The following is a 143,835-nucleotide window of genomic DNA, read 5'->3' on the forward strand; positions in this document are numbered from 1 at the left end:
AGACGTGAAAAAAGCTTGTGCTTGTTTGAATTCCTCAATCAAATGAACATCAGAACAAGAATGATGCAGATTAAAGGATAATTCAATTGAATTACTGGATCTTTTAGTTTTTTGTTAATCATTCCTGTTGGTAATATACATGTCGTTTTCAACAAATCAAGTGTGGCAATGTGAAGATAACAACTTAGATAGAGAAACGTTCATAGTTTAAACAAATCTCCATGTCAGCCAAAATAATGGAAAAATTGTATATTGATTAAATTAACCATAAAAGTTCAAAGCTGCTGTTATATATTATAATATCAATGGAGCAATTTAGCTTGCTTATTGTTTTGGTTGTTTGGCCACAGCTTAATTATTTTTAGTTTACTCTCACCGCTCTCATTAAACCCATTGCTGCCTTCAGTAAACAGGTCTGATAAAAACTTGAGCACCAAATGACAGAAAGAAAAGTTAGCAACAAGATGGAGAACTTATAGCTGCTTGAAGGCCAGATATTCTTCCCCAAAAATCGGAGGAGACCAAAACAGAGCTGAAAGGACAGTGAATATTAATATATACAAACTGGAAGCAAAACCTCAAACCGATCCACAAGGGGAAACATAGAAATATCTTGAGAAATGTGTTTTTCTTTCATCACGCTAAGATTCAGATACTCTTTGTCGGTGTTTGCAAATCTTAGCATTTACTTTTGATAAGTGCAATGTTATCATAACGTTGTTGTAAAAAAAACACCTATTTCGAGAGAAGTTTAGTCAAAATCGAAGTCAACTTTAACCATGAAGAAAATTCATACTTCATTTGGGATTGATACATATTCAGGATTGTTACACTTTCAGATCTGTTTCATGACACAACAGTAGACCCTCTTGTGTGAATTCTAGCACTGTTGAGCTCAGCGTTCTCCCCAACCCACCGTAATGAATTCATTAGAGCGCAACTAAAATGAGATCTTGATTAAAAACAATTAAGGTGCTTACTTATTTATTAAGTCTGTGGCCAAGTGGTGTTTACCATCTCCTGTGGGCCACTCAGTGAAGTAATGGCCGTCACATGACTCAGTATACTGAATGAATAATACACAGAAATACAAAGGCACACACATAATCACATAACACTTGCAAGTGTATGTTGCACACATCTCCTTTCTTTACCCAGGCCAGCTGGCACCTCATCATAACAAACAGATTATTACTGCCTTCCTCTCGGCCTGAAGTGATGACTCTGTCGTATGTCACTGTCTCGCAGCATCACCCTGATTGATTGCCAGTCCTGACACCCACCTGCTTGTTCCACTAACCCACCCAAATGCTCGGAAATGAAATGCTTCGCCGGGGTTATAAAGAGGGTAAACCCTTGTTGCGTTCTCTGCTGACGACCGGGGTGTTGTGGCGGCAGGTGTTACCATATTAAGCCCCGGGGCAGACGGGATCACAGCCCAGCACTCCCTCATTACACCTCATCTAGTGGGGATTTACAGCTTTTCAAAAAACAGCTTGTCTACAGGTGTAGTGTTAGTCCTCGCTGTGTGTTGGCCTAGTGCCGGGAAGCACAAACAATCAAGATTTAAGGAAATAGTTTCATGCATTTTATTGTAAATTGTAGCATGTGTTAGCTTCATCTGTGAGTGAATTCTGTCCATATTGTATGAAGACCAATTCAAATCAGCTGCTACATCATTAAAACTCACCTGAATTAGTATATGATGTTTTCAATTATTCTTGTACAGGATTTTTTGCCATAAGAACTAAATTACAGATCATAAATGTACATATACACATTATTTGTTCCTAGTTTCCGAGTAGCAATATAAGATGTATAACAGTCATCACCTCTGTCTGTTCAGTATTAGCTAGTAAGGCAGTACAACATGAACAGCTCGTACGTTCGCTGCAACAAACATGTTGGAACCGATCATTTTTAAAGGACTCTCCCTCCTGATAACAGCTGCCGAGGAGCAAATTAATAATGAAGCAGAAAATGAGATTATTCTGAGTCATTAAGTTTATAGTCTCTATAGGAGTAGATAATGGTTCTGTTAGTGATCATAACTGTTGGCACAAAAGTCACCAGAATGCTTGATTATAGTCCTTGAAATCTTCCTCCACTTTTTTTGTATTAGTTTATGACTTATCAACAGCATCTTAAAAAGGGAGAGTAGTAAACAAAGTAAAACAAAAATAAAAAAAGTAAGAACCCAGTTACCTTCACTTTCAGGTCTCGTACATGTGCACCCAACATCTACTCTACAAAATGCATTTTAATCTCACTGAGTCAAAGACTGTAACAGTCTCCTGCTAGGCATCTCCCCCATGTGTGCACACAGGTATGTAGAAGAGCAGAATTGGCACTTGTTACACAAACCGCTGCATTAATGTCACTAAAAACACTTAGTACACAGCCTCGGCCAGATCCTCTGCAGGCTGTTGGTTTATCTATTTGCATTTTACACATCGTTCTCTACCTACAGTCGATCAAACTGGCCGTTTTCACAGTGAAGTCATCTATTGACACAGCAGGGGACACATGCTTGTAATTATCATCAATCTATATTTTATACAAATTAACCTACCTCAGAACATTTAAATTCAGTGTAGGTCGTAACTGTTTTGGGAATGCACGTTATGTAACTGTGCTCTACTGCATACCATTTTTACACACATTTACAGTGAAATATTAGGCAACGGCACTCAAAACATTGAAACAGTTTGAAACACCCATCTGCAACATTCAGATAATTGCATTGGCAACAAACTGGTGCGCTGATCTTTCAATTCAACGGCAACACATCTTTGCTGCAGTAACCAAACTGATGTGTGTCTAAACTTGAATGATTTGAAACAAATGGTCATTGTACTACTTACATTTACATTAAGAAAAAAGATATTTGGAGAAAGTTATATCTTTTTTTTAGGGCTGTCAGTCGATTAAAATATTTAATCGCGATTAATCGCATGATTGTCCATAGTTAATCGCGATTAATCGCAAATTAATCGCACATTTTTTATCTGTTCTAAATGTACCTTAGAGGGATATTTTTCAAGTTTTTAATACTCTTATCAACATATGAGTAGACAAATATGCTCTATATGTTTGTTTATTATCATTTGAACAATGACAAATATTCTCATGAATATTAAACACAACAACCTCTGAACATTACAAATATACGATTCAACCTGGAACCTCTCTCATACAATAATACTGTGTGTGTGTGTGTGTGTGTGTGTGTGTGTGTGTGTGTGTGTGTGTGTGTGTGTGTGTGTGTGTGTGTGTGTGTGTGTGTGTGTGTGTGTGTGTGTGTGTGTGTGTGTGTGTGTGTGTGTGTGTGTTGAGAATGTGGAGAGCTGCCTGGACTGCAATCATGTTGCGCGCACTATCCGTGCTGAGTGTGCTGACTTTTCGTACAATGTCCCACTGTCTGGCTACCTGCATAAAGTCAAGTGCTCGGCGCAGTTGTCGGCGAAATGTCATTGAAACAGCTCCTTATATCCGTTAGCGCAGCTAGCTAGCACCAGATGCTAACAACAACAACACGTAAGGTGTGCCTCGCTCGCGCGAGTCGCGCCACACATACACACATACACACATACACACATACACACATATACACACCCTCCCGGTCCTCCCGATGGCCAGTCCGGGCCTGCCAGTGAGCGTGGAAGTGTGGTCTGCCACAAGCGGGCGGCAGGAGCGGGGCTGTAAGCATCAGCTTGTAGATGGTATTTTAAACTCGATGCGCTCTGAAACTACGGGGCGGCCGAGGACAAAAAATACACATGCGTTAATCGCGTTAAAATAATTAGTGGCGTTAATTTATTTTTGCGTTAACGCGTTATTAACGCGTTAACTTGACAGCCCTACTTTTTTTATTTGTTCACTTTCATTTTCTCTGCTCACTATATGGCAGCAGATATTGTTCTTTCCCTCCATTGTTTTTATTTGATATCTTAAGAGTATTGCCACACCTTGGTACTTTACTTAAAGGTCTCCTATTATATTTTTCATCAATATATTATAGGTCTCAGATATATACAAAACATGTCTCTGAAGTGTTTGGCTCCAAACACCAAACAGATCATTGCAGCATCCCATAATCCCCTCTGTTTCAGCCCTGTTTCAAAAGTGCTGATTCTCTGTCTTTTACTTTAGATGAAAATAAGGAGCCCCTCCCCATGCCCCTCTGAGAGATATTTGGTTACAAAGAACACAATGGTGCTCTAGGAGGAGCTTCAGGTGATAATGTGGGGGGGGGGGGGTGGGGGTTACCTTGGTTGGTGATTGGCTAATGGTGACACAAGCCAAAACATCGTTATGACATCATAAAGTGGCCAAAATCTGATCAGCTCATTTTCAGACAGGTTTTTATATAAATGGATCAGGACAAAAAGAGAGAGAATCAATTTTCCTGAAACTTTCAGAGTCTCTTTACACAGAGGGGACGCATGTTTATGTATAAAGACATCAAAAAGTGCATTTTGCACAATAGGTGACCGTTAAATAAAAGGACAGAGTATTTCCAATGCATTTCTGACAATCTTTGCCTCAGATTTCTTCATCACACACAGCCAAATATCTGTAAAGTGTTCAATCACAGTTGTCAAGAAGAGGATTTACATGTAGCATGTGTGGTGTTGACGGAGGATTAATACAAATCCATCACAGCTGAGCTGTCCTCTCTCTGCGAATAAACACAAACCATTCTCCACTTTATAATGTTCAGGGAACACAATCCAACTCACTGGAATCCTAAGACTTAAAAATAAACCTTTTTTTTGTACACTTGTAAATGTGGTCACACACATAGCAGTTGCCTATCTTGTGTATTATCTTCACCATCATTTGCTGCCTTGACTACAGGAGAAGAACACGTAATACATGCATTCATATGAATGTTGAAAATCAAATAAGAGCAGGTCTTCCAGTGCTATATTTTTCACAATATATAATGCAATGTATACCTGTGAGTGCAGGCCCTCGCTGAAAAATGAGGACCCGTAAGCTACTGTTTGATAAGAGCCATACATTTGTCTTGCTTATATTCTTCCCATGGTGATACAGAGGGTGACAAATACCAGCATGTGTTAAAGGAAAAACGATAAAAACATAAACGGGAAAAACGGAAAAGATCATTGTTTATTGTGGTTTAGGAATTTTCATTTTGCCTGAAACCAGTAACACAAGCAGAGATATCCCTTGAGATTTCCAGGGTAGTTTATATATGAAACGTATGTAATGTTCTCCCCAATGAAAGGAGAGTCCTGCATGTGGGTTTAGCCTTGGGTGGTTTCTGTACAAGATAGGCTTTGTCTCCAGATCCAACGCCCACAGGCATACTACAGCGTTACTCTAACCTCACAAAGAAGCAGAGCCTTCTTGTATTATTTCCTTAGTATGTTAAAAAAGGTGAGAGAAAGAAACTGTAGCAATTAAAAGAAGAAAAGAGCAGCAAAAGAGGAAGTTGCTAATGGGGGTAGATCATAAATCAAACCAATGTATTTTTTTAAAAGGTGGGAAGGGAAGGTGGTATTAGAAGGGGAGGGGGACCATCTGTGTCTGTGCAGAAGTGGTACTGAACACTCACATTTAAGCACAAGCTCGAGTGATCACACACACTGTATATTAGATTACTAAGTGTATGTACTGAGGCTAGTGGTGCACAGGAAGAGGTGTTAGGATTTACACCCTGTGCCGCTCCTCTCTGCAGCGTAATGCACAATCAGTAAGATGTCAAACACAGTGCATTGTTATAATTCACTCAAATCCTCACACTGAATCTGATTAGGCAGAAATTAGCATAAACATTGTTGTAAATCACATGTCATTTGAATCTACCCAATATTATCTGATAAGAATGGCTCAATCTGTAATCGCTGAATGTAGATATGATATTAAGTTGATCAGACATAAAGATAAAAATGATATTTTCATGATTATTTACCTCATCATTTCTGTTAGTTTGCTAGTTAGAAAAAAAAGTAAATTATCCCTTTTGCTTTTGGCCATGGTAGCAGCATGCCAACACACTAAACATTATATATTGTTAGCATATTAGCATGTCGATGTTAGCATTTAGCTCAAAGCAATGATATGCCTATAATGTCTCATTTCCACTGCATGGTACGGTAAGATACAACAGTGTGTGGCACGTAGGTCGAGGTTCCAAGCTAGCTGGGCCAATAATAGAAGGTGGAATAAGAACACTATAGATTGGTTACAGAAAATGATTACTTTCAATACCTCCCCTTAGTATTCATACCCTGAAGCAAATACAAATAAAAAAGTAAACTATGCTGCACAACGGATGAAGTGCAGACGTTTGTCTGTTGGGTTGCAAGAAAAAAGGATTCTGTAAGTGTTGCGTTGATGATGATGTCACCGAGTGATAAACTGAGAGGGGTAATATCTGCAGTGGAAAATGAAATGGAGAAAAGGACCTGGTACCAAAAGTGAGTCGAGTCAAGCCAAACCGTGCAGAGTAAAGGCAGCCTAACAGAGCTGGTATCAGGACTGTAGTTTAATTACAATTCCTAATGCTCTGACTTCTTCCCAATTAACATAATTTAAAGCATTATTCTCTACACATTTTCCATATCAAGCAGTACAACAACTGATATCATCCCATGTGGTTTTTGTCATCACAACGAGAACCCCTCGGGACAGTTCAGTCTGAAATACAACCTGTCAGTTTGTATAGGCCAGTTACAGAGATGGATGTTAAAAATATCTTGGCATATCTCTCACGTGTAAAAGTTGTGATTCTAGCTAATTACATTTGCTGACAAAGTGTGAACTAAATGTTGGCATGATGCATTGTAGCCTGCCAAATCCCCCCACCACCAGCCCCATGCATCACAATGATTGAATAGCTTTTGTGATATCAACAACATTCACCAATCGCTTGTCTGCCAGACGTGAAAGTCAACGACATTATGTCTATTTATGTGTTTTGATTAATTGTTAGGAATTGCCTTTTCAGTGCGCTGCTCCCTGGCGCTTCGAGGAGTAGCTGTTGGCAGTCATTACCATAATCATGTTAGTGTTTGGCTTTGCCCTTGTAGTGGCTCTGGCCCATTATCATTCTACACAGTAATGGATGCACATCGGAGATGAGATTGTGACAGCCTTGTCCTCTGCAGGTTAGGACACTGGTCACGGCTGAATAAGTGTACTCAGATTCCGTCAAATGTGATACTTTAAACATGCATCTTACTGATGACATTATCTGTTTACCTCTTTAGCCTTTAGTTGCTGTAGCGTATAGCATTTAAGTGCAAATGTTTCTGTCTTATAATTTTCGTTGTGCTCCGCTGACAGTCCCCACAGGAAGCTCAGAGGCTCTGCTGTTATCTATCTGACTGAGACATCTCCTTTTAGATCTCAGCATCCACCATAAGCTTAATTTCCCTTCATGTCGTGGCCGCTCCGCTCTCAATGTCTGCAGCAAGGACGCATGGTTTGATAACCGCCACTCTGCCACATATTACATCTCATTTCACTGACACTAGTTGTGATACCTACGCTGTACGACCCGAGCTAACCTCACCCCTTGACCTCACCTTATGAGAGTAATGAAAAGTGCAGCTCCCTGTGCTCACACACACACATTCACACCTCCCCAAAGGCAGGGGGAATGAAAACGCTGAAAGGTGTTGTTGCTAAGAGAGCAGGGGTTTGTTTAGCACAATAAGCATGTGTCCATCCTGAGGAGAACAGCAATCCAATAGTCGGGTTTGCCCCAAGGATGATAACCCTGGTTTTATGGCCTGTTTATGTCTGTGTTAGCACAAACTCTGTAATGGAGCTCGTAAAATGTGCATACTGCTTGAAAGTACAGCTTTTCTCACAGTGGGGACTTTTGCTTCTACAATGGAAAGAGCACTGATGCTTGGTACTTTCTGAATGTTATTTTGTATCTCCTTCACATTCATGTATTCTGTAACACAATAGGCAAACATATTTGAGAGTGAGGCATTTATAGCTACATCTTCAAGTGATTCATAAACCATTTTAAAACATGGCTTGCAACATTGTCATTTCATAAAACTTGTGCCATGGTTAAATCAGTTTAATATGATACACAGAGCTGGAGAGACTATAATAATGTCAGTTTTGTTTCATTACAGTCTGCTGGCTAACTCACTTCATTGACAGCAATGCCATTAAAATACATTCAGCTAATCTAATCAGCCACATTTCATTAGCTTAGTCTGAAGTGTTGCTTCTATTGCAACATGTATTTCTCAATAAAAGTCAGGTATGTTTGTGTACTTTTGGCTGATTCTGGCTTCACTGCAGGGAAACCAAACTCAATTGAATAAAACATGACAAGAATGAATGCTCCAAATTATCTTGTCTGGCTATGACCTCAGCTGTGCTTCACCTCCAGGTGCCGCATAATCTTATTATTGGGAAAATAAGAAAAGCAGAAAATACATATTTGAAACACACGTAATATAATCGAACATTTCAACCTTTAAAAAGACACTTTCTCTACAGCAATTCATCTTTATAACCTACTTACACTTTAAGTGGCTCCATCACCTGACATTTAAATCTCGGTTATGGCACTGGCGCCGCGGTGATGAATTCATAAACCAATATAACACAGCAGAGCCAAGACCCCTCTCAAGAAAACAAGCCCGGGCTTTACAGACAATGGCCACTGGGTCAATGAGGGGTGAGGAGAGAGAGAGGGTCCCAGGAGACGGAGCCGGGGGGGATTTTCCCTTCACCAAATAATGACAACTCAGGCAATATCGCCCTGCCAATGTGTTGCCACGACAGTAACGATCGATTGGAGGTTCATTGTATCAAAGCTGACCCTTTTGACCTCCAGGTTGCCATGGAAACACATGGTTTCAATAGGGGTGAAACATTGTTGAGAATGACACCCATCACTTGGGGCAGATATTACAAATAGATAGTTAGAAGCTTCCTCTCCATTTTCTGTTTCCCACTAAAAGACAGATGAGTGCTGATGCTAAAGGTCTCCACAGGTCAATGTGTTTTTCATTATCACCAGTTTAACCACACCACCTGACCCGTGGGCAATGTTGTGACCTGTGCATTGTTGTCATGATAAATCGCATCATCAAATATACACGATAAAGCATATTCCACACTTTGGTGGTTTTGCGGCTTCCATAAATGAAAATTGACCGTGCTGTTTGTGCTGATGTTGGGAGAAAACACACCAGTTCTGTACATGAAGCATCATCCCTCCCCCCGCCACACCCTTCATCCCCCGAGGCTCACCGTGCATGAGAATACACAAGAGCCCGGCTGAAACCACCTCAGCAAAATATCTGACCAAAGACAAGACAGCTGCACCGCTCATGTCCCTTGAGTGTGATTCACTGCTTGTGTGTGAGGAACATAAAAAGAAATTAAAGAAAGGAAAAGAAGAAAGAATGAGGACGGAGAGAAAAATAGGGAATTGGGGGAAAAGTAGATTGAAGCTTCAATATACTGCTAAAGCACATTGGGTCACCTTGTCATCAATGTCCGGGGGAATACTGTCAAGGCAGGCAAATTCACAATGACCTTAAGTGAAGCAATTCACATGCTAAACATTCAGAAAGGACACAAGAAGCCACATAATGGATATAGGGAACAAAGTGAGTTCCCTGGAGTCAAGGTAAAGATGAAATAAGATAGTTTCCTTTGGTGTCAACAAATCCTGCGAAACCAACAATAAACTGATCCTATTAACGAGTGTCTGTGTTTACACAGCTTATTCCATTGTGCCATAGAGCTCCGTTGTTTAGAAACACATCAGCGAGCCACATTGTTGCAATGAGTGACTCGTTCCTTCGTTATTATAAAATACCACTGTAGTTTATGTTGACTCAATCCCACAAAACACTGTCCTTATGCTGAAAATACTATTTAGAAAATCAAACGTGTGTACATTATAGATATATAATGGTTAGTATCTTCTCATGGCATTTGGTAATTATAACAAACATAATAATGCCAATATTTTATCCTTAGAGATTGGAGAGCACATGGTGATGGATTACAATCACTTCACTTAAGGTCATTGTGAATGTGGAGCATACAAATTGTAAAACATACAGCGAAAATAATCAACATCATTTGAATATATTGAAGTATAAAAAAGCACAGACAAAGCACAATCTGTTACAAATGAACAACAAACAGTGGTACGTCACCATTGTATAAAAGTATCAATTTTCACTTGCAGATTTGCAGTCATTTGTTACCATGACGTAAACCAGAATGAAAAATGACATTGACTTCAGATTATAAATGTATAATCTGACTGACCCATGTGTTGCCTGACATTAACAGAGAGTCTCATCTGAGTGCAAATTACACATGATCAGTAAATTAGGGATCATACACTGTTACAAAGTCTACCAAAAGCCTCATCTAATTTGAATGCAGATCTCTAATTTCCTGTCTGTCATGGACCCGTCTTGATTAGAAAGGACTTAATCATTCAAAAACAAAAGCCTGGTGGAGACATAAAAAGGGAGGCTGTGGTGCTGCCTGTTGATATTGTTCTATCGGAGATCTCGAAGAGAGGAAGTCCTCTGTCTGAGCTGCCAGGCCTGGCTGTTTTTTGGGCGGGGGGGTCCTGGGGATAAGAGACCGCCCTGTTATCTTTGTGTAAAAGGTCACACAGGTCTGGCGGAAGAAGCAAAAGCAACAACCATCTGTGTTTTCCACACACTCTGGTGCGGCTATCTCGGCCGAGGACAGCAGGGCACACACACACACACACACACATGCACATGCACACACACGCACGCACGCACGCACGCACACACACACACACACACACACACACACACACACACACACACACACACACACACACACACACACACATACACACATCCCATCGCTCACTCATATCTGAGCACTCGGGCCGTATAATGAAAGATGCATTGTCAGAAGAAGTTGGAAAGCCCCCAGATATGTTTTTTCCGTCTTGTGATGTGTGCGTAGGAGTATCATTGTTTTTGTAACACACATAATTTATACACATGCTATTGCTCAGAATAAATTGTTCTGATTTATCAGAGGACTTATGGTTTTGTGCGGATATTGCGCAGAAGTGTTTTTTTTATTCATCTGACGCCTTCAAGGACTATATTTTATTTTGTCACCCATATCACAAATAAATAAATGGTTTCTTCTACAGTGAATGCACGCTAGCTCGACTACGGACACAGTATAAGCCTCTTATACTGTACTTCGTTGCCAATCTTTTTTAATGGTGGAGCACATTCGAAAATATGCTAGGGTTGGACCCCTAAAAAACTCAAATGTTCTGCCTTTCTACACCACCTAATTTATAATTCAGCCATCATACTAGTCTAGATTGAGTAAAATTGAGGATGCTATAAACCAATAATCCTGCTTTAATGTGGAGCAAGGTGGGGAGCAGGGTCAAATATTAGTATGAGATTTTACCAATAAGAACAAAATCACCTGAGAGGATGTTTTGATAAAAATAAAAATGTTAATGTTAAATGATGATGGTAAATAGTGGAACCTTCAAATGTTAGTAAAGTGGGTAATGCTCTCAAAAAGAGTGCAGTGCTCTTTAATGCAGCTCAAGGCCTGACTCCTCCCCCAACCACTCCCCTCATTAGGGCTGGTATAAAACACACCTAGGGTGTTTCTCAATGTCGAGGAAGGATGCTCCAGAGCCACTATTTCAAGGTTACTACGTCATCGAGTCCCGCCGAAGGACTGTTCCAATGTCCAGGATACTTGGAATTCTACCGAGGCCGGCGTACTTCGTTGCGGGAAATTTTGAGGCTGTACATGTGTAGACTACGCGGTCTTAAAATCCCCACAATGCTTTGCGCACGGACCAATTTCCAAATCTTTGGCGGAAATCGCACTCCATTTAAGGCGGGGCCTCGCATATGACGCACATCTGCACACCTGTTAGCCTGTTCCACCATTCTTCGTTTTCCGAGGCTAGGAAGGATTCTTGCCTCGCTTCTGAAGCAACTGACTCTGAGGTACATGTGCTACCAAGCAAGCCTCCTCAACACCCCTGTTGTCCTCTGTTCGTGCTTTGGCTCTGTCTGTCATGGTCGGTGGTACAGTTAGGGTAGGCTGTCCATTGTTAATATATGGATACATTGGTCTCCTCAGTTTCTGCTATGTTACACTCTTTTGCTGCCTCCTTCCTACATTTGAAGTTTCTGTTTTAGGTTCCCCTGCTGCTGTTTTGTGTATACTTGTTTTGCATTTAGTTGTATTTGCCTTTAGCAATTAGCTTTTAGTAGTTTAGCTTTTGTCTTGCTTTGTATTTTGCCCCTGTTAACATAGTAAGAAATCAGCTAGCAACCTTAGCTGCTGGCTGGCTAAGTTAGCGTTAGCTTATGTTGATTCACAAATCGGTTCGGGACAATCCTACTTTAAGTTAATGTTGAGCATGGCCAAAGTAAATGGGCAAAGCAGCTTCATTCAACATACACCAACCTACCTTTTCCTATATTCTATTTTTAGGCAATGATCACTGGTAAACTAAAAGCATGTTTTCATTTGTAGAGAGCATGTCGAGAATGACAGCCAAAGCATGCGGGATCGATCGGAAAAAAAGTGATATAATAAATTATATTGGCTGCTTGAATATGAACACCTGATTGCAGGGACTGTGTGAGTCTTATTTTGAAAAAGACAAAAAGGAGAAGACAATTGAATACTTTGCTGAATGAATAATGAAAATGCATTTGCTTCACTACCTCCATTGCTCATGCACCTATGCTTGTGTATATGGTTTAAATCACACAGTTGCATGTTGTTACATAAGACATACCTACAGTTAAACTTGCGTGAGGCGATATAAAATGCTGAACCAAAGACATTTGTTTCACTAGCAGGAGTATATAGCCTATTGTCTCTTTTGACTGAGAAATGTGAAAACACTTTAAGAGTCAATTCTGTTTCAGGGCTTTTTTTCATGAGCCTATTTTCTTGGTTCCGACAATCAGAACAATGGATTACACACAAAAACACTTGCTGTATGCATACTGTACAGCACACACCTTCATCAACACACACATGCTCAGAACATATTCCATGTGGGAAATTCATGGTATATATTGTCATATGGGACCTATGTGTTCAAGGCCATTAAAATGGTAAACACAAACCCACTGCAGAGATTGAGGGAACACATAATGCAGTAATATAATAAGGCAAAACCCCACAGAGACACAGAGCACATGAACTCAACACTTCCCCACAATGAAAGGCCTCGACAGTGGTCGTTAATCTGTGACGCCAGAGGCCTGCATATTAGTGTTTTGACTGTGCTATTGTGCTTTATATGGAGGGGACATAAATGCTTCTTTTTTTATAGGGTTCCTTGAGAATTTTATTTTGGACCAGTAAATCATTGTTTTTTCAGTGCAGCTCGGGGGATTGTCTCTGAGGCAATAGAGAAAAAGAATAACAAAATCTATCCGTTATCAGAGTCTGACCTACTCTCTTGGCTTCAGGCAAATTAACGGCAAAGTGACAGCTATTGTGCCGTAGCTGTGGCCTTTTACCGGCAAGCGATAATACATTGTTTTGTGAAAATAGAGCAGTGCTGCTACCTTATCCTGTAAGGTTAAGATGCTAGAATTAACGTAAAGTTGATATGAACCAAATAAGCCACTAAGACACCACTCTTTTTCAGTCTTTATCTGAATAGTGGCATTTCTTAAAAGTGCTTACACATTGGGAAAAGCCTCAATATGATGACAACAGCACACCAACAATAACATACCCTGGACATTTTTTTAATGCAATTTAATGTGTGTTTGTTATTTAAATGACAACAATGATACAGGCCAGCTCCACTGATTGAGTAGTTCTCGAGGCCCTGTGGGGAATTAAAGCTGTTTTTGCTGCTTTTTGATGAAGTGCAGACTTCCAGGGTCCACCTGTTTACTGCAGCACTCTGCTGTGTGTATGTGTATGTGTATGTGTATGTGTATGTGTATGTGTACAGTATGTGTACAGTATGTGTATGTGTATGTGTATGTGTGTGTGTGTGTGTGTGTGTGTGTGTGTGTGTGTGTGTGTGTGTGTGTGTGTGTGTGTGTGTGTGTGTGTGTGTGTGTGTGCGTGTGTGTGCGTGTGTGTGTGTGTGTGTGTGTATGTATGTGTATGTGTATGTGTATGTGTATGTGTGTGCATGCAAAAGCAGTCATTGGGGGTGGGTAGGAGGCGTCCCTGGCTTTATATTGTTTGGAGTATGCATTGCTGACAAGAGGGTTTTTTCTTTTTTTTTAAAAGACGTTTTTTGCAGCAGTGGTTGATGTTTAAATGATGTATTATGTATTGTGTAACTGTTCTTTTTTCTAAAAACCGCCAAACTCCATTAATCCTAAACAAATTCTGCATTATTCTCTGAAATGTCCATGAAGACTGTTGTCCTCTTATATACATATTCTTTGCTTCGAAGCCTCTTAATCACTAATCTAAATCCTTAAGGGCAAATACAGAAGTCTCAGAAGAGTGCTGCTGGTTGTGCACAGCTAGAAATCAATAAGAAATGTCAATAATGATTCGATCCATTACAGCAGTCAAACGCTTTGCCATCCAATTACAAAGGTGTTTGGGTCACATTAAAGAGCGGAGCCATGATTGTAGTTGAGTATCACATAAATCAATACCTGAACTTAATACAGTACAGCTAGTTTGCATAACGGCATGATTAAGTGCCTCATATCTTAGAATTTCATTATCTTGCCAAGCTTGCCACTGACATACATTAAAGAACATCCTGTGCCATAATGAGGCAAAACATGCGCTTTCCAGTAATCTGCTACATTTAAGTGTGATGTCACATAGCGGTAGTCTCACAGGGGAATAAAAACACTCAGCACATCCATAGAGTCCAGTGTCCAGGCGCTGGCAAAGCAGGTGTTATGGATTGTCTGAGCTCTGGGAACAAGTTGCTGACCCCTTTCCCTGATCCCTTTCCTGTTTGGCATTGTGTGTGCAGCCGAGTCCAGGGGAGATAGAGTCGCTTGGTTCCAGCTACTATGGCATGTTTTTCTCTAATATCTCCATTCCCCTTTTTCTGTTCCAGTCAAGTCATGTTCCAGGTGGGGTGACAGAGCACAGCGCGCAACTACAGGCGGTCCAGGAAATTTGTGTCCTCTGTCCAAAAAACATGTTTTGACCGTCTGTGCCACATCTGGAGGGATATTTACTCCTAAAGCCATTCTTTCCTGCAGCCGCATGACACAATACGCTTGACAGGTTCTATTTGCACACCCTGCAATAGCAAAACATATTTTGCACAAATGAAACCCTAAAAAAAAAGGCAATTGTGAGTAGTATACTCTTGAGAGGGGCAATTTGGCACTGGTAAAAGAGCAGAGTGGAGCTATATTTAGTCATCGAAAAAACAAAAGGTTACTTTACAGCAGCTATGAATGTGCTACTACTGACACTTTAAAAAATGGTCTTGGCTTCAACACTCCATAATAGTTATGACAGTATCTCATTGTAACGAGGGGAAACAAAACAACTGAGTCACATTGATTTAATTGTTTTGGTGGAGTTATAGGATATTGCATGCATTACTCAGCATCCTATTTAAACAAATAAGCGTCTTAATTACTGCAGCAAACATAATGGGTGCTTCCACAGAAATGATTACATTTTAATACTCCATTTAGTGACATATTTAATAATTTAGGAACTATATCATCACATAAAGGAGATGACCCTCATGCAAGTGCAAACATAACATGAGGTGATTATGACATGAGCGCTCTCTAACAACCTCTTGGAGTGTACACCTGCAGCAGAGCCTAATCCTTCCTGCACCATACCATCTGGAATGGGATTTTGCTGTGTGTGTAACGTATGGGTCTGTGTGCCGCTGCAGCAGTCAGGACCGGAGCCCCGCGGTGATACAGCACAGCTGATCCTATTGTGGTGCTTCTCCAATCTATCACTATCCATTACAACTCTGCTGCAAAATTCCCAGAAGTCTGCACCACATTGTCTGACCTTCAATGTGTGGGTGAGCTGAAAAATCAAAGACCCCAAGTGGGCGTACTCCCAGCCTCCCCCCGAGTTGCTCAAGGTGCCTCCATCCTTGAAAGCAACACAACGAGACTAAAGCTTGTCAAAGTTTGTCTGTTCCTCGAACCATCAGGCTGTGCACAGCACCAGTCAATCAGCTCCGTTAGAGGCTACCTAAGGGGTTAACGTCGGCAACCTTTCCCATCTGTTGCTAAGGAAGTGTTGCCTGTTGTGCAGGAAACAGGGAGAGCGGCTTCCTGTTATGAAGAGAGGTTTTTTAAAGGCTTGCATTCATTCAATCGAGCAACAGATGCAGGGCCAGGAAGCCTGCCCAATAGCAAAAAGCTTTGGTGTCCTGCACAAACTGTATTTGGAAACTGCTTTTAGGAACCTTTCTATGCACTGTACTGCTTCAGGAAATAATACACGGGCAAAACATGCTGGACAAAACACAGAAAGGAATCTATGGTTGTTTTTATATAACGTGTAATCCTCCCTATACATGTTCCAGTCATTCAAAGCATTAAAAGTGTGTCATGACACAGCGTGATTGCATGCATCACTTACAGACGAGTCACCATGCTGTTTCAAGTCATTGTGTTTGATTTTTTTTCTCAGTAGTGTGAACAGTAGAGCCTTTATCTGCTTTGGCTGTGTCCGCAGAGCCAATGCTGTCGCCATTATTCTCTAATTTATCTCCCTCTTTTTCATTTTCCTCCTCAATTTTACCTCATTTTACTTCCTAAAGTTGTCATTGTTGTCAATAACCTTATCCTCACAGTTCACCAGCTCACAATAAAGGTGTGGATTATAACTTTCCAACTGCTGTCAGAAGCTACCATGAACCAAACCATGTGCAGACGTTATAAAAACAAAGATATTTGTGCAAAATAGTTATCTGCAGATTTAAAGCTTCTCATCACCACCATGAAACAATGGCTTAAAGTCCAAATCTCTTTTACTGAGTGGATTTGGTCTCACTCTAGTCCACCGTGCTGCTTCTGCAAAACTGCACATTTACCAACCTCTGTGGAGCAGTATGTTGATACAACTAAAATACCTCATGTAAATCAAAACAGCGCAAATGTAGTGCTCTCTGTATGTTAGAGAGTGGGTTTAGTTGCAGGGCTGTAGGCTGGTCCTGCCTCAGGAAGCGCCAAGAAGCACCTCCCGTTTCCACACAAGAGCGCACCAGTTTACTGTAGCATCAGCACTGGAGATGCACGCCGTCTGGAAGCTCAAGCTGCCCCCCTGCGAACACAAGTAGGAAAAACTGGAGAAAACCGAGACAGCGATGTTCCGCAACTCTTCTTCTACATCTTGATTTTCCCGCAATGTGTTTGTATTTGGATTAAGTTTCCACGTCATTTCGAGGGACGCGCTGGCTGTGGGGAAACATGAGGATAACTGTCGGTTCCCGTGGATGATGATGCCCCACGATGAACGCAGGTTGGTTGTTAATCTTTTTATGATCATGTCACGAAAACAAACTTTAAAGGTTTTTACAGCAAATAAACTGAGACAGTGTGTATGTGTGCTGACGTGCCTGTTTTTGTTGTTCTTTAATGTAATTGGATGATTCTAACTGATAACATATTTCATCTGTTTATTATCCATTCATTTTACCTACAAATTGAATTGCAATGCAACTTGATGCAACCTTTTGTTGCGCTTTAAAGAGTTATTCTATTGGTAGCCTACAATACATATATAACCTGAGATATTGATTAATCATACTTCTGCTGGATTTTCTTATTGAAATGAAGCTTGCAGTTTTCCCATTACAATGCCAGAAAACAAACTTTAAAGGTTTTTACAGCAAATAAACAGTGAGAGTCAGTGTGGATGTGTGCTATTTATGTTAGTATACTGTAATTGGATGATTCTAACTGATAACATATTCCATCTGTGGAATTTCCACTCATTTTACATACAAATTGATATGCAATGCAACTTGATGCAGCCTTTTGTGGCGCTTTAAATAGTTATTCTATAGGTACAATTAAATATAACCTGAGATATTGATTTATCATATATCTGCTGGAATTCCTTATTGAAATGATGCTTCCAGTTTTCCCATTACAATGCAAGGATGAATTTTATTTGGAGTTTAAATCCATAAGCTGTGGATAAAGTTGCTTTCATTCAGTTCACTGTCCTGTGAATTCATTGAATCAAGGAAGCTGAAAATAGTATAAATTGAATGTGATTTGTGTCAAATTAATTCTGCTTTTTGAAAATTATATTCCATTTAGTTCTTCAGCCATGTCTCTTCAGGTTTTAGGTTGTTCAGGCTTAATGGGTGACATGTCATGCTGAGGACAGTCTCAAATCACATCCTGTGAGTTTGGTACAAAAAAATTCCCAGTTGTCTATCTCTTCCTTTGTTTTTCAAACATTTGTTTTAATTGAATTCTTGCTGCATAATTCATATCCTGTTGTTTGCAGTTGGGTGCTTTGTCAGACTGCGACCTCTGTTTTCTCTACCAGACTTTTATTGTTCTTTGACGCACTCAAAGGACCTTTTCTGCTAAAAAAAAATGTGTGTGTGTGTGTGTGTGTATGAGTGTGTATGTGTGTGTGTGTGTGTGTGTGTGTGTGTGTGTGTGTGTGTGTGTGTGTGTGTGTGTGTGTGTGTGTGTGTGTGTGTGTGTGTGTGTGTGTGTGTGTGTGTGTGTGTGCGAGCGGGTTTCATGAGAATCGAGGGAAGAATGACGAGAAGGAAGTCCATTTGTGTTGTGAAAATCTGTACTCCTAGAGAGGTTCATGGAGGAGTGATGGGGGGCCATGGTGTTCATGACGTCCTGTGTGTAGTCTGAGGAGCGGCTTGATGAACCTGCAAATCTTAAAAGAAACAGTGTAGGGACATTTATAGATAAACTAATATAAGGGCAGAAAGCAATACAGGGCAATGAGGGGTTTCTGGAGAAATTAATATGATACTGTAAGAGTAAGAGAAACACTGACAGAGAAAACACACAGAGATAGCCAGAGTGCACACAGGGTTTAATAGGATGTGCGTCAGGGCAGGTACAAAATAACAGGAAGAGACTAGGGGTGTACACACTTTGTTAAGTACGGGTGTGCTTTATTACAAATCAGAATTTCGTAACCAGTGCTAGTTTATGACAGTTTTGAACACACTAAAAGTCTAAACTCAAAAGCAAGACAGATATAAAATAAAAAACGCTCTGATTACAGATCTGCGTTCCAAAATTATATTTTTCGATACAGTTTAGACATTTTTAGAGCAAAGACAAAATCACCTTTATAGTTTTTGACGACTATTAGCCAACAAATTGGAATCTGCTACAAGCGTCCAACCTGCATGTGTCATTTCCCAGACAGGGACATGTTATTGTTCCTTCTCTAAGTACCCTGTGGCTCTGTTGTTTTTCCTGCTGATAATGTCCCCTGCAGCATTCTGCTTGTCACTGTGAACAGGACTTGACTTCCTTTTAGCCTTCTATGCCAAAAACAGGACCCACATATTTATCCTTGTGTGAGCTTAGATATTAGGGAGAAGAGACGAAAGTATTATTAATTGGCTTTTTTTACTGACTCCTACTCTCTTTCCACAGATTTTCAAAATCCACTGCAAGTCCCTCGACCAAAGGTTCGCAGTCATTTGACCATCAAAGTGAAGTCCAAACTGATGTCCAAACCGTGTCCCCCTGTCCGTGGTCCAAAACCTCCTGTCGCCCCCAAACCCTCCCCCCCACAGAGGCTGAGTAACGGAGACCTGGATCATTCCGATGGGGAGACCGAACAGCTCCAGGAAATGGCTGGGGAGAATCAGGACAAAGAGGAGGAAAGTGATGCAGAGGATGGGGTTCATGACAATGGAAGCAATGATATAGAGGAAGTAGCAGGAGGAGAAATTGAGGAGAAAAAGGAAAAAGAAGTAGACATATTAGATAATGATTGTGACAGCGTTGGCTCTGAAGACACGGTAAAAGCAGATGATGGTTCTACTGTTGAAACTACTGAGGAGGAAAACACTGACAATGACTTGAACCAGCTTGAAGGTGTCAATCGCACTGATGAGAATACATCAACGCCTTCTCCTCCTCTTGCTGAAACCAAGGATGAAACAGGAGAGGAAGCAGAAGAGGAGGAGAAGAGAAGTTTTAGGGGAAATAGTGAAATAGTTAATGGCTCCTCAGGGCACTCAAACAAACATGTGGAAGAAAACAATTTGGGTGATAAGGACAATGATACAGGACTTAACGAAGCAGATGAGCAAAGTAACGATTGTTTGAACTGTGATTTACACACAGAAGACACTGAGCTGGAAGATGGAGGATTTGCATTTGGATTCAGTGTGCTTCCCACTGTAACTGAAGAGTATCCCTACGATGTGATTGGCCCCACTGATGATGCTAGTGACACATGTGAGTCATGTGACACGGTTGAAACAGGGGAAATAGGGGTATGGCAACCGGAAAGGGCCACCAAGGACCTCTCTGGCTGTTTTCGATTCACATCCAGCACAGAGGATGTGTTTGGGCCTTATTCGGTCATTGGATCTCTTTCCCCTGATGTGACCGACACTGCTGACCCAGAGTGGAGTCAGGATGACGCTGATGACAAACCTTCGATTGAACTGCAAACGGAAGCTGCTACTAACCAGGAACCTTACTATGTGTCATCAGATGACGTGGACAAGCTGGATGATAAGCAAGCGCTCTCAGAACTGGGAGATATCGAGGAGGGCACCGAGCAGTCTGATCAGCAAAAAGACAAAGAAAAAGCCAGCGAGTCAGCAGATGAGTATGCCGACATTGACGATTCACTCTGCCTTCAAGCTGAGCAAGAGCAGCAGGAGTGTGTCTCATCGGAGGATTACGTCGAGATAGGTGATGATGACGAAGAGGAGGAATTGGAAAAGAAACCTATCAAAGGAAAAAGTGCAAAAGAGAGATCAGCTAAACGAGACCAGACTTTCCTCAGCAATCGAACAAGCTGCCAGCCTCGCCTCAGGCTGTGCAACATCACAGTGCCATCAGAAGTAGGCCGCACCCCGGAGCTCACCAACAGGATGGTGTTCGCCCACACCACCGAGGCTTTTGAAGAAGACATTGAGGAACTGGACTGCCATATTGTGCCTTTCTATGAGGACACAGACTCGGACAGCGAGGAGCATATATACGAAGAGGCGGGGTTTGACTCTGAAGGGGAGAACTTTGTGACTTTTGATCGAAAGACTATAGTCACACGATCACGCTCTTATTCTGGGAAAATTACAGGTTACGTTCCAGAAACTGTACCAGAGGAGACAGGGACGGAGTATCAGACTCATGACTACTGCACTGTGGCCTTAGATAAGAACAATGAACCACTTAGCCATTCACAGCAGCCTGGGGTCAACAGTTTGATCCCGTCTACGAAATCTCGCCGCTTCTTGTTTTATTCCCGGTCTGCAGAGGGTCCAGAGTTGACCTTGACCTCCCCAACAGAGATCAACAACTCTCTAAAGAATGACATCAGGATGAAGAGGAAAGACGATACCCTCTCACTCCCATGTGTCATAACTTCTTCTGGGAGCTTCTCCCAGCGTAGCCATCAATCATCCAGTGGAGTTTCCACACCAACCTCTCTGGTGGACATCCCGCCCCCCTTTGAGCTGGCATACATCGCTAAAAGACCAGTCACCAAGAGTTCTCCATCCCTACTGATCCAGCATGAACCCAGTGACATACCCCAGAAGAAGAAGTCCTCCTTCAAGCGCTTCCTGGCACTCAAGTTCAAGAGGAAGTCAGATTCGAAGGGTTTCAATGATGGAAGTGTTCGCTCTTCACGCTCTTCCTCCGAGTCCAGCCACCACGGCCCAGTAAGAGTCATAGAGCTCGATCGTAGAAGCACCGGCAGCTCTCCTTCGCTTCAGAACCACATTGTGAACCGCCCAAACCCCAACCTGCCATCATCCTTATTCCTCTACAAAGACCCCCAGAGGAGGAAAGGTGACCCCAAAACGTTTGGCAGAGGCATCTCCAGAGTGGAGTCCTTCGAGGAACGTTCTCGGCGCTCCGCCATGCCGCTGCCTTTAACCAAACCACGCTCCATCTCCTTCCCCAGTGCTGACACCTCGGACTATGAGAACATCCCGGCCTTGAGCTCAGACTATGAAAACATCCAGATCCCCAACAGACCCACCAGATCCCACACTGTGACTGAGTTCTTTGAAGACCCAAATCGTGCTACAGTTGCCTGCAACGAGAATGATGGATATGTGGATATGAACAGTTTTGGGATTGACATTACCCAGATATCGAAAGAAGACCCTGAAAGGTAAGGTTAAAAAAAGTTGAAAAAATGCATTTGTATAATCTCAAGCAAACCTGAAATAGTTGATTAACAAAACATACGTTACCTTTATTTGCATCCTTTACCTTCCCTATAGTGATATCTCGATACTATTTTTTTTATTTGATCAAGTTTTGAAAATACATTCTCTGAAATGTCTACTGCCATGTCACCCAGAGACCCAAATAACATTCACAATGAAAGATGCAGAACTTTTGAAATGTCATTGTCTCAATCCATTTCACATTAAATGCCATGCATGTAAATTGTCTCTGGGATGAGCACAGATTTCAGACGCAGATATTTAAATATATTCCAAATCTGGGTAAATAAAACCATTATTGACTGCATTATATATTACGTATTAATAATCACCGTCTATCACTACAATTAGAGCTTACACATTTAGTCCCCGACTTTTCTTTGTCTGTTGTCTTTGTCTTGAAGACATCAGATTTGACTTTGATGGTAAATTGAACATATTTGAGTTTTCAGAAATGTAAGAAAAAAGGTATTTGAAGACATCAGATTTGACTTTGTGAAACTGGACCTTTTAAATAATGAATCAATTATTTGGTATAAAAATCAATCGTGAAAACATTACTCAGCCTTCGACTAGATGTCTGTAACATGATTAGACCTAAATGTGTTCTATATATGATTTTAAAAGGTGTCGCACACAATCTTCTTAACATGCCAATAATACATTGTAGAAAACAAGTGTTTCCTGCATGTCTACCGAACAGGCAAAGGTGTTTATCTCTGGAACCACTCTTAAAGTAATCAGCCTAGTTGTTGGTCCTGGACCTGGCTGCTCGGAGGGGCAATCTTGACCCCTGAACAGCTGATGGATATTCTTACACTGTATCTCAAATGAGCGGAGTGCACCTGGCTGAGTAGAATCGGATCTTCCTCCTGTAGGAAAGTGTTCAGTGAGAGATGAGCAGCCTGCTGTGTCAGGCTTCGTTGGCTTTGGGAAGATGGACAATGCTTGTGGGAGTGCTTACTCCTGTTTTTCATTTGGTAGATTTAGAAGACACATCTGGTGCTGCTGCTTCCTTTATGCAAGTCTGTGGTGGAAGACCAGGTAATAGCAACCGTGCAGATTACTGAGCGGAGTTTAGTCATATTAGAAGCAGTCATTATACGCTGCAATTAAAAGTGAGAAACGTGGGGGAGTTTCTTTCACACGAGGAAGTGTAGCAGGGTGAGGAAAAATGTGAGAGAGCAAAGGGAGGGGAAGTGTTGATAGGAGGTGCAGAAGAGTAAGAACACAAAGCGTAAAAAAAGCGATAAAGCCATATCGAGGAGGGGGAGGTGGAAATAAGAACAGGAGAAAAGAGAGTAAGAGAAGCTCTGGTGTAATTGCTCTCCTGTACCTGACACTTATTGTTAAGTTTAGGAGGGCTTTTATTAAAGTAGCTCTCTCCAGAGTGCCTCTCTTTCATTGGACCCTGAAGGGGCCCAAGGATTTACTGCAGTGTGTGATAGAGTGGGGAATCACCGCGGTAAGACTGTACCAAATTACCCCGTGCCACAGCTTTAGCCACTACGGGCTACAGACTTTCCCCAGTCTTAATAAAATAGTTGTGTTTGATGACCTGAGTGCAGTCTAAGAGACAGGCCATTACAAAGAGCTTCTTAAAGGCTTAAGGTAATCTCGGGGCGAAATGCTTCTGCATTTGTTTTTATTTTTAGAAGAACCTTTTGTTTATATTTAATGCTGTTTATTTTTGGAGAAACTGACTGTCATAACTATTCTGCCTCGGGTTCAGCTTGCATTTCAAACCATTTATACACTTTTTACACACTTAGACTTGTCTCCTCCAGACACAAGCTATACCGTCAATTCCCCTCAGTTTATTTACAGTGTACTTTAAACTGTGTCCATATAGTACCATAGACTGTATATATAAAGTATAGTACCATTTAAAACCCTTCTATTTCCAAGCCAATGCTCTCTCAGTGAGAGCTCTTTTTCCCTTAGTGACTTTATCGATGTGGCTCATTTTGTTTTGGAGGTCTCCACTCTCAATGATGCAAAGAAACTATCTGTCCCGTCGCCTCGCCTGGGCCGCTCTTTGGTGTGTCTATATGGGGCTTTTTTATGTTTATTTGAATGTGAGTGTATACATGTGTGTTTGTGTGTGCACAACACAGGGTCTTGTGTAGTCAGTAGGTGTTTGTCCCTTCCTTTATGTGTACATTTTACCCTAAACTCTGTTCAAAGCTTGACATTGCCGCTGTCCCAGGATGCCTAGCCGATGATGGCAGTGATTTATTGAGTACACATTCAACAGTCAATGTGGTTTAAAACCAACAGAGGAAGAAGTGGATTTTTGTGGTGAGGAAAATGACCAAATGGCCCCAGAGCGCTGCACACCAAAGGACCGGGCCTACAGTAGCAGACACTCATTTTAAGAAAACTCACAAAGCTGCGGTTCCATAGGCTTGGCTTGTTTCCACTCGTGTGATTAATGTGTAGCACCATTCAGACGCTAGCTCAGCACAAGCAGTCAGGGTAAGCAAAGAGACATGTTCATTAGTAGGCTAACACAGTGCACAAAAAGAACAGACACACTAATGATTCACTCCAATCCTAACCAAGGCATTTGTTTATGTGTGTTTTCATTCTGTGCATGCAGTTACTACTTAGTGCTGCTTTATCAAAGATAGGGCTCCTGCTAAAAATGCAGTGTCGGCGGAATTGTAGACTTGTAGCAACAAATGTGTTTTAAAAAACCTATTTACCTAAGAAAGCCCAGGATTTGTGATTGTGCCCAACTAAGAGCTCATTAAGTGTTATATATGTAAACTCTAAAAGAATAGTTTGGATGTTCTGAAGTAGGTTGTATGGTACTATCTATTTTGAGTGCACCTGTATTGGCACCCAGTTTGGAGAAGCATACAGGAAGCTAAGCAATGTAATGGATGAGGACGTTAGCAAACATGTATTATAGCCACCTAAAACAAAGGCCCACCTAAAAAAAGTCTCAGCTAAATTTAAGATTTTGTTTACCATATTTTGATCGCTTTACCTTGTCATCTGACAGTATTTTACCCGCATGAAGCCGTTATCTCTCCCTCTTATCTACTCTTGCCTTAGCCATCAGACTTCATTAAAAAAAACTAGTTGCTAATATAGCCATTCCCCTTTTCTGTGAAGTGACATCTCTTGGGGGTTTTCAAGTGAGTCTGGTTAATTTGGCTAGAGAATAGGCGGATGTACTGCCTTCAGTTCCTCATTGTAATTGGCTGTCTCTTGGTAAGGTTAAGCAACCAGTAACTTTTTTGTAAATAAAGAGACTTAAACTTATATTGATTCTCTTTTATTAAGTTTTTCTTTCAGGTGGCTCTAATATTTTTTGCTGACGTCCCAGTTAATAGTAGTACATTTTGTACTGCTGTGCTGGTACTGTGAACACCATAAACAGAGCTATGGTCTGTTCAGGAAAGTACTGTTAATGTGTGCTAAAATGTACCAAATCTCACCCTTTGGTGTGGTTTTCACTTCACACAGTTCAACATGAACCGCTCAAATGTGATGACAAAGCCTCGCCATGGCCTCTCAAACAGCTGCTCCACCCACTGTTATGTTAGTGTTAGTAGTGATGAGGGAGCCATCTTAAGTGCATTGTTGTACTGGGTGGTGGCTGAGTGCTGTGTGGCGAGGTGGTGGGCGGGGCGTGTCGTTGGCTCGCCAGGCCTGGTGCCATGCGCTCTGAGGTCATTGCCAGGTCATCCCCGGGGAGGAAGCGTCCAGCCTAGGAGCTTCCCACCAGCCTGTTTACAGGAAATGCAGGAGGAGGGCGGGGCTCTGGCGGGAGGCTGGGAGGTGGAGACGGGAGAGAACAGATAGGATGGAGGGAGGAGAAAGGGGTCACCAGACTCCCTTCCCTGACTCTCCCTTGAACAACAAGGTGAGGTGTGGTACCGTCAGGAATGCCAGGTCTGCTGTTATTGTTGCTCAAAGTTTGTCTGGAATTTCTCCAGCCTTCCACTTCATACAGCGCCTAAAATACTCTTTGTTCAGTGGCATAAAGTGTTAATCAACTGAAAATAAGTGAGCAACACTGCTGCACATGTGGTCCTCTAATCCAGCCTGGCACATGATGCAGGGTGAGGATCTGCCAGTGTCTTCACACATCACTTCATCACACACTGTCACAACAGCAGCGGCACAACAGCCACAGGCTACATGCAATCATCAACACTAAAAGCAGCAAACGATTGAAAACTGCTCCAAATCTCTTGATCGCCCAATCATCTTCAGCAGTCTAATGAACCTATTCAGCTGCTGCTATTCCCTATAATGGTGCCATTACAAGTTGAAAAAGGCCTGTCTGATTGCACTTCATATATATTTCAATACTGGAGGTTTAGCCCAATTGAATTACATATTACAGGCATCATCGAATTCGCAGGTGGAATAAAGGTCTTTTTCACAGAGAGTCATTGTGTCCTCCTCTTAATCTGACACAGTAGATTTAACTTTGCCATTTTATTAAAAGCATTGCACTCTGTTAGAATAATAGCATTACTTTAATGGTCTTGTCATAGGGCTTCATGTATTACATTAGAATATCACATATTAGCAAGTTCAAATATGGAAACGAAGTATGAAGCTGACTGAAACAAAAGCTATTTTTAGGATGTTATGCTGATGAATGGACCATGTTGTTAAAGAATGATTTATTATATTCCCATTGACACCAGGACAGCAATAATTCTACATATCTCTGTCGCAATTGAAAACCCATCTGTTTAGCCCATTTGAAACTAATGCACCAGCACTTCACTGGTTAGGCCTTTTTGATAGGATATCTTAAAGGGGACCTATCATGCAAAATGCACTTTTGTACGTCTTTTATACATGAATATGTGTCCCCAGTGTTCCAGGGAACTCACCAAGTGTCAGAAAACACAACCCTCTCTATTTTCCTCCATACCCAAATCTCTAAAAAAAAGGGGCTGCAACGGATCTGATAAAAACTGATCCAGATTTGAACACTGTCCTGACGTCAGGACAGTGGCGCTACGGCTATTGGGCCAACTCCACCAATCAGGAGGAGACAACCACGGCCATTGCCGTTCGAAAGCGCTGGAGACGTTGTGGTACATATGCCAGGCCTCTAGATGGTGCTGTTCTCACAGAATCAGCCCTTGCTAAAGCAGATCTAAAAAATGTCAAATTGAGCAAAATGAGGCATGACTAAAATGCATGATCTGTTTGGTATTTTGAAAAAAAAAAAGTATAAATATGCCTTATATAGGTATGGTCCTACACTATATTATTCAAATATAGCATGATAGGTCCACTTTAAGATACATTACACGGCACGACATGACATGATATGATAATACTTTATTGTCAGATCAAGTCTGAAATGTACAAGACAAGATACAAGGAAACAGACATTTAACATAACATAACAATCACTGAGGAGAAACATGCTCAAGACCCTCTGACGTACATTTGACCTGGGATTTAACCATGTATTTAATTTGAGGATTGACTGGTGCACAAAAGGGAGCTTCACTCTAACCCTATTGAATAGCGGGATCTCTGATTTGTTGACAACATTTATATGAAAACAACAATTCATAATCGCTGTTCAGGACATGGTTGGGGTCAGAGACAATGTTGTTGGCAAGCTTCAACATTATCTTACGTTGATTCATAGAGTTTCTCATAAGATTGACCAGAATAATACGAATAAATATGATTACGCTATAGAAGATACAGATGTTCAGACTTGGAGTAACGTTTTTTACTTTTCTGTTGGTCTTTTCTGGAAGACATGTTGATAGTCAGGGGTGAAAAAGTGAAGGTTATAACCTGCGGTGCATTTCTCTTGAGCCTATAAAGTGATTCCCCGTAGAATAAATCAGAGCTTAAGAAGTAGTTCAAAGAAGTCCTCTTTCCCCTCAAACATCTCCCAGGAGCCAACAGCAGGTTCATCTGTCCACTCTGAGGTCAACCATGAGTAATGGTCTGTAGGTGCTCTCCTCAGCCCACCCAATAGGACCAATGGGGGGGTGTGTGTGTGTGTGTGTGTGTGTGTGTGTGTGTGTGTGTATGTGTGTGTGTGTGTGTGTGTGTGTGTGTGTGTGTGTGTGTGTGTGTGTGTGTGTGTGTGTGTGTGTGTGTGTGTGTGTGTGTGTGTGTGTGTGTGTGTGTGTGTGTGCCTTTTAATAGCCATCTATTCTCAGCACACACACTCAGCGGCTGTTTAAGACATCAGGACAAACTTCCATCATTACCTGTACAAGTCAGAATAAAAGGGGAAATCACAATTTCCCAAGGTAATGTCTTCAAATTGTTGGTTTTGTCACGGAACAAGCCAAATCCCAATCATGGTGATTTTAACTTCACATATTTTGCGAATTCTCCCAAATTGGGGTCTTAAGCATTATTTGCTTAAAACGTATGAAAACATTGAATCAGTAACCATTTTCGATTATTTTTCTGTTGATCGGCTTATTGATGAATGGACTAATCGCTGCAGCTCTAGATAGGAATATAAGCTTTTCTGGAAAATATATAGGAAATGATTTATAAAACACAATCCTATTTCTGATGCAGGCTGTTTTACCCGTATGCCTTTAAGTAAGCAGTCAAAACCCAAGGAGATAGCACAACTTTTCTCAATTGAACTTTAAAATCTCTTTTTTTTTATCAAATGCATCAATCAGTCCCACAAAGTCTTTTAATTAGATGTTGCACAGCGGAGGTAAAAGGTGGATACATTGCATACTATACAACTGAAGTTTGGAAAAGTTGTTATCCAGTTATCATCGCGGCAAAATATGCATTCGATCAAACACACTGAATCGATTTGACTGTGCCTAAGGATATTAATAATTACCACGGATAGCATTTAAAGGGATTACATGTGAAGTGACCTACAGCGTGGCCCCCTCAGGTAGAGTAGCACACAAAAGGATTACCGGTGTACGAACACACTGTGCCATCTGTGAGAGAGAACTAATGATGAAAGAGATTACAGTGTGCCACTGGAGGGCTCTACGGGAGGATTGGAAATGCTCAGAGGCACACACAGGAAAAGGGAAAAACATATATTTATAGCAGACTTAAAGCTCAGTGGTTTGAGAATAGGCTGCTGCAAAGATTTAATGCAAAGGTACTTTTGGGAATGTGTCATTAATGCCTTAATGTATTGCCAATTAAAAATACTTAGTGTCTTTCTCTCTCGTAAAAGCAATGCTATTGAAGATGTGCTTTAATGTAGAAGCTGTAACTATTAAGTATTCATATTTCAAGCTGCTTTGCTGTATTCATTCCTCTCTTCCCTTGGCAGTGCCTACACGGAGCCTTTCCCGATGAACGCCGTCTCTGCTGGGCTGTCAGCGGACGAGGACCACGGGCGCACTTCAGAGGAGGAAGAGGGGGCGGCTGAGCAGAGTTATGACCGGCAGGTGAGATATGGGATACAGAGACAGATGAAAGCAGGGTAGAAGATGTTTAATTATGTTCTCTGAGCTACCGACTGGCATTATATTAATAGACCCTGTGGAACTCATATTTAAAATATTCTACACATGGCGATGTCAGATTTGAATGAAGATGACAATATAATATATATTTACGAGAGTAGGACTGAACAACAGAATCTAATGTAAATTATTGTGTGTATCTTTTCTACAGGAAGATACATCATAAACGATGCAAGTTTTTGTTCCATTGTCTCCAAGTCAATTCGTTTTTTTAAATGTGTTTTGGGTTAAATGCCTGTAACAAGGTCTGTGGTTAACACAAACAATTTAATTATAATTTTCTATGATCTTCTGTGCAACCGCAGGAGTCCAGAACATTTTTTCCTTACGAGGACAATAAAGCATTTAGTTTAGTATCATAAAACTTTTTGTTCTGGGACATAAAATCTGGCAGTAATTACCTCTATTGTGAATTGCAAAGCTACTACGTGTCTTACAATATGCAGTTGCTAACATGTGGCTAAATGAGAATACAGTAGTTGGTGACATACAGTCATGCGCCCATAAGGTTTTTGGGATTGCTTTCATGCTTTCATGCTTAATAAACCAAAATGTGGTAAAGGTTATATAGCTAAAGAAAATATGTAGGCTAAGTAATATAAACCTATGTTTGCCACACACACAGCTTATTTTCTGCAATTATCCAAAATCCAATAAAAAAGCTGTCTTGCTTTTTCTGAGGGAAACACAATGCTAACTTCCCTGTTGGCCTACAAAAATACTTTATCCATGCAGCACTCTATTCACCAGCCTATATTGCTTTAGGCCTCAAACTCCCCGTACAGTAAAAGGCATCCATTTTACAGTAGCTCAGAGAAGGACCCCACCCGTCCTGCTCCCATAATAATATCAGGCCACAGCTCACATCACGTGACACGCATTTCCTTGTTTTCTCCTTCTTCAAAGCAAAAAAACAATAAATTGAGGAAAAAACAGAGAGGAAGAGGACCAGAGAGACTTGAGTTGGCTGCAGGAACAGTTTATTTTAATGGAACTGTGTTTTGGTTTTACTTCGAGGAAATGAGGATCAGCGTGCCTTAATGCATTATTTGTGAAATGCCCCATAAAGGAAGAAACAAAATAACACTGACAAAGCACCGGAGCCTTGCCGGTAAACCCCTAAATGGCTTCAATGTTATGTTTCGGCTCGGATGTTTTGAGACCCTGTGATTAGCCTTTAAATCAATGGGCAGCAGTGTTGTCGCAACAGCCTCTCATACATAATGTATCTGAATTTAAATGTTCCGTATTTGAGCAACCCTTTGTGTCTCTGCTGTTACTGTAATGAAATAATCAGTCTTATTTCGACAGCAGAAAACTGACACAAAAAAAAGAGAATTTGCTTTATTGTCAGCCTCCTTGGCTGCTGTGAAGCTGTTCCTATTAATGTTTGAGAGGAATAAGTGCCCTCAGAGAGCCTTTAAACATTAGCTGTGTTCATTCATCTCACACTGTTCTCCCTCGCTGTCACGCAGATTGATGGCCGATCCCGAGCGTTCTACGTCGCCAAAGAGCTGGTCGACTCAGAGAGACTGTGAGTATCTGCGCTGGATTTCCCCGTTTGCACACAGACGCATCCAAATCTGATGTTTTTGTGGCCTTGTCTGTACTCTCCTTTTCCTCTGACTGTATCTCTGCTGCTCCTGAGCTAATTTATCCTGAATGCGGACTATCTGACAGCCAATTACACAAGTGTCTTACGTAACTTATTAAACACACCAGGCTTTCCCTTGCCCTGCTACACACTTAACCATTCTTCTGATGTACTTTTCCCATCATGCATAATTTAAATAATTTAATGAGTCTTGTAGAAAAGATTAACATAGTTGTGTAGAAGGTTGTAAATTCTTTTCACAGTTTAATTAAATCTTGTGTTTCTCTCTTCTTCTTTTCCAGACACGTCAGCGCCCTCAAGTACCTTCAAGAGGTAAGAAAAGCTTCGCTGCCACGCCATAAGCGTGTCACATTGGCTTTGAATGTAACCTCCTTTAAAGCCTATTAAACTTTCTTAATGATAACATCACTTCCTGTTTGTCTGCTCCCCATTCTCTGTCACGTCTCCTGTCGTAAGGCTCTGCTCAGGTTTATCAATGTTGTTGCAGCGAGATCTACTTCCTGGTCTTGACAGAGTTGATGTGTTGCACACTGGAGTGGTCAGTTGTAAGATGACGCAGCGTGCGTACTGCGGGCGTTTTGCTGATGCTGTCCCTGTATCCTTACTCAACTACAGTGGCGAGCCGTCAGGGCCCTCTAGGCCCTCTGTGAGGGCCTAAGATATTCCAAAAAATAATATTTAAAAACATTTTAAAAATATATATATTTTTTAAATATATATTTTTTTAATATTATTTTTGTTATATTTTTCATTAGTTTTACCGAAAAAAAACTTGATTTAATTGTATTTAAAATAACATTTCCAAAGAAATAAATCCTTCGAATCTGCCTGTTCAGTCTCTGTTGAATGTGAAGGGTTACATGAAAGAAGCTCGTCTGGCCCTCTCTGCGATTCACAGAGGGCCCGCTATAGTAACTGAACGAGAGAGTAATGTCAAATGACAGTACAATTGACCAATCATATCTTCCCTCTAAATGGGTGGGTTTTATTATCGCGGACTAGATGACAAGTTCCGCCCGCTGTGAAACTTTTCTTGTTTCCATAGCAACAACAACTTCCTGTCAACAGCGTGAACACGCCTTCAAAATAAAAGCATGCCAAATTACACTTAAGACATACAACTGCAACGAAAGTAACAAACACAATGCAATATCATTTTCAATGTCAAAGAACACAAATTGTGTTCACAGGTGTTGTTTTGTGTGGTAGAGGGTCGCTGTCATTGATGCGTTTTGCACCCTGGGCCGTTGTTTTGATATTCCGCTGAAGTATACGCTGTGACGTAATAACTATTTTTTTTCTTTTTTTCGAGGGAATTGGTGGGGGTCAGAGGGCCTAGGTATAAAGCTCACGGCTCGGCACTGGTCAACTAATACAATGATACATACATACAATGATTCATAACAACTCAGCTGGCAATCTGCCACCTACAGGTCACAAAAAGTCGGCTGGGCCCTTTAGTTGTTGTGGTTTATGCACAGTATGAACTTCATATGGCCTTAAAATGGAGAATATCCCCTTTAGAGGTGAAATGACTTCTGTTAATGCGGGAGAGAGGATTTAGGGTTGAGCTGGGGTAAGCTTCATATGGTCGGCCATGCATCACCATCAACTGTTTTCATCTACTTCCATCAATTCTCACTTACTGCCTGTCAAAACAAGACCAAATCACTGGAGGGAAGGGATTTACCAAACGCACCACATAAACGACGGTGAAACAGTTAAAAACTAGAAGGGTGTGTTCATGAGCTTAAGTTAAGTGTTTTATTTCATTGCTCCAAAGCTTTTAATCAACATGTCGACATCTGTTTCCGAGTTGCCGTTCCGACTTAAGGGAGGGTTAACGTAAATGTTCGCTTTCGGAAACTACATTTTTGGATTATTTTGACACAACATGAATGCAGCAGCAATGCTCTCTCTTGCAATGTTAATGAAAGTGAAACATAATCCGTGAACCCCCCTCCTGATCCAATCCTCTCCAAAATGTAATGGGTTTTTCCTTGGCTCATGCTACACCCTTTCACCAAGTTTCATGAAAATCTTTTAGCATTGTTCTGCTGAGAAACAAACAGACAAACATAACCTCCTTGGCTGAGGTGAGCATTATTTAATTTTAATGAAAAGGGAAAGTCCCGCTGGAGACGTCAGATAGGCAACACCTTTGGAAGAACGGTGAGGAAGAGTTGCCATTAAGGTAATGGTTGCCAGTACAAATCTGACAGCTAGAGTCATTGAACCAGGAGAAGCCCATCAGTCAGCCTGTACCTTATAACCTTGAATGAGGTCATAACCTGCATTTCTTACATGTGCCCACCCACCATGATTTATGAAAGCCTGCTGTGGGCACACTAGCAGCTGCTTTGTGTAATGTCTAATTTGACGCCATTAAAACAGCAAGTAATGCAAATATTATACAATGGACGCCTCTAATATTCATAAATCTGCAATCTCATCATTATGCTCAATTATACTAATTAGCTGCTGCATGCCAAAGCACTGACAGACACAAATTATGTAAGTCAATGTGGGCTTTAAAGTGACAATTTGACAGTGTCTTGAATCGTTCAGTTCAAGTTATTTTTTCGATACTAACCTTGGTTTGAGCGCCTCTTGTGTAACCACAGGACCTAATTGAATCTTCTTGCCACCTTTCTAAGGTGACATTGAGGGCTTTTTTTGTATCATGCTGCTGCATAATGCATAGCTGCTGTGTTCGGGTGTTATTATTCTTCAAACTTCAAACAGTGATGTGTTGAGATATTAGTTACTGAGCAATACAGCTGGGAAACACTCCAGCCGTACAAACACACAGTTTGGGGTGTGAGGGGGGCCGTTAAGTGAGAGGCACACATGAGCTATTGTTCCATTGTTTGATAAAAAATAACAAGAATACAAAGAATTTCCAAAGCCTGTCTGCACATAGGAAGGGAGGCCGTGCTCCTCTTCTAAAGGCCTTTCCCTGCAGCAGCTTCAACACATAGGGCTTATTATTCTTGTTTGTAGCCTGTGACCTCGAACAGATTCTCTTTGCTGAGCTATGACCGAGCATGACTGGCTGCTCAACCGACTGCTTAACGTTGCTTTTGACCTGTCTGATGTGAGGGAATAAGGTTGGGAGTGGACCGGGGAAATCTGGAGAGTCCTCTCATTCATGGATCGGAGTATTTGTGTGTAACCCGGGAGACAACCAGAGCTGTTCTTCTCCCCGGCAGATGTGATGAATGTTAACTCATACGCGATCGATTGTGCATGATGAACGGCGTGTTCTGAAGCACCCGGTGTCACCGCAACTTTATTTGTTTTATGTCTGTGCTTTACTCAGAACTGGAATAGATGGACTCCAGACATGTATCCCTCACACACACACACACACACACACACACACACACACACACACACACACACACACACACACACACACACACACACACACACACACACACACACACACACACAGAGATTTATTTATACCTTCATCTATGTTTTGTGTGGATGAATAACATATCTTTTGGTTTTTTAGTCCCGTGTGACATAACTCTTCATATTGGCCCTCTTAGTGTCTGGCACTGCAGCTATTAATGCCTGTTGCTTATGTTTTATGTGCGCTGAATAGACTTCAGTGAACCTGAATTCATTGTATATCAGTGAATTTTTTGTTTCTTGTCTAAGGAGACATGAAAAGTGGGGATTTTGTACGAACCAGCATTGTGTCATTGAGCACCAAGGTCTTTATGCAACAACACCTGGTGTGATACTCTTGTACAAGCAATGCCGCCTTTCCTGAATGCCTGGACAGAGCCCAAAGTGGTGGGGAGGCTCTGAGGTGATTTGAAGGGAGGGTGGCAGGAAGGATGTTTAGGAGTATCTGACCTTCCTTCCATTTCTCTCCCCTTTTTCATTCCTCGTTGCCTTTAATTTCTCCTGCTCACTTCCTTCTTTTACCTTGCCCTTTCCTCCATTCCCCTCTCGTTCTACCCCATATGTCTGTTGTTTTAAATATCCCTCTTTCTCACAAATCCCTTTTCCCTCTCCTGTGCAGGACTTTAGGTCTGCAGTGATGGAGGCGCTAGGGGAGGAAGAGGAGCCTGTGCTGGAGGAGCAGAGGTTAGGAGAGATATTGGGCATGCTCCCCCAGGTCTACACCCTCCACAGCAGCATCCTTACTGAGCTGGAGGAACGCATTACTCAGTGGTAAGAAACACCAGGGACATTACTGTTAGTTGTCCTGTTGCCTGTGTTGTACACTGCAGATGACGCAGTTCCTAATCGTGGTGTATTTAGTATGTAGCCACAATACAGTTGAAACTGAGACAGGCTAACGCAGCATGGATGTCAAGTATAAAAAACGCCATCCTCCATTCTACACTGAGGTCACACAATAATTACTCTACAACCTATAACCCTGCTTTAAAATGCGTAGCAGGATAAAATAACACTTTGTGAGGTAATTCTTTAACCAGAAAGACGTGTAAAGGAGCAGATCCAAAGGTTATTTAGAGACTAGCAGACACAATGACAATATTTACTGGCTGAAATTCAAAAAGACAGGCTGATTACAGAATAACAAAACTCCATGCAACAACAACAACATACAGACAACGCTAAATAAAACTGGAAACACAGAACATGAAGGAATTACATTAAATACATTAAACATAAGGGCAGGGCAGATTATGACAATATGAGACAAGGGATATTCCCATCTTTATTTTTGTTAAGAAGCAAATTTCCTGAAATGTCCAACTTTTCATTTAATTTAAAATATCAATTAAAACCCTCTCACAATGACATCTTTCTAGACATTTTCAGATGTTCCATAATCTTACGAGTGATGGATTATATTCCTAAAATAGTGAAGTCACAATGAATGTAGTTTACTGTAAAGAAAATTGAAAGCAAAATGTTAACCTCTGTTTGTTTAAGGTTGTCGACATCATTATGGGAAATGTATGAAAACTAGGGGAGAAGTAAAGGAAAGTGGTTAGAGCCAAAAACAAGTCATGGATTCCTTGAATGACAATTCTAGAATGTTGAATACAAATTCTAGAATGTTGAATACAAATTCTAGAATGTTGAATGACAATTCTAGAATGTTGAATACAAATTCTAGAATGTTGAATGACAATTCTAGAATGTTGAATACAAATTCTAGAATGTTGAATGACAATTCTAGAATGTTGAATGACAATTCTAGAATATAAAATGTTTCATGGTAGACTATCGATCTTTGCATTGATATAAATAACAAACATTCACTGTGCATGAAATTACTTGAGAAAATGTACTTAATCTTAAAATGTTCTATCTGTGCAGGGAGGAGAGCCAAAGGGTGGTCGATGTGATCCTGTCGCGTCGCGAGGACTTTGGGGTGTTTGACACCTTTATCTCAGAGTATGATCGCAGCATGTTCTTACTGGAGGAAAGCTGCAAAGACAACCAGGCCTTCACCAACATCGTTAGGAAATTTGAGGTAAAACGCAGAGCAGTGAAACTAGATCCTGAGCAGACAAAGGGAGCTTTTAATTGTGTCTCCTGCCAACAGTTAGTCTTTGTGTCTATTCCCATTTTTTCCTTTGTGTTTATTATTTTACTGAGCGTACTGCAATAGATCCCCTCTTCAAAGGGGAGCTCGTAGAATTATTTTGACAGTCACATGCTGACAGTTTGACAGCTTAATCCTCTGGTTCAGTTTCTCTGTTTATGCAGGGAAGTTAAAGGGGACCTATCATGCAAAATGCACTTTGTGATGTCTTTTATACATACATATGTGTCCCCGGTGCGTCGGGGAACTCACGCAGCGTCAGAAAATAAAACCCTCTCTCTTTTCCTCCGTACCCAAATCTTTTAAAAACGGGTGTACAACGAGCGGATACAGATTCCATCCGAACTGACGTCAAATCGGCAGCGGACCCACAGAAAGTTGCTATCAAAAACAATGCCTGACGTGTTTTGGACGTAATCTAGTCTTTGTTTACATTAGCAAGCCTCGCTAACACTCAGAGCTAACCTGTACTGTAGAGCAAATGTGTTTAAAAAGCAGGAAATAAAAAAAGAACTCACCTTGTGATAAACCTGCAAGAGAAAAAGCATTTGAGCTCCATACTGTTTCAGAAATAATCCTTGACGTGGTTTAAACAGGATTGCGTTTTATCACAGCAGAATTTAACTTTATCTCCGGTAGAATTCTGATCAGGCATTAGCTCCGCCTCTTCTTTTCTTTTTTTCAAGCTAAGGACCCAAGATCCGTGTTTCTCTAACAGGGCTTCAAAAGAGGGGTTTCAGCAGTATGAGGGATGGTTACAATGGGTGAACTGTTTGGTATTTTGAAAAACAAACTTCACAGACATGTTTTGTATAGGTATGGCCCTACAATATATGTTTCAAATATAGCATGATAGGTCCACTTTAAGCCTTGTATGTGTTTCCAGGTAGTAAATATGGTACCTGTTTCCCCAGCGCCTTCAGCGGCTCTCAACTTAGATTTTGTTACCCAGCTCCACATGGAGATAATGGCCTTTTCTAAACCCCATCTATCCCTCTCCTCTCCATGGAGCTGACCTTTCCGATGTCATGCACGCATATTTTATACCCACTCAACACCAAATACTCATTCTTTGTCCAGCATGGATCCCTTCATCCTTTTCGCTCCCTGGAGAGCAGGAAAGTGGGATTTTGGTGTCAAGATCAAAATTCATAGCAAAGCTCATTCTAAACCCATCGCAATCGTCCACAGATTGTGTGCCTGGTCTACTTTAAGCAACACTTTTGATATATTGGAGGAATGGGTATAGTTCAAACTGGTGACAATGTAATTGGCCATTTGTAACTAAAAGACAGGATATTAAGAGAGCCTAAAGATAAGACCAAAGAGATTCACGGATAGATTTCTCATTTTCATGCAGCTGTGTCCTGGTCTATAGAATTGATTCACAATTTGCCGCTGTGTGGCAGCACACAGGTCACCCTGAATAATAAAATATCCCAATTGAAAGCCTATCCTGGGTTTCTGTTTATGTTAAACATTGAATTTCACAAAGCTTCCTACTCAACTAAGCGTCTTTCCCCCCAAAATTGTACGCATTACCAGTCCCATGCTGTATTTGGATACACTTTGAGTGGCTGACACAATGCTTCCAGGCTCATCGAGGTTGATAAGAAAGAAACGGACAAGGCACCAACTGTCTCCGCTCATGAATATTCAGAAGCAGCTGCCCCTTCCAAAGAAAATGTTGGCTCTGCCAGACTTTAGCGAAGCTTGTGTAAATAGAAGAGAGTGGAGGTGAGAGATGAAGACCCTTAACCATCACAATTATCTTTAGTATCTTACAAAGTGTCTTCGATAACCTTGATCGAATTTGTGCCACTTTATTTTAGCCTCATGAAGTTGATAATAGTCCCTTTTCTCACATCATAAACCACTAATTGCCACCTGGAGTAGCAATAAATGGATTGATTTGCAAAGAAGGATACACGCATTAAAGGACATGATCATATCTAAGGACAGAAGTATATTGTATGTTCTGCAGAAAGGTTTGTCTCATCTCATCTTGCACCTCTAAATTAACACCCAGAGGCATAATCAATAACCTATTCTCAGTCCACCGGCAGATTCACCACACCTGCCACTGCATATACACACAGAACATTGTGTTAACATTTCCCATACTGCATATAAGACTATAATCTGAGGTCTGTCCTCCCCAACCTCCCCACACCAGGGCATTGTTTTTGTGTGATGGATGCTGTGTTGAATCAAAGCACTGCCTTGGGATTTGCAAGGTGTGTGTGACCCCACTGTAATGAGGGAGAAGGAGGGCTCAGGGAGAGCAAGGAGGATCGTACGGGTCATAGGACAGGACACTATATGTACTACTGAGAGGGGTCGATAATCTTTTATCTGTCGGCCGTGTGACGCCTCATTATACTTAGTAGTGGAAACACTGATTTTTTTTGTATTAATTGACTGCAGATATTTTTGTGAATTGAAAAAAATGTTATAGGGCGTTTAGTAGAGTTTATTTGCCCGTCTGTATTTCTACGACGGTACGCTCAATGACCTCTCATGGTTGCGATGATACACAATATTAGAACTATTTTATACCTTTGATGAAAGCTGGCTCCTTATTCTTGTTAACCAGCCGATAAATGCTTCTGTAACAAAAGCTTTTTCTTTTTTTTTTAAACACCCTTACCTTGACTTAGGCAGGCCACATGTTGGCCTTTGCCATCACTCAAAAACTGACTTCAATAGAACAGTTTGGTCTCTCTTAGAACCGAAGCATCTGCAGATGAAATCCACACCCAATGTGTTATGATTCACTAAAGTTAGATATGAGAGATCCTTTTAATTGTAAGGGTAGGGGAGAGGGAGAAACCCCTGGTAGAGATCTGCACTCTACTGCGTGACCTTTACAAGTTTTTCATCAATTCATCTCTTTCTTTGTTTCAAGACTGAACCCATTACCTCCCTCAACACGTCTTCTTCTTCTCAACCTTCCCGCTTTATTTTGCTCCAAGCCAAAGCCCAGCAGTCTAAGTGGTAGTAATATCATTGTAGATGTGGTGATGACAGTGATGAAGTAGCCACAGACTCTGATCAGATCAGAGCTAGACCTTTACACGATTAAAGCCTCCTCTCCACAGCCAGTCCCCCTGTTTGCCACACCATCTATAAACATTGGGTAACACAGTGTGGTGTTTGTACATATGTGTTTGTGTGTGTGTGTGTGTGTGTGTGTGTGTGTGTGTGTGTGTGTGTGTGTGTGTGTGTGTGTGTGTGTGTGTGTGTGTGTGTGTGTCTGTGTGTGTGTACCTTTGTTTGTGAGTGTTTGCACCTTGTTGTGCTGGTGTCTGATTGTTTCGCAGGGACATGTCCATACACAAATTGTGAAACTAGTTTATGAAATCCCCTTTCCAAAGCACATCCACTTAGATTTATATTCATGCCATGGCTTGTGTCGGTGTGAAGCCTGTGTGTGTTTTCTCTTGTGCAAGAAGCCCAAAGGAGAGGAGGAGGCTGTGCAGCAGGTGGACATAGAGCGATAGGGGGAGAGAGAGATGGAGTGAAATCCTTGTAAAGGCAGCTGGGCAATGAGGCAGACAGAAGCTAATTAGAGAAGCAGTCTCCTTTACAACTCCCCAATTAGATCAGTGTGTGCATTTTGTGTGTGTGTGAATGTGTGTGTGTGTGCATTCAGCAAATTAGCTGGCCGTGAAAGAGTCTGAAAAGTGTTGGTGTATGTGTGTGTGCATGTGTTTGTCTCCCAGCACGAGGCATCACCCACTCCCTCTTCTCTCCTCCCCCATTTGGCTCGCTCGCCCAAACAAACCACACGCTAATTACCATCTCTGGAAAGCCACTTCCTCTGAACAAGTGTCAATTGGATGACAATTTACAAGCGACACTTGAGTAGAGCGGATGTTCTGAAACCCAAGCTGGTCTAATAATGGAGAGCTGGTTATTATAGTACTCGATGCATCATGTAGTGATAGGAGAGAAGAGGAAAGAGAGCAGAAAAGAGAGATGAATTAAAACAGAGGTTGTTGCTGAGGGCCGAAGTTAAGGAGAGAAGGATGCGACAGAGAATAGGAACAAAAAGATAGTTTTTGTAAAGGCCTGCTCATTAAAAGAGGCATCAGCTCTTTGTTTTACTTTTGACTCCTGCACTCCAGATTGCGATAATGAAGACAAAGAGTGGTGTGTTTTCCTCACATCCCACCCCTACCCTTTACAGGCCAAATCAGTGTTATCTCATCCCCAGCCCAAGGTCTGTGTGTGTGTTTATCCCTGCTTGTGTGTGGAGGGGCGCATCAATAATATATTGTTTGTGAATGTGTCCGAGACGAGTTCATTGTGTGTCTGTGTGGGTTCTTGTCTGTGTGCAGTGTGTGTGCAGTGTGTGTGCAGTGTGTGTGCAGTGTGTGTGCAGTGTAAATAAGATGAAGATGATGTTTCCCGCAGGGCGCTATCTGTGCCTCTCTAATGAAAGATAGGACTTCATTGGATTAGAAAATGCTCTGTGTATGTGTGTGTGTGTGTGTGTGTGTGTGTGTGTGTGTGTGTGTGTGTGTGTGTGTGTGTGTTGTGTGTGTGTGTGTGTGTGTGTGTGTGTGTGTGTGTGTGGTGTGTGTGTGTGTGTGTGTGTGTGTGTGTGTGTGTGCGGTCGGTCTGTCCCCATTGCTCTTCTACCGCTCAGGGCATGAATACCTGTCAGAGGCAATTAGATCCTGATAGATTTTCTAAAGCTCTCTTTGATTGGACCAATTTCTGCCCCCTTTCACCTGCAAATGACTAATGTCAGGAGAACAATGGGAGTTGTTCAGGGGTTTTCTTTGCTGAGAAGATGCGTCAAGGTCAGCCAGTCCGATAGTGTCCCCGTGGTCACTAGTGACCTTGACTCGCAGCATCGCAGCATTATAGAGGTTACCTTCAAAGAGATGTGGTTTTCTGGGTGCATTTCAGGAATGCCTTTTGACGATCAAGCTATATATTTGTTTTAATGGTTTGATCTCAGTGGTAGTCAAACAATTCAGTAGCCCACACTGAAAACAACTTCATATAGGATATCCTACAAGATGTCAAATTCAAGCTTTGACTATGAGTCAACGTAGCAATTTAAAACCCATGTAAAGTTGTGAAATCTGTATATTTACTTCTTTTCTTTTTTGACCTCTGTGTGTGAACAGACAAGAAGCCCAGAAGAAGCTGAAATCCCACTGAAACACCAGCTGCTGCAGGTCATAGTGAGAGTGCTTCAATATCGAATGCTACTCACAGGTAACAGACAAATACGCACATACGCAAGGCTATTCAATACATTTTAAAACAAGCTCATGTAATTTTCCCTAACAAGGGCTATTGAAGCTCTTCATAACAACTATGGGATAACATTAGCCGCTAAAACCAACACAGTCTCACGGCATTTCGTGTTATAGTCACGAAATGAATCTATTGATTCGTGTTCACCAACACGATTTCGCCATTTTTTTCGTGTCACACAGAACGATTTTAAAAGCAATGTAAATAATAACAAATTAGAAGGAAAAAGACATTTAAAAAAATACAGATTTAAGTATTCTGACACAGAACGATTTTAGAAGCAATGTATTTATATTGGTAGTATGTTTCGTGCCTGCACCAAATAATAACAAATTAGAAGGAAAAAAAGATGACATAAAATACAGATTTCAGTATTCTGAGGCTCTGAGCCCCATTTCTTTTCCTCACTGACCAAAAAAACTCAGACATTATACAATTTAAAATAAAAGGGATAGGGTTAGGCTTAGGGTAAGATATTGAGTAAGAACATGTTTTTATGAACCACACAGCTTCTGGTCTTCCAAGACCCGACCGGACAAAAAGACGTGTTGCAGGCACGAAACATACTACCAATAGAAATACATTGCATTTAAAATCGTTCTGTGTGACACGAAAAAAATGTGAAAATCGTGTTGGTGAACACGAATCAATAGATTAAATTACACGAAATGCCGTGAGACTGGGTTGGCTAAAACGTACTGTAACAGTAGCAAATAAGTTAAGCACTGCTAATGTTAGCTAACTGTAAGTGAGCCACGGTTAGCTAGGCTACTGTGTACCTAACCAAGTATCTTCTAAGTGAGTTGGGTTTGTTATTTTGCTCATGAATTCAAGTTTTTCAAGAAGAATTAGCATTTTTTTTCTTTTAAAACATACTCCTGCTTTTCAAATGTACCAGAGAAGACAGGTTGTTAGCATAACGTTGTGTATTAGCCTAGTTCTAACCATGTTGTACTATACTTTACAGTTTATAAAATCTAATTTGTTTTTTAAACCTTATTTTCATGCCTTGACCTATCTCTGTCTTCTCCAGATTACCTGAACAACCTCTCTCCTGATTCTAAAGAATATGAGGACACGCAAGGTAAACCTGAATGCCATTAAAGTCATGTTTTATCACTAGTAAAAGACATACTGATACATGCATACAGACTGCAGCTGCTAAACATGTATCAGGCCCTATTTGTCCTCTCACAGTCACTGAGTGTGTCTTTATTGAATTGGGTTGCGCATAAATCTCTCTCTCTTTCTATCTCTGTTTATGTTGCAGCTGCCTTGGTGATCGTGTCCGAGGTGGCAGACCAGGCCAATGACAACCTGAAACAGGGGGTGAGTTAACTCTAAAAAGACTCTGGGTGTTTCTCAATCGCGAGTAAAGCTGCTCCAGAGCCACTATTTCAAGCATACTACGTCATCGAGTGCCGCCGAAGTACTATTCCAATGTCCAGCATACTTGGAATTCTACCGAGCTCGGCGTACTTCGTTTGGAGAAATTTCTAGGCTGCACATGAGTAGACTCCGCGGTCTTAAAATCCCCACAATGCTTTGCGCACGGACCAATTTCCCCAAATCTGTGGCGGAAAATGTAAGGCGGGGCCTCTCATATGACGCACACCTGCACACTTGCTAGCGTGTTCCACTCTTTGTTTTCCGAATGCCAGGAAGTATTCTTGCCTCGCTTCTGAAGCAAGATGCTCGGCAGACATGTGCTACCAAGCAAGCGTACTCGCGATTGAGAAACACCCTCTGTGTGCTTATATCATTGACACTGTTAAGCTCCTGTTGAGTTTGATATAGTCCCAGCCCAGCGTGCTGTTACTGAGACACGTCATTATATTCCGCTTGGCAATGAAAAGCAATTCTAGGATGGAGATGGAGCGTAAAGAAGTTAGACAGCTGAGGTTTTCCTGTGTATCAATCCTTCTTCTAAATGACACGCAACAGTGAAGGAGAGGTCTATCCCTCTTTGGGGAGGCCGACCTCTGTCGCCCGTTGAAAAACGCAAGGGGCAAAGAAAGATGATGTCATCAGAAAGTCCCAGGTGTATCATTACAAAGGGAGCTGTGTAAGGGTGGACATGGCTTGTGCTCCTCCTCAAACATGGAGATCATTTACAAACCCTCTCGCCTCTCACTGTCAAGATCCCCTGTGCGTCCCTTTGGCTTGCCTCCTCTGTTTATCACACTTGCTTTTATTTCCTCTTCTGTGCACATGCCGGGACACACATGCACAGAATGACAGATAGTGGAAACACAGGGTCCCTCTATCTCTTTCCACCCCTCTATTCAGTTTTCAGTATCACATCCCTTTCCGCCTCCCTCCCTTTCATTCAGGAACAAACAGGGACAGTTTCATTCTTTGTCTCCTGCTCCGTCCATCACTGGATAATCTCTCTCTATCTCTTTGCTCCCTCAGGAGAACTTGCTGCGTCTGGTCCACATCGAATACAGCGTGAAGGGCAAGAGGGACCTCCTGAAGCCCGGAAGGGTGAGCATCAAGTGGCCAGTGTTACTGTCTCACTGTCAAAACACAGCGACACATTGTTTTGTCGTGACGTCTGACAAACAATATTTGAAGGCCTTGACAGGGTCTTCAAATATTGAAGACCCTGTCTTAAAACAAAGTTGACGTAGGCAGCCATTTGAAATCTTAACATGTTATTATTATATTTCTTATGTGTGTTGTTTCTTCTTCAGATGTTTGTCAAAGAGGGCACTCTGATGAAGGTCTCGAGGAAAAGCAGGCAGCCTCGACACCTGTTTCTGGTAACATATCATGCACTCTTTATGACACATGTTTAGACTGCAATAGCTGTCATGTAGGCCTTTGACATACTGTTTTCCCTTTTGTTTGACATTTTGTGAAATACTCTTATTAGTTCAACTGCTAAGAGTTGGATGTGAAAGTCCATAACACTTCAACTATCATTAATTAACACCTAATATGTTATATCTTCAAGTTGTGATTTACCGGGAGGTTCCTTGCTGGGTGTAAGACAGATCAATTTAACAAGATAAAACGTGTTAATTAGTCAGCTTCAGAGGTGTTGGTAGGTGTATTTTTAACTTTGGGAAAGGAAGGACAGGCTTTCCCTGTTTATATTCTCTAAATTAAGCTAACCACCTCCTGGCGATCGCTTCAACTTAAACAGACAGCTACTGTATGAGTGTAATATCAATTTCCTATCTAATAATGCAAATAAGCATGGTTTTCAAAATGTCCAACTATTTCCTGTAGGATGTTCAAATCCTTCTGCACCATATAAAAGTATCGTTTGTATTAGTTTGTCTGAGCTTTTCATTGAAGATATACCACATGTGATATTTGACATATTCAAAGAAAAATGTTGGTTTTCTTTTGGAACTTAACGCTCTCCATTAGGGGTTCAAATAAAGTCTTTGGGTTTGAACAATATTTCGATGCACACTTTGAGTTTGTAATGTCCAAGGGATTGATTTGTTTGTACAAAACATAAAAACAAAGCTAGCGGGGTCTGCGAGAATATGGTGGAATGTTGGGTGGAGATCGATTTGCGAGGTAGGGGAGGTTGGGAGGGAGGGCACGAGGCCAAGGCTGTAAGACCTCCACTTGGCACCACACCCATCCAGAGAGGGCCTCCCTCTTCGCTCCTCTCCGCCCCTCTCCTCTCAGGACTTGTTTTCGAGGGCCCCACTTCCTTACAGGATGTTTGGTGTGGGTCACTGGATGCTGGCTTCCTGTGTATTGGGAGGGGACTGACAGCAAAGTGAAGGCCAGACACCCTGTAGAATGCGGGGAGGAGGCGTTGGCGGAGGGGGGGGGTGGTGCTACACAAACACATAACGTGATACAGAGAAGCCCACTCTATTGTTCCATGTGCAATCAGTGCTGTCTCATGTTATGAATTATGCTTGAGCTACATATCCGTAGGAGCAGTATTTAGGATTTTTGGCTTGTCCTTGTTGATCCAACTTCAATACAAATTGATTTATGTATCTCTTATTTTTATCTTCAGTTTGCCCTTATTCTCCTTCAGTCCTTCTAAACAGGATTGCAGTCGAGGAATGACTGAAAAGGGCTGGTGGTTGACGCTTGTAGGCTATTAGGGTTATATAGCCATTCCCTCTCTTGAGGTTGACGGCTTCAGTGGGTCAGGTGTTATTTATGGGCTTTTAAGGAAAGAGAATCCGAACAATAGTGAAGATGAAAGCCATCACTCACCTCAGCGATGGAGAGAAGCTGCAGCCATGTCACAAGCCTGGGCTCAACGAAGAGGGTCGGATGAGTGAGGGAAGGGATTACAAAGAGGATGGAGATGGAGAAAGCTGCCAGAGGGAAGACAGTTTAAATGAAAGAAGAAGCTGAATCAGAGCTTTGATTCTCTGCCCTCACTTGAGTGGGCCTGTCTTTACCCTCTGGGTTGCGGCTGTAATTGTGCTGTAATTTCTTAAATTCCCTAGGGCTGGAAAGGGGTCGAGTTTGAGCCAATTTCCCCACATTTTATTTGTATTATTGCATTTTTTTCTCCACACTTTTGTTTATCGATAATGTTCAGGCATACAAGGAGCAGCAGTGGTTTTTTAAATATATATTTTTATTATTATTTATCACAATAGATAACAAAATAATTTGCCGTAAAAAATGTATATACAACAACATAAGTAGTACTTACACATAATGGAAAAAATAAGAAGTCAAAGAAAAGAAGGAAAGACAAAGCTGAATGAGACAAGAAGAGGAAATAAGAAAGAATATTGTACTTTGTATATTACTTTTGAGTTGTTCTCTTGGTGTAAAGAGATAATTACCTGTGGATGTACTACAGTCAATGCAGACCCTATATTATGTGATAAAAGACAGTTGTGGGTCTGTGCTGAGCATTTATTAGAAGGCGCATTTGAGATTGTGTCACAACTGTCTGTTTCTGCACTAAAGACTTAAGCTTTTAAATCAAATAAAAAAATATATTTCCTTTTTTTTGCAGTGTAAATGTAAGTATTGCATTCAGGCTAAGGCTCAAAACTCGTGCAGGGATCATGAAGAGTCAGGTCTAATCTTTGTGGGCCTAATCATACCTCCAAGGGGAATAAAATGAAGGTTTAGTGAGTTCTTTTGAAAAACTAAACGTCTTAAGTGCCGACAGGTCAAGTGGGTACATGTTGCGTCTCGTCTGGGAAAGTCGTTTGAGTCATCTGTAACTTGGCACTTGGCTGGTTTTCTGTGGAAGGAATCCTGGAGTAAATGAGCGGCGCAGGGTGGAGCAGACGAGCTGCGGTGGCTGCAGCCCAGAGGTCAGGGGCAGGACTCGGGCTTGGCCATCGCGCTGTGTTTTGTCTCCAGCCAGTAGAGTCCAGTGAACCCATTACTGCTGCGTGTGTTGGTGTGTTGTTGTTGTTGTGGTGAAGGTGGCCGGTTCCACCCAGTCCTGGTTCTCAGTGTAGCCTGGGAAGGTTGGGAGGGGAGGCCTGGAGCCCGGAGCAGGGTGGAGAATTCCTGGATGCTGCCTTTACGGCCCCAGCGGATGTTTAGAGCACACATTAGGTGTGACCCATGATATCATCCCTTTTGTCTGGGAAGGAATGAAATGCCTCTCGTAACACAATGGACTTCTCAGTGTGTTCAGGAGATCACAATACTTCTGGTCTGACAAGCAAATAAACAGTTTTAATACCTCATTTTGTTGTGTGCATACATGGGAATGTTGTGCACCAACATGTGTGAACACTGTGAAAGGAAACATGATCAAAGTAGTTAAGCACAGAAAGTTGCTCTCATGAAAGAAAGAATAAAGAGAGGTGTGTGCTGCAACTGTAGACATTATTCTCAAGGTAACACCACCACCTTGTGGCAATATGGGGTTTTGCATCCTTGAATAGATGGGAATTTAACACATGTTTGTAGTTAGTCAACTAAGACATTACATTATCTGCTATGTTATTCGTATAATCAAATAGGAGACCCCTAACATAATTTGCATTTTTCCTCATTCTATGTGTTTTTATCAGATGAACGATATAATGCTGTACACCTACCCGCAGCAGGATGGAAAATACAGGCTTAAGAACACGCTGTCTTTGTCCGGGATGAAGGTAGATTCACTTCTCCCTTTCATGACAATCTCAGTTAATCTCCAACTTTCTATATGTTTTGGTTTAACTGTGATGTGCATTTGCCCCCCTCACACACAGGTGAGTAAACCCCTCCTCGACGACGTGCTGAACTGTCTTAGGATCGAGGTGTCTGACATCACCATAACACTGTCAGCCAGGTGAGCATCTGACCAAACCTTAAAAATAATGTTTTTGAAATTGTTTCGAAAGACTTTTCTCTGATGATGGATGAATCAGTCTTGATGATCCATCTAAAGCCTTTCAGAAGTATGAGGTATGATTGTTTCTGTCTCCTCAGTTCAGTGGGAGAGCGTGAGGACTGGTTCCACACTCTGAGTCGCGCTGTAGCCGACCACGCTGCAGGACTCTGTACGTTTGGTGGACCCTGCAGTGAGGTAAGAAAGTAAAGAGAGGCTGTTTTTTATTCTGGGTTCATAATATATAATGTAATAATGAAATGTTTACATAAAAAATCTGCAATAATAAGGTGTGTTTCACATACAGTAACATTTGCTTAGATAGATGTAATTAGGATTTTAATTTACACTATGTTTTATCCAACAAAATAATCTGCTTAAATCCCTATTATATTGCGTTTAGACTTCCAAAAACGTTTTCACTGCAGTCAATAAACTCTGCCGATAATATTTCTATAACCACACCTGGTCCTTGCCTCCAACAGGCCCGTGAGAAGCTGTGGATGGCACTGGGTGAAGCTGCTCCTTCGCTGGTGCCTGTTTCTCATGTGATGATGTGCATGAACTGCACCTCTGACTTCAGCCTCACACTGAGACGACACCACTGCAACGCCTGTGGCAAGGTCAGATACACACAACTTTGTTTTTACAGTTTCTGAACCGGACCTGATATTAATAGTAATATAATATAATTAATTTCTAGGTTTCCAATAAAACCATTGTGCTAGGTTCTTCATTTAAGGGCCACTTTTGATCATTTGTTTGGTTCCAAGTTGTCATTTTATCATATGGATCAAATATCAAGTGTCACAAGGTCAAATAGCCTTTCTATGTATATGTGGTGTGTATATTGTGATATCTAAATGTGTGTATTGTGTCTCTGAGCAGGTGGTGTGCAGGTCTTGTTCCAGGAATAGATACCCTCTGAAGTACCTCAAAGACAGGGTGGCTAAAGTCTGTGATCACTGCTATACTGAGCTCAGGAAAAGAGGTGAATGTCAGCTTTTCTGCATGTACTTGTGATGGGGAACATCAGAAAGAAAAAAGTATTGTGTGCGTCTTCCTCTTGATATGGCATTAACTGTGCATGTGTTTGTCTGCAGGTGGCAGCTTGTCGGGGGCGTGCGGGAACTCCAGCCCTCGGACTCACCGGGCCAGCCGTCCGCTCTCTGCTGTCTTCCAGAGCCTGCAGCCCCCGAGCCTGTGGAAGAGCCGGAAGACCATCTCCCCTCTCAACCAGGTCTGTTTTCATAACAAATACAAATTAAGCTTGACGGGCCAAATTCCTGATCACTATGCATCTCAACCCCTCAACCCCTCAACCCCTCAACTCCAAATCCACTTCTCATTGTACATATGGTCATGATAGATGTTTAAGTGAGGCTGGTGACTGAGCACTTTGATGGAATGAAATCAAATCCTCAGTTTCAACACACATTTCTTTATAGTTCTATATGTTTTTATGTTTTTAATCGAACCCATAGTATCCAGTAAATAAAGTGAGTTCCCTGACCGGGAATCGAACCCGGGCCGCGGCGGTGAGAGCGCCGAATCCTAACCACTAGACCACCAGGGACCTGTGTCTGTAGTGTAAAGCTTGTGAATTGGAATGTTAGGCATGTATGACAACTGACAGCTGAAGAGTAGTGTTGAACAGCTGCCAGCGGGGTCACTATATGACTCTGTCCCCTTAATTCTCATCTTCAGAGGTTAGACAAAAAAACAGGAATGTAATGAAATCCTTCCCCTGCAATAGAAATCAGATTTGTTTTTGTTATTTGTTGAAATAATAGTTGAAACTGTCAGATAAAATGGAGATTGTGATTTTATAGTTTGTTGCTTTGGTGTATTACATTGAATCTTATTTTGGCATTTATTTCATCAGGTGTCGCTTACAGTGGAGGGCTCCACCATGAGCGGCAGCCTGCAGCGGAGAAAGAAGAGCAAGAGGAAGTGGAAGCGGCTCTGGTTCCTCCTCAAAGACAAGGTGCTCTACACCTTCACAGCCCCGGAGGTGAGGGGGCACAGAGTCTCCCACACCAGCCCCAAAACACTCAATTATATCTCAGTCATTTCCTCGCAACCTTCGTCTGTCCTTTTCTTATTCTCATCTGGCCAATGCACTAATTAACACTCACATTTCCACTGTTCAACCCTCCTCCACATGACCTATCAAGGGATTCTCTGTGCTCTCTTTCTTTGACATGTGTGCATTGCTTTGTTCTTATTAAGACATTCCTGTTATTTGCATATTTCTGTCATCTCATTCATGTGCTTATCTTGTATCTGTGAGTTTAATGTCTTTACCTCTGGTTCCTCCAGGATAAAGTGGCTTCAGAGAGTCTACCACTGCAAGCCTTCACGGTCAAGCTGACGGAGAGGCCGGAGGGAGAAGAGAGCAGCAACGTCTTCCACCTGTATCACAAGAAAACCCTGTACTACACCTTCAGGGCGGATAATCCTAACACTGCACGAAGGTAAACACCAACGGCGCTGATATCAACTTTAGATTTTTCTTTATGGAGGGTCAGAGTTTGGGAAAACAGTGTTCCCTGACCGGGAATCGAACCCGGGCCGCGGCGGTGAGAGCGCCGAATCCTAACCACTAGACCACCAGGGACCTCACAGGAGACATTATGACTAACTTTTTGGAACATTTGACATGCACCAAATTGGGTGGAGTCCCCCTTTAAGATTTGGTGTCATAAGATGTTTCTCTTGTGTTTCAGGTGGGTCAATGCCATGGAGGAGGCTACTGTTTTATAGCACCCGCTCAGTAAAATGAACGCGCCCTGCTGTGTGACTGCTAGGACTCTGTGGAGCACAACATGGCTACCTGCTGCTTCTGAACTCAGACCTGCTGTGGAATATTATTTGTGAAACGAATCACCAGGAGGGGATCTTAGACAAGGCTGCCACCCAATGGTAGGAAGTGGAGGATGGAAACGGCTCTGACTTAGATAACGGATCCATCCTAGTTCAAGGAAGACTTTATATTTCAGGAGCAGCTTGGATACATCAAACGCTTCATCCAAAATAACTGTTTCACCATTTTTCACAAAAGGTCCCACTGGATTATTAAACTGAACATCCTTCATTTTTACTCAGTTCCTGCTTGTGTTCTGTGATGAGTATAACTTAACAAACACACTTTGCTCCATAGTAATATTTGCAGCTAGAAAAAAAGGGAAAATATTGGTCGCTGTTTTAGAACAATATTTGGTATTCTGAATATACATTGTGAAATATACACTTGCAGATATTGGAGTGAATTATAGGATTTGTTTGTATAGAAAATGCTGATGTTTTGAGGTCATCACCACAGTGTGTGTACATTATATTTCTTGTGGAGTTTTACACAGTGTTACTATTATATTGAATTTACAAAGCTACTGAATGGCCCTCAGCATGACATCCACTCAGCAGTATTTCTAAAGATGAAACCTTTGAAAGACTCTTTGTATTTGAATATGTATGTTTTGAGAAGAAAAAGTCAAACCGTTTTAAAGTGCCGATTGATTTCCTCCAGTTGAATGCAGTGCAATTTGCAATTGATGATGAATGTGCCTGAAATTAAATTGTACTCTTTGTTCGTTATATTATCAAAGTACTGTACTACTGTCATGTCTTCACAAAAGACCTTGATAACATTAGCTTTTTATCTACTCTTATATACTTTACAGACAAGTAACATAAGAATATACTATTGTGCCATTTTTTATTAATGCCTTTCTCATGCTGTATATATATATATGGATATGTATACACTGCTGGATAAAATCACACTTACTTAAAGGTCCCATGTCATGCTTTTCCGGTTATTACCCGTCCCCTTGTGTGTTATGAAGGTTTGTATGCATGTAAACGGTCTGCAGAGTCAAAACCCTCAAAGTACACCCTGTAGCGAGTAAAACTCTAACACAGAAAAGACCTGTCTATGCTGCCCCAGAACGCCTCGTTGGAGATTTCTCTTTTTCCATTTGTTTCTTCCGGGAACCAAAATGGACCAATCCGCGGAGCTCCTCACCCACCAGGATTCCTTGGATACCTATCAAACGCAGTGGGGGGACCTTTAGCGTAAATGTTCAACTAACAGGGAGTCCCATTGACTTGCATAGAGCTCCCTGAACGCTGGTAATAGACGAGTTGGGATGGCGGAGAAATGCTCTCCGCAGACCCATTCTCACAGCGTTTATAAACCTTTTTCTTACTCAATATCAAGCCACACTTATTGTTTTTACTTCGGCTGTGAGTGTTTGTGTGTGCTCAGGATGAGTTTCGCGCTGTCTCGCTGTATCGCCGACCTGGAAACCACACCAGTAAGCCAGCTCACTGAGCAGCGAGCCTCGCAACGTCCCGACCAATCAGAGCACACTGGGCTCACAGGGAGGGGAGGGGGGGGGGGGCAGGAGCTCCAACAAGCCGTTTAGGACAGAGAGTGAATACACATACTATACAGAGATGCTGTATGAGAAACCAATGTGAGTTTGGAAAATTGCACAGTATAAATCTATTCTAGTATACCTCAACAATGGAATTATGATCAGTAGAAATGGCCATGACATGGGACCTTTAATAAAACAACTAGAGAATAAAGAAAAGTCACTGTTATACTACCTAGAATCTGCCAGTGTTAAGAGTCTTCTGAGCCCATAATGTCTGCAGAGTTTCACTGCTGTTTTCACATCATGCAACATCCACACTTTTTATCATGAATATCACCTGAAGGCATTGTGCTGCTCCATTCAGAATGCAGCTGTACCACATGCGATCTTTCACCCGTCAAACCGCATTATTTCTAAAGCACACATTTGTTCACCAAGCCCTGTTCAGCTTTTCTACCTGTTTCTTATGTGCCATACCTATAGTGTTTATGGATTGTACCTCTTGCATATAGTGCATTGTAAATGTTAATGTATATAGATACATATAAGAATAAACTCCTTTAAAAAGTTTACTTAATGTGCTTTATCACATGAAGCTGTTTCTTTATTCTAAGCATTGATGGATTTCTGTACAAGCCCACTGACCACATGCCCAGGGGCCACAAGTATCACGGGCCCCCCTGGCCTTCACCTACAAAATGTCGTACAAAATGTCCCACAAAGAAACATGCATCAACAAGAAAAAGACTCAAAATTACATCAAAAGATGCAAGTTAACAAAAAGAGAAAACAACTACTGGGATGAAGAATTCACACATAGACACAAATATAACCATAGACAGACTCAACACAACCACAAAAAGACACAAAACAACCAAGAAGACACACAATAAGAACACAAACAGACACAAGAACAACCCAAAAGACACACAAACGGCTAAGAACAGACACAAAACAACCATACAGAAACATGAAAGGACTACAAACGGCCACAGAACAACCACAATGACACACCAGAAGACCACAAACAGACACAATGACACACCAGAAGACCACAAACAGACACAATGACACACCAGAAGACCACCAGAAGACCACAAACAGACACAAAGACACACCAGAAGACCACGAGAAGACCACAAACAGACACAATGACACACCAGAAGACCACAAACAGACACAATGACACACCAGAAGACCACCAGAAGACCACAAACAGACACAATGACACACCAGAAGACCACCAGAAGACCACAAACAGACACAAAGACAGAGACACACCAGAAGAACACAAACAGACATAAAACAACCCAAAAAAAACAGTAAAACACCACACAACTACCACAATTGCAACACAATATGTGCTATGTCATGACTACAAAGACACACCTGACAACAACAGGTAATGATGCAAACAAATTACAAGGTCTGCGCCTTTGTAAGAGAGGTGGTGCAGCCTATTGCATATCCGTGCCAAGGGCCCATTATGCAATCCGCCCATGATTATAAGTTACAAAAAAGCAAGAGAGGAAACAATACAAATACATTAACACCTGTGTGATGATCGCCATGCCAATACAAATTAATCACTACCTTTATGAAGAGCTTTTTGATCAGCAAAGATCACTACGTACAGTACATTTCTGACTGTGTTTTGTTTATACACGATTGCATTTACTCATAAATTGCTCATATTATTCGGCATTTAAACCCCAATATAGGCTACAAGTACAAAAACGATGCACACTCAAAATCGCGATAAACAGCAGTAAGTCAACAGCCTGACACAATCTCTGCAGCTATAATTATGAGCCTCACAAAAGAATAACTTAATCTAGGGTTTAAGCTGCGCTGTACTCAACTGAACAGACATTACGTTTATCACCTGTAAGTGATGCTTGGATGACGCTGATATGAGTACAAACTGTACTAACGTGTGTCCATTGTTTGTGGCTTTTGCAAAAAGTAGTTTTTTTTAAATGCATCCTTTAACCAGCAGAAGGCAGCAGATCATCATCAGAACTGTGTGTGATCCTGATGACTGAACACTGGAGAGTTCCTCCTGCATATTTCCCATTGTACACCAGTATTAGTGTTGGGGGGTGTTTGGGTTTACAAAGAAGATGTATAAGATGCAATCACAAAATAGTCAGTTGTAGAGCAAATGTATTATTTCATGTAATGAGATATGCATTAGCTTAGACAGAAAATAAAAAGGAAAGCACAGAGAAGGAAAGTGTACAATGAATGATCTGTATCACATACCATGAAGTATGGGAAGTAACTAAGTACATTTACTCAAGTAATGTACTTACGTACAATTTTGAGATACTTGTACTTTATTTGAGTATTTCCATTTTATGTTACTTTGTACTTCTACTCCACTACAATTCAGAGGTCAATCATGTACTTTTACTCCACTAAATGTATACCCTTTGTTACTTTGGAGATTTTGATTAATGATGTGAAATATAATCAACACTTCAATTTAGACTTTAGTTACACCTGGAGTAAAATTCACAAGCTACCCTGCAGTATACAAAGTCATGCACCTTTACCAGCTGTGATAAACAAATAATGCATCAATAATTATAATCAAAACATATGATATATATTATTCTGAAATGGGCCAATCTGCATAATGAGTACTTTTACTTTTGGTACTTTATTTACTTGAGTAACATTTTGAATGCAGGACACATATTTATTGTACCCAGACTTTTACTTTTGCTTGCAATAACTTTATTGTGAGTGTGAGGATGTTGTTTGAAATAGCAACCACTTCAAATTCACACACTTTAAATCAACATCTTTTGACTTGTGTATTTATTTGCGGTAAATGTTTGGAATTACATTTTGGAAGATATGAATATGAAGATTTAGGATAATCTTTTTTTTACTGTGATGTTCTTCGGTTCTACTGTTCTTCTCAGCACCTAAGGGTAAAGGGGTAATGTTAAAGGTCTGTGAAGCCCCCACTAAAAACAATGAATCCTACATGCCATGAGACTGGGTTGGAATTTATCAACACTGCATTTCATTAATTTCCACTACACTGATTGACCCGAGGCACTCTCATTTTAGGTCAAATTAAGATGACATATTTATATTACTCAGAGGGATTACACATCATTTATGCTGACTTGTTGCTGAAGTAATTTGGCCAAATGAGAAACACACATTCCCACCCACTGCCGTTGGAGACCCTTAATGAGCCCTTCTTTTGTAAAAGGCTTTTCACTTCCCAGCCTCGGGTAATAAGAGCCATCTCAGATAAGTTAATTAGTTATACCAAAGAGTTCCACTAAGCCAAACAACCAAGTTAGACAGTGATGTAAAGCGACCAAGAAAGCATTGCTAGCATTAATATTTAAACACAAAGTAACAGCACAAAACATTTCGGCCTATTTATTTTTCAGCTTTTTATCTGCAATATTAATGACTGTGAGTAAACCAGAGCAGGCCCGGTGTGAGCGCTTACAAAAGTACATAAAAGTGGCTATAATTTATCGGCCAGTTTAGGTCCTTTGGTAATTTAATATGTATTTTATTTGCACATTAAAAACTTTATAAGGTAGTTAGGAACTAAGGGAACACAGGGTTTGCTGAGGACACCGTTACAGAGATCTGGCAAAAATATAATTTCCACTTTAATGAGTAAAGATGATGTGATGTCAGTCAGAAAGTAGGCAGAACAAAAAAAAGGAAAATTGGGGTTGATCTAAATACGTGATCCCAGGAGCGTCAGTGACCCAATATTTAGTTGAAGTCCCAAAAGAGAGAGAGAGAGAGAGAGAAGTGAGAAAGGCTGTGTGAGCAGGGGAAGTTTGCTCATTTCCTTCAAGCACCTGAAAGTTGAAGACACCTTGTTCCTCTTCTCGTCTGGAGCATGAACTCAGTCACGTGGTGTCTCACGCATGCAGAAACACATTCACAAAAAACGTTGCCTGAGTAGCTGGGGGGGAACCAGAGATGCAGAGAGAGATTAGGTAGCTTACATTTCTATAGTCGAGGCAAATTGGAAGAAAATGTCCTCCTAAAATAGTAAAAGGACAGCTTCTCCTTGTACACACTCACACAGAGTTTCTAATCCGCATTCAGGAAGCTAATATGAGAGTCAATAAAGAGTGCCTGTGTTTCATTTCCCAAACATCTCAGACTATGCAGGCTAAAAGGTTCACAAAAAAATCACAATTTAAGACAAAAACCTAAATGTTTTGATAATGAATTCCAGATCGGATAATAATACTTACTGTTTGCTAGGTTTTAAAGGGGCATATCTTCCAAGGAAGCGTAAGCCATTTTAATCTCTTACACAATTCCAATGTAATACTGCAGACACACCTGATCAAACTTTGAGGTAAGGTTTTTTTTTTAGAGGGGAAGTTCTCCGTCTTTCCATTTCTTTGTTCTTGTCTCCTCCTATTTACGAGAATGTATGAAGAATATGTGACAAAAGAGGATAAGTATGAATGACAGCATGTAATAAGCAGCTAAATTCACTGATGGACATGATAAGAAGTATACACAAAAACCCCGCTGATATTCCAGATCAGTGGGTATAGTCTGTCACTGTCACAAAATGACACTACTTTTAAAGATAACCCACCATTGCTAAATGTTTAACCAACATTATGCTGTCATGTAAGAGCTAAGCCAATATATTGCTGTTTTAATGCTTGCCTGGTTTGCCTCAAGGCCTTTTGAGTGAGGAGCCTGTTGAACTTGTCTTTGGCTACAAACATATCAGCCTTGAAACATGAGAAAGTGAGAGAAGGAGAGAAGACGTAAATGAGGACAGATAGCAGATGTAGTCATGTCTCTTGATGAAAGGGCTATTTCTCTCCTTGTTTCTAAAGATTGCTTTTTCCTCCCCCCTCCCATAGTCTGTTCCCCTTACTACTCACTCTGATGTTTGCCCTGGCACTGGGTTCTTTCCCCCTACAAGTCTAATTCACACAGAAAATATGAAGCCATAGTTTAAAACAGTATATGCTGTATCTTGTTATTATGATACAAGAGTTTTTAAAGTGAAAAAATATAACCCTCTGAGACTTAACAAGTGAACTAACTCATGCTGTAATTCTTGTAGCAGATAACAGTCTTTAAATCATTTCACTTGTTAATCTTTATGATACCAACTTGGTACTGCATGGTTCCTTGTGACTAAGGTGGACTTAAAGGGATCCTATCATGCTTTTTGGGGATTTCCCTTTGCTGTAGTGTGTCATATAGGTGTGTGTGCATGTTAATTATCTGCAGAGGCTAAAATCCCAAAGTTCCCTACAGAGGGAGTTCAGAGCCGGCCTGCTGACCAATCAGAGCAGATGGGCTCTGGTTTCAGACAGAGGGTGAAAAGAGGTGCTGCAGCACAGGCAGCATGAAGTAAATAAAGCACAATAGGGCCCCTTTAATTTAAACTTCAAGCTTTAAGCGTTAGCTTTGATGCTCTGTAACCCCAGGTGTTAGTGAGATATTAACTTTATTACAGACATCCGAAAACTATACACCCCTATGTCCTTTATTTCTTCTTGTAGGGGGTGTTCATGGTGACAAAATCTGAAGAAAATCCTGCTTCCCCAATTTGAGGTACTTCCTGTTTAAGCTAAATGCAGGCCGTGACAAAACACAGGGCGGGATCACTCAAAATCACACTGGATATAATCTGGGAAAGCCTGAGGCAGGTTTATTTGATGGGTGTGGCAGGCAGGGGTCACTGATACAAAGTCTGTGATAGTTTTATTGGACGGAATATTTATTTACAACTATTGGTGCAGAATGAGGTCATTGGTGAAGATAGACAGTTTTCCAGGAAGTAGAAGTAAAGATTAAAGTAACGTTTTCCATGATGGGTCTTTATGGTTGTGTGTGTTAAGTTAAAGCTTGCTTTCATGGTACATTTTCTAAATTAGTGTGGGTGTTTCTCAAAGAAACACATTATAGCTCTGAGTGATCTTGAAATAACTACATTCAAATTCATGCTTGACTTCAAATGTGTGTGTATTTTCTTGGTGAGTGGTGGTAGATGTTTTTTTGTTAAATCCATTGTCCTTTAGTTGAATGGTTGCCTATGCTCCAAATGTTTGATGTGATGAGTAACTCCATAGCATTCATCCCAGGTCACCAATTCTCTATGTCATTGTTCTACCCTTTTTAAAACTATAAATAGCTCTTTACGGGTTGAGACAAGCTGTCTAAATGTACTGCTCCATCCTCTCTTATAGTCATACAGTTTTGGTGGGTGGGGAGCCGGCTGATGACTCAGCACCACGTGGATCTCCGTGCTTGTTTTGTGTGGAGGTGATGTGGGCAGGGCTAGAGTGGAAGTGTTTGGTAAACTGCATTTTCTCTCAAACCTGTGTGTGTTTAACAGTCAGGGACTGATGAATAGACAGACAGACCAGCGGTTTGCTGGTTATTCTGCAATATATTAACTTTTTTACTGCAAGGCAAAATCGTTTGGGGACATTTACTCACAGTGTGGAACTGTAGAAAATCACATATAAGATTCCAAATCAGATAAGGAATTTCACCATTTTTTTCATTCTCTCAATGCATTTAATAATCAATAAAAAGCACAAGGCAACAACAAAAATGTAAATACAATACAATGTCTATCAAGGGCTCTGCCAATTGTGAACTATAAAACTATTGCAAAGAATAAACACATTATTTCCTAACTTCATTGGTTTGCATTGTAAAGTGATATGTTGCTGGTTCAGGCCAAGGTTACAGGACACACTGAATTCCGATGGCTAAAGGAGGCCAAAATGATATATGTGGAATATCCATTTTAAAATCACGTCTGATAGTGCCCTGAATTGTAAATAATAGGTAAATATAGACTTATCCCTAGTTTAATCACTTTATGAATTGTACCGCCTCTACTGCACACACTGCAAAACCATTAGTGTGTGTGTGTGTGTGTGTGTGTGTGTGTGTGTGTGTGTGTGTGTGTGTGTGTGTGTGTGTGTGTGTGTGTGTGTGTGTGTGTGTGTGTGTGTGTGTGTGTGTGTGTTCGGTCTTTGGGAATTCACCTGTGTGACGTCACGCCTCAGTGCTCTGCAGCGCGCTGCCACAGAGCCGCAGCAGTACAGAGTCGGGCTCGGAGACAGAGGGAGCTGAGTGAACCGCAGCCGCCTTCAACACTTCCTTAAACTCCATTGAAGTTTTTCAAAGTCGAACCTCCTGGGAAAACCGTGCTGCTTCAAAAACTAAAACCGGGGTTACAAACTCGCGACGAACAAGACACTTTCCAAGACAGCGGAAGAGGTAAGTCGCTGTTTTTTGAGAAACTTGGGGTTACACTTGGTGTTGTTTGACACTTGGGACACTTGCTTTCTTGCAGGGAACTAGGTGTCAGGAGTCGCCTTTCTTTACTAGACCCGGCTTTGGCTCTTTGTTTTGTCATAGAGGAACAAACCTCTGTTCACATCAGTAGTATTTGTAATAATAATAGGATCGTGTGGCGGTTGGGAACGAGAGGAGGAGTTGCTGTCGCGGAATGTCTCGTTCTCTCGCCGTGGGAGTTACGCAACGTTAAGCAATGTTTCAGTGCTGCAGGTCGGTGTTGACTGTGCTCGCCTCTGTTAGGCGGGAAACAATAATCAACACCGGGAAGAACGTATGCTTGCTTCATAAAGTCCTCTAGCGAAGTGTTGTATGCTATGGCAACAGGGGACACTTGGGAAACTAAAAATGGAGGTACACGGACGGAGGCGTTTGTCAGTATGCTAAAGAACCACAATGAGCACAAACGAGAGAAAGTAGATTATATTTAACCCATTTAAAGATGAGTTCCTTGTTTTCAGTTTTTCCTTTGAAACCCATTAATTCCATGCCTTAACTATCCCTAACTATGGTGGTTTAAATTAGTTGGTCAAACCCCTTAAAAAATAAAGGCTACACTATGTACCATTTGAGAAACCAACCAGAATAAGCTTGACTTGTTGCCAACACTTGTTAAGTGAAAGTAGCTCCTAAAAAGCTACAAAAGTCGAAAAATCTGGCCAGAAAGTCTGCAAATTGGCAGAAAATCTGACAGCTTGTTCCTTTTGGCCTCCCTTTTGAGTCATGCAATTATCAACATGAAGGTAAACATGTAATTATGGCTTTAATATGAGCAGTCCAAAGTTACAATTCCAGGTTATAGACCTGTCATACAACTGACAGAAAGGCAGCACTGACAATAATAAGGTCCATATAAACTCGCTGTTGAGTCCCAGGTCTGTATACTGTAGCAACTCTTCTACTCTACAGATAACATCTAGTTTTTATCTTTATAACTCACTGTTAAATTGACAAAATGTGAATACAACCTTAATTTCTTGAAGTTCAAAATGAAATGAAGATACCTTGATTTGGAGCCGACTTTTCTGTCTTTCATGGAGTCCCATCGTTATTTTGGTTTCTGCCGTGATTTGACAGAAAGCAGCCAGTGTTATTACAAAGACAAAACACATGATTACCGAAAACACCTAACGCTCATTGTGGTGTGACTTGAGGTGGAGCCGGTTTGAGTAGTTCAGCTGAGTTTTGTCCACGAGCCTGAAAAGTCAAAGGTTCACTGCAGTCAGGTGTCACAAAACTTATCTTATTCCACAGTTTTCTGGGTGTGTAGATATTGATTGAGAAAACATAATGTAAACCACAATGAGAATTATGTTTTTATGGCGACAAAAATAAGTGTGATGTGTCAGAAGGATGACTAAATAAGTGTCTCTGTAAAGACTGCCCTTAATTTCTGTGGCTGTAACAACCTTTTAAAACCACACTGCAACTGATATGACTTGTAATTTCCCACACACTTGATCCTATTTTGAAATAACCCGTCAATCTTTTGCGAAAGTCTTGTGTCACACACTACAACACAGTCTGCCTTTGTGGCAAGACTCTATCCTGTTGTTATCTTCTGGAGGCGATGCAGCTCTGCAGGTAACACTATCTGCCTGCATCTGCCTGCAGTTAGAGGTGTGTCAATATTGGCTTGTGGCTCCATGAGCTGCACGGAGGACACTGTTGGGACATCTGCTCAGTGAGGAGTTGCCCATGCAGCACTGATCCCCAGATAGTGCAAACACGCATATATAAAAACATCCCAGACTAATTAGACACTCTTTTGACTGATATAGGGCTATGTTTATTGTGTGTATACAAGCTAGTATGCTTTAATAGGTAGGGCAAATGAAAACTCAAAAACCCATCAACTAAGCTGTAAAGTTGTACATGTTGACGTCATTGAAGATATTTACAGATTTAAATGAAAGATTAGATTTAATTGTAGCTGTTAGTCAGATAAGTTAAAGTGGACCTATCATGCTTTTGTTAGGCAATAGCATAGGTCTCAGATATATAAAAATATATAAAAAACATTTCTATGAAGTGTTTTGCTCAAAATACCAAACAGATCACCCATTCTAGCCATGCCTCATATCCCTCTATTTCACTTCCTGTTTCAAAAGTGCTGATTTTGGGTATAAAGCTTTAAAAATAAAAATAATTGATAAAAAAGGAGGGGGCTGAGCTCATGCGGGAGATTCTACCGGCAGATTCTGCGGTGATGAAACGCCATATCATGGATTATCAAGGATTATTTCTGAAACAGTATGGAGCTCAAAGGCTTTCTCTCTTGTTGGTTATACCACAAGGTGAGTTCCTTTTTATTTCCTGCTTCTTCACACACATGCTCTCCAGTACAGGTTAGCTCTGAGTGTTAGCGATGCTAATGTAAACATGCACCGACCATATTACGTCCAAAACAGTCGGGCATTGTTTCTGATAGCAACGTTTCTGATAGGGCCGTGGGTGTAAAGCCAGTCTACATTTCCGATATTACGTCATATCGGACGCAAATCTGGATCAGCTCCGTTTTACCCCCGTTTTTAGAGATTTGGGTACGGAGGAAAAGAGAGAGGGTTATATTTTCTGACGCTGCGTGAGTTCCCCGACACACCGGGGACACCAAAGACATCAAAAAGTGCATTTTGCATGATATGTCCCCTTTAACATGCAGAATCAAATCAAAATCAGAAAACTGTATTTATTCCAAGGGAATTTTCGGGACAGTTGCTCCATTTTAGAATGAAACTAAATTTAAAGAGAAAGAAAAAGAGAAAACAAATATTTCCATAATCGTTAAGAAGTTAAAGCAAGTATTTAAAATACATAATAAAACACATATATAATGTTATATACATATTTCTTTAACAACAATATCAAAGAAAAAAGGCACAAAAGAAATGTGCACATTGTATACTGTATATCACAATACAACGGTTTATTGAACACTAGTAAAGTCTAACAATTGTATTTTTTTGAAATACTGAAAATAGTTTTGTAGATGTAGTTTTTACTAGAAAAAGTAATGCATTGTAGTCATTTAATGTTGGCATATACTGTAAATGAAACACAGGTATACTATTGAGAACAGTAAATGTAGCCCCACTTTCATTAAAGGTCCCATGTCATGCTTTTCCGGTTATTACCCGTCCCCTTGTGTGTTATGAAGGTTTTTATGCATGTAAACGGTCTGCAGAGTCACAAACCCTCAAAGTACACCCTGTAGGGAGTAAAACTCTAACACAGAAAAGACCTCCCCAAAACGCCTCGTTGGAGATTTCTCATGTTCTTCCTGGGCATCGTGACGTCTGGATACCCAGTAGCCACGCCCAGAGCTATGGCGCGATACGGTCATGCGGTACCCGGAACCAAATGGACCAATCCGTGGAGCCGTTACGTTACGTCCGTGGAGCCGTTAAGTTAAGCCCCTGCTGATTGGTCCAAATTGACCAATCCACGGACTTCCTCACACACACATCTGTGTGCAGGGAGCAGGCAGCTCTGCTGATTTCTCCTCCCTGGCTGCAGGCTGATAACAGACAGTTGGGATCGCGGCAAAATTCTCTCTGCAGACCCATTCTCACAGCGTTTATCAACCTTTTTCTTACTCAATATCAAGCCACACTTATTGTTTTTACTTCGGCTGTGACTTTGTGTGTGCTCAGGATGAGTTTGGCTGTGTTTGGCTGTGTATCGCTAACAAGGAAACAACACCTCCACGGAGCTCAGCGCGATTCACAACGTCCCGACCAATCAGAGCACACTGTGCTCACAGGGAGGGTGGGGGCTGGAGCTTTGGAGCTACAACGAGCCGTTAAAGGCAGAGTGAAATTCAGTGAATACACGTAGTTTACAGAGATGCTGTATGAGAAACCAATGTGAGTTTGGAAAATTGCACAGTATAAATCTATTTTAGTAGACCTCAACAATGGAATTATGATCAGTAGAAATGGCCATGAATATGTGACCTTTAAAACTATTTTTTTTGTATTCACTATGAAAAGTGCAATATCTGAGTCTTCTTATGAGGACCTGCTGTTATGCATAAGCATTCGCACGCAGACACTCACTCACAAAAACACAGGCATTTGTCAAGAATTTGCCGAGTCAGCAGTGGCTGATGATAGTTTAGCTCACTACTTGCTCTTGGCCTCTTGTCTCTCTCTCTATCTCTATCTCTCGCTCTCTCTCTCTCTCTCTCTCTCTCTCTCTCTCTCTCTCTCTCTCTCTCTCTCTCTCTCTCTCTCTCTCTCTCTCTCTCTCTCTCTCTCTCTCTCCGTCTTTCTCTCTCGCGACACACACACTCCACATCATGCTCTCCTGCTTGGCTCTCCATGCTCAGATGCTATTTTGTCTGTCTTAACCGAGGCTTTGTGAACTGTGAGCGAGGCAGAAATGGACACCACTCTTAATGCATGTGGGGAGAAGACACACACACACACACACACACACACACACACACACACACACACACACAGGCAGGATTCATTCCATGCTGGTATAGCAGGTTTGATATGGTGCCAAAGAGCTCAGGAGGAAGGGAGAGGAAATCAGAAAGCCATAGTTGCTCTGAAGTTTGTGTTCCATCAGTCCGATCATCACGTTGGCTGTTTTTGACAGCTTGTATTGATTTAGTCTAAGGTTTACTCAAGTTATAAAAGTATCACTGTGGTAAGTGTATCACATCTGACTCTGACCTTGAACCAGCAACCTGTATGTTTGAGAGATGGAGCATCACATAATATTGTAAAATGCACATTTTCATGTTTTTTTTCGGCCTGTAGGTGTTGGTAGACAACATCTGTAACACGTCTGTTGACATGACCTCTGTCAGTGTGTGCAGTAGAGGGGCGGGGGTGTGTGTGTGTGTTAGACATTAACCTAAAGGAAATAAAGGAAGGCTTTGATTCTTTCCAGCCAGTCTCCACTGAAATTCATTAAAGGCTGCTTTGTTCAAGGTTATTACTGTGTGTGTGCGCGCAGGCACACTTGGGTGCCCTCGGGGCGGTGTTAATGCGTTAATAATACACACCATGCTTTGGTGGAAGGATTGTGGATTAAGGCAAGTTTTGTGGGATTTAGGTTGCTTTGTTTGCTGAAATAGTCCAAATTGGGGATAGAAAAATGAAATCAATGAATTGATTGGGCTCAAAGTAACCCTTTACATGTGATATTGTATCGTTGATGCTTTTGGTAGTACTGTGTGTTGCTGACTCACTTCAGATTTGTACGACTCCCTTTACCCCCATCATAGTTTTTTATTTTAAACATTTTGCAAAACACTTTTTATTCACACCTACCTACATTTGTTTGATCTCAAATAATGCCTTTCAATTGCTTTTGTATGTACCATTTAACATAAATTGCCATCATTCTGTATTCAACTCTTGCAAAGGTAATGGCTGGAGCAACATCTGTGCTTGAAATTGTGAACAAATCAACTGTAGAGCCCTGATAATATCAATAAAGATATTCAATAATGTTCATTGGGTTAAGGTAGCCTACTCGTCGGGGATTTTCCGTCCCTATTTGGTTGTAGATGAAGAAGAAAATGGTAAATGAAAAAGATTATGCATCCTTCACACAGGTACACTTTGTCCTTTTGAGTTTATGTACAATGTGTGATTCTAGTAAGAAAATGATCCAGTACAATCAACATCGCTATCACAATAGGAACAAACATTTTCCATGAACGCTGTTTAATTTCCAATGTGAAGGGATCGTTTTACTTTGAGCTATAAAGAGCAGTTTTATGATCAGAGAGATGTTTATTCCCACAGCTGCACACCAGGTTATTAGGCCCGGCTCACTCTGACCTTGCTTGTTCAGGTACATTATAATTGTGTGGGGCGTGTTTGTTCAGCTTTAATTTGCTAAGCTACTGCTCCATCCAGTCGGGCTGTTGTGGGTCTGTTATGAACCTTTGTGTCTCTCACTCAGCCCGGCACGCCTCCTTCATTCCCCTGTCACTCTCTGCTGACAGCAGGACAGGGTTTGTAAAGTGTTTTGATCACAGTGTGACTCTCCTCCCTTATCAAAAATGCTTTAGTATTTCCTGTAATTTATCACCAAATATAATACCGCATGTGTCAAATACTTCCTGGTAGGGCTGTGCGATTATGGCAAAAATCATAATCACGATTATTTGGGTCAATAATTGATATCACGATTATTAAATACGATTATTCATTGACTTTGAAAAAATCCATTTATTGAACTTTAAAACAAATACAAATAATAATTTGAACAGTATCTTTTTAACTGTTGATTACCCTGAACGTATAATTCAACTGAAAAACCAATACAAAAATAAATGATACATTTAAATAAATAATATCAGAATAATAAATACCAATAAACAAGATCAACAAATATTTTGGAGCACACTTCCACAAGCTACTAAACATATATAAATATGATAAATACAAATAAATGAGACCAAAATATGTTGCAGTGCAGTCACAACCTAGCAAAGCAAAATAATTGTTTTTTCCGATTATGTTGTTTTCGTAATTGTGGCAGGCCAAAATCGTAATTGCGATTAAAATACGATTAATTGCACAGCCCTACTTCCTGGTTCTGTAACCGCAAGGCAGCGCCAAGTGAGCCCGACACCGCCAAATGTGGCAGACTCGAAGTGATTGCTCTGACATCTGTTACCTGTGTCTTACCTTTCATCTTCTAGCATTTTTTAACATCCGGTCGGGCCAGTTTTTTGTTCAGTCAGAGTGGCAGACTTTGTTTTCAGCTTTCTCCATGCTCTCTTGCAGCCCCCCCCTCTCCCTTTCTGAGTAGACAACCACCAGCTTATGCACATGTTGGAGACATATATTAAGATTTAGGGTCAGTAAGGTCAAAGTGTCTCGTGTGCTGCTGATCCTGACGACTTGTCTCAGCATTTCTCATTCAAGTGAGTTACATCTGTTATTCTACAGTATTTGACAGAAGGCCTTTTAGCTTGGCATAGAAGGATAAGCACAGGTGTTGGTAATAACATTAACAATGTATCCTCTATTTATGGTTCTAAGTGAGCCATGAGAGCATGACTGAAATGCTAGCATGCGCAAGGCCAGGACTGAAGCAGGCAAATTAAATCAAGCCTTTGTTTTTTAAATGTATATTTACACCTGTGCTTTTCCATGTTTGAATATCTTTTATGGACTGCATTCCATTCAGGTGAGACGGTGTCAGGGCCCGGGCTCATTCGAATACCTTACTGTAAGATTTAATGACACTTACTGTAACTGAGCCATTGTTTTTGCTATGTGTCACACTTGTCACCTGTCAAGAAAAGGCAGGTAGCTCATGGGAATGTTTAAGTGCTCTTAGTCTGAATGTCTTCTATAAATGAAAAACAAATCATCACTTATCTTTGACTTTGTGCTTAGACACGCAGTGTGGTGTTCTGTCATACATGATGTTTCATATTTGATTCCTTGCTATTAGGGATGGGTATCGTTTGAAATGTATCGATTCCGATTCCGGTTCTGCTTATCGATTCCAGTTCTTATCGATTCCCCGTTTTGATTCCAAAATTGTAAAAGAAAGAGGTCAAACGTTTAGATAACAAAAATATCTTTATTCTTTTAAGCTTTAACTGACATTTTTACAAATAAAAGATATACATGCAATACAAATGTATTGCACAATAGCTGTGCTTTATTTTAAGGCAAGCTATTAACAGGCATTACACTGTGCCTTGTCTTTTTCTTTTTTAGTGTAGTGGAGCCTCACTTTAGAGCGTTTACCGCAATCCATCTTTGGTGTTATGAAGTGACTGAGCTCGTGAACTGTCTACGGGAGCGCGGGGGGAGCCTCGCTGCGGGGCAACTGTGGACCTCTGTCGCCTGTCAGCGCAACTTCTATGATGCTGTTTAAAAAAATGAAGGGCGGTGCCGGCCGTCAGCGTACCGAGCCGGCCGTCAACAGCCCGCTGACGACCGGCCGTTCTGTGATTCTCCAGAACACACAGATGGCCAGTCCGCCCTTACCCTGTATTCCACCGGGTCACCGCGGCGCAGACGGACCTGGTGGAATACAGGGTCTACCGCGTTTAGGAACCGTTAAGCAGAACCGAAATTGTGTATTTTGTATGGGTACCCGGTACCCGGCATTTTCTTATCGGTTCTCATCTGGAACCGAGTTTCGGTTCCCAACCCTACTTGCTATTAATAAATGTGGTATCGTGTCTGGCAATGCTCTAACAGGCCATTTTCACTTCATGCTTGTTTCAGGAGCTTTCTGCCTTGAATCTGGCAACCAAACACACTCAGCATCCTGGCAAGGACAAGAAGATTCGGAGACAGTTTCTTCCCGCGGGCAGTGAGACTGTTAAAAAATTGAACTGTTGAAACAACTTCAAACATTCAACTGCTACTCAGTAGTATGTATCTAATACCTAATATATATATATCATTCCAATAACTTGTATATAGACTCATACTGCACTATTCCACATCATAACTTTATTTCATTTTTATAACTATTATTATTTTTGTATTGCTCATGCTCTTATTGTTATTATGTTATGTTATTATGTTGCATTGTTGGAGAAGCCTGTGACATAAGATTTTCAACTGCATAATTACTCTGTAGCTATGTCAGATTGACAATAAAGAACCTTGAACCTTGAACCTTGAGTTGGACTTGAATCCATCCCATCGCTCTTATTGCACGTTGTCCAGTCTATAAGGGAATACTCCACTGACTGAAAAGAAACTATAACGATGCCTTGCCTTCATGGTAAACATTGTTGTCCTGCTGAATTAAAATACATTTAGGGACTGTTTCTATGGTATAAAAAAAGGCTTACAAATCTTCGTTAATTATGTGGCAAAATGATATATTATTAAAGTATATTTGAACAGAGCTCTCGATCCCTTTTAGCTTTCCAGCAGGCGACGTCTGACAAAAAGTAAAAGAGTTTCCCTCAAGGCATTACTATGTCGAAATCAGTGAGTCATCTCTCTATTAATCTCTTTGATTGAATGATGGTTTTCCAATGTTTCCAATTTAACTTCACCAGTAGCAGAACTAAAGCTGCTGGATGAAACAAGGTCATTCTGTTTGTGTGGTCCCTCCGTGAAAGAAGCCTACCTTTCTTAGTTCTTAAAGGTTTACACAAAGCTCCTCAACCTGCTCGACCTGCTCGATCACCTCTTCCAAGTTCAGTGCATACCAAACCTTTGACTATCATTTCAAGTGCATCGCTGAGCGTGACTGATGATGGTTTAACATCATGCATCTCTGACTCCAGTATTGTGTTGGAATGTAATGGAATATCGGTCTCACGTCATTACAACTAAAGGTCATTTCCCTTGTTGTGTAATGATCTACTTGTTCAGCTACTGGCTGTTATGTGTGTGATTCTGCTAAAAACAGGATTAGATGTTAAAGGAATCTGATTCTGAAATATATCCTATTAAAAAGAAGCCATCATTTTGTTTAAAAAAAAATAGAAATGGTTCAGGTAACTTCCTCATAGCTGATATGCCTTGTTAATTCACATGGCATTTAATGACATGGTGTACTTATCTTGTTGTTGTGTTTCCTGCATACTGGGCATAACTTAACTCAAACACCAATGACAAGTGATCCAGCTTTCCATTTACTGGACCTGGTGCTTGGCAGTCATTTGAATCGAGGACAAAGGCTAAAGACTTAGGCGTTGTGCACACGGGAACGTTTGCGTTTATGCACAGTATGCGTATTCAAAAAAGTCTTCCGTTCACATGCATTCGTTTCATTTAACGTGTCTGTTCAAACGAGACCGCTGGAAACGCTGTAGTACATATGCCGTGACTGTAAGTGGCGCTGTAACTTCCGCCACAAAATACACCAAAAGCAGCGAAGAAGACTCCGGAGCAGCCCCGCAGCAATGTTGCCATGGCTACCCTTCTGTTTATGCCCCGCGGTGTATTTAGCAACATGTAGTTCATGTAATTCTCCATGTCCACTTGTTGCTGATGGTTGTGGTAGAGGAGCTGTAGATTTTGCACTAATATCTGTAGCATGGTCAGTAGCAGTAGCACTAGCAGTAGCTACTGACAGGAGGAAGTGTGTGTGGCGATTGCTGGTATTCAGCGGGATATAGTAATTTCCTCAGCATGTAAATATATGGATAAATGCAACGGGGAAGTTAACTGAAAGAAACCGAATCTGTGGATATTGCATCGACCGACCAAGAAGCACGTCTCCGTGGAGAGGACGCGCTCAGAAAGAGAGATATTCTCTACAAACACCGGGTGAGATCGCTCCTCTGGGACACGCCGGTCCTCGTGTTTCCTTTTTTTGTGTGGATTATAAACATTTCTCTTTTTGCCGCCGACGGGCGCAGGAGCAATGAACAATAATGGCCTGGATTAGGCAGTAAAGACAATTTTGGTGTATCGCAGAGCGGACTGTTTAATTTTGTTTGTGTTGTTTGGCTGGAAAATTGTCAATATAATGGATCAATGCATGAAATCTGACTCTGTTTATTTTGTTTAAGGAGTATATTGGGGGTTAACAATTCTGGTTTGCCTTTTATAATATTATTTCATTCAAGAACCCCTTGTGCATTTAATTAACACAGCTATTTTTGATAGTTGCTTCAGCAGTGAGCAGGAGAGGTGGGGAGAGGTGGGGCTATCGTTATTTTTTCAGGAAATATTCGTATAGAGGTGATTACACGGACTCGGTTGACCCCCCAGAGCGTTTCGTTTGCAAATCTATCCACCTTGGGACCCGTTATCGTTTGTGGGGTCCGTTTCTATCGGCCTCGTGTAAATAATAGGGCTATACGCACGCGAAACTATGCAGATACAAGCAGTTTTGTCCTCGTGTAAACGGCGCCTTAGAGTAGCTAAAGAGCTCGTTGAGGCCTCGCACAAGCATAAGAGCAATATCCAAATCACTGGACGTCAGCGTCTGAGTGCAAATCTGGTTCTGTCATTGAGTCTGATTCCTCCTCGTGTCCACTGGCCTGCCTATCTATCTTTTTTTTCTTTCCCTCCCATTTTGCTATTCTCCTCTTCCCACCCCTTCCCCAATTGCATGTGCTCACTTTTTCCACTCTGTCTGGGGAAACAAGGCTCTCCTTTCTCTGTAGCAAGGCCTGTGTATGTGTACACAAGACTGTGTGTAAAGTGGAGGGGAAATTGGAAATGTTGGTCTTGGTGTGTATTTCTTTTCTGTCAAGATTTTGATTCAATATTTTTTGTGTGTGTTTTTCTACAATGATTATCTCTTGTGCTTTGTTTGTATAGCCTCCTTATTTAAGCTAAATTATAACATGGTCCTGTTTCGTGATGGTCCTCTTTTTGACTACAGACATTTGTGATTTAGGAACAATTAAATACATTGTTTTCTAGATTGATCATTTGGTGTAAAATAAATGTACAAAAATAGTATTTTTTGTCAGTTTATTATGATATAAAGTAACCAGCAGTACTAAAATACAAAAAAATACTTCATTAATATGCAATTGTTCTATCCAGTTAACTTTAAAGAACACTAGGCACGTTCTCACGTATCCGTGGGCTACTGAGTAACCTCTGACTTTTGGAGAAGGAGGTTAAGAGTTTGCTCAAGGGGCATCTTACTGATGGATCCTGAGACATTAGTGTCAGTCATTCACTTCAACATTTACATTTCTCTTGTTTGTCTTGGATATCAAACCAGCAGCTCACAGAACAGTCTGCCTCTGTTGGGCCCCCCTGCCTCCTACACACTAAATATCCTGAGTCAAGAGTTATGTTCAGCTGCACACGTTTACACCTGAGACTTGTTTACTGCACTACGGCTTGTACTACTAAACAGCTCCAGATTGTTGACTTAGAGACGAGGTTTCCACCATCAAAACCTTTCAGCTGGGGATACAGAATACTTATCTTTCTAAAGCTCTGCATTCAGAGTGTCACTCAGCTCAAAATAGCATCTATTCCACCTTTGCATGCTGAGCAACATGCATGAAAATGTATCACAGCATGCAGCGCTTCAGTCATCCAGAGCCTGAGCTCAACATTCAGCAGTGTGAAAAGCAACATGAACACAAACTAAAGTCATCCCCTTAGGAATGGTTCATTATGTAAGCAGACACATGGAGGCAACAGAATAATCCTGTTCAGCAGCATGTCTCAGACATGTCGTCGCATAGAGAAGCTAAACATCAAGTGTAGTAAAGCACGATGCTGTTTGACTTCAAACATCTGAATCAAAGCTGTGTTACGTCGCTGAAATAACTATTATTAAAAACCCACAAAAAGTGCTGCGTGGATTTTATAGCTGCACCGGGAATGAAGATGTAGGCTGATGTGACCTCTGGTTCTTGCTCTGTGTTTGTTGTGTGTTTGTTTAACATGAGGCTTAACTGGATGCCCCCAGAAAATGTCACCCTTTTGTAATCAGTCACAAGGTCTGGTGAAAGTACACGCATATATCAAATTGAATCCCTTTACAAGGACTAAACTTTTTGCCTGCTGTCATCTTGCCTCCCAAAAATAGTTGCCCAAAAAGTGTCTTTAAGCCTGGTGGATTAATATTAACTCTGATGAGACTGTTGTTCAAACCCCACACAAGAAGCACTTTAAGAGGAAGTGTGCGAAACACATGGAAAACACTTTTGAACAAACCTGTCGGTGGAGCAACTCGGCTGAAATGAAGCAAGCGAGTGGACACTTATGCAAGCTGTGGTTGCTTTAGGTTTTGTACTTTCGAAATGTACAGATCTGAAATTGCACTTGGACTGTTTAGCTTGGAGGGTGAATGCACAACTTACTGTATATGGCAAAATACATTGGGTTTAGGTGAATAACAAATGAATTAAAGTACGTTCTAATAATGCAATTGACTGATTTGGCCTTAAGACAGCCTTGGGTGACAGTCTAGGCTGACACAGAACGTTTTTAAGTTGTAGAAAGGATGGATTTTATTTGCCAAGACACTACTGGGAAATACTGAAAAATTATACCATACTTGTTCCTGTGGTACAACAAAAAAGAAAAGTAGAAAGGGGAAGCAAACTAGAAAGAAAGAAAATGAAATATAGGAGACTCACAGTAGGCTAGATTTATAGGTTTATTAAAGGTGTAATGTACGCCACATTTGTCCACACGTAATCTGCAAGAGTTATGCCATGGATGAACACTTTGGTATGATTTAGTGCTACAAAAGTCCTCCAAACGAATGGCTTGACACCCAAATCTCCACAGTCAGATGAGTATAGACTGTTGGGAATGAGGACCAAACAACCAGGATGAAAAAACAAACTTTGTCCCACAAAAATCATTGTGAAAACAGTTAAGCAGCTGAGAGACATGGCTGCTTAACTTCTACCATGTGTTTGTCTTTTCCCCTAAACTGGGACTCTCGGCTTTTCTTGGAAATGTAATCTTTTTGGTATTCCTGTACACATGAGAACAGGAACATTGAGCTTTATCTTCCCTCATTACTGGAAGGTAGTTTCCAAAGTGATGTCTTGAGTTAAACTTCTACTTCCTCTGTAGTTCCCGTCTGAGGACACTGTTTGCCTCAGACTGTCTTCCTTCTTGTTTTTACGTTCAGCACTGAAGCAATCTAAGTACATGCTGAAGAAGTGTAAATCACTGATGTTCCTCTAGGGGCTTTACAATCATACTTATAGACAGCATACAACACCATCTGTCCTGTGACCCTTATGTGTGTGTGATGTTCTAACTGTGTTTATGTCTTTGTTCCAGGAGGCTTCGGTGAGCGGTCACCATGGCACCCTTCCTGCGTATCGCCTTCAATGCTTATGACGTGGGCGCCCTGCCCGCTCTAACCGAAACTCCCATCTGTGCCATCAAGATGAAGGAGTCTGTCAACACGGGTATGTACAGATGCAAACACACACATGCAGTCATCATTTTATCTAGAAAGGGGAGTAGGGGGAACATATGTCCCAAGTGTAAGAGCCTTGACAGCCTCCATCTGCTTGGCTCAAACATGTATATAAACAAACTCTGAGGGATAGTAACTCCTTTCCTGTGAATTTCCTGAGAAAGAAAAAGTAAAAGATAACGTTTTTTTCTCCTAATGATGAATCTTTTTTTCACAGAGCGAGGAAAGGCCTTGGTGCAGAGGAAGCCCACCATGTATCCCTCCTGGAAGTCCACTTTTGATGCTCACATCTACGAGGGGCGTGTCCTAGAGGTGGTCCTCATGCAGAGCGCCGAGGAGCCATTGGCCAACGCCACGGTGGGCGTGTCTGTGCTGGCAGAGCGCTGCAGGAAGTCCAAGACGGCCGGCCGCACCGAGTTCTGGTTGGACCTGCTTCCCTCAGGGAGGGTCCAGATGGCTGTGCAGTTCTTCCTGGAGGACGTGGATGCAGGTAACGCTTTTAAATATTTTGTACTGTTCCAACAATATTTGTGACTTAATAAGTCAGTTAAAGGTATTTCTCCAATTATACCTGTCATCAGTTTATTCCTCAAAAATATAACTTCTCCATCAGGATTGTGTGGGTGTGGTTAGTTTATGTTGACGTGGCAAAACACGGCAACCCTGCAACCGTCATCACATTTACACCGTTTGGCCCTAGTCAGGGGTAAAAAAATAGATAGACATGGGGAAGTAAATCATTCAAAGGATTTCCATGAAAAGTTTTAGAAACCCTGGTTTTAAAAAGCATTCACCCGGCATTCAAAACAAGTGTTCCCTGACCGGGAATCGAACCCGGGCCGCGGCGGTGAGAGCGCCGAATCCTAACCACTAGACCACCAGGGAGTGATGTCATCTGAAGAAAGCAGTGTCGTACTGTCAGCTGTTGGGGAAAATCCCCTGCCCCCCCTCTCTCTTTCTCTCTTCCACCCTCTCCTTCTTCTCTCAAGTACACCCACATAAATATTCCTTCAGTTTATATGTAACGCTATGTTTGCTGTTGGAAAGGAATCCTTATCTTGAGTTCATTAATAAGTTCATCATGAGTTATCTTCAACCTTTTTATGAGTGAGGAGACTAAATGCCTACTGCTCTGCAATAAACGGCGAAGGGTTAATCTGCAACCTGGTGACATATCTCACTGGGCCTGTCAACTGACTGCAGGTGTGGCCCTCACAACCAAAGCTCTGTAACAGTCCTTCAAGGTCGGGAAGGAATCGAGCCTCAGGGCTGGCTGTACTTTGAGAGTTTTAGATCTCCGTGCAGGGAAGAGGGGGAAACATAAATTCATTAATTTGGTAAGATAAGGCCACTTGATAAGATGGTCTTCCATTGGAGTTCAAAATCCTATTCCTATCACTATCTGCTTTTGAAAGCCTGTTTTAGTTTCTCTTTGGCTGTCAGAAGCAGAAGTTGGGAATCAGACAGGGAGCCCGGTATATGGTAGTCACAGCTGTCTGCCAACATGGAGTGGGATCGGGTTATATTTACAAACTAGTTTAGTTGAGGGGGGATTTCTGCATGGGAGCAGCACAGACAGGGTTCACTGTTTAGGGTTGGAGGGGTCATGAGAGGGGAGGGAAGGGGGGGGGGGGGGGGGGTAGGGGTTGTTTTGAAAGAGCCCCACACTGCATCAGCCTCCTACACACTCCACAGGTTTCCTGAAAAGCAACCTGAAGTATTTTTAGGCATGTGTGAACGGCCCTTAGCGCTGTCTGCCCCCCTCAGTCTCCCCCCCCCCCCTCTCTCTCACTCACTCCCACTGTCTTGGCTCAGATCACTGAAGCGCTTTCCAAACATAAACATCTGTCAGGAGAATGGCAGAGAGGAAATACGTTTATCTCGCTCACCTCATCACACTTTCCGCTGTCTATCAATAGTCTCTTTAAGGCTACTCCTGTCCCTCTATCTCACCCCATCTCCCCCTCTTCTACCCACTATCTCCTCCGCCTCCTTTGTTTACCTCTCCCACGCCTCTTTTACTGTCTTCTTTGCATGACTTTTGACCCCACCCTGTTGATTTGCGTCAGTCGAACCCGCCTTTTATACATGAATATGTGTCCCCGGTGTGTCAGGGAACTCACCAAGTGTCAGAAAACACAACCCTCTTTCTTTTCCTCCATACCCAAATCTCTAAAAACGGGGCTGCAACGGGGCTGATTATTATTTGAATTTTTCTGATGTCAGAAAAGGGGTGCTCTCCACCTATCAGGGGAATGAGAGACCGCTCGAAAGCGCTGGAGACGCTGTAGTACATATGCCAGGCCTGTAAGTGGCGCTGTAGTCTGCCACAAAATCAGAATCAGCCCTTGCAAAAACAGGGCTGGAAAAGAGCAAATAGAGCGAAATGAGGCATGGCTAAAATGCATGATCTGTTTGGTATTTTGAAAAAAAAACTTGTTTTATATAGGTATGGCCCTACAATATATGTTTCAAATATAGCATGATAGGTCCACTTTAAGCAGCAGCAATGGTGGCCTCCCTCTATTTCTACTAGTGCTTTTTCACTAAATAGTATACCCCTTGGCTATTTGCACTGATGTGTCATTCATGATAATGTGCCCTGTGACGTCCTTTAAGGAATATCAACAAAGCTCATCGGCTAGAGTGTAAACAAATAAGGTTGTGAAGAGAATGACTAGAAAAGCAACTTCATCATGCATTATCTCACAAAGGAATAATTGTTTTTTTCATATGCCTTTTTCTCATTTTGATGGTTTCTTCCTTCTGAAAACATAACCTCCTTGGTCGAGATGAATTGGCATCCCAAAAAAAATATGTATTTGTCTTAAACTGAGCTGTTTTAACCAACATCTTTTGAACAGATTAGGAATACATTAGCATGATTTGTGAATTGATCTCCCCTCTCAGCGCCGGGTCAGCCGTCGGGTCAGGCATCGTTGAAGGTTTCTTCCGAGGAGGGAGTGATGACCCTCAACAGGAGGAGAGGAGCCTTCAAGCAGCCCAAGGTTCACTTCATCAAGAACCACGAGTTCTGCGCCACCTTCTTCAACCAGCCCACCTTCTGCTCCGTCTGCAGAGAGTTCGTCTGGTGAGACGCCAAATCCAGCCTTGGTTACATTACAGCTGTCACTGTTCTGCCACGAGGGGAGCAACTAATGATTATGTTCAATATCAATGAATCTGCCATTTGCTATCTCGGTTATCCTTAGGTCTAGGAAAAATAGTCCATCTTAGTGTCTTAAAGTCCCGGATGATGTCTTTAAATGTCTTGTTTTTACACCCCAAACCAAAAGGTATTCAATTTAACCTGATAAAAAACAGAAAAAGGCGAAATCCCCATATTTGAGGGTCTGAAAACATAATTTAAAAAACGTTATCAACATATCTTGCAATTGTGTTTCCTCTTGAACTAATTGATTAGTTGATCAACAATTGCAGCTCTATTTGTCACCATTAGTTAGTAGTAAAGGTTAGCACATCAAATGCTTTTTTTTTTTACTCTTTTAAGTTTGTTTTGAGTATCTGCAGTGAGAGATAATGTTAGTGATTTGCACATTATACTATCTTGGCGAGACTTATCCAGAAGCAGCCACTTTGCCTGTCGACTTGGTTCTCTGCATTGTTATTATCCCCTACTGCATGTTCTCCGGTACCAAACAAGACAAAAACATCAGTTATGCAATAAGAAAAGTCCAGCCTGCTCTCTATGCTGTTGAATTAGTAGCGCTTCTAGTTTCCTAAACGGAGCCGTCCTGGGGGGTTTGTAATAGTAGAAACCACAGCAGGACGGGTCTTGTGAGAATGAGTCATAGAGTCTAGGGAAATCCCACAAAAGCTGTCAAGTTGTCTTCCAACTGTGTCAGCAGCACTAACCTGTGAGCCAAGCCCCTCCCATCTCCTCTCCCCTTCAGAGACAGGGAGGGAAAGTCAGTTGTTGTTTTTATTGTCTAAATATTTGTTTTTGGCTCTGTGGCCACTTGTCAAGTTTCAGTCTTGTGATCTATGTGTAAGATTCCAGCTATGCTGATAACAAATAAAAACGACGAGTCAGTGCTGTGCCAACTGCAGTAACAGGTTTATCGTGATTCATCCCATGCTTGTTTTTGTACTAACATAATACTTAGTGGACAGTACAGATGTCATTTGGTAGCTGTTGCATGAAGGAATTGCTAATGATCTCCTGTGTAGCTACAGTACAGCACTGTCATAAACACAATCATACTATTGAAAACCATCCTGCCATACATCCTGCATACATTGCTTACATTTTAGCAGCCATATATGTATATGTATATACGGATATTTTTTACTCACACCAATCTGAATTACAATACTTTATTTATCCAGGGAGAAATTGGGATTCATTACAGTTGCTTCAATTTGGAATAGATTAAATTAAAAAAATATTTTTTTTTAAGAATAAAAACATTAAAAAAACCAATGTGAGATAAAAAGGAAAATAGAATAAACATAAACCTAACTCTTGGTGTTTTTATATATATCAATTACTTTTTTTTAATGTATTAATTATATTCCTTGTTCTACCATACAGGGGTTTCAACAAGCAAGGCTACAAGTGCAGACGTGAGTGTTTCATCAACCGCATTTTCATCAAAATGTACACTTTTTAAAAAATGTTCAAAGTTAACACACTATTTATTTTTTCACCCAGAATGCAATGCGGCAATCCACAAGAAATGCATCGACAAAATCATCGGCAGGTGCACTGGGACGGCAACCAACAGCCGCGACACCGTGGTGAGCAAAGTTAATGTTCTCCAACGTCGATGCACAGCTCAGATCAGACCATTTATTACTTTTTCCCGCTGCGGTTCAATAATAACTTTGTATTCTTTCCTTGTTTCTTTTATGGCATAATAATTAGTCCATTAATCATTATATTGCACAGTATGTTTACTTCTTACTCGAAGCAATGCAAAGTTATTTTGGCAATTCAATTCTTCAGTACAACTTAAATCACATTCAATTTAAGATAACACACATTAGAATCAATAATAAAGTATTAGCTGTGAAATTTAGATTTTGTTCTGAGCTTAAATGTATAGTCCCACATGTGTCTAATTTACTCAACAGCTTTCTGTGGGTTTAATGGATCCCTGTGTGTGTGTGTGTGTGTGTGTGTGTAGTTCCAGAAAGAGCGCTTCAAGATCGACATGCCGCATCGCTTCAAGCAATATAACTACAAGAGCCCCACTTTCTGTGACCACTGTGGCAGTCTGCTCTGGGGTCTCTACAAGCAGGGCCTAAAATGTGATGGTGGGTGAAATGCGTTTATTTTACTTCATCATATCTGCCTTTCTCCTGCCATGCCTCTGACAATCTTCTCTTTGTATTTCCTTTCGCCACTTCAATCAATTCCCCCCCCCCTCTCACCAGACTGCAGCATGAACGTTCATAGTAACTGTCAGAAGAAAGTGGCCAATCTGTGTGGAATCAACCAGAAACTACTGGCAGAGGCTCTGCTTCAAATCAGCCAGGTGTGTACCGTGACATAGTGTGGACTATTTGTACATTTTACGCCATTTTGTGTTTTTAAAAAAAGTAAGATTATTATAAAATGATTTATTGTAGATGTACATGTCTGTTCTTCAACCCTAGAAATCTATGAAGAAGCCTGATCCCAATGCAGAAGATATTGGCATCTATCAAGAAATCAGAGGTGCAACAGTAGACCCTGGTGGTAAGATTTGTTCATTGCAGCGCGCACCTTAATCAAACATTGTGTGATCTAATCAAGTTTGACCATTTAAAGGTTGAAACCAAATGTCGCTGATAGTCTGTTTACCTTTGTTCACCTCCTCAAATCGTTATCCTTTGTGTTTGCATTCAGATTTGCATTCAGATTTGCATTATGTATTTACTCTGTGTGTGTGCAAATGTGTATTTATAGCAGATGATAATGATAATGGTGGGTGCGTGGTGGGCCCGACCCCCGCCCCAGTCACACCGACTGTTTCCAGGGTTCGCATCACCATGAACCACCTGGTGTTCCACAAGGTGCTGGGCAAAGGCAGCTTTGGCAAGGTAGGCCCCCTGGTCCCAACGTTTAGTCCTTTCCCTGGATTCAACACGAAATAATACAAATACGGAAACACTTGTTATGCCAATGATGTTATACAATACATATATGGTTAAAAAAACACATTAATCCCTAAATTATCCCCATGTAAATGTTGTTAATGTGAATTCAACCATAGCATTTATGAGCAGAAATACTGCATATCTCCACGTTTTAGTATAGTTTCTTGGGATCATTGAAAAAAGAAATGAGTCATACAGTTGGTCATTAAAAGTGTCTTAATGTATAAATATGTGCAAGAAAAATACATTTAATTGAATTTGTACAGCTCTTTCACTTAACTTGCACAATATATTGTGTTTCTGTGTTAAAGAGAGTAAGAGAGACACCATCAGTGTAACACTCGGCAGCACAATTGCCGAGCGTTCACACATTCAAGACTCCCTTTCTTCTTAATCGTGGTGTGTGATCGTCTGCAAAGCCTGTTCGTGTTCTGTTCTCAGGGTAGTAACAGTGATTACCCGTGATCCGTGTCTCAAACTATGCCATGTTTGGTCCTTGAATTTCATGCTTAAGAAGAAGTAGGAATATCTGCAGTGTGGAATCCATTAGAGGTGACATTGCCACGAAAGATAAATATGTGAGGACGTCTGTAAAAAAAAAAAAAAAATCAACACCAGCAAGCTCTGGAGGGCACACATCTTTAAGAGGCAGACTCTTATCATGTAATCGTGGCTTAGTGAACTTTAAAACCTTTAGCTTTGAATAACTCGTTTTCTTAGATCAATGCATCTACTGCTTGGTAAATGACTTCCCTCACATTGAGGTTAGTGAGAGATGAGTAATGAGCCAAGCCATTCATCCATCACTATATATTCCATGCTACATTTGATAAAGACATACACCCTGCACGAAGGTTGACCCATTTATGAAGCACATGATGGAGAGTTCATCTATATCCACTGTGGTCTGATGGCAGATCATTTTTAAACACACAGTTTCCTACTGTACTTTAAAATGAAATATTAAGAAACACTCAAAGAGCAGGAGATATAAATAACCTCTTTATTTACATGTATCTTCGCTACTCCCTGAAACCGCTGTGATCACCCTGATGAAGTGCTCACTCTGAGTCACTCTGACTCCCCAGGTGCTGCTGGCCGAGCTGAAGGGGCAGGACCAGTTCTTCGCTGTGAAGGCTCTGAAGAAGGACGTGGTTCTCATGGATGACGACGTGGAGTGCACCATGGTGGAGAAGAGGGTCCTGGCCCTCGCCTGGGAGAACCCCTTCCTCACACACCTCTACTCCACCTTCCAGTCCAAAGTAAGAGTAGCAGCAATTTGTCCTCGAAAAAAGAAAAAATCTCACACAGGGAAAAAGTCCATTGTCCTGGCCATTATGTTTGTGCAGTTAAAAAAATATATTTTATAGCAGGCAAAAAAACAAAGAATAATTTCCCTGTCTACTAATATACATGTTTATATACCTGGTGGCTGAAGCTGCTTTAAAAAAATATATATTTAAAATAATGATTCTAATGATATGAACAAATTGCTTCATACATACATTATGTCAATTAAATATGCAATATAATTATTAGATGCTTTAAAATAAAATATCTCTAACAGTACCCATAGAAAAGTTTAAAAAAAAGCATATTCTCTGGTAAGGCAAATACCCCAGCAACAGTGACAATTCCCAGTTGTTGATAAAACACACACTCCAATGCCCTCTTATCTGTATCCATTCCCTCTCAGGCTCACACACACTCTTCATGTCTCATTTGTCTGACAGTGAGCTGACAATAATGTGTTGTTTGCACAGGAGCACCTCTTCTTTGTAATGGAGTACCTGAATGGAGGCGACTTGATGTTCCACATCCAAGACAAAGGCCGCTTCGATCTCAACAGAGCCACGTGAGTACGCACTTAGAGAACTATGAGTAATACCTCGACTGTCATTTTCCACCATGGACTATCAGCAGCTTGTTTTAATCGTTGCTTTTGCACATTTCACCCTTCAGATTCTATGGTGCTGAGATAATCGTGGGACTGCAGTTCCTCCACTCAAAAGGAATCATCTACAGGTTAGATCCCACAGCCAATTTCCACTACAGTACTTCAAACAGAATTGTACATTGTATAAATCTCCTCCCGTGTCCTTCATCAGAGATCTGAAGCTGGACAATGTGATGCTGGACAAGGACGGACACATAAAGATAGCGGACTTTGGCATGTGCAAAGAGAAAGTGTTCGGAGACGTCAGAGCCACCACATTCTGCGGGACACCAGACTATATCGCACCAGAGGTTAGCTTTAAGTCCTTAAAGATTGAGTGTCTCTCCCACTGGAGGGAGCTTTGGGATTTTAGCCTTTGCAGACCTTTTACATGCACACAAACCTACAGTATACAGCACTGTACAGGAAGGTGAAATCCCCCAAAAGCATAACAGGACCTCTTTAAAACCAATTTATTTAGCCAATTTGTCTAGATAAAATATCTCTATTTGTTTTTGTTTTAAAGAGCCCCTTTCTTATCTCGACATGCATCCCTTCAATCATTCAGTTTAAAGCCACCGTTAGTCGTCAAAGAGCTTGCATCTACACCCTGTGCGTCCTTATTCTGATATATTCTCTCCTCTCAGATCCTGCTGGGACAGAAGTACACCTTCTCAGTCGACTGGTGGTCTTTCGGCGTGCTGGTGTACGAGATGCTGATTGGTCAGTCCCCTTTCCAAGGCGACGACGAGGACGAGCTGTTTGACTCCATCCGGTCGGACACGCCTCACTACCCTCGCTGGATCACCAAGGAGACCAAGAGCCTCATTGAACTGGTAACTACATCTGTTATGAAGCACGCTTTGTTCCACATATTCACAGATTGTGTTTAATTCACACACAAGAATAGATTTCAGTGCAGAGATTTCACCCAGGGCGGTGCACATTTTTTAAAGATTTGATTGAGGTTTTCCAAATAAGATTTTAAATGCCATCATATTTTATAACGTTCATAATACTTAAAAGAAAAACAGTAGGGAATACATTTTTTGTTTTATTTCGGTTCAAATTAAAAGCGTTTGGTGCAATCATATTAAATGTTTAGTGACATATTGTGAATTTTGGAAAGTATTCAATGTTACATGGCTCTGGGGTTATTGGAAATGTTTGAATCAGACAGGTTGGAAACAATTCTATGCAGCCACCTCTGACATCTTCTTCTACAAATATCATATTAGTGTAGCGTAACCTTTATCTGCAAATAAAACACTTGGTTTAATTATTTTTATAGAATTCAACTTTGTGAAAAAACCTATTCAGTGCAGACCTACGTGGCATACAGTATTAATGGGAGCTGATTTATGTTGTTTCTCTAATCAAAATCTTCTTTCTTCCTTTTTCCAGTTGTTTGAGCGAGATTCCACTCGCAGGTTGGGCGTGGTGGGAGACATCCGTGCACATCCGTTCTTTAAAACCATCAACTGGCCAGCACTGGAGAAGAGAGAGATGGTGCCTCCGTTTAAGCCCAAAGTGGTATGAGCCTTTTTCAATTATCCTGAAATATGAGTTACCTGACATCCATTGGTATGATAAAGATTGCATCCAGGAAACAGATGACTTGAGTGTGCTTTGTTACATTAACTGAAATCCCTGACTTCCCCCCCCCCACAGAAATCCCCCAGTGACTGCAGCAACTTTGATCGAGAGTTCCTGAGCGAGAAGCCGCGTCTCTCCCACGCTGACAAGAACCTCATCGACTCCATGGACCAGGCAGCGTTCGCCGGATTCTCCTTCATCAACCCCCAACTGGAAGACATGATGAGCAAATGAAGAAGCTGCCTTGAGTCTTAGACCAGCACTTCGAAAAAAAGTTCAACTGGATGGAAAACAAGAGCATAAAAAAGATTTGAGCTGGACTATGACTTCCTCAGTTCCTCTATCAGAAGAGAGGATAAAACGGAGCTGAGATGTTTGCTGGCATCTAAAGCAATAATCATGTCTCAGCTGTCAAAACTGTATAGTTGTATAAAATAGTATAAAGCTCCAGGATATTAAGGGAGATTGTTATTAAACGAGGGTAACGATGATTGTTAGTCAATAATTAAATCTGTCTTTTCTTACTTTTCTAATTTTACCTTTTGTTGACACTTTAAATCTAAACCAATCATCTAATGTACTGTATGTTAACATTTTTAATTAAAATGCACAAGCATGACATCCTCATATCGTTTCACATTGCACGTGCAATTCCAGAGAGTTTGGAGGTGCATACGGTATTTACTGTCGCCCTGTGTGCTTTCCCTACTGCATGCCTCCTATTACACACACCTGTGTGTGTGTTACCACATGCATACAAAACATTTGCACGTATCTTTTGGATACAAATGGTGCTACTGTAGTCAGGAACGTAGTCTGTATCCCTCTGCCAGACTTAAAGGCATCGTGTGAAAGGCTGTAATATAAAGTTGGGAGGATTTATATCCATCTGACGTGAGGTAATGTAATTGCAGAGCTGAATAGTTCCACTGAACTGTCTTGAGAGATTGGAGATGCTCGAGGCAAATCCCAGTCTCACATAACCTGAAAAGCTTTAATTTGTTTTTTAATTTAGCCAAGGATGTCTTCAAGTCTTGTGTGTGCCATCGGGGAGAAAAGCCTCTTGCTGTACATCAATCTAAAGCATAGAACAAAAAATCATTCCATACATAATGTATATTCCATCTCTTATTGGACAGCTATGGTATGGTACTGTACATGTGTTTGTGTTGAAGGATGTGTTATTTTACATTGGGGGGAATGGGCATTTCTGTGTAAGCATTGGGTGTTTGAACATGTGTAACATTACTTGAATGTAGGAATTTTAACATGGAAAATAATAATGCTGTATATGGAAAATGAATATGTACATTCCAATGAGCTGCCTGTAAGTTAAGGGTTACTTTTTTTTACTCTCCTTATCTTTTACATCTAATTATAAATAAATACATTGTAAACTCTTAAATGTCAGCCTGTGTCGCTTAATTAAATGGTATTTCATTCACACAAGTAACAGACTTATGTATATCACTGTAGAGGCTCTTAGAAAAACAAAAATGTTATTGTAAAGATCTGCATACCACAGATTCCAGGACTAATCACTGCATTCCTGCTGGTGTGTTGTGGCGCTCAGCTGGCTTCCTTTATTTCATAATGCCTGAAGTCCACAAGCATCCACAGAACTTCACCTTAGGATAATGTGAAGTCCTTTTGTAAGAGCACCAAAACATTTTAAACAGGGAATTTGTCAACATAAGAGATAGACCTGTCAGGCTTTACTACCATCTAGCGTTCAGGTGCTCTAACTGCACCAGCAGGCGTGGAGACATTCCTGCAGTGCGCACGGCTCATGACCTGTCCTCGTCCTCTGTCCCCAGCTGTAATCCCCTGCCTGCTGCAGGATGTGGACAGTGAGCAAAAAACTATCCATCACAGCCACCTGCACTGTGCGACAAAACCTGTCCAAGTGGTTCAGACATTTGCCTTTATGCAAACACCTTGTGCTGCATTAAAGTTGTAGACCCTTTAAAAAATTATCAACACAAACAGCAGGTTTTAAAAGCATTTATTCAAGTAATATATCATTTAAGAAACATGATTTGTCTTCGGTGGTTTGGAGCTAAAAATAATTTCCCAATATCAGTCGTCTTCTGTTCAAGCTTATAGTGAGAGCAGTTCTACACTTTAATCAAATGACTGAATAAATGTGGACTAAATGCCTGCCCCCTATTGATTTATTCATGGCTCTCCGATTGTTTCGACTGCTCAGGATCAGATCGCTTTTCTGTAGCTCACATGTATCGTACTGTTTCCAGCTCAACGCGTGCACATTTTTTTCTTTTGTTATAACAGGCATCCGAAGGGTTGGTCTGCTGTGGAGGATTATCTGAGGCAGCAGCCCAAAAATATATTTATATATGGTCCAAGTCAGCGTCAAAAACATGTTTCTGGCTCCTGGAGACGCTTTTCAAAAGAATACATATGCTTATTTAATAAAGAAATCACATTTCCAGTACAAAATAGATGGACTTTGAGCATTGCATTCACAGTGTCTAGGCATATTTCCAGCAGTTTCTCCCGCCCTCTCCTCCAAAAACCCCGACTTGATATCGTTGTGCAGCAGAAGTACCGTAACAGCAATGCCATATAGAATCATGTCATTATGGTCTGGGCGTTTTTGTGATTTATTTTAAAAAGTACTTTCCAATTCTGCCTTTTATTGTGCATTGTGCTGCTGTTTTATTTACTTAACAAATATTATGTTGAGGGAAATTAAGGCAATTCGAGGTCACCTTCAGTAACAAAATCTGTTTACTACTTCGTTACAGAACGAATAGCTTTGTAGTGGCAAATAACAGTCTACTTATCGAAAGTGGGTCGATTATATGTGCAATTAATTCCAGCTCAACCATTAACTAAGTGTTGATTCCGCTGGGGATTACAAAAAAAAACCCATAACGACTGTTCGGGTTGACCCTCGTGTCTGTGTGCGAATTAAAGGAAACAGAAATCATTCAGCTTTTCTTTTTGTGTGAGGTTTTTACATATTGTTGGTATTGCTTCTGGTTGTGTGATATTGTATTGTGTGTGTATGTGTGTGTGAAGATGGAAGTCAGTGTGATGTGGGCTCAGAGGCATATAGGCGGCAGAACATGCGCAGTGGCCATTTGTGCCATATTGGAATGAGGTCGTGAACGAGAACTGCGTAAAGCTGGCGACACGCAGCCGGAGTGACACCGGAAGTATCGCGAGAATAAACCCTTCACACGAAGAGAGCTTCTGTTGCTCTGACGACGGTGGCAACTTCCGCCCTTCTAACCAGAATCTAAATTCCCTTATTCGGGGAAATGTACATTGTTACAGCAAAGTATAGATAGAGACGAACTAAATAGAACAATATTATATAAAACACAAACGCATAATATAGAAAATAAAAAGTATTATGATTTACAGAAGATTTTAGAACATATTATTTTGAAAGGTCTAACCGGGGCTGTCGGTTTTTACTCACTTTATCTTAACGTTGCTACGAGAGAGCAGGCGGAGAGGAACGGCATCTAAAAAACCGACTTGGAAAAACTACTTAGCGGTAAGAGGGGAATTTTGAGACTAAATATTCACGTACTCTGTGTTGTTAGTTACACGTTGCTTGAGGTGTTTTGCACTGTGGAGGCGCATTCGTCTTTTTTCCCGTCTCTCAAAAAGATGAGTCGAGTGTAAGCGCCCTTATTGCTCGGCAGCTCTTATTGCTCAAGCCGTGACGTTCAGTAACTTGACTCGGACACACAGGCGGTTCTACCATGTGTGCAGTGAGTCCCACACGGTGGTAATACATGTAACACGTGAGTTTATTCATTACACTGCATTTTATTCATTCAAAAAATCGGTATGTGCCTTGTTCTGCTCAGTGTGTGAAAGTTAGACCCTCAGCGCTGTAGTGTATCTGCAAAGCCTTCGCGTTAATGGCCCATCTCTGTTTGTCAATGCAGCACAAGCAGTGCAATCTCAAGCTAGTTTAAAGATTGTGTGGGTATTTTTCTTACTAATTTGCCCTTGGATAACTCAGAATAATAACTCAGAATAATGTCGAAGCCTTGCATAATGAAGGCTTGCACGACCTTAGCCGATTTTTTTTGTGTGGAGCTCGCACATAAACTCATGTGTTCATCACTGCTACTCGAGCTTTTAACAGCTGATGGACGGGAGGAGGACGCTTGGGAGGTTTTCAGTTATATGTCTTATTTCACGTTTTGTTAATGCAACCTATTTTTCTTGTGGCGCTTAACTTCCCTATTGTGCAACAGTGCTGCTGGCTGACGTGCCGCTATGCAATGGCAACTGAAAGAAACCGACTTGTTTGCTGTGTGCAGGAAATGTGGATTTTTTTATTTAAGCTACCGATTTCTAGTGAAGTTATATTAATAGAGGTCAGTTTGAGAAAGCTTATGGGTTACCATCCTATTGCTTGGTCAATATGGCAACCCTTTGTTAACAACGTCTATATAAATTAAAGTTATATATAAATAAAGGCATGACAAGTCATCATAGAAACCTGATCGAAACCTCAACTTGGCTGCACAATATTTAGCTCTTCAATTTGATCAGGAGTTCAATTGAGTATAAACCTATAACATCCGTTTTTAAGGGTCATTTTTACCTCAAATAACACATTAGAGCCCCGTATTTCCTCATTTGTCTGCACACTCTAAGTCGATTAGTCAACTAATTGGTGGTTTTGGTTTTATTTAATTAATATGTCTTAAGTCGATAATTCATTGTTATGCTTTGTCCATTAAAAAAAATGGCTTAAAGGCAAAAAACCTATTAGCAGGTCTCTGGTAAACACAACAATAAGTGGTGCTTTTGCTTTAGCAGATATGTTGATCAACGCTACAAATGAAATAATTGTAAGTGTTAGTCATCTTAAGCCGACACTTTGACTTTATGTTCACTTAACTTTTCAAGGTTGCAGGTTTTGTATTAGCAGTGTTTACCTGAATACACAGAAGGATTGGAGTTTTGTTTGTGAAGCTCAAAGCATTGAAAAATGTAACACTTTCCAGAAACTCCAACAAACCCTAAATAAACAAAACACTGTGAATAGTTTTTCATAGGAACTATTTATTCTGTGGAACTGCTCTAATGGAACAATGGTTACTGAGAGGTCTTGGTTTAACAGTCAACACCAACCACCATAAATAAAACCATGAAACCAGAAGCAACTGCTAAAGATAAGTCAATAGCACTAAATGTACTGTAAGTACACAGGGTTATTCTTGAATAAACAGATACTAGGTAGTAACATATATTTTTGTGCTTTGGTTAAAACAAACTTTTACGTTTTTAATTCACACCATGGTATAAAACCAATGCAATGTTTTGTTAACGCGCTTGAGTTCAGACACCAGCATGAGCACTTACTCATTTTCTGCTTCATTACAGCCTATAATGTAATGTCATTCTGGTCACCAGCAGATGCCATTAAATAGTGTTTGGGGAGATTGTTCATTTTATTTTATTGAACATTTGATTTGGATTTATTTCCTGCAGAAGTTGTGTGGCTATGTATTTTGTGTTTAGAAATGCTTGCAAAGTGTTGATGAGAATATGATTCAGGAATTGTTAAGAGGTTGTAGTTTACAGCTCAGTTGTGTGTGTGTGTGTGAGTGCTTGCTTGTGTGTGTGTGTGTGTGTGTGTTTGCGTGGGAGAGTGCACATTCGGCCCTTTCTCTTTCGGGTTCAGTCAGTGTAGCGTGCTGCAGAAAGACTGAGACAGATGCTGCTAGCTGTCGTCCACGCAGACCACTTGCTCTAAATGAAACAGGGGAAGTTGCTTTTCTTCCTGTCTGCCGTACGAGCGGAGGCCGTGCTGTTCTGCAAAGTTAAGTGCTGCAGAAACCCACGGCTTAGACACTTAAATAAATTCTAATGATGGCTTCCGAAGTGTTGTAATCAATAAACCTCTTAGAGGGTGAATGCAGACACTAGATTATTCTTCTGAGAATGACTTATTCTGTTTCATCTTGTTTAATTTGCATCAAAATGCTTCACATACTGAAAAACAGAGAAAGGCTCCAGCAGTTTGTAGGTAGACATGTGAGATGTACAAAGAATCAGTTTGAAATCAAGCTATGGGTGCAACCAAGAGGTATATGACAAATATATAGTTACATTGATTCATCGCTTTGTCAATGTAATGTCTGAAAATAGTGCAAAAATGTTTTTTATATTACTTGTTTTATCAGTCCAAAACTCTGAAATATTCTATTTATCATAACATTTAACAAAGAAAAGCAGAAAATACAGATAATTAGTTTGAACTAAACTGATTATCAAAATAATTTAAGAATATTTGTTTGTCCTTCAACTTATTATTTAGTTGTTTAAGCTTTGCATCCATTATTTCCAACCATAAATGATATGAATATGAAAACTCAGCATGGTGGTAAAATTACAGCTTTTGAACTGGCCATTATTTCTCCTCCTGTCCCTCACTGCTCTTTTTTCCCCACTCATATGTCAGGAGTGTGACCCCGGGACAATAGGGCCCTCTGGTGTGTGTGTGTGTGTGTGTGTGTGTGTGTGTGTGTGTGTGTGTGTGTGTGTGTGTGTGTGTGTGTGTGTGTGTGTGTGTGTGTGTGTGTGTGTGTGTGTGTGTGTGTGTGTGTGTGTGTGTGTGTGTGTGTGTGTGTGTGTGTGTGTGTGTGTGTGTGTGTGTGTGTGTGTGTGTGTGTGTGTGTGTGTGTGTGTGTGTGTGTGTGTGTGTGTGTGTGTGTGTGTGTGTGTGTGTGTGTGTGTGTGTGTGGTGTGTGTGTGTGTGTGTGTGTGTGTGTGTGTGTGTGTGTGTGTGTGTGTGTGTGTGTGTGTGTGTGTGTGTGTGTGTGTGTGTGTGTGTGTGTGTGTGTGTGTGTGTGTGTGTGTGTGTGTGTGTGTGTGTGTGTGTGTGTGTGTGTGTGTGTGTGTGTGTGTGTGTGTGTGTGTGTGTGTGTGTGTGTGTGTGTGTGTGTGTGTGTGTGTGTGTGTGTGTGTGTGTGTGTGTGTGTGTGTGTGTGTGTGTGTGTGTGTGTGTGTGTGTGTGTGTGTGTGTCAGAGGGAGAAAGAAAGAAAGAAAGACAGAGGGAGTCTGGAGCAGGGTCACGGGTGAAAGGTGGCGCTGATCCCGGTGGAGCACGGGGGTCGCAGTCCGGTTGTCGGGAGGGGGGGGGGGTTTGTTGTTTCTGACGGCGGGACAGGCTTTAGTAGAGACGTCAGACACGACAAAGACAAGGCTGACAGGCGAGCTGAAAGGATCCGCGGTGACAGAGCAGCTCTCCTCAGCACCCATACAGCTCTCTACACTCCCTTCTGTCTCATTCATCCCATCTCTTGTTGTGTTAACTTATTTCATCTGCTTTTCACAATGCTGCGGGTCAGTTTGATGTGTCAAAGCTTGTCCACATTCACGTCAAGGCACAGTTTGAGATCTTCACTTCTGGTCGGGGAAAGTTTTTTTTTTTTCAAAGATGAGTTTAAATTAGTTTCACACAACTAGAGGTGGATGAGATTAGAATAGTTAAATATATTCCTGCCATCACGTACCATCTGCTGTGTGAGGTGGTAGCAGCCTGGGCCATCTTAATGAATTACATTTGTGATTTTATTCACCACTTGTCCTGGTTTGCATTGATTGGGACTTGGATATTGATGTCTAAACTTAACCAGCTTTATCATCAAGGCCTTGGAGACCTTGGCTTTGGAACAGCTGGAGGAGCCTTGAAGGAGGTTTTGTAAAATAAGGCTTTTGAATCTTCTCTCTGCAGGTTGCTCTGCTCCTGTTGCTGGTATATTAACTCAACTCGAACAATTTGCAATAAAACAACTGAATTTGAATCACATAATTAGAGTCATAACTTAAAAACGCTAAACGTGAATTGCTTATTTTGAAATTAAACGCATCACCAAACTTGAAACTGAATGCAATATTTTGAAATTAAGTTTCAGTAGTGTTTCTGATCCTTTTATGATACTGGAAATAAAACTTTCTTCAGTTCTACATTACGGACTTAATGAACGATTTTTTTCCGTATCAAATATCAGCTTTACTTCAAAACAAATCAATGATTATTTTCATTAACAATTAATCTGCGGATAATTTTCGCGATGAATTGTCAAATAAAATGTCGAAAAATAGTGAAAAATGTCCTTTCCAGTCTCTCATAGTCCAAGGGGATGTCTTTAAAACCCCACATATCTTTGACTTTATTATCTTAAAATAAATATTTGAAAGGCTAAAAACAGCTTTGGATAAAATATTGCATTAAAAACTACTTTATAAATCATTTAATTATTTATATCAAACAACATTTAATGCAGTTTAGGTATATTTTTAGCAATTGAAATTAAAAAAAAAATTATGTTTCTAGTGACATGTATTCCTGCCCATAGATGAGTAATAATACTTGTATTATGTGCACCTGTTGGCTGACTCACTGCAGGCTGATATATGTCATGTGTTCGGTGGTGTGCTGTAAATATAGTAGCTAGCTACAGAAAGTCTTGACCTCTGTTTCCGGATCTTTTGTGTAACTTTGTGCTGATACAATTTGTTTTGTGAACTGCTGAGCGGGCTGTTACAACCCAGCAGTATAACATCTCTCATTAATCTTATTGTTTTAGAAACCAGAAGCGAGGTCATTGATTATGTTATGATGTGGAGAAAGTGATTTGATTATGCATAGCAGAGCATGCTGCATAACTGCGATAGCTGCAGTTCTATGTTATATCCTCTCTGTCGCCATAGTTTCACTCCAGTGCTCATTCATTTGCTCTCGCTGGATAATAATCCTCCTCCTCCTCTGTTCCTCCTCAGAGCCCCTAGTCTCGGCCTTGAGGGGGCACCAGCATGAGTCAGAAGTTGCCGGAGTCTGGTAAGAACTACTCTGTGAACAGCTGCGTGACATGAGTACGTAATATGTTGGAAAGCGGGTTGGAAAAGTCAAATGTGTGTGTGTGTGTGTGTGTGTGTGTGTGTGTGTGTGTTTCCAGAAAGAGACTCTGCTCAGGATGCGTCTGACTTTAACTGGGACGAATACCTGGAGGAGACTGGAGCCGTGTCGGTGCCACACCACGCCTTCAAACATGTGGGTGCTGACAACTCTCACATAAAACACACATCACAGGAGGAGCTTGTACCAGCTTCTCGTAATCAGCCACTGAACATCTGTGTAAAGTTTTCAAGATACTGCAAGTTAGTTTAAATGATTCGGTGACTCAAATGTATGGAATGGGTCAGCTTGTAAAGTAAGTAAGTAAGTAAAACTTTATTTATATAGCACCCTTCTCAACACGAATGTACAAAGTGCTTTACAGTACAGTACACAATTCACAGTACAACTAAAATGTAGAATAAAAGGTATAAAAAGGCATAAAACAACAGCAGGTAATACATAGGATAAAAACATACGATAAAACACCAATAAAATACCAATAAAAGACAGCTACTAACTCACCTCCTCCGACGCCCCAAAGGCCTGTCGGAAGAGGTGGGTCTTTAACTGCCCCTTAAAAATCTCTATTGAGGGAGAGGTTTTTTATTTTCTGGGGGAGTTTGTTCCATAGCCTTGGGGCCACCGCCTCAAATGCACGGTCCCCCTTAGTTTTTAGCCTGGTTCGGGGCACCCTTAGGAGGCCTTGCTCAGAGGACCGCAGGGCCCAGGTTGTGCTGTGAGGGTGGATCAGGTCAATGATGTAGGATGGGGGGGGATGTAAAAGCATTGAGTCATAAAACAGTCAAGAAGTCACTGTAGCACCAAGAGCAGTAACAAAGCTTCTTTTAACTACACATGATTCCTATAGTGGCAGGTAGGTTTAACTCGAATAAAAACCAATTACAGCACAGAATCAAATATGCTTTTCTTTTCTGTGTGCACTCTTTTATTTCTTGTATAAGAAGCCAAATAATGGGGTTAACCTGTGAGTGTGTGTTCCTTGCCTCAGGTGGACCAGGGCCTGCAGACCGGCCTGGCTCCGGGCATGAAGCTGGAGGTGTGTGTGCGCTCCGAGGCCGACAGCCCTTACTGGGTGGCCAACATCATCACCACATGTGGCCAGCTGCTGCTGCTGCGCTACGAGGGGTACCAGGATGACCGGCGTGCCGACTTCTGGTGTGACCTGATGACGGCAGACCTCCACCCGCTGGGATGGAGTCGCCAGCACGGGAAGACAATGAAGGCCCCCGAGGGTGAGGACTGGCGGGAGATGTTTTTAGTTGTGAGAGGCGTAGTGAAAAGAGTAATCACCTCGAAAAGTTGCATTGTGATCTGAGTGATCTCAGCACTCGTCAGCCATGAAATGATCGTGTGGGGCAAAATATTAACCTTTTTTTTGTAAATGTTGTTGAGACTTGATTCCAATTTCGAGCTGTCACATTTTTAACATCTTTCGTGCTTCTAGTTTATTTTTATTGAGTGCTTCAGGGACAGCTGAGTAGTGGAGGTAACACACCGTTTTTAGTACTGTGCACAAAATGCCATTTAACAGTGGAATTAGTCTTAAGTAATTGCACTTTTGTTCAGTATACCTAGGAGTTATACTGATACAGTGCGGTTGCCCTTGTGATGTTTTAGTATTGTATGAAAAAAGAGAACGATGCTGAAGCAAATTCAGTGTTTTTTTTCTTACATTTTTTATTTATGTCACCTAATTAGCACTTGACACCTCGATACGCAACATGTTAAAACAGTTTTGGAAGCTGCATCAAACCGTTAATATAACACAGATGAAAGTTGTTAACAGTATGTTGAAAAAGTGCTATTAGATTTAATCATTTTGTATCATATCTTCCTATATTTATTTTGTATTATGCTAATTCTGGTGACTCAGGGTGACTAAGAGGCAGAGGAGTGTATGTGTGATTCTCAGCCCACCTGCTTGTTTGGTTGATAAATAAACTCTGTATTTATATTCTCCTCCTCAGGTGTGCGTGAGAAGCACCAGGACTGGGAGGCTCTGCTGGAGAAGGCCCTTGCTGAGGAGTGCAGCGCGCCCGCTAACCTGCTGGAACTGGTACGGCGGTGTCTTTATTAGTCTCCTCAAGTGTAGGGTGTCTTTCTCTGTACCAAGAACAATCTCAGTACCAAATATATTAATCTGACAACTTCAAAAACACATAATGCAGTTAGATAAAACAACTGATTTTAAATGTAGACTTTCTCCTTCAGCCGTTCAACTGGCAAGGCAAGTGGATTAATTCAACTGACATAAAAAAAACTCCAAGTTGACAGTTTATACCCTCAAGTAATGGGAATCGTCAGATGTGACTCTGCGGTTTTGACTCACACACACAAACACAACTGTCATATGTACAAATGTTATGCTTTGTTTCTTCTTGCCTTGTCTTTTTGCCATTTAGAAATGTTCAAAGAGACCAGAACTTTACTAAAAGGATTAGGTGCTATCTAGGGCTGCTCGATTATGGCACAAATCATAATCTCTATGATCTGGGTCAATAATTGATATCCCGATTATTAAAAACGATTATCCATTTACTTTGAAAACATCAATTTATTGGAGAAAAAAAATTTGAACAGTATGTTTTTAACAGTTGATTACCCTGAACTTTAAGTATAATTCAACTGAAAAACCAAAAAAAAAAAAAGTAATTAAAAAAAAAAAAAAAGTAATAATAATAAAAAAATAATCGTTTTATTTCGATTACATTGTTTTCGTAATCGTTGCAAGCCATAATTGTAATTGCGATTTAAAATACGATTAATTGAGCAGCCCTAGTGCTATCTATTATGTTATCGAGTGCCACAGTGACGCGTCCTAAAACCCGGAAGTAAGCTTCTTCCGGTTCCCTCGACAAAAATGCAATGCAATTTCTCAATAGGATTTTGGAAAATAGCTCGAAATAAGGTCTGTGGTTGACACACATTTAAGAGACGGGTCACGTTTTGTTCAGTCGGATAATCTCCACATGTCTACCCTACTTTTATAATTTTCTAATCATAAATCTAATCGATAGATTTATGACCGCGTCACTGTGGCACTCTATTACGCCACAAATATAAATAAATAGTTCAAAAGTGCCGTTACAGGGTCATTACAGTCATTCCCCAGCTGCATTTATGGTGCACGGACAATAAAAGCATATGTGCAGAAGGCAAAGAAAAACTGACCAATCAGAGCAGACCTTTTTTTTTCCGGGTTCTGTTTTAAAGAGACAGGCGCTAAAACAGAGCATTTCAGAAAGAGGTCGAACAGAGGTAAATTCAGGCAGACAGTAGGAGAAAAATATTGTGTTTTTTTAACATTAAAGCATGTTAACATGTTCTAGTAGAAACCCAAAACCCAAGTATGAATCTGAAAATGTGCATAATATGTCCCCTTTTAAAATGTTGTTTAGAATTAATGCAAACTTGAACTAAATATGACTTTTTAGCCTATTCTTGCATGCGTATCCTGCATTAAGTCCCAAGTCTACAAAAACAAGGCTGTGTGCTTTCCACAGCACCATGGTCGTGCTGTGGAAAGCAAATTGGCTGTAGGAACATCCTGTGAAATTCTTTGGGGCTGTTAGTAAGCTTTGAGTGACAGTGCTTCAGTTCGGCCTCTTAGTCATGCAGAGCACGCTCTCCCTCTGCAAATTCCTCACCTTGCCTAGGCGTGCGCTTATTTGTATTTGTGTAAGTGTGTGTGCTATTAGCTTTTCATTTACCCCCCCCCTACAGCCGCAGCGGGGCAGGGACCCGGTGGAGCTGCTGTGTGCCGGCTGCTACGTGGAGATCCAGGACGGTGCTGACCCGGGGTCAGCCTGGGCTGCTGAGGTGGAGGAGAACGTTGGAGGAAGGCTGAAGTTGCGTCTGGTAGGAACCGAGGGCCTCCCGGACACACCCACAATCCTCTGGCTCTTTTACCTCCACCCACGCCTCCACCCACCCGGCTGGGCCAAAGAGCACGGCTGCACCCTCAGGCCTCCCTCAGGTCAGTGGCACTCTCTCAGGTCACACTTTATATTTAGGAACAAAAGGAGGAAAGGAGAAAAAACAATGTCTACATCTAGAGGTTAAGTGCCAAAGCAGCCATGAGTAATAGCTTCTGTCGGGAAGACATGTGAAGAATCCACATGGTACTTGTGGCCTGGATGCATGTCAAGTTTATTTACTACATTAGATCTAAAGGGTTATTACTAATTATCATACGAGTTGCATAAACATTTTCCAATACTTTGATGAATTCACAGTACTGAAATACAAGGAATTTAAAATGTGAGGGTATCATTAGACATCTAAATTGATTATACATACCACACTGTTTTGTGTTTACTTAACTAATGATGGCGAAATAATTAGAGGTTATTTATACAAGAAAGTCTGAAGTAAAGTCCACACACTTTTGTCTTAGCTTTTCATTAAATACACTTTTTTTGTTAATCAAATGATACCCCATCCACCAGTAAGTCACGTTTAGATTTTGTGTTGTGTTATGTGTTTCAGACTTGTTGGCCCTGCGGACAGAAGCAGAGTGGGAGGAGGTGCGACAGAGGATCAGCGACCTGCCTCAGGACGAAGCTCTGACTGCAGAGTTCAGTAAGGTACTGCCACCTGTTGTCTCCTGTCTGTCAAACACAGCACTGCTTGAGATCTGATAATCAGGCACTGAGCTAACAGTTGTGACATTCTCCTCGAAATGAGTATCTCAGAGCTGAATTTTTTTTTTAAACGGCATGTGTTCTTGTTTTGCGTCTCAGGATCAGCCTGCCATCGCCGCCCATTGTTTCAAAGAAGGAATGAAACTGGAAGCTGTTGACCCAGCTGCTCCCATTTCCATCAAGCCTGCCACTGTCACCAAGGTAACAGACTTTCCTATCAAACCTGACTCTCCTACACTGCCATGTTGTTGTTTTTCTGGGTGCTGTTTATTAGCCTTAGTTGTGTATGCTTTCCGTCTTCATTTTCACTTAACTATCTACAATGCTGAAACAATGTCCTTTGAACTTTGCTTTTTAATTGCACAGTCCGATAGAATTTCGGAGTATAAGTCTTTGATGTGACTTGGATAGTAAAACATTTTAAAGCCGTCAATTAAGAACGTCTGTAAGTGTCCTAAAATGTCCTCCTCTCCCCTCCAGGTGTTCAATGAGCAGTACTTCCTGGTGAAGATGGACGACCTCTGTGGCATTGAGGAGTCAGACGGTGCTGCTGGGAGGTCCTTCCTGTGTCACAGAGACAGTCCCGGGATCTTCCCTACTCAGTGGTGCCTTAAAAATGGAGTCACTCTCAGCCCCCCACCAGGTCAGATGTCGTCCCTTTTTTTTAGCACCACTCACTTTAATGGTTATCAGTGATATCAGAGACTTGAGGAACAGTGGTGATTAGATTGCATGTGTTCCCTGTGTGATGTTCTTTCTCACTTCTTTCTTTATTTGATCACAAACAGGACACCAGGGTCCGGACTTTGACTGGGCGGATTACCTGAAACAGTGCGAGGCTGAGGCAGCTCCTCAACACTGCTTTCCAACTGTAAGTCAAGCTCAGTTTTAGCGTTTGTATACCGAGTTTACACCGATCAGGATTCGGTGTTACAGGTGGTCTTTTATGCAAAGCCATCAACAGATTCATGTCAGTGAAAGAGTTGATGTGAAAAGAGTTATTAACATGAGCCAAGTGCATTTGGTCCTTTCCTTTGGTCTGTGGTAGAATGGAAATTAAATATGAAATTGTAGCTTACTTTGATTATATAGCTGTCGTTTAAGGCTGCTTGACATGTGTTATCATGTGCTGTGCCTGCATTAATGGAAACTAATTATTCACCATTAGCAAGCTTTCAGATATAAAGCCTCCTTCCTGTTACTGATGTTGTTTTATCCAAGCAGCAATTCTGGCTACATAAGAGCTCTTTTTTGTAAACAAAATGTTTTTAAATTTCCGTCTAAATTAACTTGAAAATAAGTATAACCAAGGCTCTCTGAAAGCTTTGTTCTGTAGCAGCCTCCTGTATCTGGTGATCTCTTGTGTAAACTGTATGTGACGTAGACGGGTTCGGTACGTTTGAAGAGGTTGAACATTGCTCAGATCAATGATGTAATCCTGCAAAGCAAACAAGTGATCATATAGTCAGTTTTCTTTTTATCTTTGTTATAATTGTACTATGGACAACATGGGATATATATTGTTCTATACCAGGGGTCTCCAACACGTCGATCGCGAGCTACCGGTAGCTCGCGGGCAGCTTTTCAGTAGCTCGCCGCTCGCGGTTCACAGACTGTGTAGAAAAATCCAACGACAATAAATGCACCTGAATCAGTCCGTGTCGTTGCGGCTCGGACACACATGGATTTATGTTTTAAAAAATACTCGCGTTAGCACCATGTCAGGTTTTTGTGGATTTAATCAAGTCTTGTATTGCAGAGTATGAATGTCCTCTTGCTATTTTCAGTTGATAAATACGTGTGTAAAGTTTGTGAAGGCAGGAGGAAAGCTTCCGCGATCACCGTCTCCTCTCCGTTCCTCCAAACCCCGCCCCCTCCCTGAAAATAATGGTTGACAGGCTGATAGTGACCTGATAGAAACTTTATTATTCACTTAATCACTGATTGAGATGATAAAGCTAACTTAATCTCATACATTCATGGGATTTATGTAACAGTAAGACAGAGAATGTAAGTGTGCACCCACATGCACTATTTTTGTTTGTATATGCTGTTGTAAATACTCCTGTTGTCTGCTGTGTTCAGACTCAAGTCCTGTGTGTGATGCCACATTCAGGACCTTCAGTGTCCTTTTTTTTAACAGAAGACCGTTGCTAGAAGCTGCAGCTAGACTGCAGAAGTATTAGTTTTTTGTTTTTGAGGATGGAACAATTTCACACACAGATATAGGGAGGCTAGACCTATACAATTGATTTATTAGGGTTTATAATTTAATGTCAAGACGAAGAAGAAGAAAAAGATGGCTGCACTGTTCAGTGTCAATCCTGTGGAGATCTCCAAAATAATGTTCAGCTTAAGTCTCAGCAAAACTCACAACATTTCTGGAGCCTTGTAGACCCAGAAAACTATAAGAACATTCACCAAGCAGCACTGAAAATGTCTGCTTTATTTGGCTCTACTTTGTGAAGCAGATTTTTCTGACATGAATGTCATAGAATCTAAATACAGAACAATACTGACTGATTAACATTTAAATGACTCTATTAGAGTGAACCTAAGTGGGTACACTCCAGCATACACCTGTATGGTGGACTCCATGCAGCGCCATTCATCTCACTGACTAAAAAAAGAGTGAAATGCTTGTAAGGTGGTGATTAAGGACACTTATGTGAATGTTAAGTGATGTACTTACTCTGTGGGCCGTAATAATATGTGAGAAATTGTTGTTTTCTTGGACCTTGATGTGAAGTAAAGATTTTTGATAAGCTTTAGGTATTGCAATTTCACACGTGTACAAAAGTAGCTTAATTCAACTGATGAGGGCTATGTGAATAAATGTAAGCGATGTGATGCAAGTAGCTCTTGGCCACTTTCATTTTTTCAAAGTAGCTCTCAGATGAAGAAAGGTTGGAGACCCCTGTTCTATACCGTTCAGTCTGGTATGAGGTTTTATACGACAGAATATAAAAATACTGTTTTACCATTTAATAGACAGCATTATGAAATGTGATGCAATGAGTTGCAAACAGGTGTCTCGGTGTGACTTATCTCTCTATTTTTGGACAAAAAAAAAACAGGAGCAGTGCGACCACAGCTTCAAAGAGGCCATGAAACTGGAGGCTGTCAACCTGCTGTCCCCTGAGAACATTCACGTGGTGACTGTCACCGGGGTCAAAGGGCAGTACATCTGGCTCAGCCTGGAAGGTGAGAGGCGTTAATGAATGTGAAGAATGTGTTTATTTTAGCGGATGAAAGTAGAACATTAACATTTCAGTGCACAGGCTAATGCTTTACATGTCAGTATGTGGATTTAATCTGAATGATATGGCTTCATGGTTTAGTTGCTGCCTTTCTATTGTGTGTGGAGATAAGTGTTGCACACCTCAAATACAACATATTCATATTTTGCTATAGCATGTAAAAACTATTAAAACACTTTGAAAACTGTTGATACACGTTTTAAAATTAGCATTTATAAATGTCACATATGAGCCTGCAAGTAAAAGCAAATCATTTGAATGTTGTGACAGTTGTTGTTTACTTTATTATGGGGGACATTATGTCCATACACTGTAAATACATCACTATGACAATGCGCTCATATTAAATTACTGCACAAAATACTATTCCTCTGAAAATTTGATTGGACTGTAGATCTCTTCCATGTGTGTCTCTATTTCCTCCCAAACCAAAAATAATAACATTTAAATTGTCCCGTCTGCGTTCTTTATAGGCATTCTGGCAGCTAAGATAACAACATTTGCGATTTATTTATCGTGTATCTTGCAGTGGATCCTAACATATTGGGTATGGAAGTAATCTGGAGGTTTTCCTTGGTCAAAATGAGAGCAAACTTTCCTATGGATGTCAGTTCAATCTCAACAAAGGCCAAATGTGCCCAGACAGATTGGGTGAGGCTTGTTTTAAGACTTGCCAATTTGCCTAATATGCTATGTTGCTACTGAAGCAGTTGTTAATCATATAAAATAGTAAATAAAGTTGTTTTTGCAAAAAATGTGCATCACAGAAACCACGACAGGTGAGCATACAGTCATAAATGTGCACAAAAATATTTGGCTGATGGTTCCAGTAGTAAGTAAGATAAGCTGCGGATAGACCAAACACATGATCCCCCCCAGTGTCACTCCTAGCGTAGATAATGTGTGTAAGGAGTGAAGAATGTCACAGTTGCTGAATTTGGCATCTATGCTAGGGTAAGAATGCAGTCTGGGATGCCTTTGCCGCTGCTTGTTGTCGGTGATTGTTTAATAACAGTGTGTGTTTCTTTTACAGGACTTAAGCAGCCCATGCCCGAGCTGATAGTTCATGTGGACTCCATGGACCTCTTCCCCGTCAGCTGGTGCGAGACTAACGGCTACCCACTCGTCTTCCCCATCAAACCTCAAGGTAAAAACATCATCATCATGGTGGACTGTTGATCTTTACACATCTGCCCTAATGAGACTGTTACTAAAGCTCCAACAAACACAACACAAACAAGTTATCACCCTGACATCTAAATGAGTAGCAACATGTCCTTGTGTGACTTGGAACAAATTAGTCTGTCCTTGTTTTTCAGTTGAAAAAGACAGGAAGATTGCTGTGGTGCAGCCAGAAAAACAGTGAGTATAAGACGTTTTCTTGTTGCTTTATTGGTCAAAATGGATGAGACTTATTGACCTTTCGACATCTTAACAATCTTTTTCATTTTGCAGTCGATTTCCACCTAAGTCATCATCACCTGACGTCAAGCAGCACATGGGCTACAATTCAGAGACAGGTGAGTGTAATGTCTCTGGTGATATCCACACTGTGATATGTGCTGTCTCATGACTGTCTGTGTAGTCTGTGGTTGTTGTATCATTTGTTTCCTGTTTTGTGTCCATGTACAGGACAGGGGAACGGGAAATACACCTGCCCCAAGATCTACTTCAACCACCGCTGTTTCTCTGGGCCGTACCTTAACAAGGGACGCATTGCTGAGCTTCCTCAGTTCATTGGGCCTGGAAACTGTGTCCTGGTGCTCAAAGAGGTGAGAGGGGCTAGTCCAGCTATTAACTGCATGAATACCACCAAAAAGTTATCAATTCTAAATCTTTGTTTTACGATACGATACGATACAATACGATAATACTTTAATTTTTTAGCTATGCTCGTGGGATGACTGGCTAGCAATGTTGGTTTTTGGGTCTGCCTTCATGTGTGGTCATAAAGATTTGTACAGACATTTCTGATTCCCAGTAGATGTACTGAAAGCTTTGAGAAATATTTTCTGTTAGCATTCAGTAAAATGTGTAATTTCAATTGCTGGAGATTCTGATCATCATAGCTGTGCTATGTGTTTTTATGTTAGCTTTTTATCATGCTAAACTAAGATAATAACCATGGTAAACAGTATAGCTGACCATTGTCCTTGTAAACATGTTAGCATGCTAAAGTTAGCGTTTAGCTCAAATCACGTGGCTGTAGAATTATAAGTGTTCAAGTCGTTTTTTTCAAACCCTTTATCTCACAAGATGGTTTTAAGACCACATTTCCCAGAAACCCTACTGCATTCTGACCGAATTAGGAAGTTTCCACATGTGCTCCTTCCTTTCATTTCTCAGTAAATTAATGTTATAATTTCTGAGAATTCAGTGTTTTGCTCAATCTTTCTCTCCTTGACTTTGGCAGTGCCCTTTCTACTACAAAACAATCTTAATGATTAATAACCAATGACACACAATATAAAGGCTGCTAATCTACTGACAACAGTCACACCTAAACGATAATGAAATTCTTGTATGGGTATTAATATTTAACAGTTGGATGTTTAAATGCTGCACAAAATAAAATCCCATCCCAAATCCCTCCAAACTACAGATAACCTATGAGTGTTGCAATTCTCTGCATGTCTTATTGTCTTCTTTTCGTTTCCAGGTACTTACTCTGCTGATAAACTCGGCATACAAGCCCAGCCGGGTGCTGAGGGAGCTGCAGCTGGACCAGGAGAGCCGCTGGCAGGGCCATGGAGAGACACTCAAAGCAAAGTGAGGGGAAGCACCATTTAATCTTCATCTCAAAGTACTGCACTCTGTAGAAAACCTGCAGGAGTAGCAGCTGGCCTATTTTAAAACACATGCTGAATTTAAAATGTGCTTGAATGCACAAGTGGAAATAAATATCTGTACAGCGGAACTCAGCACAAGCGTCTGATGATTCTTTAAAGTGATGATTTAACATCTGAGTTTCTTTTAAGAGAGAACTTGCAGGTCGTAGCGTCCTTGTTGGATCAAACATGAATATAATAGAAGTTTTAGTGAGTGGGATGAGTCGGTTTTAAAATAATGTTTTTTAACCAAATATTGTGTGGAAATGTTAAGGATTCAAAGCTATGTATTTAATATGTAACCTTGATTTTCCTTCAATGTCAGGTACAAGGGGAAGAGTTACCGGGCCACTGTGGAAATAGTCCGCACTGCAGACCGTGTGGCAGACTTCTGCAGGAAAACATGCATCAAGCTCGAGTGCTGCCCGAACCTGTTCGGACCTCGCATGGTTCTGGAGCGCTGCTCAGAAAACTGCTCTGTCCTCACCAAGACCAAATACAGTAGGTGGTTTACAGAACTACACACTGCAGATTGTGGAGAGGTCTCTTTTTTATCAGAGCAGACTATGAACATAACCTCTAATTGCTTTAATTGTAATGGCTTAGTACTCTCTATATTTGCTTGTCAGCTGTGACCTTAATTCTTAACATTATTCAAACGTATTCTAATTTAATACAAAGCTCATTATTTTTTCCTTTTTAAGAAACCTTCAGCTCTTTTCATTTGTGTTGCTCATGAATAGAAATGATTGAGTATGTGAATGCTCGCCTAATGAATAGAGAAACCCTGCAAAGCACACGGACAGAATGTGTGATTTAGAAATGTCATTACTTCCTACAGATAATGGATGTACGTTTTGCTTTAAACATGTCAGAATTGTCCTCTTTTGTCTTCAACTGAACTATTTTGACCGTAGAAAGTCACACTTGTTTTCAATTTCAAATCGAATTGTTGATGTGTTTACGCTGCAAAACTGGAGCTAAAGACTGATGCAATGTGATAGCAATGAAAACATTTTCACACTTTCACTTTTTTAATATCACTCTAGACAGCACATTTCCCCTCTTGGGTATTTATCACTGCTTCCCTTAAGACAGGGGTCTCCAACACGTCAATCGCGAGCTACCGGTAGCTCGCGGGCAGCTTTTCAGTAGCTCGCCGCTCGCGGTTCACAGACTGTGTAGAAAAATCCGACGACAATAAATGCACCGTCTCCTCTCCGTTCCTCCAAACCCCGCCCCCTCCCTGAAAATAATGAGTGACAGGCTGATAGTGACCCGATATAAACTTTATTATTCACTTAATCACTGATTGAGATGATGAAGCTAACTTAATCTCATACATTCATGGGATTTATGTAACAGTAAGACAGAGAATGTAAGTCTGCACCCACATGCACTATTTTTGTTTTTATAATGCTGTTGTAAATACTCCTGTTGTCTGCTGTGTTCAGACTCAAGTCATGTGTGTGATGCCACATTCAAGACATTCAGTGTCTTTTTTTTAACAGAAGGCCGTTGCTAGAAGCTGCAGCTAGACTGCAGAAGTATTAGTTTTTTGTTTTTGAGGATGGAACAATTTCACACACAGATATAGGGAGGCTAGACCTATACAATTGATTTATTATGGTTTATAATTTAATGTCAAGACGAAGAAGAAGAAAAAGATGGCTGCACTGTTCAGTGTCAATCCTGTGGAGATCTCCAAAATAATGTTCAGTTTAAGTCTCAGCAAAACTCACAACATTTCTGGAGGCTTGTGGACCCAGAAAACTATAAGAACATTCACCAAGCAGCACTGAAAATGTCTGCTTTATTTTGTTCTGTTCCACCAGCCTTTGTCAAGCAGCTTTTTCTGACATGAATGTCATATAATCTAAATACAGAACAATACTGACTGATTAACATTTAAATGACTCTATTAGAGTGAACCTAAGTGGGTACACTCCAGCATACACCTGTATGGTGGACTCCATGCAGCGCCAATCATCTCACTGACTGTAAAAAAAGAGTGAAATGCTTGTCAGGTGGTGATTAAGGACATTTATGTGAATTCTCAGTGATTACTATGTGGGCCGTAATAATATGTGAGACATTTTCGTTTTCTTGAACATTGATGTGAAGTTAAGATTTTTGATAAGCTTTAGGTATTGCAATTTCACACGTGTACAAAAGTATAGCTTAATTCAACTGATGAGGGCTATGTGAATAAATGTAAGCGATGTGATGCAAGTAGCTCTTGGCCACTTTCATTTTTTCAAAGTAGTTCTCAGATGAAGAAAGGTTGGAGACCCCTGCTTTAAGAGAATACATGTATTACAATAAAAAAAAGTATTCAAAACGGTTTGACCGATTCATTTCCATCTATATCAATGATGCATTAAAATGTTGCACGTCAAATGCAACAATTCCACAATAACCCTGTCGTCTTGTCACCAGCTTATTACTATGGAAAGAAGAAGAGTAAGCGTGTTGGCCGTCCCCCCGGGGGCCACTCCAACCTGGAGGGTGGAGTGAAGAGGAGAGGGAGGAGGAGGAAGAGGAGGAAGCAGCTCTTTGTCCATAAGAAGAGACGCTCCTCCGCCTCTGTGGATAACACGCCTGCTGGGTCTCCACAGGTGACACACGCACTTACATACATATTTACTTGAATGCACCAATCACCATTGACTTTGATTCTGCCTCTGTGACCCTCATTGCACAACTACACTGTAGCTGTGTTTAGGACATTAAAACCTTTGAACAGTTTACCTGAATCTGTGCTAACTGTCCTTTGACGTACAGGGCAGCGGCGACGAAGAAGATCTGGATGAAGATGACTCCCTGAGTGACTCCGGCTCCGACCTGCAGGATGATTCTGAACAGTCGATCGAGAAGTCTCAGCCCGCCACGCCGTGCCCCTCCCCCCCGGCAACACCCAGACCCACACGCCGGCGCAGGAAACCCCGCTCACCCTCGTTCTCCGATGATGAGAACCGCCCTCCTTCCCCAAAGGTAATGAGAAGACGCTTTTTAAGACTAGATAATTATAAATACTGAGACAAATAGTATGCATGTGCAAAACTCTTTTAGAGGTGCAGGATCAAAGAAGACTGGGAAAAAAAGATCTGCATACAAATCTTTTCACAATGCCTGATGAAGTTCTCTGCTAAATCAAATACAGTTAATAATGAATATTGAAAGAAAATGGAAATATAATGTTTTGGTATTTATATTACAAATCTGACTGTAGTATAAAGCGCAATACAGATCTCTTTGCCCCTTTCATCAAATACAACTGCCTTTTTTTGTCTAATTCATCCATTCCAATATTGTTTTTACGGTTTAAACTTGACCTGAACTTACCCTTAGAAAACCAATAAGACTGAAGCAGCCAGTGTTTTCTTTTATGAATAACCTCCTCCTTCTCAGCATGAGTTGGGATACTCTGAGTCTTTGTCTGACTCACTCTATCTGTGTGTTTATAGACTTCAAAGATTGAGGCTCCTCCGAAGTTGTGTTTAGACACCAGCCCGCTGGAGTGGAGCGTTACTGACGTGGTTCGCTTCATCAGGACCACTGACTGTGCTCCTCTTGCTCGGATTTTCTTGGATCAGGTAAGAAATACTCAGAGACTTAATGGCCACTCAGGATGAGAGCTCACTCCATTCAACTGCAATAAGTGCATAACACACTTGTTTTGAATCCATGGTCACAGATACAAAACATCACTTTACCCTCCCTGGAAAGCAATGCTATTTTAAGAAACTGTATCTGATGCGAATGTATGTTTTGCAGGAGATTGACGGACAGGCACTTTTGCTGCTGAACCTCCCAACAGTGCAGGAGTGTATGGACTTGAAGCTGGGACCGGCCATCAAGCTGTGCCACCACATTGAGAGGGTCAAGCTGGCGTTTTATCAGCAGTTTGCCACGTAGCCGCCGGGGAATGAACATGGACCTGACTGCATACTGTTCTGTGTATTCATTCTGTGAAAAACACAGTTTTTTCCAATTTTGACTTTGACAACACTGGACGTCCTTTTACTATCATGAATATACTTTGTTGTGTTGGAAAGGAATTAAGAGTAATTAACAGTTTAGGTGCCCCTTAGGAAAGACACAGCAGGAAACTGAAAAACGGAAGCGATTCAAGACACTTTGATGTCTTAAGTGAGTTTAAATTACAGCATATTTCGCAAAAACAAAGCAAGCCATCATCAAGGACTTACTTAGTTTTGATACATTATTTTGAACTTGTGTTTCTTCAGAGTGTCCCGAATTGTACTCTTTTATTTATGTGGATGACCAAGTGCCAGTGCTACAACTCAGCCTGTTTTGTCCATTGTTGATTTCTCCCTGACCTGCTGTCTGTACAAGGGAATACCACTGAATCACAGCTTTTACTTTAACCTGGAATATCTGTTATCTGCGATCACTTGGGTCCAATTTTGTTGAAAATACGTTCTAGTTTTTTTGGTGCAGATAAGGCTAGAAGCAGGACATGACAGACCTCCTACATTGAAGCGCTTAAAAGCAAACCTTTTCACTAAATCAAGACTAGTGCAAATGCTGTGTCTTTAAGCCTTTTTTTATGGTTTCTAGTTTAGACACATTTTTATTTTTAACAAAACATTTATCCCAATAATCAAGCAAAGAAAGAAAACTGTTTGCATACAGGTGGAACCAGAAGTTTTGTAGGATTATTACAGTCAGACGTAATAATAAACTAGAAACTGATTGTGGAGTTGACAGTGTCCCAAGGTTAAGAGATTGATAATAGTGTAAACACCAGACATGTATGTTGTACTAACAGTTTGCAAATGTCATCCAGGTGAATTAAGATACAATCTGCTAAAAACACTGAAAAAAGTGGGCCCTCATCTCAAGATTTCAAATTGTTGTTCAAGCTTATACAGTATGTAAGAGCAGTTTACAATGTAAGGTAATGCAAGCACAAGCAACACCATGTACTGTATGGTGGTATGCAAGTATGACAGTGCATGTTTGTATATAGTGTATATATAATCAAATATCTTCTAGTGCAACAGGGTGATTAGAAAAAAAAGAAAAAAAGAGAAATACAATTTCTACATAAGCAATGTGTAATTCCCCTAAATATACAGTATATTTGCACAGAATACACCTAAACTTTCTCATATGGGTGTTTTAACTAATTCAGCTATAGTTGATTATTTGAGCCATTTCTTATTTGTTGTTTTTAACAATTAACTGAATAACTTTGCAGTTTCAAACCAAGAAGGTATTATCAAAGTACTTTTGTGAATTAGTTTTCCTCTTTTTACCAGTTTTTGTAGTGTGATTTACTGTATTGTTCATTTTGTGTGAGAAAGAAACCTCTATAGGTTCTCTGTTTACTAATTTGCTTGTTTGCGTTATATTAAAAGCAATTGAGCAGCTTTGTTTCTCCTATTCCAAGACGATAACTGCTATTTAAGAGATGACTGCAATTAAATCAATGAATAACAAAATCTTGCAGCCTCCTGGTGTGTTTGTGTGTAGGCCTACGTGTCTATACTTTTTCCAGGATGCAGTTTGAGTACTCATTACTTTTTTATATAATCATGTTTTTATCACAGCTGTTAAAGGTGGAGCTACTTTTAATTGTTTTATACACTGCTGCTTGATATCTTAACCTATAATTATATATCATAGTTTATTTATATTTTAGCTAATAAATCTGAAAAGTAACTCATTTTGTCAGATAAATGTAATCGAGTAAACAGTATAGTATTGGCTTCCAAATTGTAGTGGAAGTATTAAGTCGCATAACATAAAAATACTCAAGTACAAGTACCCCAAAATCGTACTAAAGTACAATACTCGAGTAAATGTATTTCACTACTGATAAAACTCAATCCTGCATCCTCCCGCTGTGTCATACATTTTCCAGGATGCAGTGCGAGGCTACGCAGATCACGTGACCGTGCGTCTGTCAACATGAGTGGGCTCTGCTGGCCAGGGAAGCAGCTGGATGAACACGAGCCGTGACCTGCAATTATTCATATTCAATTCTCATAAACTAGCTATTTTTTTTAACTTTCTTTAAAGCAACGAGGAACCAGTGCACCGGTTTTTCTTAACGCACAAAAGGAAATGTTAAGTTTGCTAGCCGAGTTAGCTTAATATAACTGAGTAGCTAGCTTGGGGGCTAGCTAGGTGTAGCATCTGGATTTCATTTTTACTATGGACGCTTGTCTCTCGCCTGAATCTCACGTGTGGTTGACATGCATTGTACAACACATTTAAAACAAGTAGCACCGGCCCTTTGTGTCTGAGAAGCTGCATGACAGGTTAGTTGGTATGTCATGAGTGCTGGTTTAGACGGGATACGTTATCATCGCAAAACTAAACTAGCGATTGATTTGTAATGTTGCAGTCGGTTCCTGCTAACAGGCATTGTAACTTCTTGTAACCTTTTGGCGCTTTTCTTCTCATGACACCTTAGCTATGACTGCATGCATGTGTGTAGCATGAGTGTGCGCCTGGACGGGAGAAGATGCCACCCTCTTTCACCGAGCACTGTCCGGCTTATCCCATCGATTAGCTGACCGACACTTGCTGGAGAGGACTGGGAAGCTACCGTGTGTGAGAAGCTATTATCAATTACTCTCGTGCTGCTCGTCTGTCCCATGGCTGCTGTCAGCGGTGTGAACATGCTCGGGGGACGTGGCACTGGCCGGTCCTCCTTCACCAACACCTCGGTGTCCGACAGCCCGGCGCCGGGTACCGATACCCGGGGCTGCGAGAATGGAGCCTTAATGGACTCGTTTGGAATTTTCCTGCAAGGACTCCTGGCTATGATGGCTTTCAGCATACTGATGCGTGAGTATGGACACTCAGATACCTGACACCGGCTGCTGATGTGAACGAGCAATTAACCAATAGCATCACTCTGTCAATCAATGCGATATTGGTTTCAGCTGGGAGGCGCGTGCTCGATTCTATAAGAGAAGGAGGCAAACACTACTAGGATGGAAAGACCTTCTGTCTATGTTGAAGCAAACAACTGTTTTTTCAGTACAGTGTGTCACTACTCTGTGGTTGTATTAACATGTGCTTACTCTCCACACTTCCTGGTACATGTTCGACCTTCTCTGCTGCAAAATATGAATATATATTCGTTGAAACTGCTTTGGTTTTCCCTATAGGGGTTTTGTTATGCAGGTGTCAGTCAGAGTTTGTAAAAAGTCAGGGAGTTAAGGGAGCAATTGCAGGAAAAAGGACTTACCTTTGTGTTTTAGCAGTTCACTCAAAAACTGTGCCTACACTTCCAATTCACTGTAATAGTGATTTTTGTTACACTTCCCTAAGGGACTGTTACAAAATGTTCCCTGCTGCTACTGTAAAAGCCATAATTATTTCTCCTCAGTGTTTTGTAAGAACTTCTGTATATGCATTTTAAACAGTGTTATTGTTCTATTTGTTTCGAGCTCTCCATGAGTAGGCTTTACATTAGAGGTGGGCAGCCAACCTCATAACTAGATAAACAGGGAAACATTTGTGTAGGGAGAAAAATCACCCTGGCTCTTTAGCCGTGGTTCCATTCAGTCAGTGTCTGGCACAGCTCTGACAGATGTGTGACCTCATGAGAGCAGCCTCAGTAGTGCGTGTCCCACAGCCTTGCAGCAATGAGGAATGTTCAGCATTTCAGACTCTTTCCCCTGAGGCAGCTCTCTGAGCAGAAGAAGTGGGCTGAGGGCTGTGTTCACATCACACCCAGCTGCACACAGGGTACACACCCTGTGTTAGACTCTAAAGTCACGCTTGTGCTCGAAACAGAGACTGAGGTCACACCTCCCTGTATAGGTCTCCTGCATGAAAACACAGAAAGCCTTGGGAAAAGCTACACTACTTAGTGCAACTTTTAAGAGGTGACATTGTCAGAATAAAGGGGCTCATGTAGAAGGTAAACGTCCAGGGAGGTATCCGAAACATTTAGAGTATGTCTTAACTTTAGAAAATGTACTCTGTGATGTCACAACGTGGTAAAGCTCGCCTCTGCTGATGCAGCATTGTGTCATAGGAGTTAAAGAACATGGTGTGATGGAAAACAAGCTGCTTTTGTCAAGAAGAGCAAGAGCTTCATTTGTGTTGGAGCTGTGTTGCTTCCAATAATGATCATGCGTGAAATGCCTCAAACTCATTTTATACAGAGATCAATTAAAGTAAGAATGTCTAAAAAGCCCATAATTTAAACACAATTTAGTATTTGCAGTTACGTTTTTTTATCTTTACAACACTCTTATTTTACAGTTTGATTACAGCTTAATCTTTGTCCCTTTTTTACTCTTATGTTTCCTAATTTTATCAGACTATATGTAAGACTTTAATTACTAAATATTGAAGTGTTTCGAGTGTGATTATCTTCAAAAGGGAGAACCTTTTGGGCATCGGAAAAAAAACGTTCCTCTGTTTCCTGTTAACTGTTTTGCTGCAAAGAAGGGCACCGGATTCTTCATTTCCCAGCTGCTGCGGGTTTTAGGTTTTAGTCTGGACCACTAGTTCTGCTTCCTCTGTGACCAACAAAACATTGCTCTTAAAAGGTTTCTTGTTCTGCATTAGCCAGTTATATAGGTTTAGCCTGTATTTTGTTGCCTGTCTTACTTTACCCAAACAGCTACTACTTTATACTACTGTTTTACTACTCACAGTTTAACTGCACTAAAAGGGAAGTCAGCCATTGATATATCATGCAAATGTCAATACAAGGCAGTATTATCAGTTCAACTAAACAGACGACCTTCTATAAAATCAACAAAATGCTCACCTGACTCATGACAGCTCACAAGAACATATACCTTGGTCAAATAAAAGAAAAAAAACATTATATTTGATTGATTCTGTCTTTCATTGTGTTTGTGTGAGTGTGTCATTAAAATCCCACTATCTCTGTGGTACACTCTTTCCCTCACAGTGAAACGCTTCAGGGAGCCAAAGCATGAGAGGAGACCCTGGAGGATCTGGTAATGCTGCTGAGCCAGCTTTAATTTGTTTCTCTGCAAAGGCATCAAATGAATCCCACTGGAGTCCCTCTGACGCTTATCAAATGTCCCGTCTCTCTGCAGGTTCCTGGACACCTCGAAGCAGGCCATTGGGATGCTGTTTATCCACTTTGCTAATGTCTACTTGTCAGACCTCACAGAAGAGGATCCTTGCTCACTGTGAGTCAGTCCTGTATTCCTAAAAGCTCCCTGATCCCGCATGTTACAAATAGATATCCAATAAACTGTGTTATTAAGATAAGTAGACATGAGGTTGAATTCTAGCCGGGAATCGCTAGGCTGTCCAGCAGGAAAGCTCAAGTTACACTTTACTGTCTCTCCCCAGATACCTCATTAACTTCCTGTTGGACGCTTCTCTGGGCATGCTGCTGATCTATGCCGGGGTGAGAGCCGTCAGTGCTATCGTAGAGTGGAGGCAGTGGGAGTCTCTGCGTTTTGGGGAATACGGTGAGTGTGTGTGTGTGTGTGTGTGGTCAAGTGTGCTCCAGCAGATTCTGTAATGCCTTTAATGCCCATTGGAGGGCAGTAGCTGCCCTCAGGACTGCAGTGCTGCAATGTCCTTTCCTACAAACCAGTTTGACCCTCAAACAGTTTGTGTATCACTGAAGCGGTGAAATCTGATAAAGATCTGTGCTGTACATATACCTCAGCAGATATTGTTTACCATATTCTGTTTTCCTGTGTGTGTGTGTGTAGGAGAGCCGGTGCAGTGCACAGCGTGGTTGGGCCAGTGCATCCTCTACATCCTCATCATGATGTTTGAGAAAGTCCTCATCATGCTGGTCCTCCTCATCCCTCAGTGGAAGAAGGTCAGGAAAAAAGAGTTTAACTTATTTGAAAATAAAGTCACATAAGTCCTCAGTTTTGCCATAGTTATCTTTTCAATTAAATACACAGTTTCAATATTCAATACCTTCAGATCCATTATTATTTTTACCCAAACAAGTGGATTAGGCAAGAAAAAACAACCTTTATTTTTCGTACCGTCTCTCACTCACCATACTGTTCGGCTCACGTCGTGTTGTTTGCTCCATTTGAACAGATTTGGGGGTTTTTGTGCGTTGAATTGCAGATTATTGTTGTAGGTTTATTTCGAGAAGAAGAGAGCTCATGGATTTTAGAGTTAGTGTAGATAATTGTTTCTTTAAGTGTATTGAGAGGCAAAGTAACATGCTTTCAATATAGCTATCTATCTATACCTTTTTCCTCTAGTAACAACAACATGAACTCAGTGAGAGTCAAAAGCTTCAGGTTAACATCTCATTTCCATCCCGAACAATCCCTTTAACAAGCAAATGATACCATATGGCAGACTTGCTTTTACTCTACCCTTCAACTTTTACCATTTGCAGACTCTTGTGGTTACGTTTGGTAATGTCTGGCAGATTCCAAGTTGAGGTGTGAGCTTCGGCGGACTATCCTTCTACTTAATTATTCTTTCAACTGGTCTTTGAACTGTGTGCTGTGTATTTGCTCATGTCTGTGCTCTCGTGTGTATGTGTGTGTGTGTGTGTCGCAGCTGGCTCTCCTCAACCCCATACAGAACCCAGACCTGGAGCTGGCCATCGTCATGCTCATCGTTCCGTTCTTCGTCAACGTAAGTCCGCTGTTACTTTGTGTTTCTCTTTGCACCCTCATTTCACTGCTCCGGCTTCACCAACGCTACACCTACATGTCAAGTTTAATTCAGATTCATCCTTTTTTGTTCATACCATGTTCATTCTCTTGTGTGTTTATGAATGTAAAAAAATCACTTCTGTCAATTCCCAGTGGCGAGATATAATTCACTGAAGTATTTTCTGTTTGCTTTTAGGCCCTCATGTTCTGGGTGGTAGATAATTTCCTCATGAAGAAGCACAGGACAAAAGCAAAGCTGGAGGAGAGAGAGGAGGACTCGCGGGGGAACAGCAAGGTGCGCTACAGACGAGCTCTGTCCCATGACGACTCAGAGTCCGAGGTAAGTGTCACTTCAGTTCAATCAGCAGAGACTAACAACCCTCACTCTTTAGCGATAAGACCCCAATCATGATAACACATATCTTAAGGGGGATGTGCAGCAGTAAGTAGAATAGGAACTCCCCCGGGGTCTAGGCCGCAGCATTAATGCCTGAAATCACAGCTGACTGCAGGAGAGAGTAGAACACATTTAAATGTTGACTGCAGAACGATGATTGGCTGCTGGAGATTGTGGTAAAATGTAAAGAGTGGTTGCCCATAATGAGCTCTTCTTGACTGAACTAACGCTTTAGCTACATTTAAACAACTGTCGGCACACCTGAGTTGAAGGTGACCAACAATCAAGGATTTAGACTACAGCCACAAACAGCCTTTCTGAAACAGTCTCAGTATGGCACACTGATCTTACTGTTTAAAGTACAGCTGCAAGGCCTTGTGGGAATGCATTATTTCCTTTCCTTTCGTGAAGGATGGTCAGCGTATCCTATGCTGAAGGAGTTAACTAAGAGAGCATTGAAGCAACTTTCCTTATCAAAAACATCCTCTCCTCTGTCATGAACCTTGGAGTGACCTTCAATAGCGCTTTTAAATTTGATAAGCAGGTCAGCAGCGTAGTCAAGACCTGCTTTTTTTAAATACGACTATTGGCCAAGACCAAGTCGTTTTTATCTTTTAAAGACCTAGAAAGGGTTATTAACGCCTTTTGTAACCACGAGGCTGGATTATTGCAACGCTCTGTATGTGGGTATGGACCAGGCATCAATTAGACGCCTGCAGCTAGTTCAGAACGCAGCTGCACGTCTACTCACTGGCCACAAAAAGCGTGACCACATCACCCCAATTCTGGCCTCACTGCACTGGCTTCCAATTTGGTTCCGAATTGATTTTAAACTCCTTTTATTTGTTTTCAAAGCCCTAAATGGGCTGGCTCTGGTCTATATAGCCGAACTCCTCCAGCGCTACACCCCAGCCAGAGCTTTAAGGTCTGCTGACCAGCTGTTGCTGGTAGTGCCCAAGACCAGGCTTAAAACCCGAGGTCACCGAGCCTTCGCAGCAGCTGGCCCTAGGCTCTGGAACATTCTGCCCCTCCATGTGAGGTCGGCCCAGACCCTAGGGGGTTTTAAATCAACACTAAAGACTCACTTCTCCTCCCTGGCCTTCTAGTCAGAGCGGAGTACGACTCCTGACATTTCCCTGTGTTTTGATTTTTATATTTGCTGTTGTAATTTATTGTCTTCTGTTTGCTATCGCAATAAAGTGTTTTTATTACATGTACAGCACTTTGGCTCGACCAAAAATTGTTTTTTAAATGTGCTATATAAATAAAACTTGATTTGATTTGATCAAGGGAATTCAAACAGTTCTTATCATGGCTGCCATTTAGGTTCTTCCGGGTCATTTCTCTCAGTTAGGAACCTTTTTAAAGGGGCTCCATTATGCTTTTGGGGGTTGAACCTGAAAATGAGCATAATATGTCCTCTTTAGGCAAGAAAGACCACCCAAAGCCCACCCCAATGTCCAACCCCTCAGACGCAGTGCATTGTGGGGCAGTCGAGTAGGTGAAAAAAAACCTGGACGCATACTCAGATCGTGGCAAAGAAGTAGTATATTTTGTGTATGAATACTCTTTAAGTACACAAACCCTCAGTGAGAACAGAAAGGGAGTATGAGGCAGGCTGCTGATTCCTCACAGTGTTATAGTTTCCTTTAACATGTATAAACGTTGATGTCATAGAGTTGTCCCCTGACCGATTATCGATCAAGGATATTCTTTTTTGGTATTACTGATTATTGGATATTGAATGCTTGGAAAGTGACAGGAAATGCAAAGGAAAAGAGAGTGTCATCATGCAGCAAAAGACCCTTGAAGTTCTCAGTGTGTGTACTTCACTAAAAGAATAAAAAAATGAAAATACTCAGTTAAAATTCCTACTTTCAAAATGTTACTCAAGTAGAAGTACAACAGTATTATTAAGCATCAAAATAGACTAAGTTAAAGTTTTTAAAAAAGCACTCAGAGGCCCATGTCAAAATCATATATGTTAAGTTTTTGTATTATAATGATTGATGCATAATCAGAATCAGAGTACCATTATCCGTCCCACAGATAATGTGTGTGTTGCAGCTGGTAACGGATGAGCTAACTTAATGTCTGTATTTACTGCTGTGTAGCTGGTAGAGAAGAACGGGTCCGGCAAAACGGGAAAAGGAAGTCTCAGGTATTCAGGTTTGTGTTTTTTGCTGCTTATCTGTGTTTTCTGAGCCACACAGAGGCCGGTGGTGTAATGGATAACACATTGATTTGACTATAAATCAGAAGATCCCAGCTCTCCCTCCTCCCCGGCTTGTGAATTACTTTTGACGTTAATTTGTTCATCTATCGACCCATTTACTTTGTTGGTCTGAAGTGTGTGTAGCAGACACAAGCACTGTCCATTTCTAGATTTATCCAAAATCGTTTTTACTAGGAAGTGTTTAGAGTGGTCAAATTATTGCAACGATTAAACCCAGATTACACACTTGTAGTGCACACATGTCCCTGCAGCTTGTCCTTGTAAACCGGATTCACCATCTCCTTTTTTTCCCTTTCTCTTTTAGTTCAAACACCTTTGAATCCAAGTTGTCTCTGAGGTTGTGGTTACACATGTAAAGTGACTCACTGTACCAGAGGCAGCAAAAGCAGAGGCAACCCAAAGTCGTTTTTGCCTTCTCTCTTATATCTTAAAGGTCCCCTATTATACTCTTTTTCATCAATATATTATAGGTCTCAGTAGGGCTGTGCGATTATGGCAAAAATCATAATCACGATTATTTTGGTCAATAATTGATATCACGATTATTAAATACGATTATTCATTGACTTTGAAAACATCCATTTATTGAACTTTAAAACAAATACAAATAATAATTTGAACAGTATCTTTTTAACTGTTGATTACCCTGAACGTATAATTCAACTGAAAAACCAATACAAAAATAAATAAAATAAATGATACATTTAAATAAATAATATCAAAATAATAAATACCAATAAACAAGATCAACAAATATTTTGGAGCGCACTTCAACAAGCTACTAAACATATGTAAATATGATAAATACAAATAAATTAGACTAAAATAAATTAGATCAAATATGTTACAACCTAGCAAAGCAAAATAATCGTTTTTTTCGATTATGTTGTTTTCGTAATTGTGGCAGGCCAAAATCGTAATTGCGATTAAAATACGATTAATTGCACAGCCCTAGGTCTCAGATATATATAAAACACGTCTCTGAAGTGTTTGGCTCGAAATACCAAACAGATCATGCATTGTAGCATCCCATAAACCCCTCTGTTTCAGCCCTGTTTCAAAAGTGCTGATTATGTGTCTGTAGCTTTAAATACAAATGAGCTGCTGCTACTTTAAGTCATGAGAAATCTGATAAAATCAAATTCAATATCAGATTGGGGAAAGTACATGTTTTATTTTTCATTCAAATATAACTGCTGATGACCGCTGTAAAAGATTAGATTAACAGTGTTGTTTTTGTCACAAATAGTGGTGCATTCCTTGTCAGTGGCCCACGCTAGTGAGGAAATGTAGAGCTGCTTTTCGAGGCATTTTAACATTTGAATGGTCAAAGCATTGCAAACAAAAGCCAGCCTCATGGCTTCACTGCATGCTTGTGTTCTGCAGCTGCCTGAGCTGTGGGGGAAGGGCAGAGCTGCTCGAGCTTCCATAAATAGCTCACAGCAGCAGAGAGTTTCACAGCGGGCCAGTGGCGCAATGGATAACGCGTCTGACTACGGATCAGAAGATTCTAGGTTCGACTCCTGGCTGGCTCGTGAATCTTTTTCGTTGTGTGGAATCAAGCTTTAGCTGATCTTATTATCAAAATAAAAGTATTACTTGATCATGTCTTTCAGAGGAAAGGGATTTAGAAGCATGTTAGTCACCGTGGTTTCTTCCCACAGCAGATACATTACTGAGTAACACAGAAACAGGACTTCTCTGTGCTTCAACATACATCACACGTGGTATGTTTTCTGTGGGGCTTTATCGACTGTGATAATAACCTTTATGTCATGCGGGTTCTTTTTGGTTTGGGCTTGAGGCATAACATTTACAACAGAAAGCGTGCCTTACAAACGGTAGGGGGAAGGGTTTGAAATAAGTGAGGCAGGGAGAGTCTAATAAAAGGTGTTATCTAGCTGTACCCAGTGTTTTTAGAGGATGATCCATTCTGAGGACTATAGAGATATGGAGGGCAACTGCTGTTTTGAGTTTACCACTCGGTTTACATTTTCTTGAGACCCACAACCAGAGATGGGGTCGTTACTAAAAAAAAGTAATATATTACATATTACATATTACACATATAATATATTACACTACTTCGTTACTCTCTACATAAAGTAACTCGTTACTTTACTCGTTACTTTACTCGTTACTTTACTCGTTACTTTACTCGTTACTTTACTCGTTACTTTACTCGTTACTTTACTCGTTACTTTACTCGTTACTTTACTCGCAGGGCCGGCCAGCCCCTCCCTGCAGGCAGATCACGCAGACTGCTAAAGTTTCAAATGTTCTCTTTAGTTCAGTTTCCATTGTCGCATAAGACTGATCCAGATAGCTCTGACTATGGCTGTCCTCTGTCTCCTGCTATCTGTATTTTGCGCAGTATATCTCTGAACGATGCGATGGTGATTCCACTGTGCAAATGGGCAACATTACCTCTACTATGAAGGATGCTACAAGCCTGTCCATCTCTGCTTTGGTTACCGGTCCTCCAAATTCTACTTTGTGCCGCTTCAGGGTCGGCGGCGGCGACTCACAACATCCTCACTCTGGGTTCGGGGGTCCTTAGCTATTAGCTTCACCTTAGCATGTGTTCTTTGCAGGTGTTTGTTGAGGTTTGACGTGGTGTTTGCAGCAGTGGATAACAGCTTCTGGCCTGGACACAGTTTGCACCTCACCGTCACATTCCTGTCTATTCTTCGGACAAACTCAAAATAATGGGCATACCTCCACCCCTCGAAAGTTATCGCTGACTCTGCCATGTTTATGCAGCACTGCCGGAGATGTGGACGAGCAAGTCGCGCAGATTACGTACATATAAACCAGCGGCGGAAACCCCTCTTGTCTGTCAGTGTGATTATGACTGATTTTATAAAAGTAACAAAGTAACGCGTGTCGGGGCAATGTTAGTAACTGTAGTGTAATTACTGAATTATAAAAGTAACGCGTTACACTACTCCGTTACCGACAAAAGTAATATTATTACAGTAACACCCAACTCTGCCCACAACCAAATGTGAAAAACAATATTGTTGGACCCCTTTTTGAGTCACAGCAGTCATCATATCCTCAGTTGAAGTAGAAAAAACTGCAAATGTTATGTATTGAATTAACTCCTCTAAACACGGCTTATTTCCTTGTTTAGCTTTGCAATATATTCCAGTTTGTAAGAGTTGAAGAAGATCCTTGGATTCATCTCAAAACATTCAGCCATTTATCACAACAAATATATATTTTTTAAAAACCAGATATTGTAAAGATTGGGCTTTTCTTTGGGCATTTCTGAAATGCAGTATCCCTTTGAACTCAGCCTCATGAACCTCTCTCCCACTTTGTTGTAATGGTTGCTTATCTCTCTTCTCTGTTTCATAGATCCTTTTCTCAGCAGACGATGAAATGGACGAGTCGGACGAAGACGATGTTCGCCGGCTCACCGGCATGAAGACGGTGAAGAAGAAGAAGCTTCGCATGGGGATCCCTGTTTGACCCGTGATCACAGCGTCAGATTTCCTCTGGTAGCTGCTCACCTCGCATATACACTCCCCTTTCCTCCACAGATGCCCTTCGACGACAGAAGAAAAATACTGTAACTGACTTCCCTTTCCTGTGACTCCCGGAGGACGTCTGACCTGGGATTTCATTCGACTCGCTGGGAGACATTCGTTCAATTCGCCGGGTTCTTCGGATCCCTGTTGCATTTTGACATGGCACATCTGGGAGTTTCGGAAAAGGAATCCACCATGAACAACTCAAATATCGTTGAGTCCTATATGTACGTGTAATAGGAAACCGGTAACACTGGTTTCATATGTTTTGGACTTCAGTGTGTGTGGTTGTGACAGTAAAAAGCCACAAGGAACATCATGCAAACAAACTGTCCTATGGGTTTGTTACCTTTGATATTCTAACATTTCCATTAAGGTGATTGTATTCCTGATGTTTATGTAAAATGTTCCTTTGTTTTCTCACATAGATGTACCACCATGGCCGTATGTATGTATGTATGTATGTATGTATGTGTGTGTGTGTGTGTGTGTGTACAGTTGGACAAACCTTTACGCATTTTGTCAGTGTTTGAATCACTGTACTTATGCAACTCTTCCAGCACAGTAACTCACTAAACTACTGCATATCTCGTTTGTAATGTTACTCGTGTCATTAATGCTTGCAGCAGCCTTCCATCTGTATCTATTGACCGAGTACTTTCCACTGTTAGACCTGTAGGACTGCAGCATCCCTCGAATATCAGCTCGGCATGTGTCTTCTTGTTTGTGATCGTTTTACCGGTGTATTTTTGTCATTGAATGTCTTTTGTCTCGTCTTAGGTTTTTGGGATCTTTTTTGTATAGAATTCTGTGTTATTTTCGGGCCAAAAAGGTGACTATGCTTGTTCCAAAAGTGTTCTTTGTTCCTTAACTCCAACAGGGAGAGCAGATATGGGAACCATTTCTTGCACAATTTCCCAGCTTTCACCTTTCCTTTTTGTGTGATAGTTGTTACTTTTTTATGTTACAAAAATGTGCCTGAGTGAAATTACCAGCAGGTGTTTGTTGTCTTTTTGTTGGTTAGTTTTTGGACTGTTTTTATCCAGAGCTCCAGATGTTCAGGCATGAAGCAGCATTCAGCAGGCTCTGATGTTAAGAATGTGACATGCATAGACCTCTAAACTGTTAAGTTACTGCAGACCAGACAGAGAAAGGGCGTGTGTGTGCGTGCGTGTGTGTGTGTGTGTGCCAGTGTATATATAAAGTATAACTGCATGTACTGGCGTGGGCTGTATGAGTGTGTGTATAGTGGGTGTGGCTGCTGGTCCTCTTTAAAGTAAATGGAGAGTGACATATACTGTGATGGTGATGGTGATGGTGATGATTTCATTATGATGTTTTTGGCATGTTGGCGAGGAACATATGACTGCGCATTTTAAAGGAGGGTAATACAGAATTATGCAGCAGCTTTGGGAACTCAATCGGGACAAAGAGGGCTTTTAGGATTTTTCAAAGTGAAACTACTAGATCAGAGGTTTTCAAAGTGACCGTGTGGGCTCCAGGAAGAGCTCCCAACAGTCTTTAAAGAGGCTGAATGAAAGGAAGATCACACACCCTAAATGTGTGTGATCTGATTGGAAATGGTTCAGATATTCTGCAGTATTTGGGGACATTTTAAAAATGTTTCCACTGTCGGAACTACTCAATTCCTAGGATATACCCTTTTTACGTATTTGTAGTACGAGGCTATCTTGACTCAATTGATGACTGACTATGTTATCAAATAATATATTCATGAGACCATAGGCATCCAGCCATTGAGCTAAAGTAAGGAACTAAAATAAGGGGGGGGGGGCAGAGGGGGTACTTTCTTTTGTTTTCTGAAGGGAGGCCTACTGTCCCACACTTTGAAAACCACTGCTATAGATGAGAACAAAGAAAAGTGATGGAGGTAAATTATCATTCTAAATGCTTTTCCAATAAAGGATGTGATACACTACCTTGATAACGGACTACTTCAGTTTATTTCACGGTTTCAGTTTTGTGATATGGGATTCCAGAAAAGGCGTGTTTTGAACTTATATGTGTGAGTTTGATGTCTTCACCTCTGATTCTTCAGGATAAAGGGGCTTCAGAGAGTCTTCCTCCGCAGGGCTACACCGTCAAGCTGGAGGGAGAAGAGAGTGCAACGTGATCCATCTCTCTGTGGTACACCTTCAGGGCGGATGATCCCCACACTGCATGCAGGTCAGCAGAGGGGCAGTTTATAGCATGTTCTTGTATTGGAGCTCAAGTGCCTGTTATAGGCAGCACCCTAAAGCCTTTAAAAACAAAATGACTTGTTTTTTCATACAGATGGGTTGCAGCAAATTAAGATTTTTTTCTTCATAGCTCTAGTTTAATTTCTTTGTGAACTGGCTGCAGTCACATGGTTTTCTGCCCTTACTTGTGAGAGGGCGTGAAGTTGCTGAATAGTAACAACTTGACCACCAGGGTGCGGTATAGGTTAACATGGAGAACAAGCCAGCTGCAACTAATACCAACTAATTAAATCATCATTTGTAAAAAGGTTTGTGTAAATAAACGTGTGTGCATTGCTTGTTCTTTACCACCAGGCAGATTCACACCGCAGACTGACAGGAGAGGCGCAGTCGGCACTAGAGACGCCCATCCTTCAGTCCTGATTGTATATCCAAAAATAGATCCAGATGGTACTTATAGCTTCTTACAAATACCTAAGGGAAGACACCCACTTAGCATCAGGCTTCATGGTCATCCTTCAGGAGCTCTTGAAAAATACTTGACATCCTGCTCATCAGCTCCAGATAACATATACGCCAATTTTCCATAAAGTACTTATGACTGTGTAGGACGTGATTTCAGCCCATGTCGAGAACAAGCATATCATTTGTTGTGTTGGTTGTTTTTCTTCCATACATAAGTACAGCTTATAAAGGAGGTTAGGGGACGCATGTGCAATTACCTTAAGCCTTGCATTTTTATAATTAGCGCCTGCATAAATGTGTGTTATCTTGTAAGACAAACAAATAGCTAGTTTAGCATTTTCTACCAAATTCAGTGGGAATAATCGCACACATTAGGAGGTAGATTCTGTTTTTTTTATAATGTGTAAATCTTTATGTCAGGACAGGTTCTGTACTCTCCCATGTTAAGGATTGGACAGCCATAAACTTTAATTGACTATCTTCCAACTGTGATGCTGCCTAAATGAGTTTGCAGCCTTTCAGATTCTCTGTGTTGCTCAGTTTGTAGTTTTAATATAGTGAGTCAGTTTCCCACAGTTCACACCTCAGTTTCAGAAAGTGATGCCGAGTTTTCTGACTGCTAAATAGGCCTATTGACTTAACTGTTTGCTTACTGATGTCATCTCAAATATATATTCTAAGATGACATCAGTAAGCAAACAGCTAACAGGAACCCAATGAGTGAAACAAGTCACATAGACACGAGCAAATGTGTTTGTTGTCTGTCAAATTATTATTTTTTAATTGTATTCATGGTTTATTTTAACTATTTAATTGCCTATATATGTGGGCCCAATGTGAGGGTTTTCACTTCCTCTATCGTAACCTTCTAAATTACAAGTGTAGATTTCTGAACTAGACGTATACCATCTTACAAACTAAATATTTTCAGATGGAGATCCCTGTAGAAAAATCGTTTCAATTGCGTATCCCATGGGGCCTTGACATGAAAAAGATTAAAAAGGAAACACTCATCAATTGTAAACATGTTCACATTTCAAATTTAGTTTAATATTTAGAGCATGATCAGAATATCCTTTTACATATAACTTCCCTTCTTGATTTATTTAATATTGTGAGGTTTTGCTTTCACCTTAACAGGGAGATTCAAGTATTCCCTGAAACATAATAAGACATTTTCATGACTGAAGTTTAACACCAAATATACAAAAACTATTCCATCTGAATATAGACCTGCCTAGGCTAAAAGTGTTGTACATATGTTGCCTATTACTCACAATAAAAAAGCTCTAATGGCCTTACTGTGTGACTCAAACAAGGTGGTGGGAAAGTTTTCTTAGCTGTCTTTTTGGTTAAGCCCTAAATATGTTGGGTCATGTGTTGACTGTCTGAAAATGCTTTTATCAAGATCCACAATGTCCTCAGGCTTGAATAAAGTTGCAGCAATAGACAGGCGGAGTCCCAGGAGCTACAGGGAGGAGATGGCGATCCCTTTTTAGTCACACAACAACATTTAAAAGATGGGGTATCTCTGCCAGGAGAGGAGGGGGCAGACAGCCACTTGTGTCCTGCATTATCAGCTGTTGACCTGTAAGCTTATCGTAAAAAAATGGGAGACCCGTTCCAACTGTAGGATCCTTCACGTCACACCTAATAATAAACACTGACAACAGACAGAGTGGGACAGAGGGTAGGGGTCTGACCAGGACTATATATACTGTCTGGCTTGCTGGTAGACACACACACACTAGAAAACTAACATCGAATCTATCACACTGAAGAGGCTTCTGTGCATTCATTTAACCAGCTTTAATCAAGATGTCACAGGTACGTTTGGTCTGATAATGGTGTTTTGGTTATTTACAGTGCATTATGTGTGATGACAGGTTGTTTACACTCTTAGCTCTCCTGCTTTTCACTCCTAACATACCACCTTTGTTCAATTCACTCCAGCCAGATGAGGTGAAGAGGAAGAAGCGTCCCCCGATGAAGGAGGAGGACCTGAAAGGAGCTCGCAGTAAACTGGGACTGAAGGGCGAGGTCAAGAGTAAGACCTATGAGGTCATGGCGGAGTGTGGTGAGTAAAGCCTTTTGTCATTCTTCTGAAAAACAAGACAAATTATGTAACTCCTTGTTAAGATGTTAAGCTCTCTTATGTAAAGATATTTTGCAGCGCTTTCTTTACAGCAGTTACATTTCTTTTATTTATTCATGCTTGGTCTGTAGACTTAACATAATATGTTTCTTGACAGTTTAATTATATAACTTGACTGTCTTATAAACAACTGAAGAGACTTTATCTAACATTGATTCATTTGATATGGTGGATGAGTCTCTGTTTTTAGATGTTCCATAGAGAACATATTTAGTAATCAATAAATCAATAAATATATTAACGGTGAAATAAACACAGAAATCTAAATATTTTATATTTAACACATTTGAATAAATCAAATGCTAAATAAATCAAAGCTGAAATGATTACATTTATACATTATAATGCATAATAAAAATGTGAAATGAAGAAAAGAATACAAATGTTATAGAAATGAAGAAATTAAAACGTATTTATTCATGTAATTGTGTATTAAGTAAAGCCTTTATTCATTATGTCAACATTTATTTATATATTTCCTTTTGTAACAAGATAACTGCATTATAGCTTTATTTATATTTTTCGAAATGTATGTATGTATTGAAAACTTGTGTACTACTACTACTACTGATAAGGTAGCATTGTCACTTTCCTGTGTCGATAAATGAGAAGGCATAAAACAGTAGTTCCCTGACCGGGAATCGAACCCGGGCCGCGGCGGTGAGAGCGCCGAATCCTAACCACTAGACCACCAGGGAAGGATGCGTTAACTTATGGACGTATTGATTTTTTACTTTTTTTACAATCTGAACATTAGCGAAAACTTAAAATCTAGTAGGAAGGACGCGTTTTCTATAACATTTAGCTGCAAAGATACCAGTTGATACCAGGCGAATTTCCTTGTAAGTTAGGCCTTATAGACCACTAGTGAAACTATAATTGTTGCTATATGTTTTGAAGGTAGGCTATGACTGTAAGGATATTTCTACACTGTGACATTGCATAAAGGCTACATATTGTACGTAAAGTGCATATACCACCACTCTTTACTCTATAATCTAAAACTCAAAACCCAGTCAGAACTCGGTCAGAATAAGGATCAGTATGGTAAAAAGACTGATGTGCTAACTATTATGTATTAGGACCTTTATTATATATACAGTCTATGGTTAGGACCCGGGGTTAAATTGGGCCGGGGCTGTCCGGGGCTAACCCTTCTTATTATACATCCATGGGCTAACCCCGGCACATGGGACGATGCTCTGACGTCATCACCCTCGCACATTTGTCATGTTTACAAAAAACGATATATATGTTAAAACTGTTCTTAATATAGACTATATTTAAGGGCGATAGGTTATGTGTTGACTTCACTTTAAAATAGCAGATCTCTGTGACCGGATATAGTTTTTTCGGTTTAGTGAACGTGTGTCTCACTCTCTTCCTCCGCGGCTCCTCCGTGCACCTTCAAACAGAGTCCCCCCACATATCAAATCTTAATTTAACCCCTGGTTAGGACTCCACACAAACACATACATGAGCTCTTGCTTATAGAAGATAACACCATCCACACCCAACACACACCCTTGCTACTCTTGCACAACCCCCACCCACTGTAGGTTTGCTTTAATGCCCTTTCATCCTAAAATATTGTCTCACTGATCTTATTTGTGAGTTTGGTTAGAATCCAAACAAACAACCAACTTTCATTACAGGTCAATGAGTTGAAAGTGCTTTCTGAATCTTGCTTGGTAGGTAGTAAAGTGTCACAGAATAACGTGTATAGGCTACATTGTCCAAAATCAGACATCATTCACGAAATGTGACAATATTTCTCAGTGAAATTATTAAAAGAGGTTATGTGACCTGGACATAAGAGGCAGGGATTACTGTAGGGACATAACAATCATAATTCAGACAAGAGTATGTTATAGTGCTGAAACAGAAACGATCGTTGCAGACATTCGACCTCTCACATACTTCATTTTAAGATATCCCAAGTGGAATTTTTTTCTTTTTGATTTGCAGTCACCTGGTTTAAACATCTGTTTTTCTGACCTTACATATCTGTGTGTCTGTGTTCAGAGCGTATGGGCAAAACGGCTCCGTCGGTGTTCAGTGGAGTGAGGACGGGGACGGAGACAGCCCTGGGGAAGCCTGCTGCTGCCAAAGCTCCTGGAGCCAGTGTGTTCAGCAAGTAGACAAGAGCACTGAAGAAAACACACTGTATGTTCTTATGGTGATGCTGCTTTTCTAATATAATAAAGAAGGATTTGAGAGGTAAATGATTTCACTTTATGCCAGGTGTGTTGACTTTACTGCTATGTTAACAGTTTTTGTACTTTGTTATTTGTGTAGTGCATCAGACTTGGCTTGGATTAATGTGGCTGATGCTCTGAAGGAGTTGTGAAATGTATTTATGTATGTTGAAACATTTGATTTCTTCTTTTTTTAAACTGAACATTTTTCCTAAATAAATAATTTCCCCCTGTATCCCCTGTATTACATTTTATTTGGTAATAAATTATAAAAAGAGGTTAATTTCTACGAAAAAACAGCCCAATTTAATTTGCCAACATAAAGTGCTAGATTATGTTTGCAAGCATAATAAGGCTAAATACATATAGCGTCATCAGTGAGAGCACATAGCTGCCTTTAGTGTAAAAATAATATAGTTTTTTATATGTTTACACGAGATAAATATGCTGACCAAAGAAAAAATCGAATCAATCTGTTACTGACACTCAAAGGTGCTCTGAGTCATTTTGTACCGTTATCCTTGGCAAATCTTTGGGTGGATGATTTAACTTCGAAAAAAAACATACTAGAGTTTGCCTGATTTTCTACACTATTCTACTGTTTGCTTGCTGGTAAATGTGAAAGGACACAAACACACACTTACAGTAAGTGAAACAAGTGGTTGAGGGAAAGAGACTGGCAAAAGAGGAGAAAAGTGAGGGCTGAATGAAGCAAACTAGACAGCATTTTAGTAAATGTATTTATTTTACTACAAATAACAGGGAGCATCACAGATATCTAGCTGCTATAGTAACTATAGTAGACATATCAGGGGTGCACATAACTGGTACGCAGGTACGCATGCGCGGCAACAATCTGAAATGCGTACCGTCACATGTGTCACAAAGCGCATTTGCGTACCGACGTACATGTGAAGCTTTTCCAGAAGGCGGTTAGAGCCCCGGACGACAGAGTCGGTCTCCGTGTGCACAGACAGGGCTGCTGTTAACGTCGGTCTGTACAGCAGCCCTGCGCTAAAACAGCTGATCACAACGTGCACACTCTGTAGCTCCGAAGCTCTGTACTCCACTACCACCCCCCCCCCCTCCCCGTTGACAATCGCCCAGAAGTTGGAGTACCAAACACTGACTCCAGGTACTCATCTGAGTACCTCACTGAGAAAGTTGTGTGCACCCCTGGACATAATGTACCTTGTATGTATTAGGAAGTAAAGCAGACACTATCTTGGTATCACTAATAAACAATAGTTATTTTAATGCTTTGGTTTTCCCTTTCCTGTAGTATGTTATGTTTTTGTGCATGTCAATAGCCGCTTTCACACCAAGTACTTTGCCGTACTTAGTGCCAGCACTTAGTGCCAGCACTTAGTACCCCCATGGAACTAAGTACAGATCGCGTTCACAACGGAATAAGTTCCCTGATGGAGGATTACGCAAATGAAGCCGCTGACGTCACTTCTTCTTCTTCTGCTTTGGGTTTACTGGCAGGCCGCAAACCACTTCACGGCGTATACTGCCACCCGAAGTCCCCGGCCGGAAGTCCCCGGAGTTGGGGACTGGCTTCCGAGTAAATCGCCATAACGCCGACACCTTATTGTGTTATAAGTAGCATAAGATGTCCTCTTTAAGTTTGGTGTCAGACAAACCTCCTGCATATTGAGCCCAGGTCTGTTGGTACTCCCGACAACACGCACACACACGCACACGCACGCACGCACGCACGCACGCACACACACACACACACACACACACACACACACACACACACACACACACACACACACACGGTCCCTCCCTGGACAGAGAGCTTTATTCTCAGCAGTGCCAAGCTGCTGTTCAGTGGACGTTTGGTCATGTCTGGACTGCAGGGTGTTGGACTGCTGCTGCTGTGGGGCAGCGCCTGCCTGGGGCCGCCCGGCCTGGTCCGGGGGGCTCTGGTCATTTCTGGAGACCAAGAAGCTCTGCAGGTAACTTTTAGTAACTTTTTTGTACTCTGAATTTATCTTAAATTACATTGTTTATCAGCTGGTTCATCATTTTGCAACTAATCGGTTTTCTTATGAATAATCTCTTTATCACCAACACTACTACTTTGGAAATCCTTGGTTTTACTAACATTCTCATTTCTTTTTGTATTTGTAAGTATGACAATGAGTATAATGTATGTCTGATGAACTGGTCCTTATATTCTGGCACCACGTTGGTTCACCCTGGCATATTTGTATTTCAGGAGCCAAGAGGCGCTGCCAAATCACTGCAGGTACTTTTCAGGAACTGTTTACAGAAAGCCCTTTCATAATATGGTGAAAACATTGTGCAAAAGTTGGATCTTTCTTAATTAACATTAATCATTCTTACATTTTCTAAAATCCCCAAATAATCACATTTTTTCTCTGTTTGTTTTTTTGTTCCAGAAAAGAAGTACAAATGAGGACATGGTAAGAAAATGTTTGATTCTCTGTTAATACTAATACTTATAAAGATACATATTCAGTTCAATATAACTTCATGTACTGCTGTAAAGACGGTATACAACGGCTTAGCAACCTTATTAACACATGCACATACACAATGTCCACATCAAAAAAGAAAACTATTAATAACCAAACTAACCACTACAAATGATACTATACCGCACCCACACTACCTCGCTGGTTACATTTTTTATATTGACATATATAATTTCCACTGCTGATATTTATATATTTATTGTTTCTTATTCTTTTTTTCTTCTATGTGTTTATTATTATATTTTATTATATTTTTAATGCATGTGTAACACCTAAAAGAAAATCCAATTTGGGATGAATTAAGTAAATCTTTTATCCTATCTTATCTTATCCTATAAATGAATGCATGCAAATATGTAAGAAGACAATCTCGAAGAAAAAAATGTATGACGCTGTACAAAATCAAAAGCAGAGGAAATACTTGAGTTTAGAAAATAAATATACAAGCAGGTTACACATAGCGACAGCTTGAAGGAAGCATTGGCAATTAACAATAAATGTGCTCATATAGGTTCAATATGTTCCTTACAATCAACCAAAAATGATTATAAAAAACTAAACTCACTGAAAAGGAGTTTAGTTTTCAAATATCAACACTATCCCTGTAGAGCATGCAGCACCCAGGTTGACTCACACACACTCCCAAAGTGGAATCAGTGACATAATGTTCTCCAAACATTTTCTTTGGCACCAATCAGGGTGTCATGCTGTGGTCTGGACCCATAGCTGAAAAAAACAGTATTGGAGTAATTGACTGTATAAAAAATGCTATGTGTGAAGTGCTCTCCTTATTCACTGGCGTTTCAACTTCACTTTAAACTCCCTCCCTCTCTGTCTGTCTCAGGTGGAGGTGTACAGTGTGAGGCTGGACTGCACCGTGATGTCTCGTTTCGCCCACACTGTCATGACCTCCAAGGCTCTGAACAGAGCTAACTCCTCCCAGGAAATCTTCTTCGAGGTGGACCTGCCCAAAACCGCCTTCATCGCCAACTTCAGCATGTCAGTCTGTCTCCACTCATACTTGCATTATGACCATTTCTGTGGCAGTATTTATTCCTGCTTACGCTCCCTCTTAAAGTGACCCTATTATGCTCATTTTCAGGTTTCATAATTGTATTTTGTGCTTTAATGTTCAAAAAAGTATTTATTTGTTTCATACTGCCTGTGCTGCAGCGCCTCTTTTCACCCTTTGTCTGCTGGCCAGCTCTGTTGTGATTGGTCAGACATTTAGAGATGTCCCGCCACTTAGCCTATCATGTACAATGTGTTGTACATCCAATAGAAGTGCAAGTGGTACATAGTGATGGAATTAAACAAAGGACTCCAATGGAGGCCTTTCAGGCCGGGGGGGAGTGTGTGGGAGAGAAACTCCCTCTGGAGGGAGAGTCTTTGCAGGCTATTTACATGCACCAATGGCATAATAGGGCCTCTTTAAGATAATCTTAATGATACAGTTAGTTGACTTTGTTATCCATCTTTCTTCCTCACAGGGAAATTGATGGTCAGGTGTACGTTGGCGATATAAAGGAGAAAGAGAAAGCTAAGAAACAATATGAGACGGCTGTTTCCTCTGGACAGACTGCTGGACTGGTGAAGTGAGTCAATTAAGATGAAAAATACAAACAAACCCAGACATTGGAAGAAGTACTTAGATCTTCTTCTGAAAGTAAAAATACAAATAGTCCCACATTCAAAAGGTTACTCAGGTAATAACAGAAGTATTAGCATCAAAACATACTTTAAGGACAAAAAGTACTCAATATGCAGAATGGCCAATTTCAGATTAATTAATATTATATATTTGTATTATAATTATAGCTGCATTCTTTTGTTTGTTGTAGCAGGTATACATGGAGCATATTTAATAACTGTATAGACTGTTTGGTTGCTTGTTTTAATTTAAGTTTTAACTAAATGTGGTTATCATATATCATAATGAAGTGGAGTAAAAAGTACAATTTACCTCTGTTTTGTGGATTAGATGTATAACTAGCAGGAAAAGGAAATGAACAGGGTACCTCATATCTGTCCCTAAGTGAAGTACTTAAATAAATCTACTTACGTACTGTCCACTTCTGCACAAACCCAGTATGAATTACATTTCCAAATGATCATACTGTATTTCTGTTGTGAAGATCCTACATGGGTTAACATTATAGGCTGTTTATGATGTCTGGGTCATTACAGGGCTTCTGGAAGAAAGATGGAGAAGTTTTCAGTGTCTGTCAACATCGCAGCTGAAAGTAACGTGACGTTCATTCTGACCTACGAGGAGCTCCTTCAGAGGAAACTGGGCCGGTATGAGATTCTGACCCGAGTTAAACCCAAACAACGGGTCCAGGAGTTTCAGGTGAATCCATGTTCATGTTCACTTCACTGTCTCTTTAAGATTTCAAATATAGGAAATGAGTGGTTTACCTTACAAACTATCTCTGTTTCTGTGTTTGCCTGTGTGGAGACAGATTGTCACCAACATCTATGAGCCTAAGGGTATTTCTTATGTGGATGCCCATGCAACCTTCCTCTCCAATGAGCTGCTCCCCCTGGTGGATAAATGCGTCACAGACAATAAGGTACGACCACAGACCTTGAAAGAAGTTGTCTCTGATGATGCTACTCAAACTTCTTCCAAAGATTTAGGGATAAGCTAAATTGGTTGTATTTTTTCCCATTTTCAGGCCCACATCTCTTTCTCACCAACTATGGAGGAACAGAGGAAGTGTCCAGATTGTGAGGGAACTCTCATCGACGGAGATTTTCTCGTCACATATGACGTGAACCGAGCAAAGAGCCAGTGGGACATTCAGGTCAGCTGTCAAAAATATTGTTCTATGTAAAAATGAATTAGCAGGTAAATAAAGCAAACAATAATAAGAGCTAACATGTTAAATATAGAAAAAAGAGTAGCAACATTCTAAAAGCTAAGTGAACATATTAAGGAGTTGAGATATTATAACGTATGTTTTGCCATAACATTGATTATTGTGCAGTAGAATTGCAAAAAGTGTCTATATTGCACAAGATTGCAACAGTCTGTATTGAGTGGGGGTCTGAAGGCTGAATTGTAAAATTAAAACTGATGCATGGACCTGTTGCCCAAAGTTTTTTGTAGGTTAATTTTTTGGCACATTTTTAAGTTACTTTTTCTCTATGAAAACAAGTAAGGAACATTTTCTTGACAGCCTAAGAGGCTTAACAATGCACCACTAAGTAGTTGATTTGAAAAAACAATCACCAGATTTTTTTCTAATTTTCCTCTCAGGGTTTCGGTATAAAATGAGTCAATAAGATATATATATATATATATATATATATACTAATTCTTCTCTTGCCTTGTCACTCACTTATGAGTGCACTTCTGCTCTTTATTGATTCTCTCCTTCAGATTGTGAACGGATACTTTGTGCACTTCTTTGCTCCCCCTGACCTGCCCAGAGTCCCAAAGAACATAGTGTTTGTGATTGACAGGAGTGGATCAATGAGTGGACAAAAGATGGCACAGGTGGATGACTGTTCAGTATTTCAATGTCTTTCTGATATTTGAATGGCCACATGCTTACAATTTGCCCTCTGACGTTGCAATCCTTTATAGACACGGGAAGCTATGCTGGCCATCCTCAAAGACCTCCACGAGGACGACCACTTTGCCATCATCAAGTTTGATAACTCAATCGACTCTTGGAAAGAGTCACTGACCAAAGCAACCAAGGAAAACCTGGATGAAGCGATGAAATATGTCAGCAGGATAGTGGACAGTGGATGTAAATAGAAAACAACAATAAACAAATGACACTAGCTTATATGCTAAATGTCCTCTTAACTCCATAAATGGTGAAACTCACCGTCATACTTTACATTTTTACAATTTCTTGTGTTTTTTTCTAGCAACCAATATCAACGATGCAGTGTTGAGAGGCGTGAACATGCTGGTCAAAGACAGGCAGGAGGAGAAACTCCCAGAGAGGAGCATCGATATGATTATTTTACTCACTGATGGGATGCCAAACGCTGGTGAGCGTGCAGAGTGTGTGCATAGGATATACTGTGTATTGTGTTTCTACACATTTAATTGATGTTCTTTGTATTCAGCATTCAACTTCTGCATGTTTTATCTACGTTTGCAGGAGAGTCTGACATTGGGAAAATCCAGACGAATGTGCACTCTGCTATGGGAGGAAACATGTCTCTGTTCTGTCTTGGATTCGGAAATGATGTGGAATACTCCTTCCTGGATGTGATGAGCAAACAAAACAAGGGAATGGCCCGCAGGATCTATGAGGGTTCGGATGCAGCCGTACAACTCCAGGTAGGCTACAGGCTCAAATCTATAAAACACGTTTGAGCCGTTAATGCAGTTCTTGTGAAGATTCAAAAGGTTTTATTGTCATATAAAAAATAGCTACAGCGTAGTGGTTGGCAACATACAATATACTTAATACATTAAAGAAATTAGGATGTAAAATAGTGCAATAAATATAGTGCAAGTTATACAATGATGCAGGTAAAATGCAGGGATAAGTAAACTCATTTAATATAAAATAACATAGAACAGTGTGAAGTTATGAAATAGCTACGTTACATTCTTCCCTGTTATGTAATCACTGTTGTGGATTAGATTATAGTAAAAATGTAGCAGGTGTACTACAAATACATCTAATAGAATGAGTGAACGCATTATTCCAGGGTTTCTATGAGGAGGTGGCCAGCCCTCTGCTCTTGGAGGTGGACCTGCGTTATCCTGAGAACGCAGTGGACTCCCTGACGACTAACCACTACAGCCAGCTGTTTAACGGCTCAGAGATCGTGGTGGCAGGTCGACTGATCGACAACGACCTGGACAACTTCATGGTGGAAGTGTTTGCTCAGGGGGTGAGGAGAAGGAAATGTTGGACATTTAGAGACACTGGAAAGATGTTGTGCGTTTATTACCTATTTATTACTTTTAATATGATTTCTCCTGCTTCTAGTTTGATGAGGACTATAAAGTGCAGGGCCAGGCCAGTGCTGAGGATTGGGACGTGTTGTACCCAGATGAGGAGTACATCTTTGGGGATTTCACAGAGCATCTGTGGGCCTACCTCACCATCCAGCAGCTACTGGAGACAAGGTCTGTGAGGTAGTGCTTTTGGAAGGTTTTGGATTAGATCCCAGCCCTTGCAGTTAGATGTCGATGTAACCTTTGGCAAGATAAATGAAGTTGCTCCCGACAGCATGGACTACGGTGTGTGAATGTGACGTTAGCTTCCTTGAGCAGGTGGTACCTTGTATGACAGCCTCAGTATGAATGGGATTGCATGGGTGAATAAAGACTTGTATATGTAACACACTTTGATGAGTCGTAAAGACTGAATAAAGCGCTATATATATACAGTCCACTTACCATGTTGCTATTCTGAATGCCGTGTCAACTTTACTATATTTTCCTTCTTGCAGCAAGAGTGGTACCCCAGAGGATAAATCCAACGCCACTGCCAAGGCGCTGGACATGTCTCTGCAATACAGCTTCGTCACGCCTCTCACCTCCATGGTGGTCACCAAGCCTGACACTGAGGATGGACCAGACAGCCCTTTCATTGCAGATAAACTGACTGAGGGTAAGGTGGGGAAAAGAGGGTTTCAAATGTGATAGGCCAACCTCACATGGCTGCTAGGAAGCTACAAACAAAACATGACCTTAAAGGTCCCATGACATGGCCATTTCTACTGATCATAATGAGGTCTACTAGAATATATTTACATTGTTCAATGTTCCAAAATCACATTGGTTTCTCATACAGCATCTCTGTATAGTATGTGTATTCACTCTCTGTCCTAAACGGCTTGTTGGAGCTCCTGACCCTCCCTCCCTATGAGCCCACTGTGCTCTGATTGGTCAGCTCGCCCACTCTGTTCTGATGAGTCCACCACCGTTACAGCGGAACATCAGTGATTATGTGTTACAATGGCGTTAGCAACCAGAAAATGACACCAGTAATGACAAACAGATGAGAATGCTGTGAGACAGCGAGACACCGTGGAACTAAGCCTGACCTGTGTGTGGAGATCCGCAGAGCCGCGGCTGAGAAAAGATAAGGCTGAGTGAGTGTGTGTGTGTGTGTTACGTCACTATACTCAGGAAGAAAAAAATGGAAAAAGAAAAATCTCCACCTGTCTATGCTGCCCCAGCATAGACAGGTGGAGATTTTTATTTTTCCATTTTTCTGTGTTAGAGTTTTACTCGCTACAGGGTGTACTTTAAGGGTTTGTGACTTTGCAGACCGTTTACATGCATAAAAACCTACATAACACACAAGGGGACGGGTAATAACCAGAAAAAAACATGACATCTGACTATTAGTCTTTTCTCATTGTGTTTGAAATGTGAATTTTACATATTTCTTCCTGGGTTTTTTTTGCAGAGCAAAGACAACAGGTAGAAAGATTTGGTAAGACAGTATTTATAACATAGCTTATATTCATTGACTTAAGTGAATTCACTCTAGGCTATTGATTTAAAACTTTTTTTTGTTACTGTCTCTAGGATATCAACCATATCAACATGTTGCAGCCCGACCTGTTTCAAATTCTTACCACTCAACACCCACTTATTTAGGTAAGTACATTTGTAGCAATGGCAGCTGCAGATCTTGGGATGGCAATGTCAGTCTCTCTGTTAGTCTATCATCAAAACTATTAAATAAATTGACAATAAATTCTGTACAAACATTAATTGTCCTCAGAGGATAATGTCATTGTTAATGGCTGACTTTTCATTTAGTGCCACTATCAGGCCAAAACGTTTACGCTTACAATGACACATATCTTATCATTATTTTGAGTATTGTGTTAATCGTTAACAAGAAAATATTAGCATGCTAACTTGCTTAACTGAAATGGTCAACATGGCTAAACATTACACCTGCTTAACATCTAACATCAAATGTTACCCTGCTGAAAAAACCAGCTAAGACCAACAAGGCTGGTCAGGCTGGTAAACCAGCCTGACCAGCCAGTCAATATTAGGCTGGATTAGTTTGCTGGTTAAGAGGGGTTTTGGACACTTTAGCTGGTCAGGATAGCTGGTTTGGTCACAGTGGTCTAGCTGGTCACCATTAGCTGGTCGGGATAGCTGGTTTAGCTGGTAAAAGCTGGTGGTCACAGTGGTCTAGCTGGTCACCATGAGCTGGTCAGACTTGTATGATCTTGAGTAGAACTTTAGCTGGGATTACTTGATGGCAGTGTTGTAGTCAAGTCACCAATTCACGCGTCCAAGTCACTCTCGAGTCACCACTCTTCGAGTCCGAGTCCAAGTCCGAGTCACCAAGGAGTGTCCGAGTCGAGTCCAAGTCCGAGTCACCAAGGAGTGTCCGAGTCGAGTCCGAGTCCGAGTCATCATTACCTGTGTTCGAGTCCGAGTCCAAGTCCAAGTCAGCGTACGCGATAATTCACGAGTCCGAGTCCGAGTCCAAGTCATCGTGCGCGAGAATTCACGAGTCCAAGTCGCGTCAATCAGTGCGCGAGTCCGAGTCGAGTCACGAGTCCCGAAAATCGGCACTCGAGTCCGAGTCCAGGACTCGAGTACTCCATCTCTGCTTGATGGTTAAGCTGGTCATATGTGATGATGAAACACTCTCACCCAATTGCAGTAGCTCAATCTATCATTTCAGATCAGAGCACCTACAGTACCTTACCAGAAAGGTACCAGAATGTATAGAATGTATTGTCTGTAAATAAATACTCATACATCAAATGATTAGAAGCAGGAAGAACATTTATAACACACAATGAACATTAACACAAATTTGAAAACATTTTCAAAACACCCATTACTTCATATTTTTAAGCAGTTTCCTTCAACTGTTTCTTTCCGCTTTTCACAAGGTCCTGTATTTTTTGTGAAATGTAGTAACCGGCCAACTTTTCCCTCTCGGTCATCTCCACGTTTTGTGAATTCAGCCATCCTCTGAAGCACTCTTGAAAAGAGAAAGGAAAAACAGATTAACTTTTAGATTTGTGTTATGATTACTTAACCTCTTAAACCCTGAGCCTGTTTTTCAGGTCTCAGGCTCGAAAATGACATTCCCAGAACAAATTACCATATCTTCCCTTCTAAAAGGGTTAAATTAATAATCTTTATTCTCAAAGTAATGATAAACCTGTGAGTTGGATGTAGAAAAGTCAGAATCAATATAGATGTTTTTTATTTTAAAGAAAATTCAGATTTTACATAGTAAAAAACTGTAAATGATAGTGTCCGTCCAAAAATTATTTTTTACTTATAGTGAAAACTACCCTTGGACCCTTAGGAATCCAAAGTACAACATATAATAAGTACCCTGTATCAAGATTGATGCAAAACAAGTGACATTTGACCTTTTTAGAGAGATTTAGCCAAAAAAACCCACTTCTGGGGTCATTTTGGTGGATTTGACCTATCTCTGGCCCCCCTTGCTCGATTTTGATGAATGAAATCTCTTTATAACCGCTAGAGCCAATGGAATCGAGGGAAAGTTATATACACACCAAAACGTTAACAAATAAGGAGTGAGAGTGACGCGTTACCAAAACCGGAAGCTGCATACACTCTGGTGGCTACCATTAGCAGCTAACTTTTCTGCTCCGATTTTTACATAAAAAATGGAATTATGGATTATAAATAATTTCTTTAAAGGCACAGGTACATTATCAACCTATGGATCAACAGTTGTAGAATTTCTTTTTTCGTTTTAATGCCATTGAACACGTCTTTTGACCTAATTGACAGCTACGGTGAGACGATCTGCCGTAAAAGCTCCGTAAAGGTACGTGTTGTGATGTCTGTGTTTGCTTCCCCTGTCGCAAGTTCGGATCGCTCAGTGATGATACTATAACTATATAATCTGTGGAGTCTCAGCTTTAATCGGCTATATTGTATGTGCAGCTACGATAAGTAATAAGGGTATCTTTATCTTGAATTGTGTGCCGCAGTGCGTTCGAATTTTTTCGCTCAGGGGTCATTTAGACGCTTCTTATGAGACTTGTGTTTTGTTTTGGTAAAAATGGTTCATATCTTCAGTTAGCTGAGATTCTTCCCGTTAATCTGGTGCTACACATTAATAGTTTCATAAATGTTAAGAAGCCCTGAGACATTATCTCGGAAAAAAAACGGTGGGAGGGGTCCAATGGGGGGACCGCCGTGCTTAAGAGGTTAAAGGTGGGGTAGGTCATTTCGGAGAAACCAGCTTGAGTGCGCTGTAATTTGAAAATACACAACCGGAGAAAATCTGCCACTTCCCTACAGAGCTCCAACACACACGAACGCGCACATGACCAATGAGGGCACGAGATAACTTTGTGCACAGATGGAAGGCTGACAGGCAGGTAGGCCATCCAGTTACTTTAGCCGGGCCGGCTAAAATGATTGGTCGTACTTTTTACAGTACTACGGCTTCCACAGATGACATTTTTTTATGGATTTCTTGTCAAAGCACTTCAGATATTCATTGCTATCGGGATGTTAAGAGCATTCCATGGAATATAACAAAAAGTGTATCTCGAGCCGGTTTCTCAAACTTACCTACCCCACCTTTAAATATGTGCACTGTGAGATGAAAAAGAAAAATGTATCAAATTTTGTTTTGAACATTCACTGTGATTGGGTCTATTATCCACGCAATACACCATATTACATTTTTTTCTTAATTTACATTATTTAATTTCATATTCTGTTCTTGTAAATATCATATCTATTATATTAAATGTATATACACTTTTTGCACTACTTTTTATTTTGTATTTTATTGTATATGTTGCATTGTTGGAGGAGCTCAGGTCAGAAGAATTGCATTGACATTTCTACACTGTAGCTGCTGAGCATATGAGAATAAAACCTTTGAATCTTGAATCCAACACTTTTTTCAGTGGAAAATCCTAAATTGTAGGATAGTTTGGCCATAATAATGCTTTATGATTACATTTCTAGTGAGAAGTGTATATTTTACTTTCAGAATCTACCTCCAGTGGATGGGTAGGATCTACACAGGGTATATGCAGGAATCCTGAAGTCAAGTTTAATACCTTTTAAGACCTTTTTTAAGACCCTTTCCATACATTTTAAGACCTCATCGCCACTTGGAGTTCTAACCGGTTACATTGGCGACACACTTTACCTCACATGTACTATATACAGTATTGATTGTCCTTCCTCCTTATCTTCCAACCATTTGGACGCAGACTTGCATTTCCCCATAACGATGTTGTTTAACAACCGGCGTAAACGGACCTTCGCGCGCTATCAAGCAGTGAGCGTGCAATGCAATGTCCTGTTCAGATGACGTCAAACCCAACGGGATGCCATAAATAAACTACACAGAATCACACTACACACCTACGCAATGATTACATTCAGGCAAACTGTAGAATACAACCTCTTTGGACAATTTATATACTTATTGAAAACAAGCTACAAAATGTAATACCTTGGAAAATGCCGTTTAATACTTTTTAATAGCCTTAATTTTCGCTAAATTGATTTATCAACTTTTAATACTTTTTAAGGACCCGCGGACACCCTGCTACAGTATGATAGATATATTACTTTACACCCGGAAGTATGTATTGTCATTCTTATTGTCGATAAATTGAGGGATATACGCTATATTTTGTTAACACCAGTATGTACTTTATACATCCACCTCGAGTGTTTGTCTCTGCACCGGAAATAATTTAATTTTAAAGTCCAACCGCATATTATATAAACTATATCAGCGCCACACCTGCGTAACACATGGTGCCTCTTGTCTGAACAATCTATTCTTGTCGACTTGCAGCCTAAATACAAAGATAACTCCACTCTCCTACCGCTGCTTACCTCTAATGAGCCTTGGTAGAACCAGTGTCCGAGTCATGGGGTCCAGAACTGACTGAAGACATGTGGAACAGAGTACATGCATGGTTCCATGTACAGGGAACTGGAACTTTGAACAGGTGTTTTCATCTTTTCTGCCTGAAGATTCACAAGTTCTTGATCAGGTGTTTGATGTGGGCTGGCATGATCCTTTCTGCAGCGATGAATAAAGAAAACAAAGAAAACATTTTTAATAATAGTAATGATGGTAACAACAATAATATTAGTATAACTATTTATAGCACTTACACAATTGCAAAGTGATTCTCCCAACAAAAATAAAGAACAAAACAATACCAACAATAAAAAAACAAATGATTATAGGAATGTTAAGAGACAAAGAAATTATAAACATTCTGATAGGCCGACTACAAAAGGTAGACTCAATGGCTCTTGATGACATCAATGCGCAGTCCCAATAGATGCTGTTGTATAAAAATAAATAGATTTCTTCTATTTTGTGTTGGATGATTTGTTTTATTGATTGCTGATGGATGTATGTATATATATAGGGTTTATTGAACAGCAGTAAAGCATTAAAGGTAGGGTAGGTAATTTGCTAGAATTTGAAAATACACAACCGGAGAAAATCTGCCACTTCCTTACAGAGCCCCTCCTCCAACACACACGAACGCGCACATGACCAATGAGGGCACGAGATAGGTTTGTGCACAGATGGAAGGCTGACAGGCAGGTAGGCCATCCAGTTATTTTAGCCGGACCGGCTAAAATGATTGGTCGTACTTTTTACAGTACTACGGCTTCCACAGATGACATTTTTTTATGGATTTTTTGTCAAAGCACTTAAGATATTCATTGCTATCGGGATGTTAAGAGCATTCCATGGAATATAACAAAAAGTGTATCTAGCCGGTTTCTCAAACTTACCTACCCTACCTTTAGATGTTACACCTGAAAGAAAGATAAGGAAATAAAAGAAGACAGGAGTACAAACATCCTCTTAAAGGTGGGGTAGATAAGTTTGAGAAACCGGCTCGAGATACACTTTTTGTTATATTCCATGGAATGCTCTTAACATCCCGATAGCAATGAAAATCTTAAGTGCTTTGACAAAAAATCCATAAAAGAATGTCATCTGTGGAAGCCGTAGTACTGTAAAAAGCACGACCAATCATCTGAGCCGGCCCGGCTAAAGTAACTGGATGGCCTACCTGCCTGTCAGCCTTCCATCTGTGCACAAACTTATCTCGTGCCCTCATTAGTCATGTGCGCGTTCGTGTGTGTTGGAGAAGGGGCTCTGTAAGGAAGTGGCAGATTTTTTCCGGCTGTGTATTTTCAAATTCTAGCGCACTCGAGCTGGTTTCTCCAAAATTACCTACCCCACCTTTAAGTAAAAGACCAAATCATGTCAAGCTTTAACCTGAGCCTGTTTTTTCAGTCTTTACAATGCAATGTTGGAAAATACCTTCTAAAGGCTCAATTCAAACTCAATACCATAAATAACTGGGTACCAAAGTGCTTTACCTGATAGAACACGTTCCACATGGAGCAGCAACCATCCGGCTCGGCCTTTTGCTGCATATCATCTCCTCCCTCTCCACTGTTTCCATTAGATCTCTACTGTCCAATAAAACTGAAATTCCCCAAAAAATCATATTAAAAAAGTTAAAAACAATAACTTGCTTTTGGCATTGAAATGGATTAGAATCTCACCATTTTCCTGGATGTCAGGAAGGCCAGGAAGTCATTCCCTTCAAGTCCGCAACCAGTCATAGGAGTTCAAATGCAAAGCCTGAACGATGACAAGAGCGGGAGACTTACATTTTCCAATTATATTTTTAATTAATACCAGAGCAGTGTGTACATAGGCCCTGTACGACATGCAGAGAACAGATCAAATCCCCTGACAGACTCACACACTTTGGTGATATCCTTTTCTGATAATGTTTCTTTTTTTTAGCAGTAAAGTAACATTACTCAAAGTATATGTCAGACCCAACTCAATTACAGTATGTTTTGCATCTCCTCAACAATGGTCTGTATCATTGAGTAGAAAAAAACTGTCCCTACAATTTCAGGTAGATTAACACACATTTGTAAGAAAAGTTTACAATGAAGCACAAAAACCCTCTTTGTATTAAGCGAGCTGCCACAGAAAGTACAGCTTAACATGCTAACCTTTGGTGGAGAGCTACAGTTAGCTAACTTCATGTTCAACACAACACCTCTAATGGCATTACATTGACGATTTTAAACAAAACGTAACTCTCTCAACTTGTAAGATAACGTTAAGTTAACTTACAACTTATAGCTGCATCACGTTTTTCAGGGGAAACACAAACTGGAGAAAACGTTAGCTGCTAACTGTTGTTAGCTAAGACAGCTAGCCTCCTAGCAAACGTAAGGTTAAGTTAACATTGACGTAACGTTGTAAGAAAGCAAAACGAACCTTCGAGAAAGCTTTTACTCTCAGACTTGGTGAAATTGTGTAGTGTTGCTTACCTCCAGAAGAACTTTTAGCGCGTTTCCCAGTAGACAGAGCTGTCAGAGCGGTGCCTCTCAGAAGAGCAGCCGCTGGGCGGAGTCACAGAAACGTTCAACTGATCTTCACTCCTCGACCGTTAGTGCCAGTCAAAACATACCACTTTGTTTCAACCACTGCCGTCTCGCCGTTCCCCCGTGTCCCGCCCTCTCTGTCTGTCTGTGTCTATTTTAGTGATGGGAATTATGGCTCTTTGAAGGGAGCCGGATCTTATGGCTCCGTTCCTTTCAAAGAGCCGTTCAAAAGAGCCGTTCAAAAGAGCCGTTTTTTTAAGGTTACTAGGTTTATCTGCAAAATAATCACCAGGATAATGATTGACTGTATTGCCAGACCTAATGTCAATAATCGGCATTGTAAACATGACACAAGGTGGCGCCATATCCATGTCATCATGTCAGTGAATGTACTTTGAATTTACCCTCTGTATGTGTTAAGTAAATAAAGTTGCCTTGCCTTGAATGAAATTCATGCAACTCTTAATATTAGATACTGTGTTTTTAAGTGGCGATGGAGATTATTTGTTGATCCTGCTTTAAAGGATATTTTGCCTTTACAAATGGTGCGCTTTATCACTGACTGGGTTTTGGTTGAAGTGAATCCAAATGCTGCTGCGTTTTCGCGTTTGGCTCATTTTCCATCCGAAAAACACGTTGTCTACCTGTCCTGTACCACTTGGTATGACTTCTCTCTCGCGTATTCCGTTAAGACCCACCCCATCTCA

The 143,835-nt window shown here is 40.9% G+C and overlaps 6 protein-coding genes and 5 non-coding genes across 17 annotated transcripts in view; 7 read left to right on the forward strand and 4 right to left on the reverse strand.

Moving 5' to 3' along the window:
* The first annotated feature begins 17,243 nt into the window (after positions 1-17,243).
* fgd5a (FYVE, RhoGEF and PH domain containing 5a) lies at positions 17,244-52,694 on the forward strand. Of its 2 annotated transcripts, none has more exons than XM_034121904.1 (21): positions 17,244-17,475; positions 19,608-22,317; positions 29,655-29,772; positions 31,326-31,384; positions 31,747-31,777; positions 35,505-35,656; positions 36,779-36,935; positions 42,152-42,242; positions 43,318-43,368; positions 43,555-43,613; positions 44,700-44,771; positions 44,981-45,049; positions 48,269-48,352; positions 48,452-48,531; positions 48,672-48,768; positions 49,056-49,193; positions 49,459-49,561; positions 49,674-49,810; positions 50,456-50,584; positions 50,893-51,047; positions 51,300-52,694. In XM_034121904.1, exons 1-21 carry the CDS (start codon positions 17,466-17,468, stop codon positions 51,334-51,336), a joined length of 4,539 nt encoding a protein of 1,512 aa, XP_033977795.1. In that variant the 5' UTR covers positions 17,244-17,465; the 3' UTR covers positions 51,337-52,694. The 2 variants fall into 2 exon arrangements, with proteins under 2 accessions (XP_033977795.1, XP_033977796.1); XM_034121905.1 differs by having other exon boundaries at positions 50,456-50,557.
* Positions 50,075-50,146, reverse strand: trnae-cuc. Its single transcript has one exon. It is a non-coding gene; the product is annotated as a tRNA-Glu (tRNA).
* On the reverse strand, positions 51,119-51,190 carry trnae-cuc. Its single transcript has one exon. It is a non-coding gene; the product is annotated as a tRNA-Glu (tRNA).
* A 7,334-nt stretch (positions 52,695-60,028) lies between the features above and the next one.
* Positions 60,029-85,179, forward strand: LOC117475452 (protein kinase C delta type-like). Of its 4 annotated transcripts, none has more exons than XM_034121668.1 (17): positions 60,029-60,227; positions 73,991-74,121; positions 74,350-74,622; positions 77,049-77,223; positions 78,688-78,719; positions 78,808-78,893; positions 79,283-79,412; positions 79,533-79,633; positions 79,755-79,836; positions 80,047-80,180; positions 81,326-81,499; positions 82,001-82,092; positions 82,200-82,262; positions 82,346-82,484; positions 82,821-83,009; positions 83,578-83,706; positions 83,845-85,179. In XM_034121668.1, the coding sequence occupies exons 2-17, from the start codon at positions 74,013-74,015 to the stop codon at positions 84,001-84,003; spliced, it is 2,067 nt and encodes a 688-aa protein (XP_033977559.1). In that variant the 5' UTR covers positions 60,029-60,227; positions 73,991-74,012; the 3' UTR covers positions 84,004-85,179. The 4 variants fall into 4 exon arrangements, with proteins under 4 accessions (XP_033977559.1, XP_033977556.1, XP_033977558.1 ...); XM_034121665.1 differs by having other exon boundaries at positions 60,030-60,227; positions 77,043-77,223; XM_034121667.1 differs by having other exon boundaries at positions 60,030-60,227; positions 77,043-77,223; positions 80,050-80,180.
* trnae-cuc lies at positions 74,946-75,017 on the reverse strand. Its single transcript has one exon. It is a non-coding gene; the product is annotated as a tRNA-Glu (tRNA).
* A 2,059-nt stretch (positions 85,180-87,238) lies between the features above and the next one.
* On the forward strand, positions 87,239-108,898 carry sfmbt1 (Scm like with four mbt domains 1). 2 transcript variants are annotated; one of them, XM_034121886.1, is made up of 21 exons: positions 87,239-87,298; positions 92,558-92,615; positions 92,734-92,828; positions 93,685-93,928; positions 94,664-94,752; positions 96,420-96,672; positions 97,185-97,282; positions 97,439-97,540; positions 97,820-97,982; positions 98,128-98,210; positions 100,417-100,543; positions 101,633-101,746; positions 101,919-101,961; positions 102,055-102,119; positions 102,232-102,371; positions 103,259-103,368; positions 103,753-103,928; positions 105,867-106,045; positions 106,212-106,421; positions 106,895-107,023; positions 107,205-108,898. In XM_034121886.1, exons 2-21 carry the CDS (start codon positions 92,591-92,593, stop codon positions 107,343-107,345), a joined length of 2,586 nt encoding a protein of 861 aa, XP_033977777.1. In that variant the 5' UTR covers positions 87,239-87,298; positions 92,558-92,590; the 3' UTR covers positions 107,346-108,898. The 2 variants fall into 2 exon arrangements, with proteins under 2 accessions (XP_033977777.1, XP_033977778.1); XM_034121887.1 differs by lacking the exon at positions 87,239-87,298 and adding an exon at positions 87,467-87,551.
* Positions 108,899-109,367: 469 nt separating this feature from the next.
* stimate (STIM activating enhance) lies at positions 109,368-122,157 on the forward strand. Of its 2 annotated transcripts, XM_034121878.1 has the most exons (9): positions 109,368-109,720; positions 109,876-110,252; positions 112,345-112,393; positions 112,496-112,591; positions 112,758-112,879; positions 113,129-113,241; positions 113,952-114,029; positions 114,246-114,389; positions 120,046-122,157. In XM_034121878.1, exons 2-9 carry the CDS (start codon positions 110,060-110,062, stop codon positions 120,157-120,159), a joined length of 909 nt encoding a protein of 302 aa, XP_033977769.1. In that variant the 5' UTR covers positions 109,368-109,720; positions 109,876-110,059; the 3' UTR covers positions 120,160-122,157. The 2 variants fall into 2 exon arrangements, with proteins under 2 accessions (XP_033977769.1, XP_033977768.1); XM_034121877.1 differs by having other exon boundaries at positions 109,368-110,252.
* On the forward strand, positions 118,145-118,217 carry trnar-acg. Its single transcript has one exon. It is a non-coding gene; the product is annotated as a tRNA-Arg (tRNA).
* A 2,463-nt stretch (positions 122,158-124,620) lies between the features above and the next one.
* Positions 124,621-127,472, forward strand: mustn1b (musculoskeletal, embryonic nuclear protein 1b). Its single transcript, XM_034121879.1, has 3 exons — positions 124,621-124,711; positions 124,838-124,961; positions 127,065-127,472. The coding sequence occupies exons 1-3, from the start codon at positions 124,703-124,705 to the stop codon at positions 127,178-127,180; spliced, it is 249 nt and encodes an 82-aa protein (XP_033977770.1). The 5' UTR covers positions 124,621-124,702; the 3' UTR covers positions 127,181-127,472.
* Positions 125,666-125,737, reverse strand: trnae-cuc. Its single transcript has one exon. It is a non-coding gene; the product is annotated as a tRNA-Glu (tRNA).
* Positions 127,473-129,061: 1,589 nt separating the features above from the next.
* The window catches only part of LOC117475490 (inter-alpha-trypsin inhibitor heavy chain H3-like), an 18,584-nt gene continuing 3,810 nt past the window's right edge, over positions 129,062-143,835 (forward strand). The window contains exons 1-17 of the mRNA XM_034121715.1: positions 129,062-129,204; positions 129,468-129,497; positions 129,652-129,675; positions 130,592-130,746; positions 131,238-131,342; positions 131,935-132,097; positions 132,210-132,320; positions 132,426-132,554; positions 133,133-133,249; positions 133,340-133,508; positions 133,633-133,758; positions 133,872-134,053; positions 134,431-134,616; positions 134,715-134,854; positions 135,181-135,341; positions 136,146-136,172; positions 136,268-136,339. Coding sequence (XP_033977606.1) covers positions 129,091-129,204; positions 129,468-129,497; positions 129,652-129,675; positions 130,592-130,746; positions 131,238-131,342; positions 131,935-132,097; positions 132,210-132,320; positions 132,426-132,554; positions 133,133-133,249; positions 133,340-133,508; positions 133,633-133,758; positions 133,872-134,053; positions 134,431-134,616; positions 134,715-134,854; positions 135,181-135,341; positions 136,146-136,172; positions 136,268-136,339 — 2,011 coding nt within the window. The 5' untranslated portion in view covers positions 129,062-129,090. The remainder of the gene's footprint in view (positions 129,205-129,467; positions 129,498-129,651; positions 129,676-130,591; positions 130,747-131,237; positions 131,343-131,934; positions 132,098-132,209; positions 132,321-132,425; positions 132,555-133,132; positions 133,250-133,339; positions 133,509-133,632; positions 133,759-133,871; positions 134,054-134,430; positions 134,617-134,714; positions 134,855-135,180; positions 135,342-136,145; positions 136,173-136,267; positions 136,340-143,835) is intronic.

Source organism: Trematomus bernacchii, unplaced genomic scaffold (genome assembly GCF_902827165.1).
Source record: "Trematomus bernacchii unplaced genomic scaffold, fTreBer1.1, whole genome shotgun sequence".
Taxonomy (NCBI): Eukaryota; Metazoa; Chordata; class Actinopteri; order Perciformes; family Nototheniidae; genus Trematomus; species Trematomus bernacchii.

Excerpts from the sequence above, each read along its gene's own strand:
- fgd5a (XM_034121904.1), top strand. Across the intron at positions 29,773-31,325 it reads AGCAGAGTTATGACCGGCAG|ATTGATGGCCGATCCCGAGC; the intron begins GTGAGATATGGG and ends GCTGTCACGCAG. Across the intron at positions 51,048-51,299 it reads AATCCTAACACTGCACGAAG|GTGGGTCAATGCCATGGAGG; the intron begins GTAAACACCAAC and ends CTTGTGTTTCAG.
- LOC117475452 (XM_034121665.1), top strand. The coding sequence starts at position 74,013 with ATGGCACCCTTCCTGCGTATCGCCTTCAATGCTTATGACGTGGGCGCC. Across the intron at positions 78,720-78,807 it reads GCAAGGCTACAAGTGCAGAC|AATGCAATGCGGCAATCCAC; the intron begins GTGAGTGTTTCA and ends TTTTTCACCCAG. Across the intron at positions 80,181-81,325 it reads GCAAAGGCAGCTTTGGCAAG|GTGCTGCTGGCCGAGCTGAA; the intron begins GTAGGCCCCCTG and ends CTGACTCCCCAG.
- sfmbt1 (XM_034121886.1), top strand. The coding sequence starts at position 92,591 with ATGAGTCAGAAGTTGCCGGAGTCTG. Across the intron at positions 92,829-93,684 it reads CACACCACGCCTTCAAACAT|GTGGACCAGGGCCTGCAGAC; the intron begins GTGGGTGCTGAC and ends TCCTTGCCTCAG. Across the intron at positions 98,211-100,416 it reads CTCAACACTGCTTTCCAACT|GAGCAGTGCGACCACAGCTT; the intron begins GTAAGTCAAGCT and ends AAAAAAAAACAG.
- stimate (XM_034121877.1), top strand. The coding sequence starts at position 110,060 with ATGGCTGCTGTCAGCGGTGTGAACATGCTCGGGGGACGTGGCACTGGC. Across the intron at positions 112,394-112,495 it reads AGGAGACCCTGGAGGATCTG|GTTCCTGGACACCTCGAAGC; the intron begins GTAATGCTGCTG and ends GTCTCTCTGCAG. Across the intron at positions 112,592-112,757 it reads GAAGAGGATCCTTGCTCACT|ATACCTCATTAACTTCCTGT; the intron begins GTGAGTCAGTCC and ends GTCTCTCCCCAG.
- mustn1b (XM_034121879.1), top strand. Across the intron at positions 124,962-127,064 it reads TGAGGTCATGGCGGAGTGTG|AGCGTATGGGCAAAACGGCT; the intron begins GTGAGTAAAGCC and ends GTCTGTGTTCAG.